General features: G+C 44.5%; 4 protein-coding genes across 20 annotated transcripts in view; 2 read left to right on the top strand and 2 right to left on the bottom strand.

The window, feature by feature from the left end:
* PAK5 (p21 (RAC1) activated kinase 5) overlaps positions 1–335 on the bottom strand; it is a 177,501-nt gene extending 177,166 nt beyond the window's left edge. Inside the window, exon 1 of the mRNA XM_017834536.1 lies at positions 141–335. The gene's annotated coding sequence lies outside the window, so the exon portion shown is untranslated. The remainder of the gene's footprint in view (positions 1–140) is intronic.
* Positions 336–421: 86 nt separating this feature from the next.
* Positions 422–4,756, top strand: LOC108506992 (tubulin monoglycylase TTLL3-like). Of its 2 annotated transcripts, none has more exons than XM_017834533.1 (10): positions 422–924; positions 1,049–1,378; positions 1,525–1,653; positions 1,734–1,848; positions 1,929–2,036; positions 2,340–2,472; positions 2,549–2,697; positions 2,773–3,019; positions 3,098–3,533; positions 3,609–4,756. In XM_017834533.1, exons 1-10 carry the CDS (start codon positions 712–714, stop codon positions 4,638–4,640), a joined length of 2,892 nt encoding a protein of 963 aa, XP_017690022.1. In that variant the 5' UTR covers positions 422–711; the 3' UTR covers positions 4,641–4,756. The 2 variants fall into 2 exon arrangements, with proteins under 2 accessions (XP_017690022.1, XP_017690021.1); XM_017834532.1 differs by having other exon boundaries at positions 2,298–2,472.
* A 43,764-nt stretch (positions 4,757–48,520) lies between these two features.
* Positions 48,521–109,287, top strand: SNAP25 (synaptosome associated protein 25). Of its 2 annotated transcripts, none has more exons than XM_017834550.1 (8): positions 48,521–48,665; positions 80,645–80,779; positions 81,437–81,478; positions 89,728–89,776; positions 97,596–97,713; positions 101,735–101,860; positions 103,929–104,073; positions 107,955–109,287. In XM_017834550.1, the coding sequence occupies exons 2-8, from the start codon at positions 80,708–80,710 to the stop codon at positions 108,021–108,023; spliced, it is 621 nt and encodes a 206-aa protein (XP_017690039.1). In that variant the 5' UTR covers positions 48,521–48,665; positions 80,645–80,707; the 3' UTR covers positions 108,024–109,287. The 2 variants fall into 2 exon arrangements, with proteins under 2 accessions (XP_017690039.1, XP_017690038.1); XM_017834549.1 differs by lacking the exon at positions 97,596–97,713 and adding an exon at positions 97,851–97,968 and having other exon boundaries at positions 48,525–48,665.
* A 28,491-nt stretch (positions 109,288–137,778) lies between these two features.
* The window catches only part of MKKS (McKusick-Kaufman syndrome), an 8,742-nt gene continuing 2,698 nt past the window's right edge, over positions 137,779–143,822 (bottom strand). For 14 of the 15 annotated variants that reach the window (XM_017834524.1, XM_017834519.1, XM_017834522.1 and 11 more), the window contains 4 exons: positions 141,674–143,106; positions 141,018–141,193; positions 140,257–140,367; positions 137,779–139,780 (listed from right to left, as the gene is read on the bottom strand). In XM_017834524.1, the coding sequence (XP_017690013.1) occupies positions 139,340–139,780; positions 140,257–140,367; positions 141,018–141,193; positions 141,674–142,664 (1,719 nt within the window). In that variant the 5' untranslated portion in view covers positions 142,665–143,106 and the 3' untranslated portion in view covers positions 137,779–139,339. The remainder of the gene's footprint in view (positions 139,781–140,256; positions 140,368–141,017; positions 141,194–141,673; positions 143,107–143,822) is intronic. The other variant, XM_017834526.1, reaches the window with a different exon arrangement.

Below are 143,822 nucleotides of genomic sequence, written 5' to 3'. Positions count from 1 at the left end.
TCATCCTGTAGGGTAGAACTCTATTTCTGGCAGAGTTCTGTCATGGGGATTAGCCAGGACAGTTCAAAGCCTTCACATCTCTTCCTGGTTATTAGTATGAGGTCAAGCAGCACACCATTCCTTGTGGGATCATCCACTACCTGTGACAGGAAACGGTCATCAAAGCTTTCAGGGAACCTCCTGGACTGTCTGTGCTTTGCTGCGTTGTTTCTCCAGCAGCTCTCGGCGTAGTTAAAAACCCCCCGCAAGAACCAGGGCTTTTGGCTTTGAGGCTGCTTCAAGCTGCCTGTAGAGTCACAGAATTGTTAGGGTTGAAAGGAACCTCTGGAGATCATCCACTCCAACCCCCAAGGAGAGCTCACCTACTTCCTTCTCCTGGAGGCTGGGACTGTGACATCACAGTGGTGCTGGGGTTGGGGAGGCCATGTCCTGCCTGGACACCAGTGGGACCAGGGAATAGGACGACCTGCTTGGCCTGGAAGACGCAAAGCCACCCACAGCTCCCCTCACCATCAGGGTGCCATGGGACAGTGTCACAGAGAGAGCAGTACTGCAGGCCCACAGCCCCAGAGCCAGGGGCAACACTTGAGCAAGTGACACCCCAGCCACCTCCGGGGACAGCAGGCTGGGGACAGGGGCACAGCAGGGCATCCTGGGGCTGGGCAGTGCAGCTGGGACACGGGGGTGAAGCTCGGCAGGTCAGGGAATGCCATGTCAGGGGCCCCAAGGTCAGCGAGGGAGAGGCAGACAGGTCAGGATCTTCTCCCCCTCCCTGCCTGCCCCGTGGGGCCTGTGGGCTCCAACGGGGCTCTCCTCACGGGGCAGGTGGCAGCTGCCACCACCGGCCACCACGATGGGCACCAGCGCTCGGTTGATGCTGCGCTGCTCAGGAAAGCCAAGCGGCATGTGGAGAAGGCCATTAAAGTGAGGAGCCTAATTTCACCCCCCTCAAAACGCCATGCACTTGCATTTGGGCATTTCTGGCTCAGGAGAGCTGACCTGGAGGGACCAGGGTTGGGGCAGGCTGAGCTCTCTGGTCTCTGTGCAGGAGAAGAAGATCTTCGCGGTGCGGGGCCCCTACCCCGTTATCCGCTCCCTGCTCCGGGCTCGGGGCTGGGTGGAGAGGAAGCTCCCCCGCGAGGGCAGACGGCTGAAGCAGCAGCTTGGCGGCCAAAAGAAACAGCAGCCGGAGACAGAGCCAAGTGATGATGGTGATGAGCAGGGGGAGGCAGTGCTGAACCCACGTGGTGGGGCACAGCCTTCCCTAGGGTCCACAGAGCCCCTGCACTACCCATGGCCACGCAATGAGGAGGTGGAGGAGGAAAAGGAAGAGGAAGATGAAGATTATGAGGACTCTGATGAAATCCATGACCTCATGGTTAGCTGATAGGGCTGGGGCTGAGCTCTGCCTCAGCCCCCCACACCCTTCCCCTGGGAGCCTCAGGCGCAGGGCACAGCCTGGGGCAAGGGATGAGAATGGGATGAGGGCTCCCTGTCTCATCCTGGCCCACTTCCCTCCCACAGTCCTACTTGGTGCGGGACCAGGTGCCAAACTTCCTGTGGACCATCCGCCTGAGCTCCATTGACCAGGAGCTGCTGCAGAGGATCGAGGTGGTGAACCGCTATCACTGGGTGCACGCCCTCAGCACCAAGGTGGGAGCCTGGAAGCCTTGGAGAGGGGCAACACAAGGAACAGGGGTGTCCAGCAAGGATTAACAACCTTCTCTAAACAGGAGGGGCTGTGCCTCAGCCTGCAAAACCTGCCCTGGTTCGAGCAAGCCGACCCCAACACCTTTTTCCCCCGGTGCTACCGGCTGGGGACCAGGGAGGAGCGGGAAGCTTTCATTGGTGAGCTTGAGGCTGTTGCCGTCCTGCTCCCCTCGTGCTCCCAGTGCCATGCAGTTGGGGATGATGTCTCCCTCTTGCAGAGGATTTCCGCCTGACGGCAGCTCGCAGCCTGCTCAAACTGGCTCTGAAGAAGGCTGGGGACAGGCTGGTGGGGATGGAGCAGCCCCCAAAATCCAACAAGGGGCCAGGTTAGTGCATGGAGCTGGGTCAGGGGGATAACAAGGAGTTCTGGGCTAGGGATGTGTCTGGGGGCTGAGCTGCTCCTGGCTGTGGCTTGGGATCCCCCACACCCTCCTTACGGTTACAGCCCACCTTATAGCCCACCTTATGGGTGTTTGCCCTCTGCCCCATCCCCGTGTACCCAAGGCCACCCATCCCACAGGGAGTCTCTGTGCTTTGACCCCAAGGCTGGCACAGGAGCCACATCTCTCACCCCGTGCCACCCACAGAAGGGCCAGGGTCCTCCCTCTCCTCTCCTTCCCGGCTGGCAGAGGAGGCCCTGGAGGTCTGCGAGCAGCACTTGGGTGTCCTGGAGCACCAGGACATCGACAGGAAGACCCCGTCGCCCTGCAGGACGTGCATCGACTGGAACTGCTTCCTGCAGGATTACTACCGCGCGGCACAGTGAGTGCTGAGCAGGATGGGGGTCGTGGGGGGCACCGTGGTGGGGCTGGTGCTGAGCCCCCCGTGTCCCCCCCAGTGAGGGGGCCGGGCTGGCGCTGAGCGGGGCACAGCGGGAGCGGTGCCAGGACCTGCTGCGGCGTCTGGCGGAGCAGCTGCCGCAGTTCGGCGTAGAGGGCGACCTCAACATCTGGATCCTCAAGCCCAGCGCCAAATCCCGAGGCAGGGGTAAGGCTGGGGGAAGCACGGGGCATACACAGGCTCCCCACTGAGGAGGGGCCTCACCACCGCTATGTTCCCCAGGGATCGTCTGCGCGACGCGCCTGGAGGAGGTGCTGCAGCAGGCGCGGAGCTGCACGACCCCCTCGGCGCGGGTGTGCGAGTGGGTGGTGCAGAAGTACGTGGAGCGGCCGCTCACCATCTTCGGCACCAAATTCGACATCCGGCAGTGGTTCCTGGTGACTGATGGGAATCCCCTGACCGTCTGGTTCTACCGAGACTGCTACCTCCGCTTCTGCTCCCAGCCCTTCTCCCTGCGCCACCTGGAGCAGTGAGTGTCCCCCAGCCCGGCTCCCCACACGCCGGCACCCCGGCACCCACTGACCCAGCCCCGCTCTCCCCGCCCTAGTTCCAGGCACCTCTGCAACGTCTCCGTCCAGAAGCAGTACAAGACGTCACCTCACCAGGACCCCCGCGTGCCCCCCAGCAGGGTCTGGTCCAGCCGGCAATTCCAGGCATACCTGGCACGGCTGGGGCGGGCGGATGCTTGGCATCAGGTGATGGTGCCCGGCATGAAGGCGGCGATACTGAACTCCCTGCGCTGCGCCCAGAACCACATGAGCTTCCGCAAGGGCAGCTTTGAGCTCTTTGGGGCCGACTTTCTCGTGGGGGAGGACTGCCAGCCCTGGCTGCTGGAGATCAACTCCTGCCCCACCATGAGCCCCTCCTCGGCCGTGACCCGACGGCTCTGCGCCAACGTCCAGCGGGACACGCTGCGCCTCGTGCTCGACCGCAAGGACGACCCCAGCTGTCCCACTGGCGCCTTTGAGCTCATCTACAAGGAGGTAGGCTGGGGGACTAGGGGGGCAGGCACCTCCCAGGCACCACAAGCCCCCGCTCCCTGCTCTGTCTCCTTGCAGGCAGCTGCGCCCCCGCGTCCGGCTGTGGGGATAAATCTGATGGTCGAAGGCTGTTCCCTGAAGAAGCTCCGGCCAGCAAAGCGTCGATTACAGGAAAAGCCTCCCACCAGTACAGCCAGTGTCCCCCAGCTCCCCGTGTCCTCAGAGGGCAGAGCCACACAGGCGCCCCAGCCGAGAGCGCCACAGCGGAAGCTGCCTCCTCTGAGGCAACAGAGCAGCTGCTGCACCCCCAGCTCTGCCCCTGCAGCACCGCCACAGCCCCCGGACTGCGCTGCTGGGAGCCAGGAGCTGCCATGGCTCCTTCACCTGGTTGTGCAGCCTCAGGAAGCTGAGCCCCAGGAAGCTGCTCAGCCCCAGGAAGCTCAGCCCCAGGCAGTTCTGCCCCCAGTCAGTTGCCATGCCCTGGATCGGGTGCCTGTGCCACCGCCCCAGGGAGCCCCCAGCAGCCCCCGGCAACCCCCGGAGTGTTCTGCCGGGAGCCAGGGGCTGCCAGGGCTCAATCACCCGCTTGGGCAGCCCCAGGCAGCTCTGCCCCCAGTCAGTAGCCATCCCCTGGATGGGGTGCTTCTACCACCTCTCCGGGGAGCCCCGGGCTGCTCTGCCGGGAGCCAGGATCTGCCGTGGCTCCTTCACCTGGTCGGGCAGCCCGAGGACGCTCAGCCCCAGGAAGCTCCGCCCCAGGCTGCTTGGCCCCAGGCAGCTCTGCCGCCGATTAGGGGCTGTCCCCTGGCTAAGGTGCCTGTGCCACCGCGCCGGGGAGCACCCAGGAGCCCCTGGCGACCCCCGGGCTCTGCTCCCTCCTTCCGTCCTGCCAGACCACTGCATCCACCTCTGCTGGAACAGAGCGCGTCAGCTCGCAACAGGACACAGAAGAACTGGGACACAGAGACATCCCCACGAGGGGACAGCCTCCTCCCCGCCCTTGCTGGGGAAACACTGCAGCACCCGGCTCCCTCCCACCCCAACGAGACCCCATTGCTGCGTCACGGGACCCGCCTCAACCCGCACACGGGCCTTAATACACTGCTGTGACAAGGAGCCTGGCGTGACCTTCTGTGTGCGGGAGGTGTGGGCACAGCTGGGACTGCCCGTGGGATGGGGCTGTGGGCAAGAACTGGGGCTGCCCGAACAGACAGGCAGGACCCTGTGGCTCCCCAGTGCTTGTGCCCACCAGGCCTGTGCCTGCTCCTGCTCCCTGAGGCCTCTCTGGGCTGGGCAGTCGTGATTGTGGCATGATTTGTGTGTGATGGACACATGTCAGTTGTGTGATCAGCGTGTGCCAAGTGCACGATACATCAGCTGCAGAAAAGCTCTTGTGTTTCTGGCAGAGTTCTGGTGTGGGGATTAGCTGGGAGAGCTCTCTGCTCTTAGAGCCAGTTCCTCAGCTCTCCTCACTACAAGTACCATGGAGTTCTCCGCACTTGGGAACTCCTGCCATGTTAAGGTACAGACCATTTTCTGCTGGCTATGTTCACCAGGGCAGCTGTGAGCAGGTGGAAGAGAACTGGAATGCACAGGGAACAGGCTAACCTGGGCAGCAGCAGGGGCTGTCTCCTGCTTGGAAAACATTTTTGCATGACTAGTCAACTCATTCAGGTGCTCATTCAGTAGCCCAGAGGCAGAATTGGAGCAAACAGAGGGGCTTGTCTGGAGTCAAGAAGCATCTTTCAAGGCTGTCCTCAAGGGTGGCAGTGAGGATGTGTTTAGAGACTCTCCCTTGTGCATCAGAAGTGGAGTAGGAGTCTGTTGCATGAAGCAACAATAGCAGCAAAGAAAGATTTTAGGGATGTGAAAGCAGACATCACAAGGAGAGTCGAGGGATAAAGCTGCAGAACTTAAAACAGATGCCAGCAGAAAGAAGGATGTTGAACAAAAGCTGGAAGCAAGCTGTGAGAGAAGGAAAGAGACTGTGCTAATGGACTGGTTATGGAAAAGCTGAGTGATCATGTGGTGGATGGTTTTAAAGGGTACCAAGGGATAGTCAGAGAGAGAGAGACCTTGGTAATAGAGAGCAAAGCTCCACTCTCCCGAGTGAGAGATCCTTCTGGGAAGCTGAATCAGTTGTGTGTCAGAAAATGTACCGAGAACAAGGAAATTTGCAGGTAGGAGTTCAAACAGATTATGACTCTGACTCAATCTCTTGAGATGGGAAGCACAAGTGAAAAATAAATCAAAGGAAGAAACCAAAGCAGAAAGGTTAAGCAGACAAACAGCAGCAATGCTGAAAGGGAAAGGAAAGATGAACTTGGCACATGTACACAACCTAAGGCCGGAGGAGTTGTATGCTACTTTTGGTTCACCAGCAGGCTGTAATCTAACCTTAGTCACCCTTTGTGATTTGCCTTTGAAGTTCAAGACATTTGTGAAGCCTTCAAGTATTGTTTCAAACTAACACAAGTACCTCAGGCTGGCTGCTCTTACCACTCCAGAGCGCTTCAGGTACCTCTCCACTGCAGAGCCCAGGCAATTCCACTGCTCATCCCCCATTCCCTGCATGTGCTGTTCTAAGTTCCCTTGCAAAACACGTGAAATTAGTCAGGGCTGGGAATTGCCATTGTAGATACTATTGGCACACATTTATCAGCTCAAAACTGAGTTCTTTAGCTCTGGAGTGTGGTTCAAAGGCCCCTTGTTATGTGGGAATTCCCAGTGCTGATTAGGAGACTCTTAAAGTCATTAGATACCACAGGGCAGGGTTGTAACTGGGCACCAAGAGATATTTGATGGACAAGATGTAAATGAATGATCAACTGCTTCAGGCCTGTCTTGTACTGGTTTTGTTTGTTTGTTTAAAGATCCTCCCACACTGTGCTCCTGTCGGAGCTCCTGCTGGATTCATACACATGTAATTCCCCACTTCATTCACGTCTCTCACCCCAGCAGCCCTCACATATCTACCCAAAGTGGAAACATGCCCAATGAGTCCCTTTGTGCAGTTCCCCTGTTCCCAAGAGTTCTCTAAGCCACTCTGGAGTTTCCCCAGCTTGCCTCTGCTGTCACTGTTCAAGGAGGAAGAAGACATGATCAGAGTTAAGTCGTGCTAAGCAAACAGTACATCAAATCATCACTTTGATATGACAACAGCTTAGATAAAGGGCACAAAATAACACATATGACAAAAATTCCTCTCACCTCTGTACTCAAATTATCTTACAGGCTTCCTACATCCAGTGCATGTATTTTTTCCCCATTTACCATATATTTCATTAAATACATATTTATGACTGAAATGTACGAATGTGCTTTTTCTTCCCTGTTTTAAACACATTTACCATTCAATTGTTTTTTTCTGGAAGGCAAATTGCAACACAAATATTGTTCTGGTGTCAGCAATCTGTACTCATATGCTAATGCAAAACAGACAAAAATTCCACAAAGTGGCATTCTTGGGCTGCTGTAAGTGCAGTGGAGGTAATTAATACAGTTATAGCTGTATTAATGTAACCTTTGAATGGCTCCTGAATAGCCCAGCTTATCAATTGTTTGAGGCTGAACCCCAGGAAATTTAATTTAGCTTTACTACTGCCACAAATCCCTTGCCATGGCTCCAAGGAAGGTCTCATTTTTAATAACAAATCAGGGAAGATTTTTAGATGGAGGAATTATATTGGCTTTAAAGGGCTGAAGGATCTCCTCATGCCCAAGTAAGGGCTTCACTTCCTACCCCCCCAAATAAACTTGACTGGGACAAGGCTAAATCATTGGTATGTTGGTGTTATAAACCTTGGAGACCTCATGGAAGAAACAAAAAAAAACAACAAACAAACAAAAAAAGTGAAATAAAATAACAGAGTGTTTGCTGAGTATGATCTCACAGAAGGCATAAGGTGAGTAAATCTTCTCCTACTACCAGCAGTGCCTGTACAGCCCGACAGCTCTTCTCCTGTAGCACAGGGCTCGCAATTCAGCTCCTACCTGGCGACTAAGGACAACAAAAAAAGCCTGGCACGTCACAGGGAACTGCTGTTGAGCTCTACAACCATTACAGAGGGACCAACAGGAACATGAGCCAGAAGTAGCTTCAAATTGCCTATTAATTCTGGATGCCTGTCAGCAGTTATTGTCTGATGGGCCAGAGTGACCTGGCATCCACTACGGAGGAAGAGAAGAAATCAAATATAACCATTACTTAAAAGAAATAGCTCAAGAATCATTTCATCATGACTTTCATCCCCTTGTGCCTTTTAGCCCCCCCTTCACAGTCCTGGTTCCTCCTGGCAGCACTCTCCTCTCACCTTGCTAGAGCTGCTTGTCCCTGTTCTTCCCACACCATTTTCTCCTGTCCCAGTTGAGGGGGTCACACTGGTGAAGGTGCAGGACCCCCCCCTTCCCAGTTGAACTGGCTGGGAATTGCCAAGAGTTGGGGGCATCCCTTCCCAGCCTGCTCATTCAGTGGTTTCTTGTCATCACCATGTGACTGTTAAAGCTTTCCTGGGTGAAGAGACTTTAATTTATCAGTAAACAAGGAATATCCACCTTCTGACAGTCAAGCCTCTGTGTACTGACAGGCACCATCCGTGTTTGAAATGCTGATTTGCATCTTTTTATAAGTGAATTTGCTGAGGCCAGGCTCCTCACCTCATGCAGTGTGCTTGCAGTGTGGGAGGGAGCTTTTCCTGAATATAAAAAATATTCAGTGAAAATGAATTTCAGAGATGCATGTTGCTTTGCTTACAGAAACCAATTCTAAAGCGAGCCTTGAGCAGCCACAGCAAGATCTGCTGGGGGAACAGTAAAAAAAAAAGTTGAAATATGGTCCTTTTAAATAAAATTTTGATGGGTTTTGTGATCAAAACTTTAAAACTGACCATTTTCCTTCAAGCTCCCGATAAGATTGTAAATAATAATATATATATAAAAAGAAAACAAGAAACTCCATCCTTAATATCTCTGTTCTAACAGACTTTTAAGAATTATCATTTCACTAAAATTAAAACAGCAAATCTGTGGGCTTTTGGCAGTTCTGTTTACTTGACTCTATTTGCATGCTCAGGCAGTCAGGGAAGACAAACAATTGCTCACAACATGTCTGACCCATCACTATGCAGCACCTCGGTGTCAGGGCTGAATATTAACTACTGCCTGTTTACAGGGAGTGTTTGCAGCGGTCTCAGGGGCTTGGGAGTGGTTGGATCACTCCAAGGGATGACCAAGCCCTCAGCTGAAGGGTGGGTTTGTGTGTGATGCCACAGTGATGAGCTCTTTTTGGTTTGGTCGTGGTGCTCACTGGGGAGCCTTGGTGTGCCATTACACGTGTGCTGGAAGAGGGGCAAAGCAAGATATCTCCTGGACTCTTAGATTTAAAAACCTGCCCGAATCTTCAAAAGAGTTTTCTGAGGTGTCAGTAAGCACATTCAACCCCATGTGCCTCCCAATCTATCAGAGCAGGTCATTTAGCTCACACTCTGTACCTTGAGGCCTGGCTTGGTACCATGTACCAAATGTGCCTCAGAGACTCTCCACAGCCCTGTCTTCAGTTTATCTTCAACCACTGACATTTTCAGTCTGAAACTCAGCTACAGCAAGAAACTGTGGTAAAGATGGTGCTGAGCTCACTCTTTGTAAGGAGGTTCAGATCTAAGGTCCCCTTATGAATTTTGTGTTGAACAGGCACTAGAAAAAAAAAAATTTGGACCATTCCAACAAGCTTTAGCACCACATCTGATCACCTGCCTTTCCTTCATGCTTCCACAGGCTGCCTGGTCCCTCCCCACACATTCTTGTCTCATCAGGAGCACTGCAAAGGCCTCCTAAAAGCTTGGGGAAAGGAGGAGGAAGGATGGCACCCTGATAAACACCATCATGGCAAAGAGAGGCAAAACCACCCTTCTCCTTCTTTTTGTACTAAAAAAAGCCATATAATTCAAAAAGGCCTTTGCTACAGCAGCTGAGACATCAGTACTGTTTCACTGGGTTTTCTGCCCAGGGTCCTGACAACAGTCAGAAATTTGCCTGGAAGCAATAAACTAAGCAAAAACAAACAAACAAAAAAAATAGTACAAGTGAAAGGCACTATTGAAAGTCACATCCGAACAGGCAAGACACGGTGCCAAAGCAGTCAGCAGCCTGGGGGATATTTTAGGCTGTTTAATCCTTCAAATATATGCCAAATATCTACCTGCAGGTCCTCAGCAGGCAGCTTTGTTTCAGTGAGAGATTCACTTCAAAGGAAAGCAAATGTTGGTGCCTTCCTTCTGCTGGAGCTTCTAATAATAACAAGTCAGAATTATTTCACTTAATAGTAATAATTACAATACAAATGATTGGGTCCCTAATAATCCTGTTTTGGGGAACCATGGAACAGGAAGTATCTTTCCCCATCCATGAAGCTGAATTACTTGAGGAAAGCCCCCGTGTTTGTGGCAGCAGGCAGCCAGTGGAGTGGGACTGGACGAATCTCTACTCAGCCCCTTCACTTTGCTGTCTGGTAAAATTGGGCTGGAACCTGGAGTGTGAGTGGGCTCACACCATCGCTTCACTGGTTTATGACCCACAGCCTTTAATTGTGGAGGGGAAAGCATGAAGAGAACAAGGGGGGCAGAGGAAAAGCTGCCGGTGATGTCGGAGGCGGGAAGACACTTCTGCTGGCGAAGGGAGGCAAAGGTCTGCTCCTGGGGGCTGAGGGCACGGTGGTGGTGACGGCAGGAGGAGGGAAAGGGGCGGTTTGCCGACGCGCCGTGAATAAAAGTCGCTGTCAGGGGAAAGATCCCTCCATGAGGCTTTTGCCTGGGCTGAGCAAGAGGGACCAAGCATTTTGCATGCTCTATTTTCCTCGCAGCCCAGAGCAGGACTTGGGGCACAGATGTCAATCTGAACTGCTTTTCGCTTTCCTTGCGAATGTTTATCCGCTACGTTTTCCTTCTGCCAGCCAGCTGACAGGTCCTGGTGCAAGGCACAGGCCAGAAGGACAGAAATCTCTTTGCATTCCTCCCAGAGCAGCAGCGGTGCAGAGCCGAGCTCTTGGCACTTCTCAGCCAGTGAGGGACCAGGGGGACGCACACCCACCTCTGCCCCCACCTACCACCCGCAGGTCGCTCACTCCAACATACAGGAGGAATATTTTCCTCCCCACTTCTGGCTACTGCTGCAGGATTTTCACAGCAATGTTTTCTTCCAATCTCTGCTGCCCTCTGGTGATGCAAAAGCCTTGCGATGAGCCAAAGCCTTATTTTTTTTGCTGCAAAATCTCGCCCTCATCCTCATTAAAACACCAACGTAGTCACAGCCTGTGGTTTCCTCCTTTGCCTCCAGCACAAACTCCGAAGCCATAAGGCCACTCTGGGAAAGATTTCTTGTCCGGCACCACAATGATTTAGGAGTTAATGCATCCTTATTACCTCACATCAGGTAAATACTTGTTTAATCAATCTACAGACTTTAATATTAATTTAAAACAAACAAACAAAAAACCCCCAAACTGGTAAGATGAGGGTTAAAGGCTCTGGCTTGAAACTGGGTTCCTCCACTTAGGATTTTCCACTTGAATTTCTCTCTGCACCAAGAGTCTTTCTGGGAAACTTAGCCCTGACCCATCCACTGATGATCACAACCCCAGATTTAGATCAGGCATCTATTGTCCATCAAATTCCCATCTACTTCCTATCTATTCCCCAGTAACCCAGGGAAGAGGCTGCCTCTTGCAGGGTCTGGCCCAGACCCTGTGTGGGGCTCTGGGGGAAGAGCAGAGGGGAGGATATTTTCTAACCCCTACCTGATGTGCTTTCCAAATAAATTAAGACAAAAGCTGCCTTTTTTATTGAGATAAGTGCTGTGACAAGCAAGCAGGGATGGAGTCAGACTGCTGCATGTTATAACAAGCAGTGTTTTCTCCCAAGCTCTGCTGTTCCCATCACCTGCTGCAAAACAAATCTCTATAACAGTCTCTGCTTCTCCTGCATGTGCAGAGACCCGTTGAGAGGAGAGGAAAAACCTATTAGGCAGGCTTCTGGCTGAAGAGGCAGACCTGCATCGAGCCTGCTCCTTCACTGCCTCTCAGCATCCTCCTGGCCAATCTCCACGGCCCAGCGCTGCTCAGCAGGGCCCTGAGGGAAATGCTTCCCTAAAGCACCCACCAGAGAGCTGAAAATTGTCAGCAGGCTATTCCCACGCTGATTCTCCAGGTCACGGGAGGGAGGCAATGCAGCCCTGCAGATAACACACCGACCCAGAAATCCAGACCCTTTTTTTCTCTGCTGCATCTCTAGGAACGATCGCTTCATTCCTCGACGCTTGAATTTCCGCCTCCGCAAAGCGAGGGCATCGTCTCCACTGTAAAGCAGCGTGAGAGCTGTTGGTAACAAGATTTATGATTATTGAGGAGTTATTTAGTACAGCTTTTAGATCTTGCTCCATTGATTTTGCATCGCAGACTCCGTGGCTCCTGCCGCTATTACCGGCTAACTAACACCAGCCCTCCGGTAGCTGCTGGACCTCGTGTTTCTGGAGGAGGATCCTGGCACTCAGAGCTGCACAGAGAGAGGAGCATCAGCCATGATCACTGGAGGATTTACAGTCTAAATTAGATCTTGAATATAACCTCCTTTCTTTCTTTCTGTACTATCTCCTTGGACCAGTGCTCGCAACAAGCAAAAACACAACTCCCAGTGCCATATTTAACTCATATGATACCTAAGAGGATGAAATACCTTTCTCCAACCAGCTTTGTGAAAAGCAACAGGTGATGGGAGCCCCTAGAGCAGGTCATTCCTCATCAGTCCTGCTGCTTCTGTGACTTGTGGCCAGTTCAACACCCCTCAAAAGCTCTGCTGCCCTGTGCTGCTCTGCAGCCCCTAGGGAAGGGCTGATGGTTGTGCATGGGAGGGTTTCTCTGAGCTCGTGCATGTTTTGATCCTTAACGAGTCATTTTAATCATCTGTGCTGCAGGACGAAGAAAGGTGTTTTGTCCAGGTTTATGGCATTTAAGTTCAGGTGAGGAGGTGGGTCAATAGCAGGTGGATACACCTTCTGCCTCTGAGATTTTGTTAGGTTGCATTATTTGGATAGCAATAAGCAATTTTCCCCCTTCAGTAAAATCTATACCATTTGTCTCAGCGGGATTAATAAAAAATAATTTAAAAAAAGCAAGCCAATGTGCCAGCAGCAGACTGCTTGAACATGCTTTGTGTGTGCACATTTCTGAGCACATGAAGGACAAGAACCTGAGTCACTGAAGAGGAAGGTCCTGGGAAGCCCAGATCAACATCACACCGCTCAGCAGCATTTCTGCTTTGTTTATGCCATTGTCATTTGGCCAAAGTCACAAAACCAAGTATCCTTTCAAGTAGCTGAACTGCCAGTTTGTGGTCCAGTATGAAACAGCACAAATTCAGGGTCAGCACTGCCTGTGCTTCGCCTCCCTGGTCCCCTCTATCTGAACTAAGATGGTTAGGCTGGGAGGCAATGCTGCAGAATTTCCTAATCCCAGCAGAGCCACCAAGCCGCCCCCAAACACATCCTCCTACCCTCCAGTTGCTTTGAAATCCAAATCCAATTGCAAACAGGAGCTCAGCGCTCCACTTCCAGACCCAAGGGCTGGGTTTCCATTCAAACCCATTTATTTTACTCCAAATCCCATTCACAAAGTGACACTGGACAGACAGTGTCTGCAGACAGGAGACATGAAAGCGCCCTCACTGTGGGGGGAGTTGTGCACACTGGAGCATCTTGGCAGCAGCACTGGGCCCTTTGCCCTTCAGGATGCAAATATTCATCACTGAACCACACTGACAGATTTGGAATTTCATGTACTGAGAAAAAACGGTCAGTTCTTAATGGGTAATCAAAGTTCCTCTTTAATAAAGCAGCATAAAACATTTTATGTCTCCCAGCTGGTGCCCCGTGTAACAGAAGTTCAGATGAACTCATTGACAAAGAAACATCCATCTTATCTAATGTTTATTGACCAGGTTTTAAAAGCAGTGGGCTGCTGCAGGAATTCTCCCGAGAGCTCCCTGCTGCTGCGCTGCTGGGGGACGGCTCCAAATTTTGGCTCGCTCTGCTCCGCCGGCACGCGGAGAGCGCCTTCACAGCCTCCCATCTCTCCACGGGGAGATCAGAGCTCTCCAGCTTCCCACCATCCACTTCCATCCCCTTACAGTGACGGCGGCTGAAAGCTCAGTGTGAGCCAGCCTGCCTTGAAACAAACAGAAGGGCTCGGCTTATCGCCGCTGAAACACAATTCTCTGCCTTCCTCGTTAGGGCGCTGCGCTAATTAATATATCAGAAGGGTCTGTCGGGAGCACATGCTGATTAACCACGAGCCCACTGGAGAGGGGCTGGGTGGAACTGTGATGCTGGACTGGTTTCTTTATTTAACTCCAGATTTCTTTGCCTCCCTACAGCAGCAGCTTTCTGCCTGCACTTCTCTAAGGCTCTCTGTCACAGCCCCAAGCATCACAACAACTTTGATTTCTTAAAGACAGACGCAAACTATATTTGTGCTGAATTATTTTTACCCACAAATACCACAGATGTGAAGACAGTACAAGAAGTGAGAGTGTCTTAACAAAACCAACCCGCCACCCTCAGCCCCAGCATTTCAAGATGCTTTTGAATAATCTGGCAATTTCAGGTCAATCAAAAGGCTTCCTTTCAGAAGGATCCCTTTCTGAATTTCTTAGTGTAGCTGGATGACAAAAGAACAGTGGCCTCTCTCCTGCTGTAATTTTTACTGGAGAAGAGTCTCAGTTTCTGCTACCTGCTTTTATCCTTTTTTTGGCATTGCTTTATCCCTCCTGCCCACTAAGCCTGCCTTGTTTCACCTCTTTTCTCTATCCCTCTCCCAGGCTGCACCTCTGGCTTTTCCTTCCAAGCACAGGCAACCTTTCTGGTTTTCCTCTCTGCTCTAAGCAGTGTTTCCGCTACATCACTTCCAGAGCCTTATGCTTCTCCCTCTTCCATCTACCTCTTCCTCCCCATGGTTGTCTTCTTTTTTGGCCCTGCTTTCACTAAAACAGGCAGCCAGTTGGTATTCCCACACTGGAGGAAGCGCTCAGCACAGCCCTTGGGTACAGTTTTGAATTCCCATTGCTCGCAGTCAGCCTCCTTCAGTTACCCAAAAGGGAGCTCAGCAGATAAGTTTTCAGCTGCAGCTCACAGGAGTCCTCAGGGGTGTTCTCTATTTCTGTCAATAGCTCCTCTTTTGCTACCACCACATACCTGAGATCATGCATCCTAATATTTTTCCATGGGAAAAGACAAGTCAGCCAGAACCTGGTGACTTTCAAAAAGAGTTCACTGATTATCTCACAGTTGCAACCAGGAATACCTTGAGGAAACTTGTACCTCTGAGTGCACCAGGGCACACGCAAAGATCTGTCTCGTTGGCAGGATTACAATCTGCACTCGTGCTGCCAAAATGCAAATGCCACTGCGGGCCAGCTGAAAGCACACCAGTAACTCCAACCCTTTAAATAATCCACGTGTGTGACTGACTGGTGCTGCCCACTTTGTACGTTGTAACAGGAGTCTGTTAGGTTCACACCTCCAGATGAGACCAGCAGGATGTACCTGGAGTTGTGTCAACACCAACCTACACGTTTTGCAGGGACTGTTGGTGCACTGAAGGAAGCAGGTTTAGCAGTCACCACCATGCTGTATTCTTGAAAAGTCAAACACTGCATACTGCATTTCCTTTGGTGAGTTTAACAGCTCTGACCTTTATGGCTCCACAGAGCGTTGGGAGGCAGGGAAGGGAAAGCATGGAGAGCAACAGTGTGCCAGTGCTACACCCATTTTGCCCTGAGCAGCTCCTCTCTCCTGCTCTGGGTTTGACCATGCTCTGCGGACGTGAGGAATCACAATGCTGCAAAGGCCAAATCCCAGGGCTGTACTGCCAAGGGTAGTGGAGAAATCAGTACAGAGTGAAATGACCAGGCTTCCTGCTTCCAAGGAAACTCAGTACTTCCTCCTTGGCAGGGGTGGTGGCTCCCCAAAGTCTGTGGTCCCCTAGGACTGGACCAGCTCCGTCGTGGAGCTCAAAGCTGATCAGATTTGGCCCCTCCTGCTCTCACTTGTTGGCATTGCCAAGATCTGTCTCCACTCTGTCCCCACCATGAGAGGACACACAGGTCTGGGAGCTCAAGTGCCCCCACGGCCAGCACAGTGCAGCTGAGCAGCTGGAGTGCACGTATCCCAGAGTAGGGAAAATGGCACACAAGGACTTGGCAAGCCACGAAAGCACAGTAACTGTAGCTGGAAATGGCAACACTCCCTTCCAAGGGAAAGATATATGCCATGTGCATTTATCAGAACCCTGCATCTCTATTCTTCTGCACTAACACCCTTTCCAGCATGTGCTATAAAGTAAACATTACCATAGAGCAAGATGCATCTTTGCAATCACCACCCATATGCCCGAGCTTCACCTCCCTTTAGGGAAGGTGTGATCCAAAGGATGACAAAGATAACAGACATCTCAAAACTGCCTGGGTTAGATCAGGCTCTGTTTGCCCAACTACATATCATAAAAGGGTATAAAGAAAATCCCTTCTCAAGATTGGCTGCAAACTGCCATATACATAATCTACATTTACATATACATATGTAAGCTTAATATATATGTAAACTATATTTACATACAAACATATGTTAAAGCCTTTGGTAAGGTTGTATGATCCCTAAAGGCTGAGCTACTTGAATTTCTCAAGATAAGACTTAGGCACTTAATTCTATTCGCTGCACTAGGGATGAAAAAGCTCGTATTTTTCAATAGTTGAAATTCCTAAGGCCTTAATCAAGTTAGAGGGATTTAGAAGGTAGATCGAGATCTGCATCACATGGGAAATAGAATTGATTTTTTTCTAACTGCCTACAGTAATGATTTTAAAAGGAAAGCAAAATCCTACCATTTCAGCAGACTTCTCCAAGTCCACACAGGCACACTCTGGCAGCCAGGTGCCACCCTTCTGGTTTCTAAGCATTCTGTGGCATTCTAAGGTATCACTGCAGAAAGCAGATGTATTTTTATGGTAATCATTTTAACACCTTTGACATTGTTTTGCAACTACCTTGGATCCCATTACACTTCACAAAGCTGCAGAGAGAGCTGAGAGCTGACAAGTCTAAATTTAAGGAGTAGAGGAGACCTGGCTCACTGCTGGCACTGCCACTGGCTCCCTGCAGGAGTGGGTAAATCACCTGGTGTGTCTGTGCAGCATCTCAGCCTTGCCCAGGAGCACTTCTCCCTGAAGCCATGTGTTCCAGGAGAAGTACTGAGGGAGCAGGTCAGAATAAGAACACTGGTGGCACCCATGCACGTCTCCAACACACACAGTTTGGCACTGAATCTGCACTTGCCTTCCCTGACCACGAAAGGGGCTATGGGTGGTCAGAGCTGATAGAAGATCAGCATGACAATATGTTGTGTGGGCAGGCAAAGCCTAAACCTTGTGCTTTGCTTTAGGCAACTGCTTCTAAATAATAGCAAAAACTAACCTGTCAAAATAAACAAGTGGCCTTTTCAACCAAAATTAAAAAAACTGGGGGTATTTTTAGTTTCTGCTCCAAGTATTCTACATTTATTTCTAATGGCAAACGAGGAAGAAGGGGAGATGATAGAGGTACCTGAGTTTTGACAAATTATATTTAATTTTCAGAGATCCATATGTATTTGGTGGGCTCTGAAAACATGTTGCTATTGAAAGTGGAAACATTTTTGAGGACCATTTTTAAAAGACCATGATAAATCTAGAGATGCCCTTCCTCTGGCCCTGCACTCAGCTGGGACAATCCCTGGCTGTCTGTGACCACCTCCAGCTTTATGCTGGCCCACGAGAGGTGTGGACCATCAATCTGCAAGCAGCCACAAGAGCCTCCGGATCAATGGATGCCTCAAGGGTCACATTTGTATTTGACAAATCCTCTGCTTATGAAATCCATGTATTACGGTGTTTCTTTCCTATGCTACAAGCATTAATCAGAGAGGCCTTTCTGGAGGGAGGAAAGTGATGGTGATTTGAGGGTAACATCTGCAATGTGATGTTGCTGCTAATATTTCTGCACTGTGACTTCTGCCACATCCAATGTCAGAAGTGCTCCTTGGAGACTGACTCCTGCAAAGCCTCTGCTTGTGCAGGTGATACCTCATGCACCTTGGAGAAAACAAGCAGAAATCCACCACAGCTCCCCTTCCCCACTGTCTGACAGTCCAGAGCCAATAAAGGCTAAGCCAAGATAAGGAATTAAATATGCTGGAAGACCAAAGCCCTCACTCCCCTGAAACAGAAGGTAAATATCTCCAGTATTTACAGTACCAAAGTTATATTGAAGAACACTTCTACAGAGACACTGACTCAAAGGGAAGTATCGCCAGGGTTTTGGCTAACACACGGATTCAAGTCCTAGCTGCAAAGCCATGTCCTGAGGACAGGGGGGCCTGGGACAGCCAGGTCACACAGCCCCCCGGCAGCCTGGCTGAGAACCAGCAGAGCATTACTAAAAGCCAGGGGGAGATAAAAGAGAGGGATAAAAATCAAAATACTCAAACTCTATTTTGTCATTAGTAGAAAAAAATTAAAGGACCGCCATTTTGTCCTTAATATGACTAAGGACAAGGTTATAATCTGGGGGTACACCCCTGCTCTGTAGACCCCACCTCTGCCAAATCCCTCATACTGCAATAGCCCCGAGGAACGAGGCCTTGCCACCTCAGCACAGGGATTTCCTTGGGAACATCAGCAGCTCTGCTCCAGATATAGGGTGAGGTCTGGTTCACATTCACGCTTCCCTTGCTGCTGGGAGGCCAGGCCTTTCCCACATCTTGGTTGAACATTGGACCTGGCAGCAGGAAAAATCTGAGACTGAACTGATGCTACTGGTAACTGAGGGGAAAGCAAGTATTTTCTTCTCACTAGTTATATCCTCAGTCCTCTGCTACCATGTTTTGCTGTTGCCTCAGGCCCTCTGATGGCTTAAACCCCCATGGGCTACCATGGAGCTGCAGGCACTCTCCGCAACATCAGCTCAGTGTTTCCCAGAGTGCTCTTGACTCAGTCTCAGGGTGCAGCACAAGGCAGACAGAAGCTGACAAGCCCAGCTTTGCAAGCTGCTTTCCCTGGGAAGCTTTTCCTAAACTGTGCAATTCCTCAATCTCTTCAAATAATCAAATTTCAGGAGGAAAGCGAGAAAGAAATTCCATAAGGGATTCACTTTGTTTCTGGGGAAATCAAAGACAGTAAGGCACCAACAAGACAAATATCCTTGATGTTAGCACAGAACGCTGCTTTGCACGCAACACCCTTTCCATAACACACTGATTCCATCCCCAGTGATTCACAAGGAGCAACTGAGGATGTGCAGCCCTGTCCTGAGGCTAACATGTTTTCAGTTGGTTGTTTCACTGCAGTCCTCCAAAAATCCTCCATCTGCAGATCTCAACAGGTCCATCATCCTCTATGTAGGAAATGCCCACTTGTGCCAGCACCAGTTCTGCACTTTCTGGATCTTGGCCTTGGAAGACGCACAGGACAGTGCATTTCCACAGGACAGTCTGACCAGTGACCCAGGGGAGTTTCCCCACTAAAACCTGAGAGCAGCAACAAGCCCCAAACTCTGGTTGTAGTCCCAGTTCCCCATACTGGAGCAGAGAGCAATCCCTTCTTCATCCTCTTTTGCCCTGGATGGTGCTGGTTGCAGGAGCAGGGCTGCAGAGTGGTGGTGAAGTAGCACGGCAAGGGGAGGTCCTCAGAGCAATCACCAGAGTGGCATTCCTGTCATTGTGACGGAGAATTAAAGGAAAAGTATCCAGTTTTATTCTGATGTAAAACCAGAATAGGTTTAGAGCTTCTTGACCCATTTCACTCCCCAGATTCATTCCAGCACTTTCAGCCTGTCTTTGAGAGCTGAAATCCAGCTCAACCCATCTCCAATATCCTTCATTTTTTATGGCTTCTAATCATCTCCCAGCTACCAGATCATCCCATATTGGATGGAAACCAATGGATTCCTTAACATATACAGGCACTCCCACATAGGCTCTGTCTTCCCCTTCTGCTACTCAGCACATCTGGTCAGTAACGGAGCCCTTTGAGTTTCCCTACTTGGTGTGAAAGCATTTGATTTGTGCCTCATTTTGCTGCAGAACTGAGCGTAGGTGCTTTCTCATTGCCAACCACCCCCTCAGCCTTCCCAAGGGGATACTCGTGTCCCCGGAGCTTGCTCTGATCAGTGAATCCTCAGATGCCAGCAGCAATCTGAGCATTTATCACTAATAACATGATTTCCTAGGGCTTGGAGAGGGAAGGTAACCCAGACCATCATATGAATAAACACAGATCTGAAATGATGAATCAGAAAAGCATGCGCTCATTAAATATGTCAGATCTCACTGTAACAACCTCCTTTAAATCAAAAAATCAACTCTTGGAGTCTCTGCCTGGCCTTCCTCACCATCTATGGAGAGCCAAAGAGCCTACAATTACAGACCAGGTCTGGATTCAGAGAAACTGAAGAATTTGTCCTAAAAGGAGCAGCTTTTATGATCTCCAGTTATATTTTAGCCTGAAGTAATTGGCCCAGAGCTGGCTGCCCACCAAGATTGCTGCTGTGTCTGAACCTTTCCCAGGCTGCACATGTACATCATGCAGATGGAAATGCTGAGGGGATTGAGGCTGCAGCAAAAGTAGAAATGTTGCACTACTTGAAACTCATTAAACTTACAATAACTTCCCAAAAGCAACCAAACTGCAGCTAAAACCGTTCATGTCCCTTGCTCTCCTGTAAGTATAACAATTAATAGCTGTATTTGATTTTTTTTTAATTGCTCCCAATCCAAAACTCCACTTTCCAAATTCCAGCCCAGACAGAACTTCCACTGCAGAGTAATGAACCCTGAAATTGGACAGTGAGACATGCGACTGCACTAGAAACAATGGCACTGCCTTGACTCAAAGGGGACAGGATCACAGCTTATAAATATCTTCAAGGTGACAGTACATGAGAAGGCTGCAATTATTCATAATTTTAACGGATAGTTGGAGAAGAGAACTCACTTACAGGTAGTAAGGGAGAAAAATATCTACACCTGGGGGAAGTTCTTAGCAGGAAAGCTGTAAAGCTGGGAAGAGCTCAGCAATGAGAGAAACTAATTGCAGAGAGAAACTCTGCCCAGCTCAGGCATGGTACCTCACTCTTGGGCCTGTTTTCCCCCACTCAGCTGATATAAAGGATGCTCATGGACAATCAGGTTGGATCCCTCATGGCTGCACCACAGCTCAGACTTATAACCCAGCAGGGCTAAAGTACAAAAGAAGAGAAGGTCACAAACCGCCCAAGTGTTGTCACAAATACCATTAACTTTGTTCACCTTCTGACTAAAGGTACCCTAGACGAACAAAAAACAGCGGCCATTCCCTTGCTCCATGGTTTCCCCAGACACAAAATGGCGGCCATTCCCCCTCTCCATGGTTTCCCCAGACACAAAATGGCGGCCATTCCCCCACTCCATGGTTTCCCCAGACACAAAATGGCAGCCGTTCTCCCACTCCACACCCCATTGTTTCCGCAGACACAAAATGGTGGCCATTCCCCCACCCCACGTCCCATGATTTCCCCAGACAAACAAATGTGACCAATAAAAGTTTGTTGTTTCTCCTCCATGCAGAACAGTGAAACGCATCTCCAGCACGCGGAGAAACTGAAGGTGCTGGAGACTGAGGGTGCATGGCTGCTGCTAATTTCTTAAATCAGTCAAGTAAACAGCAATCCAATCTGCCATTACATTTGCAGGCTGAAGGAAGAATATGAAAATAAGGGGACTGACTTTGGGATGAGGGTTATCAGACACTTCCTTGGTAAGCTCTGCGATGCCTCACTGCTGCTGTTGGACATTCTGACCTATGCAAATCTTCTTCAGCACATTTGTCTTAAGATCTGTGCTCGCGCACAAACACGTGACCCGTGCTTACGTGTGTTGCATGAGTTGTGAAGTGCTGGCACCTCCCAGCCTCTGGGAAAACATTAGAAAAGATCACATTTCCTTTTCGTGACTTAACAGGTTCCTTGTATTTGTTTGCAGCTTCTTCGCTTTGCAGCTGCAACACAACAGCCTTCGGCAGCAGCACGAGAGCCTCCGGGCCCAGTTCAAATCCATGATTTCCTTCAAAATTTTCCACGGCAATGCTTCCCGCTGTCAGTTTGTGTCTGTGTCCCCGTCACGATGCAATGGGCAGTAGAGAATGGCTGGGGCAATATTTCCAGCCGCCCTCGGCTTTCTAAGCAGTTTTGAGACTGCTTATTTCAGTACTGCTTCAACGTTTCTCTCCTGTTTGAGAGTCGCAGCACACGATGCTCTACTTTGGCTAATTAATTTTTAAAGAAGCTGGGTATATTAACGCAAATTCTATTAGTGATGCCTCTTGGCAGCCCGTGTATTAAATACAATGCCAGTAGCGTGACAACTCTTGACAGTCTCCACAGTGGTAAATTACATATATTATTATTTTATGCCCCTTTTAATGATTTTAAGACACATCCTTAAAATAAACCAGAATTGTTAGTATGCTTGTACTAAAGCACAAAAATATTCCTTCTTATTTTAGCAAAGCGTATGTTCCTATTAGAGCTGGAGATGCCAGATAAAGACTGGCACACACCATGTGTGGTGTGAAGTGGTGGAGCTGTGTTGCCTTCAGAGGGATTGCAGAGGCTGATATCAAGGGAGGCTCTGACTTGCTATTCCTTTGGAGCCATAACTTGATATTCCACATTGGGTGATTATCAAGGGACAATCACAATATTTGATAGCAAGCCCAACTACACCCTGCAAATTGTTTTGATGATAAAAGTTCCTAAATCTCTGCTGGTGTGATGGCCACTAGAGAGGGACAAAAGAAGAGGCTTTGCAAGTGCAAATCCCTGCTTGGGAGAGTTTATAATGCAAAGTTCAGTGGCAGCACTGTCTGTGTTGGATTCAGCCCTTTCCACAATGAAGGAGAAGAATCTGCTGACAGGTTATATTCCTTGGCAAATAAGTTGTGCTGACTGCTCATGATCCAGCAGGAGCTGGACACAGGGAGAGTACTGTGCAGGATCCAAGCAAAGTTGGATCTTGCCCAGCATGAGTTATTACAGAGAGAAAAGAAACTAAGCAGGGCCAGCACATAAGTGAAGGGAACCTTTCCAGAGCATCTTGGTGGGACCAGCAGGACTGAAAGCCTGGGATGGGGCAATCAGCAAGAAAAGAAAAGAAAGGAAGAGGGGTAAACAAGCAGTCCTGGAACAGACAGGAACACAGCTCATCTCAAAGGGATCAGATATGAAAGACCCTTTAACCTGCAGGATCACATTAGATCCTGCAGTGTAAACAGGCTGGCAAAAACGGCCCTGTAGCCACAAAACTCACTATTAAAACTCTCTGCTCTCGTGTGCCTGGCCCAGGTATTCAACAGTTCACTGTTCTGCTAGTCCAGAAAGCAAGTAAAGCTAATCAGAAGGTCTCAGCCCCTGCCACCGTGGGTGTCAAATACAATGCCACACAACGGGACAGATGGATTTCTAGTTCCTTCCTACCTTTATTTATTTTTATTTTAAAGCAGCACGTTGAAGACATGGAAACCTAACAGTTAAGCAAGGCTGCACAGGTAACCTGAACTCAGCGCTCTCAACATAACAAAACCTTGAGCTGGCCAGTTGCACTCCTGTCTCTGTTAGGGCTCCCTGCTTTACTTCACTGTGCAGGAGGGGCAGCGTGGCAGGAGCCGATGTTCTGCTCCAGCAAACACTGTTTGCCATCTCCTACCTTCGACTCTGTAACCTTGGCATCCTTCAAATGAAAGGGGCAGATCCACTGATAAGGTCAGGCTGCTCTCTGCCCCCAGGTATTTATTGCTGCTCAGACGAGTTCACCTGGGTAGGCTCCACAGCAGAAGGGAAAAGGTGCTGGCTGACGAAACCCGGTCAGAAGACATTGAGTGCCCTTGTGGAAATAATTTGTGACTGGATAGTATTTTGCCCGTGTTGGGAGCCAGCAAGGTAAAATAGGTCAGTTCAGTTTTGTGGCCGAGTCCTACTACAGACGGAACCTTGTGAAGATGTTGCTGCCTGCAGACATCTTGGGTTTTGTACACAGTATTTTCACCTTCCTCTGCAGTGTGTCAGCTGTGACAAGTTACATCTGAAAACACCATGATGCACCCTTTAAGAAGGGTCTTTTCAGACCCTTGTTTCGATCAACTAAAGGCTTAAAGCAGCTTGGGGGTAGTGGCAGCTAAGGAAAGGGTGGGGAAAGTGCACGAGTGCCATCCATCACTTAGGGCTTGTGAGTGGCTCTCACAATTTCTTTTAGCCTCACTCCCAAATTTGGTAAATGCAGATACTTTTTTCCAAGGTCAAAAGTCTTGTTCAGCCCCAAACAGCTTTTCTCACGTCCTTCCTCACCCGTGCCTTCATTCCTCCAGAAAACAGACGGAAAGGAGCAGATAAAAAAAAGCATTGGCACAGCTCTGCCTTGGACTACCATATGCTCCTCTGAATCTCCTCTTGTCCTCTGAATAACCAATTTCTGCTCTCTGCTCTCTCACATGCAGTGATCAAGATACTGGAAGAAAATATTCATACTTTTCTCAGCCACATAATTTGACATTTCAAACATCAGCACCCTGGCCCTTCCTTCACCCTGCCGGCACTCAAACAGACCGTGTTTCTTTCCCTCACTCACTGAGATTTGGTTGGTGGCGAAGAGAGACTTTGGCAAAACATCCTATTCCGAAGCACATGGCACATATGAGAGATCAGTGGCAATCATCCCATCCATAATGTCAGAATCTAAAGAGAGATTTAATCTCATGATATTTGAAGACTTCACAAGAACAAGTTTCCTTTTTTTATTTCGACTTTGGGATTTCCTGTAACGGAAATAACAATCCTCAAATTATCCTTTCCTGTTGGAAGGAAAGTTTTGCTGTACAAAACACACAGCAATGCCTCAAAGCAGTTCTTACCTCCTAGGAACAAAAGGTCACCACAAGAAAAAGTGCAAGAAGCAGAACTTGCACATCACAAGGATCAAATGTAGGTCAACGCTGGCATGCTTTGAATATTTTTTCCTCTGCACTGAACAAAGAGGTTAATTCCACCCCAGGCCAGACCATTCTGGGAGGGAGAGTGGCTCTCCTCCACCTCTCTGCTCCTCCCTAGGCTGCAGTTCAAACCAGTCCCAAGAACCTGCAGTCAGCAGTGTAACAAAATCGTCGAAAAGATCGCAGCCTAAAACCACTCTCACACATTAACTGGAGCTTAACTGGGACACCAGAGCTGATTACAACTCACACACTACCCAGCAAGATGCTGCAGGTATCAATTCCCCACAGGTCCCAGCAAAGCCAGCTCTAACATCAGTCCAGCGAACTAGCCTTCTGCAGACTTTGCCCCGTTCCTGTGATGAACCAAAGCTTTTGGCCCTGCAGCAAGAGACCTCAGGGACTCACCAAAGCCATCTTCTTTATCTCCATACAGAGAGATTAAGACTTTAGCAACTGCAATCAGGAATGCTTGCCAACAGCCCATCCACAAAGCCCAAGAAGTAGGGGAAAAGCATCCATCAGCACTGAAGTAAGCCAGTGTCAACTCTGATTTGCTAAAGAGCAGGTGAGCCTTGAAGCCTTGGAAGTGGTGTATAGGGAGAGTCATCAAGGAGTCTGATCCAATCCTCCAGTCTCTGAAAGCATCTCATACAAAGAGCACAGCAAACTGCAGCTCCAACGGTGCAAGGGAAAGCAATTTGTTCTTGAGCAAAAGGCAGGGAAGAAAAAAAAAAGACTCCTGTAAAATACTGGAGGGGGAGGGAAAGAACATAAGACTTGAACAAACCCAGCTTTAAATCCCAAGAGAGTTACAGGAAACTGCTTGGAAATGAAAGAAAAGGCAAAAGGAGCTTTCCTGGATGCCAGATGTGACTTCAGGGCAGGAAGAGCTGTGATTTTCCAAGAAAGAGAGGATTTTGCCTTGGAGGGACAGATCTAAGGACAAACCAATCCAGCTTGATGTGAAATCTCGCCCTGCCATCGGTTCCATCTTGCAGGTGTCCCAAATCCTCCCTGCAGTTAACTTTGGTGCCAGTCACTCCAGGGGGTACGAGTCTGTTGCTGCCAGACCTCAGCAGGTGTGAAAATCTCCACACACCTCATAGTCATCACTAGAGATGATACAAGGGGCAGAGAGAAGCAGCAGCTTACTCTTCAGATCAAAACTTGAGTGTGTGAGGGCAGAGTTTTCTCCTAACTTATGAAATGATCAAGTTTAGAACAGGACTCAGGTAAAACCAAGTGAACTTTGGGCAGTATGCATCACGCATCAGCAGGCTGTTTCACAAGGTGCCTAGCCCTAGCATTTCATGCACTTCAGAGGTTGTGTTGGCATGTGTCTGCCACAGCCACCAGCCATCCTGCAAGGCCACTGCCTTTCCCTGCTCCTCCTGGATTCCCTTGATGGCTCTCACACCACATATGAGCTGTGGACAATGGTAACTCAATTCAGCAGCAGAACCACTCACTCCCAAAGTGCCGATGGCCAGAGAGGGAAAACTTGGTGGTATTACACCCCTCCTCCAGCTGCTTTGGAATTACTGCATCAAGGAAGACAAGATTCCTCATTCTACCAGTGCTCTCTTTGCTCAATCCTCACTGAGCCTTCCCCAGTGTCTGTCAGCAGACAAGGAAATGTTTTTTGAGGTGCAGCTTACAGATTGCTGCACAAAAATAGTTTATTTGCTTACAGTGCCAGGGATGCAGCATTAGGGATGCTCTCAAGTCACTTGAAGCATAGTATGACTACAATACAAGCCACTGGAGCAGAAAGCCTGGAAGGGGGAAGGGAGACCAAGGGGAAAAAAAAATATTCAGGCTGTCTTGAATGCTACGAGCTTTGCTTTTTTTCCTCCTTTCCTAATGTGACACAGTAAGCTGCACAGGAGCACAGAGTAACAAATGGTTCCTGCAGGGAACACTTTATTAATGAAGTATTGATAAAGGCAAAATTTGAAATGCCTAAATAATAAATGCTGCTTTGCATTTATAGCACAACCTTAAGCTCAAAGATCTTTCGTGTCTGTCTTAGTCACTCGCAAAATGGCTTTTCAGGAAGGTTCTAGATATTCTGTGAAAGCCCAGATCATCACGAATTAGGGCTGCCTACATCACAAAATTATGCTCATCAACTGAGTCAGCACTGGAACAAGATTAGCACTAACAACACTTGATAGACAATAACAAGACAAATTTAAGGTACTCCAAAAAGTTTAGTACAGTGTAGATGCACTATGCAATGGTTGTCACTGGAAAAATTACTACAGTGTGGAGCTAATAGCTAATTTTCCGAAATGTTTTGCAGCAACTTTGAACACTCAAATGAAAAGTGGGTGTTGTGAAAGTGAAAGCATTCTGAGCCAAATTTTGCTCTTAGATGTGCTATTATTGCAGCTCCTAATGAGATTTGGTCTTATAGGCAAGAATCAGAGCAGTAGCATGCAATTATTTGGGTTTTTTAAACTGAAATAATATTGATTTAGAGCTTGGTGGAGGAGTCTAGTTATATACAGTTCTACAAATTTTAATTTATTTTTTTTTTTACACCTGTATCTTTGCAGCTGCCAGGCTTTCATAAAATAAAACCCAGGTTAAATTGAGCAGTAATTCCTTCCCTAAGTGACTCACTGCATCTCTCTCTCCTGCACTTGCCATTCAGCCTCCTTTCTCCAAAGCTGTGCTTTGGTAGTGTTTTACTCCAATTTTAGCCATATCCTACATGACCACCGAGAATCAGTTCCCCAGACTTCCCCTGGCAGAGCTAAATATGTTTGTGCTATAGGAAAAAACACCACCATATGGCAGTTGGTTGATCTCTAAGCAGAAGCTGGTTTTTTGAAAACTGATGAGCTCCACCTGTCTAGAAAGTTGCCTTTCCCTCCCAGACACTGCCAAACTTATTTGCACACTGCACATGTCCCCAGCATCCAGGATAAGGAAACTGTGGAGATCTCTTCTGGACTGTCACCAGTTCCTGATTACACAAACTCTGCAGTGTCACTGCTGTCTTCAAAGGTGACCAGAGATTGGATTTTCCCTATTCAGGTACATCGACAGTCTTTGATACTCTGACATGGGTAGCTGATGGGATTTTCCCATCCATTTCCCAGGATATTACCCCAACTGCAAACCTACCTTTGCACATAACCTGAGGTACATGTATACACAGTGTGGCTCAACATCCAGTTACATAAGCCTGACACACCACATTATCAGCCTGCTTTTAGGAGCCTCTGACATTATCTTGGACAAATTCTGCAGGCCAGCAATTCTTGCTCAGTGTCGTTTATATCTACCTGAAAACCACTTAAGGACATAAGAAGGGTTCAGCCTTTCACGGGACACAAAGTGTCCACTCTGACCTGCCACGTGGTCCCAACAAGAGACCAACAGATACCAGTTGGGTACCCTGGTCTTTGTGCCACGATGTGGCCTGGGTGCATCCATACCAAAAACAACAACAACAAAACAACTAGAAAGGAGGCATGAGGAAAGGGAGAGTAAGCATGATTTCCCTGAGCAAGATGCTGGCTCTGCTTTCTTTCTTCATGCTGTGCAACTATTTGTTAAAGGAAATAATTTCACTAAAGATGCTCCGCTTCCTTTGCGAAATTACTCTTTAAATGCTGATTCTCCATCTGTTGCACAGCTCCAGATTTTGAAAGATATTTAGGGACCCAGTAGCTCCCAATTCAAATAGATGTCTGACATGTTTTAAAAATTAAATTTCTGCTTTTACATGTAACAACACACAAATTTAACCCTTGATTTTTAGGCTGGGGAAAAAGAATTGTAAGAGCAATTGGAATTATTAAGAAAAACAGACTTGGCCTTGAAACAAGATACAAACCTTGATGCAAAAGGTTATGGTCCACATCTATGTCTCAGACACACCATGTGCTACACCAAAGGGTTTATTGGTTTGTAATAAGCTCTCAAGTGTGAAAGCAAATGAAAGTTAAACTTCCTTCACACCACACGAGCTCAGTAAAGCTTACTTAAACTCACTTACCACTTACATCTGGCTCCCAGGAAGCTTGGCAGAGCACCCTACAAGAGGTGCCTACTTCCACACTATCTAACCAACACCTTCTTCATTAAGTGGAAACGAAAAGCAGCCTCAGTAGGGAATTTTTGTCCTATAGGAAAACACGTGTCAAAGCTCCAGAGTCACAGCTATCACATCGTGGGGTTAAGGCATAGAACCACAAGGGCAGAGCAGAAAGGGCTTTGCAGACTAACACAGGCAGCACTCTGTGATCCTCAGCACGGCTCCTAGACCTCCACCAGCCATCACCACCTTCACTTCAGTCCCCTGACAAGCCTGCAAGTCACAGATTATAGAGATGCCTTTAAAATAAATGGTTCCCTTGATGAAGCTGAGCTGCTGGCTGCACATTTTCTCCTCGGCAGTCACCTGAAAACTTTGCACCTTTGCTATATGAATTCAGAACTTAATTTTCCCGTATTGTTAATTTTTAAATTGGCTTTTTTAAATCCATACATTTTCACACTCACGTCATGCTTATCTACACATTCACATTTTTATAGAATTATTTGGATTCATTCACAGGAAGTTATTTTAAAGACACTCTGAAAGGAAACACTTCTTGAGTCATCTCTCCATAAAGTGCTTTCACTATTGTGAGTCCATCCACTGAGGACTCCAAGGGACAGCAAACCTAAAATGTATAGCTATCCTAAAACCCTTTTGAGGTGCAAGCTAGAAAGAAATGCTGTATAACTTATTTGAAATGTGAGCCAGTCTCCAAATAGATGAAGCTCCCAAACAGTTTTTTGGTTTTCAGATAAAGACTAAACTAGGACACCATGGCAAAGATCATGTGTTCAATACAAGACATATAACAAGTTAAAGTCAGTCATATATTCTACTTTTCTGTCACCAAGGGATCTTCCACAAAACTGTAATCTCGCTGCAAAACCTTGCTTAGTCTTTCATTTCTCATTGCACCACACCAACTCAAAGCAACGGTAAGTCAAGCCCATCTTTCACATTGTTTAAAAATTAAGGTTCAGCACACTGCCAAGTTTCCTTCTTGGACACACAAAGGTCTAAAAAGTTTGCTTCAAGAAACAATTAGCTCTTCCATTCATCCTGTGATCTGTTCATTCAGAAACCAAATGACTGCCCTCTTTCATACTAGCCAAGATTGATGCTCTCATATCTCAGGGTAGCAGTCTGGAGCAGACTGAAGAACCACTTAAAAATGATGTATTCATTATTCATTTCCAGAGTTCATTAAATAATCTTTCATATTTGCTTTCTTTGTATTTTTGCCACGACTGAGTGCAAATAAGCTAACTACTGGGTCTCAGAGGAGAAGATCAAGGATGCTGATTACCTCAGCATACAGCCTGTGTTCTGCTGGAGGTTGCAGAAGAGTGTTTCTCCTCCTGAAAACCCCAAAACATACCCAGTGTAAACAGTAGTCACTGCCTGCAGTCCACATCAGCTGATGGTTTTGGAAGGACTCCGACAGCCCTCAGCAGGGCTTTGACAAGAGTGGAGCATAAAACAGCTTTTTCCCTCGGAAACAGGCATTCAGGGAGGAAAACAAGCAGCAGGAAAAGGCTATCCTTAGGGAAGCAGGGAAGCCAATACTCCACCCCAGGGAAACCATCTCCAGGGAGCAGAGTACAACTTCCATCCCAAGCAGTAGGCAGAGGATGTCTTCCTGAAAACAGCAGAGAACTGATTGATGGAGAAATCCTGGTGAGGAAGAACCACTGCCCTGGGGAACAGTCAGAATAAGAAGTTAAAACTATATTCCTATTTTAGGATTTTCACATAACCCTGTTTTGGTTGGTTTCCAGTCAGGAAGAAATCCCTGCTCTTCTCCTCATGTCCAGTTCCTTCACTAGATGGATGAATTTTGCAAACCAGGAAAGGCCAGGAGAAAACACACCTCCCCTACACTGGCATTTGATGTAGGACCAGAGAATTTCCAACCAAACTGAAGCCTGTTGACCACTGCATGAGCTGCCTTTATACTGCTGTCCTCAGAATCCTTTATGTAGTCACTGCATCTGCTCCCTTGGACTCTGGGGGAGGAATGAGCAGCATCAGTGGCCTGAGGGACTACCACAGTTGTTTTGCAGAAGCTCAGACTGTTATTTAACTGCTACATCCTCAGATGATAGACTTGGGTTATGTCAAGCAGTAGAGATTCACCGTTGCCAGAAGGGCAGCGCTCTGGAAAAGCAGCCTTGAATTTGACAGGGTGGAAGAGGAGGGCTGAGGCTGTGGTGAACTGTGCTGCACTGCTGGCCTCAGAACACACTCACATGTCAGGGCCTTGGTGGCCATGGATGTCTCACAGGATTAGCTCCTTCCTGAGAAAGCTCTGCACTTGGGAGAGAATCAGAAAACCCCTAAGGACAGGTAGCAATCCTATGGGGCATATCCCTGTATCTGGTGTCTCAGGCAAGCTCTTCCTCCCTCTCCAGCTGCACATACTTTCCTCAGCACTAGGAAAAAGGGATTAATCAAGTGCCCACTGCTGAACACAGCTCTGGAGCAAAGGAAAGAGTGTGCAAAGGAGCACTGGCACGTGTGCCAAGCCAGGGCTGCAACAGATGGTGCCACAGGGCAGGGATGTGTTGATCCCAGTGCTGTGTGAGTTTCCCAGTCAGAGCAGCACCATCTCTGCTGATATTTATCTTGGTTTTCCATGGGGCTCTGGTTAGTGCAGCTTTAAGTATTTTTCTTCCCTCTTAACACGGTTGCTCAGAATGAGGCAGCTGAAGTGAAATGCAGAGGTCCTGAAATCAGACAGGTTTTGTTAGCAGGGTACATTGCTCCTCTCATCAGCTGCCTCCCACCTCCTTTCCTTCCTCCACATGACATCCCCTGTTGTTTAAGCACTAATGAAGACAGCAAAATGGTTATAGGACTCAGGGGATCATTTATCAGGAATTCCGTGCCTATTTTAAAGGTCTGTTCCAACAAAAAAAAAAAAATGCAAGGACTTCTCTACTAAGGATACTCCTCAGGAACTAGTTCATTTGGGAGAAGGGATGCAATGCAGGTAAAAGGTAAAGAAATGTCTCTTTGCTGAATTACTACAAAGAGATAATCAATATTTACCTGCATACTTTCTCATCACCCTACAGGACAGCTGCTCCAACACGTGGGAGGAGATGAGTAAGGGTGCAAGGGAAGGAAAAAAATTGCTATATCCACTCCCATCCCCTTTTACAGGGCAAATACCTCTATTGAGAAGGTAAAAGAGAGCTTGAGATTTTCACCTGCCACACTCATCATTTACCTGTGCCCAGGTGAGCAGCAAAGGGCACTGCTGAGCTTCATCCTTAAACCTTCCCTTGGAGCAGGATGAGGTGGTTTTTTGTAAGGCATTTTGCAGCTAATATATGGAATTTATTGTCAGAGTAGCCTCTGGCACTCTGCTTCCTATAGGAGAGCCAGACTCTCAGACAACTTCAGGAGACAGCAGTTATCTTCACATAACCAACACTTTGAGATCCTCTACCAAACTAGACCCAAGAACAGGTTCAGCCAACCTGAAGGGTTAAACCTCCATGGCCCACCATGCCCAGGGACATTGGTTGCCTCAGGTCCAGATAAAGCTGCAGCTTAATCAGTCTTGTCCTCTGAGACAGATGTCAAACACTGGTACTATCACTCTGCTGGTTGTCAGCATTGGTTTTGGGTCTGCCTGATGATCCAGCCTAAAGGCTGAGATCTGGTTCAGCCAAAGGAGACTGGGCCAGTTCAGCTAAACTGAGTGTAAGCAAATATAGAGCCCTGGTACCCTGCACAACACAGGGGCTTTCAACATCTCTGCTGACACCGATGAGGAATCAATTCACCAAGTCCCTTTTCCCAGAGGGCACAATATAGCCCACCTCCAATGCCAGCTGATGCCATCTGTGCAGCACAGAAACTATCCCAGCGCCTTCATTCTTCTTTTCAGTAGGACACTAATATTCTATGTAGTCACAGTATGGGGGTGTTCTGTAAAGGAAACAGTTGTTGAAGGAAGTTGGTAACAGGAGTGGGATCTTTCACCCATGACAACACTTCAAACTGTCCAAGGTCATTGGTGTCCATTCAGCAACTGATGAAATTATCAGGAGATAATTAAGAGGGAAGGCATTCACACCACAGACATTCCTTGGCAGCCTTGGCGGGCTATGGGAGAGGCCAAATACTGAAGTGAACTGTCCTTACTTTATGGATTGAGAAGAATCAGGGTAAGACATGTTGGCAGAGAAGAATGACAAAGGAACCAACATCACATCCCTCTCTCAAGAGGGAGGTTATTCCCTTTCCTGTGCATCTTTTTCGCAGTCTGTTTCTATAGCATCCCTCATCAACACTCTGCTTTGGAACATCTTCTGAAGGATTAAAGGGCTTTTCTTAACCCTAGGAGGGAACAAAGCTGAGACTTCTTCAAACCGTGCTGCTTCCAAGAACTCTGCAAGTGAAGTAACCCATGTGATCTGCTCCACTGAACCACAAGGAACACACAGACACCTCCAGACTGAGAGCACTTCAGAGACAAACATAAGCAAAAAGAAAACTACCAAAAATAGAGGTCATGAAAACAGGTGCTGTCATGATGGATTTTCCCCAGAAAGTACACTAAACAGGAATCCTGCTCCAACACCAGTTAGTAACTGCCGGTGAGTTTTCCTGGAAGCTCATTTCAACTCTATTCCCAGCAGATCTTTACACAACCCTGTTGTGGGTACACAGAGAGCATGAAGCACTTTTCCCTTTCTTTCCCCCTTCGTATCACCCTCCTACAGCTGGCATGGGATTACAGCTAAGAGCTTCAGAGCCCTTAAAGCAGGGACAGAAGACAAATACATGTCTGCAGCATCCCACGTAGTTCACTCCAGCCAGCCCAAGCAGTGCAGTTGGGTCTGCACACAGCAAGAGGCCACCTGCCCCTCATTAAAAGCCTTGCTGTCACCCACTCTTCCCGGGAAAGCTTCCTGTCACCATCGCAGAGAACTGACATCACAAGCTGCTGCCACTACTGGTGCTTTTCCCCTTCCTGGGAAAATAAATAACAACAGCAGTCCCCTCCATACTGGGTTGAAACCTGCAATTAAGAATTCATTCAGGGGCAGATCTCTAATTGGTTTCTCCCAGGAGAAGGGGAGACTCAGCAACATGTTGTGTATGCTGAGAACTAAAAAGGACTCCAGAAAAATGATGTTGGAGGAAGAAGAGTCACTTGGGTTTTTTCCTGTTGGGGCAGGAAGCGCAAGGGAACAGAAAGAGGACAAACACACGCTCCACCACCAGAAGAGGTTTTACACCTAATATTGATGGGTTTAGCTTTTTGAAATTGTTGTCTTTCTCTCTGAATACTTGCAAGACTTAATAAAAACAGGCTTTCTGAAGGAGCCAGCTGCTGCCTGCCATCTCCCCCACACCTATAGAAAAGCAATACAGAGTGGGCTAAGTTTCTGCAGCATCTTCCCTTGCTTTGTTTTATTTTTAACTCTGTGTCTGCCTCCAGTTCTCAGAACAACTCCTGCACATCCCTGTCATTTCAGACTCATTTCCCACAGTGGATTTCAGATTCCTGCAGTATTCCAAGTATCCCTAGATGAAGTGCCAGGGCAGATTATTTTTCTTGATCCCAGTACCCCTTTTTATTATTTATTTTCACCAGGCTTCTGAAAAGTACTTTTTTTCCCCTGAACAAAACAACAAGGACAGCAGGGCCTCATTGTACACACAGTCCTATTTCTTCTGACCCAAGATCTGATGCTGGTTAGGCCAGGCTGCCACAGCACAAGTTACACTGAGGTCAATCCCTTCCCTCAACACAAGTCAACAGGCCAGTATTGGACCATGCTCAAAAATGGCAAACATAACACAGTGGGACTTTTCCATCAGATAAATTGTGCCTTGGAAGTGAAGAGAGGATAACTGGGAAAGATACGATTTTTAGTTGCTTCCACTTAGCATCTTTATCTTATTATCTACTGTTTATAAAATTTCCCATTAGACCACCCTTGTGTCTCATGAAGAAGTCAGCATGCTCCCTGAAGATATTTTCAATATAATATTCCTAGTTAGGTTTGAATCATGGCAGAGTAAACTATACCACCTGAAAACAGGAAGCCTGCCACCCCTGCTCTTGTAACCATCACTGCCGTGTCTCACACTTTTCCCTGAAGCACTGTAGGAAATATTCTCTAGTCCCTATCAAACATCACACATCAAAGCCTGGATCAAAATGACATGGAAAGACAACAGCAGTACCCACAAGTACCAGGCTATGCAATATTTTGCCTTTTAACCATACTGTGTCTCACAGCAGAGGAGCAGCTGCAGCAACTCACCACAGACACATCCTTGTGATTCCCTCCAGCCTCCTGGTGAGGTGAGACCATTATCATACAAATTCTCTTTTGCATGGAGTACACTGCAAGCTCTGCCCAAGCAGGACAGTCCTCATTACTCTGACAGGGCAACTCAGACAACTCCTCTCTCACTGGCTTCTCTTCGTCTCAAAAGTTCATTAAGCTGGTGGAGGATGAAGGCTCAAGTTAATCTTGGGTTGCCTGCATTCAAAATAAGTAGCTAGTCCAGCAAAAAAATCCCCTCATGGGTTACTGCCTTCCTCTAGAAGCCCAAACAGTGATTTTTACCTACTTTTTAATACTTTAACTTTTGATACTTTACCACTATCAACAAGCCAAGCTAACAGCCATTTGTCCTAACTGATCTCTGCCTTTGAGGGATACTATCCAAGTACTCCCCCATTCCCCAAACTCTTTCCTTCCATGCACACACCACTGCTGGTTTTTTTTTCTTTAGATCTGATGATTCCACAATATCCTGATGAATTTTTTTTGCTTGACTTGTAATGAAGGCTAAGCAGAAAAAAATTGAGTGTGCTCCTCCTTCACCTGCTCTCCTCCAGACCCCAGGATTTTTCTGTACAAAAATAACTAGAGGTGAATATCCAGATTCATACTCAGAAAAACTGGAGCATACTGTCACAAACATGACTAGCTCTGCCCACCCAAAATTTCACTTCACATTTCACCTTCCATGACAAACTTTTTTCCTCCATCTTGCTTTACACAGCGTCAAGATATTGGGATACTGTCGAGAGCTCTCACCTTTCACTGCACAAAATGAAAATTGAACAAGCAGAGATTCCAGCTCAAACTTTTTAAAAATTAAAGACAAAGTAATTGCTGTGTCCACTGAATCATAGCCAGTAGTCCTTGGAGAACAACACTGGGAACTTTGCAACACACAGGTGGATTCCTCAAACCAGAGCTCTGAATTTCCCATGCTCACAGTGATCAGGTATTTCATCTTCCAGTCAAGATGTGCAGCATGATGAAAGCAAAGGCTTTAGATCTCAAGAGAGAAATTTAATCTCCATTTCTCAGGTGACAAATGGTAATTCACGGGTAGAGAGATTTACCTGCAAGTCTTATTGCAGCAGAACAGGAATATCATTACCTCATTCCTCCCATTTCCTTGCAGTTTCCACAGAGAATGAAGGCAGTTTTGAACCCAGTTTTGACCTGTTTTACTGTCCCAGGAAGGGAAACATGAGAAAGAATTGGTACTTTGTTGGTCTCAATAAGCACTGAGAATTCAGGGGTTCACTGACATTGTTTAAATCCTGGCACCTGAACAACCTCATGCGAAAACTGCCAGGCCTAACAATGAAAAATGTTCCAAGATGAGGAAAAAATGTTACATTAGTGAATCACAGTTTGTCCTGCCAAACCAGGTTCCTGCAATTAGTTTTGAGAACTATGAATGAAGCTCATGCCTTTGTTAGCATGGGCTTTTCCTACATAAAATCTTACCTAGTTTGGATGTTGTCTTCCCTTCCTCTCCCTCATCTATATTAAGCTATTGATACTTCACTTGCAAGTATTTATTTACTCATTGGGGCATGAGTATCTTAATCATTATGTTTGTATAAAGCACAAGAGAAGACGTGATTAGTCTTGCTTTAGGCACTACTGTCATATTAGTTTATAATGGCAGTGGTATATTCAAATTATGGTGCATCCACCCCTCCCTAAAACCCCAGTGCTACCTCTCTTGGATCAGGCTGCATGCCAAGAAAGAAAAATATTGAGTTTCTATAATTTAAAAAAAAAAAAATTAACTTATAAAACTCTAAGATTCAGATTATGGCCTGTTGACCACCCCTGCATTGAAAGAGGGGGACAACTGTTTCCTGTTACAAAAAAAAAAAAAAAAAAAGGAAACGAGAAACAAGAGACTTCCAGCACAAGTTCTTCCCTGCATTCTGATTTTCAGTGCAGGCAGGTGGAGCTGAGGGCTCCAGCCAGCACGCAGAGCTCTGCTGGCTGGGGATGCAGCAGTCTGCACAGTGATTGCTCAGGGTGCAGAGAGGGGTGCTGGCAGATTGGTCCTGAAGGGTCTTTAGTACAACCAAAAGGATAAAATTCATTTAGCCAGAAGAGATAGAAAAGGCCTTTTGCAATAATATCAATAAAATCTCATTCAATCTCTATCCCCCCCCAAATCCCCATTGCAAATTTAAGACTGATTTATTATTAGCTGGCTGAGATGAGCAATTAAAATAGAACATTAGAAGACACTTAGGTGAATTCAGCACCTTGTGTGGATATGTGGCAATAAATCTGTTCCCTGGCAGTGTGTGGGAGAATTCCTCCCTACTGTAGATTCATACCCAGTATCAGGCAGGCCCTCACTTGCTTATTGCCAAATAAGCAGTGGGACTGGTGCATAGGATGGCAGCAATCCCAGTCTCTATATGCAGGAACAAAACAGTGCCAGGGATAATTCTTCATACAGGTAAACTGGAGGCATCTCCTTTTCCACGAGGAAATGCCATGCCAGATATTAATATACACAGGCTGCTTCTCCCTTCAACCTGTGTTGTGTTATTATCTGTTTAGGAGGGAAGAGAAAAACAACAAATTGTGCAGAGCTTTGACCCTCCCCCCAACAAACCAGTCAATGTCACCAAGCAGATCAATTCAAAGAGCCAAATTCCAATACCTTTATCACACCCAGAAGCTTCTCCAGCTTCTAATGTGAAGAAGGCTGCACAATAAATGATGATCTAAGCAATAAAGTAGTAACAGCTGGATTTTTAGACAGCCCCTGTGCCAGCATAAGAGGGCACAGCAATGCTGCCCTATCCACAAAGGGCCACATCCTGGCTCCTGTTGGAAGCACACGTGTGGGGAGCAGGGAGAAAACCAGAAAATTCCTGGGAGGAGCCTACAAAGCTTCTGAGGCAGCACAGGATCCAGCTCCCCTGACATCAGCAGGGCAGCTCCTGCTCTGGCAAGCTCTGTACTGTCACAATCCTTGGTCCATTTTCCATCCACTGTGGCTGGAGGTGTAAGTGCTGGAAGCACAGCTTTTAAACAGCCGAAAGCTAGAAAGCAAATACGTGCTCCAAAGGGATTATTTTAAATTTCTTTGAGTATTTGGGGCTGGGCTCCCAATGAATTCAAACAGCTGAGATTACTTACAAACCCGGCGCTGCTGAAAATCCCCCAAACAAATGACTCCTGCCTTGAAAGGACCTTGGCTCCAGCACAAAGCTATTTCTGCCTTAGCATGATCGATCCTGCCAACCTGCCGGGCTTTTTGTGCAGGAGATCTCGGATCAGCTGAAGGGGACGTTCTGCAGAGAGGCTCCAGTGCTGAGACAGAGCAACGCACCCAGCAAGGCATTGGGCCACGTGCCAGGTGACTCACAGGAGCAAGGGGACACTCAGAAACCAGATAAAATCACGGAATATTCTGAGCTGGGAGGGACCCACAAGGATCATTAAAGTCCAGCTCTTGGCCTTGCACAGGAGAGCCTCAAGAATCCCACCATGTCCCTGAGAGCGTTGTCCAAACACTCTTTGAGCTCAGGCAGGTTTGGTGCTGTGACCAGAGCCCTGGGGAACCCATGCCAGTGCTCAACTGCCCTCTGGGTGAAGAGCTTGATTACTCTATCTGGGCCTTCCCTGCAGATCTGTGCTACTCACTGCCTTCCAAGGGTCCTGCCCACTGGGAACACGAGGAGATCTGATCCCTGATGCAGCACAAGCAGCCACAGTTCTGCCAACCAAAGGCTCTGCACCACCCTGAGGGATGGCTGGGGAGGCAGGAGGAGCATCCTGACTCTAGAGGAATGAAGGTAGCTTGGGATGCAGCTGCATAAGAGGAGCAAAAGCTGCAACAAGGCTATTTTCACACCTAGACTCTTCTTGAACATGACTTTGGACACTGCTCCTGCTTCAGGGACAAGCAGAAGCTTCTCTTATTCACCTTGAACTATTTATTACAATCAAGAGTCAGATATAAAGCTTAATATTAAACATTTTAATCTTGTTTGCATGTGTGCTGTGGGATTGAAAACCCCCACAGAAATAACTGACTCCCACAAACAGCTTTAGTGTCAACTTCAGATCCCCTGACAGGTAAGTGCTCACAAAGTTGGGGGTAAGGACAAGGCAAAAGCCAACACTGAAGCTCATCAGGTGAGGCAGCCTCACCACCCCAGGGTTAAGTCCCTGAGCAGGTAACACACACAACTCCCTGCCCAACCACTGTGCCATGCCAAAACCAAACCAATTTGCCTCTGATTAGCTGTCCTTTTATAATCACACAGACCTCACATCTTCAACTCTGTGTTCAAGGCTCTGCTCCATCCTCAGTTCTTCACCTCTTCCTGCCTTTTCTCAAACGCTCCCCTGCACACCAAACGTCGCCCTCTGCCCACTACACTGAGCAGACAAGTCCTAGCAGTCCATCACCCTGCAGCCAAGAGTCAGCCTAGACATTAAACCCTTCACTTTTGGCCTTTCTTTAGGAGTGGAAAAAATAACTGGTCCACAGACATATTGCAAAGGCTTAACCTCCATCCTCCAGATGCAGGAAAAGTCAAATAGCAAACCATAAATCTAGAGTATGGTCAGGTCAGGTGTGGGAAAGAAGCTCCTCTGCAGCTCTCTGTGCCTTGGAGGTGCTCCAAGGGCCACCCCACCCCTCTCACCATCCCAAATCACTTCCAAAGGTGATTTGCAACTAAGGGCCATGGTCTCTTTGCTAAGCAGGCAACCACAGAAGGGACATCAGCTCCCTTGCCCTTGTGCCTTTACTTCCACCCAGGCTCACGTTGCCTGCAGAGGGGCATAAGAGGAGCCCCCATCTCCTCTACTCAGCTTCAGAGTCAAACTAACAGCCAAGCTCCCAGCAGAGCAGTCCCCAACATCCCTTGGAGCCCATAACAGCAAGAAAAATGTCAGAGGCAAGGGCCTATTTTAATCTCCCTATTATCTGGATCATCCTGGTCACAGAGAACATTACTTAGGAACCATGGTTTCAGCTGTAGTAGCAACACTAAAGTAATGATCTATTTTAATTGTTTATTTGTCTTATTATTATTTCTCTAGTCACCTTTAAACTCTATCCCTTCACCTTGGAAAGGTGCTGGGAGATCATGAGGAAGCCCAAGTCTCTGGTAATATTTTAAAAGCACTTTTGACATAAATCAGAGACAAATATGCCACAGAGCTGCTCTAAGGCCAACAGCAAGAAAGGAAGCACTGCTGTAGGCACTGATGGGATCTGGGAAGGCAGCTGAGCCTCATAATGGGCTTAACAGGGGTCCCAGGGTAGCCTTCATCCTCACCTGGGGGTGTTCGTTTGTGGTCTCTGCAGGCTCCAAGAGACTCCTCTTAATAAAAGGTCTCTTTTTTTGGCAAGTGAGAGAGCTGCAGTCTGACTTGTGGGTGGTTGCTCAGACAGTCAAAGTAACGAGGATTTTTCCCACATAAGAAAGCATCTCTAAGGGAGTATTTATAAGTGATCCAACAGAAATCAATACCATCCCTCAGTCCAAAGCTGTCTGCAGACCTGCATTGAAGTCCACAGGAAATTTTGGATCAGGCCTCCACTTTCTTCAGTCCTTTCTCGTTTTCTTACACTGCAAGAGCACACCTGGATCAGGCAACATAAAAGCTTCCCCTCAGCATGCCAGCACACCCATGCCTGACCTGTAACATCCCCTGCCGTGCCAGGACTGGCCTTACCAGCAGTGCAGGTTGCCAAGTGTTATCACACTCCAGTGTTTGGAACTTGCATGAAAAAACGTAGATTTGACAGTAAGTGACACCTCAGATTCAGCTCCATATTATGCACACAGCTCATATGAGAACAAGGCTCACTAATTACTTGAGAGGAGTCTGTAACTGTGCATGTTTTAGAAACAGGCAGGTCAAAGAATGCTCCTTAAAACACCTTCACAGCAGGGGCAAGAACTAGGTTGAGAGAAGCAGAGTTTTCCTCAGATGATCTCTGGTTACTTAAAATATTTTGGACATCTATTAGTTTTTTCAGGAGAGGAAAGGAAAAAATATTCTACATTCAGAAGTTGGGGAGTTCTTGACAGATTAGCTTCCCTCACTTGCAATTTTCAGCAAGTTTCTCCATTAAAAAAAAAAAAAAAAATCAATTATTTGCAGAGCTCTAGGAGGTGAAATTGAAATAACTCTCAGGAAGTTCCAGGGCAGTTTTCATTCCCATTTAAGAGATATATTAAGACATTGACCCATGAATCCATAGAGATAGTCTTTCTGTTAGACCGAGGATGCATAAGGCTCCTCTTTTTTTGCCTCAAACAAGGCTGAGGAATACTGCCAGGAATAATTTTAAACCTGCTGCAGCGTATATGGAAGCTGAAGAACACAAGGGTTAACAGCTTAAGCTACATATTTGTCTGGTCTATCTTGAAACTCAGTCTTTCTGCTGTATAGAATAAACTTGGCCTCCTTTTGAGTCACTTGAATTATTCCAGATGCACATCCAGGTGATGGGAAGTTGACATCATGGCCCAGAGGAGCATTTGCCATTTCCCCTTGAGTGGGTTCCCTGTTTGATGTAGCCCCTTTCTGGGCAGAGATAAACCAGACATATCAGACTTTGCCAAGAGCCCTCAGTGACAGAAACAAGGCTCCAAAAGGATTGGTAAGCTTGATGTCTTCCCTTTGCCTAACAAACCTCCTCTCCAGGCAGTTGCCCTGTTGGCTTTCCAGGCTCTCCTTGGAGAGGTGAATTACAGAGGCAGCACCAAGTCCCCCTGGGCAGAGGTATAGTAAACAATAGGTGAGGATGAAAACATAACCTTAATAGGGGAGGAAAAAGCAACAGGAAGAGAGACTGAGACAGATTTAGCCCCAGTTTCAATAGGGGAGGAGAGACAGCTACACCAGTGCAGCACGTTCTGTGAAACACCAGCAAGGACTGCTCCAGGCAGTTCTCTCAGGGAGGTTTATGCTTTTCTGTCTCAGCCCAAAGCACTAGTTTTCAAGGTAGAAGTGACTTTTTCCAGAATGCTACAGCTGTTCAATATCCAGGCTATGAGCAAAACCCAAGTCCCTGCTCTTTTTCTAGAGCTTGGTCTCTTCCACCACTCTGCACAGCACATAGCAAGAGAATTTGCTGAAGAGAGAGAACCTTTTCTTGCCCAACACAGTGAAAGTTGAAGCGAAAGGTGTTACCCAAAAGCCCAAACTGAATATGTACAATAACCTTGTTCAGATGGGCAGCAGCACTCATGGGCTCTGTAAGGAAGAGTAAACAGCTGCCTGGCCTATATAACACAGATAACTAGTATGGAGTAACAACTATTGGTGAGCAGTACAGTCCTGGGATCTGTAAACCCTGGATCTCAAAAAAAAAAAAAAAAAAGGCAAAATATTATGCCCACCTGTCAAACCCCTCACCCTCAGCTTCTGAGCCTCCTAACCCTAGAATTCCTCTAACACTGCACCTAGAAACAGAATCCAGCTCACTCCTCAAAGAGAGGCTCAGCTTAACATTGAGTTTCTCATTGAAAGCAGCAGATAATGGCTAAGGTAGTGCTGACAAAACAAGGCCTTGAGGGAAAAAGAATCCCTAGGACTGTGCCTACATTAAAAAAAAAATTAAAACTGTATGCTTGACTGGACTGCGTATGTCTCTTGTTTGTCTGACTGAGGGTGATCTAAAGTCCTGTTGCGTGGCAAGCAGCTCACAAATAAAGACTGCTAATATGTGAGGAAGCCTTTCCTTCTTTTTCTGAATCATTTTTATGGATGCCTGAGGTTATTGCAAACTATTGCATCAACACTGAATCACTCCTTCCTTTGCATATTTAAGTACAAACCATCCTCTTCATACAACTTTGTTATTCCGCTGAATCAAAGCAATAAAAAAGGGAGAGGAAAAAGGCCACAACATCCTTACTTTCAGCTTCCCAAGTCACTTAGTCTCAACTTGAATTTTAGCTACACATCCAGACAGCAGCACTAGTTGTTACATCAGGGGTTTAGAAGCAAGTGGAAAGGAGGAGGTGAAACAAACCCAGGAGACAGCCAAAAGGAAAACATCTTTAAAGCTCCCCTGAATTGGTGACACTTACCTGTTTGTTCCATTTTATGCCTCTGGGTCTCTCTGAAATAGAGAAGAGCAATTATAAAGTGACCCACTTTCCTCCTGTTTAGTGTAAGGAGGAAACAGGGGGAAGGGGAAGAAGGGGAGGAGAGGGAGAGTTGCAAAAGGATAATATCAAAGGGGAGAGAGAAGGGAAAAAAAAAGGCAAATCCTCACAGAAGGTAGGAGGGTAAATTGTGATGACCCAGTTTAAAGGAAGAGCAGGAACTAGACCTACTAACAGTCAACACCTTCCCACACACTCTAAGGAGATGAAACCCAGGGCTTACAGAACTTCTTTGTGGTGCAAACCCATCCCTCGAGGACAAAGTTTATGCAGCTAAAGTCTAACATTGAAAGAAGGTGCTTCTCCCATCATCCCTTTTACCTGGGTAAGGGAGGGGTGGAGCAACATCCTGGTTGGGATGGAGCAAATCAGGGCCAGGTGCTAAAAATTAGGGTCCAAAGAACTCAGGCAGTTTGCAGTAGCTGTGGCTCCAGTTTGCAGTAGCTGTGGCTCCCTCCCAGGTGAGGCTGGGAGACACATCAAGATGCCAGGGGAATGGACAATCTTTCTCCTTGCAAAGACCCAAGAAGTGGCATCACATGTGCTCAAGTCAGAGGAAATCACTGGATCTGGTGGCATGATCTGACATGGCAGCTGTAGCCTTCATTCTGGTTTGGGGTAGCATCTTCAGGACGTCTTTGCTGTGGCTGTCACCATTTGCTGTGACAACTGATGAACCTATAAGTCTGCAGGGGACCCTAAGAGCTGTCTGTTTTCTAGACAGATACTGGTGTTTGGGAGGAGAAGGGGTGTTCTGGTTTGCTTTACACTTTTGTCTTTTGCCTAAAGATTAGTGATGTTTCTATTTCCCTCCTTCAGTCCCATTTACTTCACTCAGTATAATCAGGCACAAGTGGAATGAAGTTGGTACTCGTGCACCACTTCACACCATTCAAAAATGATTAAATAAATACTGTAACAAATACATGTACTGTGTGGTTGACAATTCTAACCATAAAAGAAGGAGTAGCCATACCCTCATCTCCAGGTGGATTATTAAAAATCACAAGCCAGCTTGTTGAACTCATCACAGCTCCACCGATTTCAAAGCCTACAAAGAAAGAGAATTGCAGTTCTCAGTTCCAAAAGTCTAGACACAGTTTTAAATTGCCTGTGTTCCTGTAATCAAGAAATATCCCCCCAAAGCATGACCTTGTTTATTTTAATAAAGCAGTATAGTTTTAAATGAAAAAATGGAGTTTAACCTTTACCTTCTGTCTCTCTCACAGGCACAGATACCTGTGTTTATATCCCCTTTCCTCTGTAAAATATAGACCAAATGATCCTACTCCTCCTTCCTCTGTGTCCAACATCTTTGTGACTCTGTGCCTAGTGAGACTTGGGCAGAGCCTTCTTCTCATGACAGTTGAGCTTGGCCTAAAACTCCAATTGGCAAGGTTTTTGGAGACCTCAGACCAGTCCTACCTCCAGGCCAGAATATAATTCCTATTATATTTATAATTATAATAATTATTCCATGATTATGTCGTGACAACTTCACCTTTACACATCAGATAATAGATGTTAGAGTCTGGCCTTGCTGGAAATGACACAGTCAAACTGGACTGTGTAGCTGTGGGAAGGACCCAGCCAGGGCAGAAGGAGCTGAGGTCAGCAGTGGAGACACAGACTCACCAAATATTTAAGTCCTGGTTGCTCTTTAAGCAGCTAGTTGGGAATTGAGTACCAAAATACCTTTGGGGATCTGGCTCTGCACATCTAAGAGAGTAATCAGGAAATCAGTGGGGACTCATCTCTGAAGGTTGATGTTAAAATCATATTTTAAATCTCTCTATTTTTGAACATAAGCCTCAGAGGAATCTTGGCTTGGCTTGAAGTGGAGCACCTGATCATAGACAGGTCCTTAAAAAAGCCCACAGCTTAACTGTATATCTAGAGATCCCAAAATTGCAGGGGAGAATCAGGCCCAGCCATTCCCTCAAATTTAATCAGAAGCAGCCTGGGGCACACAGATGCAAGTACCACTGATGGTCAAAATTCAGTAGTTACATAAACAGCAGTGAATGACAGAAAATAACTGGGAGTTCTGCATAAAGGGCTCAATCCTCAAACTGTTCTTATCGCACGGCCCATAACAGACTAGGACATGCCTTGGCATCTAAGACTGGAAAATGCAGAAAGTGGAGAGGCTGTGAAATGTTCAGGGCCAAAGCAGGTACATTTTTCCTCTCTTTTTTGCTTTATGCTTAGTTCAGTTCATTTCCCAGCCACATACTTGAGGCATAGATGGGCAGTGCTGGGATAAACAAGATATTTCCCTCTCTGCTGAGAAAAAAATAAAGAATGGAAATGTCTGAGGAAGCTGGAGGAAATTGAGGCAGACTTTGTGTCACAGCCGGCTCCAGGAGAGCCCAGGAATTAACGTCCAGGACCTGGTGGCACTGTCAGAACTGTGGTGTTTTGCTCACTTAGCTGCCTCACAGCCCAGCTTGGCAGCACCCAGGAGTGTGTGTTGGAGGCTGAGGGTGATGCTGTGACAGCCAGGAAGCTCCCACTGCCCACAGATCTCAAATCATGGCCAAAACAAGGGCTTTCTTTCCACCTGTGAACCTGCTGCAGGCTCTGCCTGCTCTGCCCTTTGCTGGCTCCTGGCTGGTAACGTGGGAACCCACATCATGTCCCTCTCATACAGGAAAGTGTGTTCCCTGTCTCATTATTCATGGGCTGTGCCCACAGGTACCAGTTGTTCAGCCTGCTGAATATTTGCCTGAATAATTAGGAATGAGCTGAATCATTCTTAGACCAAATTCTGGTTTTCTGTCTCCTCCTTCCTCATTTATAGGCTTTGCTTCTCACAGTTCTCCTGAACACAGTGTGAAATGAGTGTTCAAGTACTATGGGATAGAGGAAAAAAAAAAAATCCCCACGTACTTTTTCTTTTTTTCTTTTTTTAAACCATCCTCAAAAGATGCTAAAGAATCAGGTAAAATTGCTTAGTAGCACTTATTGCGACAGAAATCCTAGTGCTTTGGTGCAAAAGGCTGCCCCCCTCTGCATCTTCCAGGATAGAGGCATCTGTGTTCCTGAATGACACAGGATATATCCCTTCCCTCACTCAGAATAACTGTAGGAAAGGTAGTTGTTCCTACTAAGCTTATTGGGCGACGTTCGTGATCTCTTTAATGATTCTGTCCTATGTTGTTTTATTAAAATACATGATTTCTGCTGCAGCAGAGCTTGAAAATGAATCTTAAATTGAACACAGTTTTCTCACTGGAAACCTACCTTTTATCCTGCTCCCACTCCCTCCCTGCTTTCTCTTCCTTTTTCCATCCCTTATCCCTCTTCCCCAAAGTTATGCTGCATTTTATTTTGCCTTCACTGCATTTTCCTCCCTGGCTTTTGATAAAAGGAGCCAAATTCATCCCTGCTGGTATCCAATGGACTGAAATTCTTCTCAAAGGCGTTACTGGGCTGAATCCAAACCCAGCCAGCATTTTGCAGTGCTGGTGGCTTAGTCAAAACAGCAGTTTATAATTTCTCTTTTCCTTCCCTTATCTACCGTTAAGATGAATTATTAATAAGTACTAGTATTGCTCTCTGAAAAATCATACTTTATTCCAAAACCACCTATCAGACAAGCTGTCTGACTGAAAATTCCTTTTTAACTTTCCTTGTGTGCTTGGAACTCTCACAGTGCTGCACACAGACAGCCTGGATTTCAGATCAGGGCTCACTCTGGGATTCCTCCTGCCATCTGCAGTGCTCACCTAACCCGAGCGCTGGGCACGGTTAACCCGTGCGTGAGCCGGCCAGGAAAGGTTTGTTTTTCCAAATTGTCGTTTATGACGTTAAATCTGCTTCCCAATCAGGCTGCTGTTCCAGATCCCTCACCTGGAGGGGGGGGTGTCTGCACAGCGTTAATCTGATGCTGTTAGTCTGTGTTTACAGCCCTCAAACCTGACAGGTTCCCTCCTTCCCTGCGGTTTCCGTGTGCACAACTCATTAGATACTCTAATGCAGCAGGAAGCCCCTCTTGCCTGAGAATTCCTTTGTCGTATATTTAGCAAACTTTTGACTGCTTCCCTTCAAATGAGACTGAAGGACATATTTTCGTAGGAGAGGGTGCGACTCACAAAGCACGATCTACAGTCACGTTTTTCTGTGGGGAACTACAGAGCAGGGGAGGAGGAATCACCCGCAGTTCTCTCTCCTTCTCCCCCGCGCTTTCCCTTCCCTCCCCTCCCCGTCCCTCCCCCACGCCCATACAACCATAACACGAGATGAACGCGCTCCAAAATACAGCTGCATCGTCTTCCCTCTCTTCCGGTTTTCCTTGCCTTGGCAAAAGTGGTGTGGGGGGGGAAGAGACACGATCAGGATGGAATTATCGCTAATGCGGGACTGATGTTTTGACTCTGTGTGATCCACAGACTGTTTAGAAAAGCCTGTACCAGAGTGTCGGAGTTAAACAGAGCCAGTGCTCGGTTATCGCTCACAGGAGAGGCTCAGACAGGGGAGAGAGAGGCATCTGTAGGACTGGATGGCTCCATAAATGAACGCACTAAGGCTTGTGGAATGACAGGGAAAGGATGACTGAGGTTACGAAAGGGAGCATCGCACTTCGGCTGCAATCCCCATCCTTCATTAAATTCCCCATTAAGAGATGAATTTTACAAACATAGACGGTTTTGTACGAAATGAAAGGATTTCCTTCCGATTAGAAATCACACTGGAGACAGCTCCATTTGCTCCAAATTAGGTACGCTCTGAATGAATATTTTAATTAATCCATGATAAATCAGTCAGGCTCTTTCCTGGAACAGAGCTACCGTTTCCTACCTCGGCAGCAGTGGGATGTGTTCACTCTGCTCTGTGAGTGTAGGTGCCCAGGCTTTTGTTTGTTTTTAATTTCTCTCTTTTTTTTAACCTGTCCCTCAAATGATCAGTTACAGCACATGCCCTCAGCCATGGATTTCCTTGCGTTTGGCTGCTGCTACTTAGGCGGGAGGAGGGAGGCGAGGGGGGGAATAACCAGATTAACACACTCAGACCCCTGGCAGGACGTTCTGAGACATAAAAAGAGGGGAGAAGAAGCAAGAATTCACACATAAAAATAGAAGCCCACGTAGATTGGCCATATATGGAGTACCGGGGACTTCAGAGGGATACCCTCTTCGGACCACCCCTTGGCGGAGGGAATCGCTGCTGCGGGAGGGCCCCTCTCCCCCCTCCCCGGCTCAGCGGCCGCTCTCAGCCCCCTGCCCCGACGCCGGCGGCGGGGAGGCGGCGGCGGGAGGCGGCGGGGCCGGCGGAGCGCGGAGCGGTGCGGCGGCGATGACTCAAGCGCGCCCGGCCCGCTCTGCCCCCTCCCGCTCCCCCCGCCGGGGCCGGCTATTAAAAGCTGCTGACGTAGAGCGGACGGCCATCTTTGATGAGGGCACGGCTCCCGCTCCATTGAAGAAGGAGCCCCGCGGAGGTCAGCAGCGCCTGTCCTTCCCTCCCGTCCAGCTGCCGCACCGACCCGCCGACTCCGCCGCGCCGCGCTCCCATCGGCACAGGTAAAGGTGGGACACCGCCGCGGGCACCGCCGGTGTGAACGGGGGTGGTATCAACGAAAATGAAACGGAAAAAAAAAAAAAGGATATGTTTAAAGAGGGACCCGTTCGGCTGTTTTTGTCTCCAGCCTCCGGGCTGCTGCGGGCACGGAGGAAGGCAGGGAGAGGGAGGTAATTTCGCCACCAGCCTCATCGCCGGCTGCAGGCAGCCGGGCTGTGCCTCTCGGCCGTGCGGGCGGCAGGAGGCCGGCGGGGAAGGGAAGGTCGGAGGAGAAGGGGAACCAGCGCCATTCCCAGCTCGGAGCGGGAAGAAGGGTGTGCGGGCGCTCTGCGCTGCAGGGCCGGACCGGGCTGTGCCGCCCGGGGCACTGCAGCGCCCGCACCGCGCCGGGGCTGCGGCGGCGCTTCAGCACCGCGGACAGCGCCGGGGCCGCGCCGGGACCGGGGGAGGGAAATATCCCTGTGTTTGTGTGTGTGCGCGTGTGTCTGTATACATATATATGTGTGTGTGTGTGTGTGTGTTTCTCCCTGTGTGTGTGCGCCTGTGTGTGTGTCTATGTATGTGTATATATCGCTCTCTCTCTATATCTCTGTGTGCGTTCAGCACCGCGGAGAGCGGCGCGGGAGCCGTGGCGGAGCCCCCCCGGCGGCAGCGGGGGCGGCCGTGCTGCAGCGCCCTGCGGCTCCGCGCCCCCCGCCCCGGGGCTGCCCCCCCGGACAGACCCCGCCGCGCCGCACGGGACTGGGAAGCGCTTCCCGACTCGCTCATTCCAGGACGGGACCGCGGGCAGGAGCAGTTGTGGTTGTGCAGCGAAGAGGGCGAAATAAAATTAAAATAATAATAATAATAAAGGCAAATAGCTTTAGTTCCTGAAATTAATGGGCGCTTGGCACTTCGGCCCCTCTCCCCGGCGAGGTGTTTGTGTAAGGGAAGCCGGGGGGTTACGTAACGCGAAGCCCGCGGGGTCCCTCCGGGGCCGGGCAGTGCCCACGGGGACCACCGGCCGCCCCCTGGGGCTTCCCCGCGCCCGCGGCGGCTCCGCGCTCCGGCCCCTCGGCCCCCTCCCGTCGGCGCCGCTGCTCCTCGGGCGCCTCGGGCGCTCGGTGCCGCGGGCTCCGGTGCCCCTGTGCGGTGGGGCAGGGGGGGCTGAGCTCCGTCCCGGCCCCCCCTCCCCGCTCTCCGCGCTGCGGAGCGGTGCGGAGCCGCCGCCTTATGTAACGCGGGCTGCCCCGTCACGGCTCCTGGCCCCGCTCCCCCGGCGATGTCCCCTCCGCCCGTCCTCCCCGCTCCCCGGCACCGCAGCCTCCCCGAGCCCCTCGGTGCGGCCAAGTTGGTAACTTCGCTGCTTTTTCTGCGGGGCGAATAAACAAGAGGAGAAAAGGGGGATTGGGCTGCGTGTCCAGACACTGCGCTGCGTAGCTGCGTCAAAGCGGGGCCGCGGGATCTGCCAGATTTACGTGCTTGGCTTGAATAATTGCTGCCGGTTTCGTTCCCAGCTGAAAAGCGGGGGGAGAGGGGGGGATGGTCTGTGGTGCAGCCCGGGGGTGGCGGAGCAGCCCCACAACCCGTACCCGTCTGCTGCCAGCCCCGGCCGCAGCATCCGCAAGGACATGCCCGTCCCACACCCCCCATGTCGTCCTAGCTCTGGGCACGGAGCTGCTCCCGCACCGACCACAGCAGCATGAGGATGGTGTGGGGCAGCCACCCCTGCGGGTGGCAAGGGAAGGGATGGAGCCATACGGGAATTGAGTGCTCCGACGGGTGTAGCTATGGGAAGTGATTCTCTCCTAGGCCCCCATCTCCCTGCATGTCCCTGCACCATGGGCACGGACACCAGTCCAGGGAAAAGCAGCAGTGGTTTTCCATTGCTGCTGTGTAACGCAGAAGGGGTCAGCCAGGAGGTGACCACTGAAGAGTTTGATCCCTCGGATGGGTGCCAAAAAGATAACAGAAGTGACCAAACCAAAGGTGCAGGCAGGCCTGATTTGCAAAAGCAAAAGCTGGAGGCTCCCTCCGAAGTCAGGAGGAGTTGCAGAAAGTCAGCATGTTACGAAACAAAATGCAGCTAAATAGCAACCTCCAAAGAAATGCAGCTTAACTTTCTTTCTACAGCTAACTAGAAAATTAGAGTGGCATTTCCAAGAGCACTCCGGACCAGGTTCTGTGTCCACTGAACTCATGAGGGCAGTGAAAGAAAGAACAGCAGAATCCAGCCAGTACTGAACCCACCTAATGAGGTGCAGCTCCAGTTTGCAGATTTATTACACTGGAGGTGGGAGCTGCTTTTCAGGTCAAGGGAAAGCTTTACCTTTGTCTCCCTATGCTTTAGGTAGGGCTACAAATAGCAAGACTGAAGTGCTAAGGCAAATAAAGCATGGTCTGTACCTAATGCTTGCACTGCTTTAACTGAGCGAGGTAACAAAACAAAATACTTTCCTGCCAGTGTGAACAACTTCAGCGATTTTTATGTCTCTGTGTCACAAGGCTACAGCTGCTGCATTTGTAGCAACCCTTGGGGAAAAATGGAAAGTATATGGCACGGTGTAGGGCTCAGTTTTTTTAATTATTTCTTCTCTTAGGAATGAAGGGAAGAAACTCTTTTACCTTTGCTTTGGCTTGTTGTCACACAACTACTCTTTTCCTTGTAATTTTTTCTCAAATCTCTGTCATAACTATAATATAAGGACGGTACTTTCACCTGCACATATTTATACACACACACACACGCTCATTTCAGAGATTTCTGGGGTTCTAAGCTGGGTACAACTACAACAAATGCAGACTGACTTTGCAGCTTTCCCCGAGCAGAGCGCATTTTTCTGTCTGTGGACTTTCATGCCCTGCTACCAATGCAGTCACCTCTGGGCTGGGCCAGTGCCAGGCAAGCTGTAACAAGAGACTTGTTCAACCGTTTTAGAGCGTCCAACAGAGACAAGAATAATGCTTTGCTTGAGAGCTGCAGCAGGATGCAGATCTCGGGCAGATCAGGATTACCTTGAGGAAGCTGGACTTTGGAGCGGGCACCAGGGCTCATATATTTGCTCCTGGGAGTGCTGGATACAGTTTGTTGAGGCCATAAGTTGTCAAAGAACAGTTTATTATTTTTTAGCTCATTATTTTTGAGCCTTCAGTGATATCTTTAACTCTGGCTTTCTTGCCTACTGACCTTGCAGATTTAGCTTGCTGCATCATATTGCAACCAGCAGTTCTCCAAAACACACAAGTGATATTCCTAGTTCTTGTCTGTCACCCCCTTGTTACTCCCCCAACAAATGCTTAGATACACACACTCCCACCAGCAAAATCTGCCTCTCATCAGATCACAGTTTTCAATATGCTGTCCCACATCCCACTAAGTTTTCTAGGACTTTCCTTTCCACCGAGCACAAAGACAAGTCAACTTTATAGGCTCCAAATATTTCTTCCTGCTTTGTGATGGCCCCATGGCTGACATTGTGAGACTCAGAAGTGGAATTGAATGGCCTAGGGGAAGTGTTTGAACTACTTGCCCTGTTATTTTAGAAGGAAATTTAGCTTTGCCTTTAAATCTTTCATTTTGCTCACTTGCTATTTCCTCATCTCCATGCTGAGCTACAATCCTCTTTTGATTCCTGCTGAAGACCACCAGGATGAAAGGCACACAAACTCAGGCATTAGGACCCTGATGATTGTTGACTTCTGATTTTGATTATTCCAAGGAGTCTAATCCAAAGTCAGTTAAAATCAAGGAAAACACTTCCCTGCACATCGTTCTGTGGGATTTGCAATGGAACATTGAGCAGTTTAGGTTTTTCAAAGGGAAACAAGTGCTGTGTACATGTTCCCTCTGAAATTTACTGGCACTCAGTAGTTCTAAAGAGAATCCAATCATTGCATTATAACCTTTTTATTTTCTTTCTTTCTTTTTCTTTTAATAATGAGAGATATGGTATCTTATCTTCCTCACTGGAAAAAGCTGAATTCTACTACAAGCACAGGGAGGAGAAGAAGGAAATGCCAAGTAATTAATCATGGCTGTTCCTGGCCTTTGAAAGCTGAAAGTTATTGCTGACCAATCTGTGCTCTGCTTGGCTATTGAATAGATTTTTAATTTTTTAATTTTTTTTTTTCAGAGCTAACAATGCTCTATTTCACTTTTTTTTGAATGGGATTTTTTTTTTTTTTTTTTTCAGAGCTAACAATGCTCTATTTCACTTTTTTTTGAATGGGATTTAACTTATTATTGGGCCCTATTGTTAATTAGTGTGATTAGCATAACTGAGTGCTGTGCTACACCACAGGCAGATAAGCTCCCGAGCTGGGGCTCCCCATTCATGTTTTAAACCCGAAATGGGTGTATTTGCTGAAGGAGCAGCTCTTCTAAAAATAGAAGTCACTTGAAATGCCACCCCCCCCCCGCGTTTTTCACCAGGTTGGTTCCATTGTCAGAGCTCCTCACAGCTGAGGCTCACACAGTCACTCTGCCTCAGAAATGGTGACACTGAGCAGTGATGAGGCAACAGAGGAGGAATCCTGCACGTTGTGCCTCTATTTCAGGTTGGGTTCTGCTGCACTCTGCTGGTACATAACACCAGCAGAACTTTCTGTGTGGTGTAAAACCCAGCACACAGCTGAGTTCTACCTCAGTGCAGAAAAAGTCAGAAATTCCTAGCAGTAGACATTTGTTTTTCTTTCAAGCTGGGAAGTCGTGTGAGGTTTTCCTGCATTCCAATAAATACACAGGAAAATGATGCTTCTTCCGTCAAGTTTTTTAAGGCAATATTCTTAGTGTTTGAGGCATAGTATTGGTGGAGTAGAAGTATAAAAGAAAGCAAAGCTGAGTCTCACTGTACATGTTTTTAAAAAAGAAAGAGGGGAACTGCTCTTATATGTTTTCATTATAATTGTAGTGTTCTTTGTGTTTTCGATGTAACAAAGTTATTGTGCCAGAGTTTACTGGTAGAATCCATGAGCGAAATTATAGTTATCATAGCCTGTGTCAGTGCTAACAACTCAAATTTATATCCCAGATATTACAAAAGGATGCCCCATGTAGGTGACTTCTGCAATTAATGCAAGCTTTGCTATATTTTACTCAAAACCTACCAGTTCTCAGCGAGATGCACATACAAGGCACTGCAGAGTGCTTGGTAGGGCACGTTTATAATTTTACATCGATCACTTCCATCTCCCACCTTTTCTCAGTAGCATTCCCTCTCTGAAAACCCCAGGCAGCAAATCTCCAAAGGCTTTCACAGTCACTAGCCTGTCAAACAGACTAGAAGACTGAAGTGAAGAGGATCTAAAGGCTCTGTTCACTTCACAGCTCTGGTGTTTGTCATGATGTATTTATTTGTTATATTTACTCTCCACCCAAAGGAGAGGAATTCTGATTCTGAATTGCAATACATTCGTAGCAGAAGTAGTAATTTTGGTTTTCCTTTTGTATAAACCAGTTATTTGGAAGATGTGCCAGCTTTTCCTTTGGTTCTTTTTACCTCTCCTGGAAATTATAGTTCCCAGTGGAACTGTGCAGATGCCAGTTCCTTGATCTGCCTTACAGAGGTAAATATATTTCCTCCAGCTACTCTAAAAAATTTCACGAAACAAAAGTATTTCAATAGAGCTGATCTGTCAAAATAGTGTTACCATTCATTGATTCTTTTTTTAAACAGGAACAGAAGCCTTCCATGCATATTTAAGCATCTTTTAAAATAAAAGATCCTAAAATTAGCTTCACCGTGCTTTAGATGCAAATGAAAGTTTTCTTTCTCCTCCCTGCTGTAGTATTTTTTGGTTCAGTCTGGTCCTCATTCACATCCTTAGGCGCCTCAGCGTTCACCCCAAAGGGATTTAGCCAAGCTTGCATTCCTGCAGGCACCAGGGAATTGCTGTTTCATTCAGCCCAGCGCTGCTCCTGCCTGGAGCCTCTGCGCCATCCGTGCCCACGTGGACACAAACCTCCCCCAGCTCAGGGCTGACCCCGACAGCCACTGACATTGTTAGCAGAGAAATTTCTGTTCCCTGTTTGTTAGGCACAGACATCTCTTAGGAATAATTTGTTCTTGCAGAGAACGGTGAAAGGCTCTTGCAATTTGTTGAGCTGGAGAAGTTCAGTAACATCTGAACCTCAGATGTTGTGGGTTGGTGATTAAAACATTGAGGCTGCACCCAGAATATCTGCATTCGTGTGCAAGTATCACACATTACATAAATTTAATAATTTGTCAAGTGCCTCAATTACCTCCATCCACAGAAGAAAAAACTGAGATTAAAACAACTTCTAGTTTGCATTCCTCAGCTTCAGATGTAGGATAAGTATCTCCTACCTTTGGAAAGATATTTTTATGTATATTAGGGCATAGCATTTTCCACTGCCTGGGGTTGGTGATGTAAAAATTAATACCCCTAAAATGCAACATCCTCCCAACAAAGGCAGTTATCATTTACTTATCATTTGAGAGGGTGCTACACATGATTATCCCCTTCAGGTTAGCAAAAGGCTTGGCTGGAAGGTGCCATATAAACCCAGATTTTTAATATTACATTCATGATAATAATGGAAGAAAGAGACCTCAGACCAGAAGGTAGATGCAACATTCACACTTTTGATCATGCATAACACAAGACCAGGAGTTTGCCAAAGCTGTGTTTTTTACCAGAGCTGCATTAGGGCTGCAGAGGAGAGTGGGATTGAGTTCTCTCCCTTAGACAGCACCGGTTCTGAACTGGTAACACAGCAGCTGAATATACAGCCAGGGTACATTTTGTGAGCATTTCAGCCAAACATTTGCTTTTCTGGAGAGTGTTCACGTGAGCGACACTCAGGTGCGTGAAAAGCCCTCAAGAAACAAAGTAAGGTGTGGGAACCCAATTAAATTGGAATTCAGTGCCTGACTTCAAAGAGCCGTTCTCCCCGGAGAAGCGTTCGTGTTATTTGCTCAGCCGGACAGAGACAGGTACTGCTTGCCTGGCCTTCTGAAGGATTTCCTACAGGGTTTTTTGCCATTGAAAACACGTTTTTGGGATATGGGGTTTGCAATTCCTGAAAAAGGGATGTCTTCTGTTGTACCAACGGCAGGAGCAAGAGGCAGGAAGGCCAAGAGCAGCCCAGGGTTTTAAGATGGCGCTTGGTGAATGCGCGGAGGGGATTATGTGACATAGCTGTTGGTGGTCACGGGAGACTAGACTTGATGAGTCTCTTCGAGTCTGATTTTCCCAAGAGGTTTTCTTATTTAACAAAAGAAAAAAGAGAAGAGGGGAAAAAAAAAATAAAGGCCTGGATGGTTCTTTGCTGTGGCGGAGCCCTGTCGGTTTAGTTCATTTTAGAGATGAGCACGGCAAGAGACAGTGGAAAAAACCCTCGAGGCGCCAGGAATGCACTAAGTGGAATTGAAAATGCTCTAGACTGCCTTTGTAACGCAACAGTAGGGCCATCTGCAGGCTTTAGATTTTCAATATTAGCAAAGGGGTTTTATTATTTTAAACCATTGTGTCATCTAGTTCCCTTTTTCTTAATTGACTGCTCTAAATAGTACAAAATAGCTGCTCCTGAAGCAACTTGCAGGCTCTGAAGATCGTTTTGTAAGCCCAGTAAACAAGAACAGGTGTGTATTTCTAACAGGCTGACAAATAAGAACACCAGAGAGCTGCAGACGTCACAAAAAAAGGTGTTATCTACTGTAGTACCCCAATTTCCAGATTAGTGCCCAGGGCATTTAAGGTTACAGTATTAAGCAGGCTGATAGATGGTAGCATGTGACAGAAGAGCAAAGCAACATCCCTCATCCTCTGGAGGCCTCAGTAACTATGCTGCCTTTTTGGTTCTTGGAGTTTGGGGTCTCCTCCCAGTCCTACCTCAGCTTACCCAGCCTCAGCTCTCTACTCTCATCATATTCTCCAGATGCTCTGAGGGAAACCACCTTCTCCAGGGAGGGAGATGTGAAGAAAGATTCCTTTCAGCTCCATTCAGGACAGGGGCTTGGTGTGCTGGTACGGACAGACAAGGCATTACAGGGAATGGGCCACCCAGAACACAAAGGGACAGAAGGGAAAGAGTAGGAAGACAGGAACACAGGACAGGTGGAGGTGAAGAGCTAACTCCAGTTCCTGGCTCCATAAGCACCCTCAGCTACAAGGACTGCAGGGCTTCCCTCTCTTTGGACTCGTTCACTGAGTGGAGGCCAGAAGAGGTTACCCACCAGTGAACTGAACACTCCATAAAACAGAACATCCCACAGGCTACAGGGCTTCTCCATATTAACTGCTTCTCCAGCAGTACCGTTATCCAGTTTTGATTTCAAAAATTGCCCACAGTAAAGAATGTGACAATATATGGTTTTTAATTGAACGGTGAAATCCAATAAATTCTTTATTGTGGATGCAACCATTTACCTACACAGTTATTAAACTGCTACTGAGATTGATGAGCAGCTCTCCTGCTGCCATACTGTGATTTTCCCGTGGTTACTCCTATTCCTTTATGGAGTAACATTTGTTTTCCTCTTTAGACTTCGTATTCTTGAGTGCCCCATTCTTTCCCAATCAGGATCCCATTATATTTCTTTCTTTCCTTGCCCCGAGAAAGCCTTTACTTGCACACAGAAGATTACTCACAAAACTTTTAAAAGATTCCCCAGCCTGGCAGGTGAAGAGATAAGACCCTGATCCAATGGCCAGGACACACTCCGTGGTGCTGGAGATCAGATGTTCAAGCACACAATGTGAGACTCCAGAGCTGTTTACAGATTTGTTTCTTTACCTTCTGTTTGGGGTCTAGTCTGTTTTTGTGGTGACATTTCCAAGAAATGTATTGTACACTCAGCTGTTCTCCAGACAACCTCTCTTGCATTCATGCCCGCAGCCAGAATCTATTTCTCAAAACAATGAACTTCCTGTAGTAGAGAAGTCAGAGACCTTTCAAAATGTAACCAGGCTTTCCAGTATTGTAAAACACAGTAGGCCAAATCCTGGGCTTAGAAGGGCTACTTTTATCTTAACCAAAAAAATGATCCACTGAACCAGTAAAGCTGAAGGAGGGGAGAAGAGGATAAAAGTGAGAATAAAATAACTAGGGAAATGAAAAAAACCCCCTCAAACCCAAACACACAAAAAAAGACAAAACCCAACAGACTAAAATAAGAGAAAGGAGAGGATGGACTTTTTGATTAATTCTCTTTCTTGCTGTTCTTTCTGTATCAGCACACCAATGACTTACATCAAGAGACTTACATCAATACTCAAGTTTTTGATAGAGACATTTTAAAGGTGCCTTGAAGTGTTAGGTTATAAAACAATCTCACTCCTGATGTCCAGTCTGCCCCCCTTTAGCAGCCACAGCCTTCTGTTCAATCTTTGCGTGTCACAAGGCAGAGGGGGTGCAGAGGTGCCCCCTAACTCCCAATCTCAGTCTTACAGACACACACAGACACCAGGGTGGCAGCATCTGTGAGAACTGTCCCCCTGTAGTGTCTCAGAGGCAAATAGCTGAGCAAAAGGATAACAACTGCTATCCACTCACTGCGGTATTTGAGACGTGCACTTGCTCTGCAGCACTTCCACTGAAAATAAAAGCAAACCAGTGTTTGTGATATCGCAGGGCAAAGCCCAGACCTCTTCCTTTTTTTTTTTTTTTTTTTGCTAGAAAACCTAAAAAAGGCACTCTTTTCAAGTGTGTTAGAAATAGAAGGCTGTTTTAGAAGAGACATGAAGTTATCAGTGCAAATTAATAGCGCCAGATGGGGGGTTAAATTACTGCCTCACAGCTGAAGACATGAGAGTGAATGAAAGCGGTAGACTATAAAAAGGGCATCATCAGAAGTGATGAGATCCCACTGCGAGGTGGGATTTGTGAATGCCATGCTTGTAAGCAGTTGCTCAGATGAATGGTTTTATGGGCTGGAGTGAGAGAGGGAAAGGAACAAAGTCATTTTGAAGATCATGTCTCCCAGTTTACTGCTTTGTTTGGGACAAGCTGTCCAGCAGGACAAGCTGCAATTAAATATTGTAGAACTTGATGTCCTGAGCTGGCACACAGGGCAGGGGAGCTCGGCTGAGCAGCCAGAGAAATGTGGCTGTGGACTGGGTTTGCATGGCAAGGTTTTGGGGGAATATAGGGGTGGCTTCTGTGAGAAGCTGCCAGAAGCTTTTCTGGGTTCAACGGAGTCAGCGCCAGCTGGCTCCAAAATACAGCCATGAGTGGCAGTGGCGGAGCCTCTGAGATAACAGGTTTAAGAAGAGGAAAAACCCCTGTGCAACAGCAATTGCAACTGGAGAGAGGAGTGAGAACATGGGAGAAGAACAACTCTGCAGACACCAAGGCTGGGGAAGAACAAGAGGGTGCTTCAGGTGCTGGATATTCCCCCATAGCCTGTGGTGCAGACCATGGTGAAGCAGGATGTTCCCCTTCAGCCCATGGAGGTCCATGGGAGAGGAGAGATCCACCTGCAGGCCGTGGAGGACCCCACGCTGGAGCAGGTGGATGCCCAAAGGAGGCTGTGACTCTGTGGGAAGCCTGTGCTGGAGCAGGCTCCTGGCAGGAGCTGCGCACCCATGGAGAGAGGAGCCCACGCTGGAGCAGGCTTGCTGGCAGGACTTGTGATCCCGTGGGGACCTGCACTGGAGCAGCCTGTTGCTGAAGGACTGACCCTGTGGAAAGGGACCCACTCTGGAGCAGCCTGTTCCTAAAGGACTGACCCCATGCTGGAGCAGTTCCTGAACAACTGCAGCCTGTAGGAAGGAGCCAGTTGGAGAATTTAATGGAGGACTGTCTCCCATGAGAGGGACCCCACGCTGGAGCAAGGGAGGAGTGTGAGGATTCTCCTGCTGAGGGGGAAGGAGCCACAGTCAATATGTGATAAACTGACCACAGCCCTCACTCCCCGTCCCTCTGCACCGCTGGGGGGAGGAGGTAGATACTTGGGAGTACAGCTGGGCCCAGGAAGGAGGGAGGGGTAGGAAAAAGGTGGTTTAAGATTTGGTTTTATTTATCATTATCCTACTCTGATTTGATTGGTAATAAATTAAATAACTTTCCCCATGCTGGGTCTGTTTTGCCTGTGACAGTAATTCCTGTCTGATCTCCCTGTTCTTATCTCAACCCCCAAGCCTTTTGTTATATTTTCTCTCCCCTGTCCAGCTGAGGAGGGGAGTGACAGAGTGGCTTTGGTGAGCACCTGGTGCCCAGCCAGGGTCAACCCCTCACAGGGACAGCACTATCTGAGTCAGCTTCCAGAGCAACAGGGAGCTTTGCCAGGAAAACTCCAGGGTTAAGGGTGTTGTTACTGAAAAAGTGACAGTTCTTACACTAAGAAAGCAATTCTTTAATATAGGTCTTTCTCAAAACTTTTCAGTGGAAGAGGAAGGTTTGTTTGGTCATAATTGAGCACTTTTTCTCTCTCTGGACATGGTAACCAAGGATCCTATTCAAGAAAAAAACATCTTGAGTACAAACAGTTTTATAATGGAGAGCTGCTGTGTTACAAGGAGGACATGCTATGGAGCTGCTCCTCCTTTCCGAGGGAAGTGCAGTGCGCAAGTGGAGCAAACAGTGCAGAAGAGAGGCTCAGGAAGCATTGAATGCCATTCTTCTCATGTCCTAAGAAAACAGGGCTGCAACTGTGGTCTTTGCATGACACGACCAAGAGCACAACCCCTCCCTGAATCTCAGGGTTAACTGTGATTTAGTTCTCACTGAGAAACTCAGCAGAAAGTCACATCTATACAAACATGCTGTGGATTCTACAGGGCAGGAATGTAGTGTATTCTATAAAACCCTGAACAGGGCTCCTGTAATAGGGATTTTGCTATGAATCACCGGGTGTCTAAAGGAGAACTTGGTCAGGTCCTGTCTCCAGCACGGCAGAGCAGAACTGACTCACCTCCACTGAATCAGTTCTTTAAGTCCAAAACAGAGGCAAGGCTGAGAAAAGTGGCTCATCAGCACCTCAGCAGTCATGTGGCTGAGATCCTCTCAAGGTATGATGCAGTTCAAGAAGCAAGAGAACAATTTGCAGCAAACCAATTATATAGTGAAATCCCTGTCATTTCTCCGTGTTCTGGGAATGCTCACCGCAAATTTCGATTATTCTTGACTTCATGGCTGAAATGATTTGATGAATCTTTTCTCAGAAAATAATTTCTAGATCTTCAGGCTGCTCATTGCACATATTCAAGGCTTGACCTGTCCTGCATTACTTCCATTTTGTACCCAGGGCTTCCTGCTCCCTTACTGAGTGTGCAAAGGATGCGGACGAATATTCTTAACTGAATATTTCAAAAAGTGATGTTTTGGCAAGCATTTGTTCCAAGTAATTTTGCCCACAAGATTTTTAACAGGAACCTTAACAGAGGCACATGAAATAATACTGCTTTGAGGCTATTAAAAATGCAGAATTGCAGCTGGATATATGTTGTTCCTGTTTCCTCAGCTGAGTTGTCATATTCACCTCTGCAGAAATAGCAACTGTCACAGCAACAGTCACAAGAGATGCAGCCTGCAGAGAATCACATTGAGGAAAAAAAGAATATCTGGGACAGTGATTTAGCTTGTCTGGATTATAATGTTCCTCATAGATGCTTTAGCATTGTTAAAAGTCATGCTAAAGGAAGATGACAGGCTGTTCAGGCCTGCCAGGAGTAACACAGGGGAACAAATAGCTACTTCAGGAAGGCTAATATGGTATTATACAGGAAAAATCCTAAGCAAGTTCCTGGGAATGCTGGAACAAGAACATTCGACCTGGATTTTAGAAAATCCCTTTCTGTGCTGCCATACGTTGGAATATGGGGAAGGGCCACGAAACTGGCTTTGAACCAGTGAGGTGTAAAAAGTTTTTGGTGGCTGGGCGACAGGCTCATTTTCACAAACTCGTGGTCACTCTGAGAAGGGACATAGCAAACAAGATGCAGGGGATCAAAGAAAATAAAAAGTCCATCTCGAGCCAGGAGTGGATTGTTTTGAGCTGAGTTAGAGGTGTGACTATTTAAAAAATTTTAACGGGACTGCCAGGACCTGTCTCTCTTCAAAGGAGAAGAAGACAAATGCATGTGGACTTGTGGGGGTCAGCAGCAATCTGGCATTATTTGAGCAAATGAAACACACTGCAGGACTGCCAAATCCAGATGGACCAAAGGGGAATGTCCAGATGTAACTGCAGATGTCAGAGGAAATTAAGCCGCTCACTTGTGCTTGTGATTCAAGAAGTTCCATTTCTAGGTCAGATGACAGCTTAGTTGGCCATTAAAGCAAACATCTCTGACTTCCCTTGAAGTTTTCTGCCTAGAACCCATAAAAAAGCAAAGGACAAGTGCCATTTTTATGGGAAGCACATTGTAAAGCCATGTGAAGGATTACACTTAGGGAGGTAAACAATGAACTAAGGAAGCAGGTTCTTAAAGGATGAGGTTCTTTAGTACTCAATAAAAAAAGATAAATTGAAAGAAGAGTTTCAAATATTTCCTGTCACTGTGAAAGCCAATGTTGCCAGTTTTGCATGTGTGAAAATGTAAATACAATTATTGTTGTTTGTGGTTAATTAGATTTTTGAGTAAACTGCCAGTAAAGTTTATTCATCTATGCTGTTGTTGTGTCCTGTTGAATGATATCCTGGTATAGTTGCGAAATATGGGTCAATGAGGGATGAATTGTTTGTTTAATAAATCAGACCAGCAAGGAATATAGAAATGTTTTTAATCAATGCTGTTGAAATCAATTTGTTTCAAAATTCAATCACCTCATTCTGTATAAATATCTCCATTACTGCTTAAACTACTTAGTATTTCTCACAGGAGGAGATGTCAATTATATGGTAAAATCTGAAAGCTCAGAATGGAAAATATTGGGCAGAAATTCAGTATTTTAGATGAGAAATGTTATCCATTTTTTACCTATTCCAATGCCTGAGAGAACAGTATTTCCCTCCAGAAGTAACATAACCTGTAGCATCTGATTTGGTAGCTGGCTAACTACAGATTGTACAGAATGTGTGACAAGGTAGTCAGATCCCCAGGCAGTGAAAACAGGCCTTGGATTTGCTAGAGGAAAGGAAAGGAATCATTTTTGTCAAAGCTTTGAAAAGGATAAGAGTAATTTTTAGAAATAAATATTTGCACCTTTTTTCTCTGTCATATTCTGCAAAGCTTCCATTTACGTAAGAAACGAAGAGTTTTAATCTCCTTAGTAAGCTTTTTGATCATTATTTGGTTAGTTTATAAAATCAGTATATTGCACATTCCGAATGAAATGGGAAACTTTTTATTGTTTCTTTGCTCACGTGTGTCAGTCTCTGTGCCTGGCACGAGTTTAGTTCAGCTCCTGCCAAAGAGTCTGTACTGATGAATGACATTTGTTCTATTGTTTAGTCCAAACCCCCCTAACGCATTTAGACTGATTATAGACTTCAGAGCCAGGAAACACTGACACACAATCAGAACTGGAGGGAGAAGGGGGCAAAGTTTTTTTGTTTGTGCTCTGGAGAGGTTAAAAAAGCCTTTCTAGCCTCAGACAGAAATGTAGTGGAAGTGGAAAATGTTTGCATCTCATTTTTGGATGAGATGAAGAAGATGAAGACTAATTTGGGTTTCTCATGGCTCAGCCATTTCTGGAGATGATGCATCAGATGTCTGGGATAATATGGAAGCTGTGGTTGTCAGCCCCTAATGCAGGTTCCTGTCTCTTCTGGAAGTGACATTAAACAAAATATATGGCCTTGAAATTTATATTGTTTGGAATAGCAGGTGCTGTCCAGGGTTCAGAAAGAAGGATATCTTTTAAAACAATAAATGGCTGGAGAAATCATATTTTAATACTGTTGTCCTTACTTATATCACAGCATACACATGCAATGGATCCTTTATGATACCTTCGGGACACCTTCTCATGTCTTAGGCTCCTCAAAATTGCCCAGAACAGCTGGAAAAGCTTTACATGGTTCTCCTTTCCCTGGCTTTCCCCACACTCCGTGCCTCTTCTGGTTGTGGGCCTTGGACTGTCTTCAAAGAAAACAAGCTGATGGGCACTGCTATTCCTGAGTTCCCTGGTCTGAGCCACCTATCAGCCTGGGAAGGCTGCCAAGGCATCTGCTGGGAGGTGATTTTGGGGACACCTGAAGGGCTCATATTCTGTGACTGTCTTTGAACTGATCATGTTTAGAGATGGCCCTTACCCTCGAGTGGGTAACACTGAGGGGCAGGGGACAGGTATCCCCCCTCATTCCTGGGTCTCTGCCAGCAGTGGTTCATGCCATGATCCTCTGGGGCTTTGCCCATAGACCTTCAGTGTGTGACTGACACTATTCCTTGGTGGTTACAGTCTTCATGTCCAAAAAAGCTGAGGCAGTAAATCCCAGGGGTCGAACCTCTCCTCCAAAGGCAGGAGGAAGGGGAGAGTGTACTTCACAGCTCCTCACGTTTCCATTTAAATGGGGATTAGTGGCACAACACTGGATTGGGATTTTTGAGATTGGTGACTTCTTGGGTGGGGACCCATAAAGGCTGTCTGTTCCCAATTTTAGGAGGCTGTTCTGACAGGCCACCTTCACATTCTGCCACCTCTGCTAACCAAGGGAAAGTGTTAATCAGCAGTGGAAGGAAGGAGCCTTCTCAGCAGCCCAAAGGTGGCGCTTGCCTTACCTAGTCAAGCTTCGCTGCCTCAATGACATTAATTTGCTCCTGACCTAACACTCCCAGCACTGCAGTTCAACGTGTTTATTAATTCCAGGAACGAGCTTTCATGTGAATTTTATTGTTGCACTGAGACACAACGAGGTGAAGATATGTGGGTTCTATTCCATTTTCCATATCTGTGCCATAACACGTAGCATTTGTGGTGCCTGTATCATTTGTGAGCTTGTATTAGTGCTTAGCTTAAGGTCTATTGAAATGTCCTGGAAATACAACAGCCTCATTAAGCTTTGGGGTAGAGTTTTTAATTCTTGTTCTTGTTTTAAGTCAGAGGAGGTTTGAAGCAGCAAGGCTTGCCAAAGTACTAGGATTCCTATGTCATGAAAAGCCTGGCTCAGACACATAAAAACAAAGGGAGAAATTTCCCAGTGGATGATCACTCTTGACATTTATCAGCTTCTAACTGAGGACTCATGGTCTATTGTTTTCCATCTCAGGGAGTTTTATACATTCCTCAGAAGAAGATGGCACAGGTTATTATGGAGACAGGTGTCTGCACTGAGTGGAATCATACTGGGATGCAGCACAGAAAGTGCCACATTTCAGGAGCAGAGAAATTTCTTTTACCAAAGGGGGATATTACTTGATATTGATAAGCAGGGGAAAGCTCTACTTTCGAAGAGTGATTGTTAAGCATGAATAAATATTGATTTTTCATTATGAATAAATATCTGTAGTTAGACAAGGTAGTCAATACGAGCTGCTACAAAATTAGCCTTATGAGCTAAAGTTTGCTACCACTGGGTTTATAAGGAAGTTTTCATTGCTTCAGCAGAAGAGAGATTAACATCTCTGAGAAAAATTGTGCAGGAGTTTTTTTTCCTCACCTTAGCCTGACGGGGAGAAGGATTTTTACAGTGTTTCATTAAAGAGAGTGACCTCTTCCAGGCTCTTAGGCCAAGTCCTCAGAAGACACAGATTTTAAATCCTTCCCTCAATGAACCCAGCCCTAGTTTAGCTGACCCAGTCTAAGGCATTTCCCTGCTTTGCAGAAGTGAAGAAAGAGAGCCATACAGAGCCCTTCCTCACAAGCTGGTGTTTTGTTCTTAAGTACAGAATTAATCTAAAATTAATTTTCCCCATTTGCCAGTTTCAGCTTCAGCTACAGTTAGTTCCATATGCCAGGGCAAAGTTTTAAATCATAGTCTGTATTTTGGGGTTCCTGCAATTCAGATTGGAGCTAAATTTGCTTCACAGACTGCTGCCAGCTGTCTGCTGGGCACTGATGATGGTTCATGTTCATCCAGGGCCTGTCTGAAGTTTCAGACAGTGATTACCCTCAATGTCTAATGAAACCTGAGGAATCAATTAATCTTTTTTGTGACTCTGCTATCCTGCATTACTTAACCTGGATTCAAGGCAGCCTCATGGGGAGGAATGGGGAATGTAGGGGAAAAGGAAGGCACGAAAAGCTTGCTTACAACTGCACTTCTCCCTCCACCCGAGGCTGCCAAACGTGACCCTGCTCCGTATCCACCGCCCTGGTACCTGAGGTCGGGTCTGGATCCGCAGGGCTCCAGCTCTGGATCCTGCAGCAGACTGCAAATGCAGCGGCAGCTGACAGCAAATCCCTGAGGCAAAGGGCTTCAGTGCATCAAATATTAAAATGGATACTGCAGCACACCCTCCCTGCTTCGCTCCTGCCTGAATTTAACACCCAGGAAACCTCCTTCTCAGCATCTTCACTGCCCCCTTGGGAGCAGCGATGGCAGCAGAGTCACTCACTGCAGAGACTGCAGTGCCCTCTGGTTTGCAGGAACCACGAGGTGTTGCAATGAGGCCAGACCCTGGGAAAGGGGGATTTATGGGTCCAGCTGTGAGCAGTGAGAGAGGGGGAAAGGCATCCCACTGCTGTTGGGCTGCTGTGGAGCAGAAGAGTCCAGGGAGGTGCTGCAGAAAACATGAGGGCTCCTGGCAGGTTTGCAATGATCCCTCTGTAGAGGGGAGCGCTCCTTTTTCTCTGGCAGCCACCCAGGCCCAAAGTGTAATAAACGCACAAAATGGATTATTTTTCTTTAAAAATAGACCGTGCCCCTCCCATGGACTCCTTAAATAAATCTCTTGCCCCTGTTCTCTTCAGCTCAAGGTCACCTGGAAGTGCAGCTCTTTCACCAGCACATCGGTATTTCACCCATGAGAGAGAAGAGCAGAGAGCCCGAGGGCTGAGGCCACAGATGTGCATCCTGTCCTTGCCCATTGCTCGTTGTATCTGGGCTAAGCCCCAGGAATTTTGGACAACGGCTTGGCTGTCAGTCACAGGGCACCAAGCTTACAGGGGCTGAAGTACAGTTACAGAGCTCTCTTAAGCCATTAACTGATTTAAGTGACATAAATATTCCCCTTTTTCCTCAACAATGGGTGTTTTTTTTTTTCATTTGCTTGAACAAGGGGCTTTTAGTCTGCCAGATGGGTCCAGGCTCTCTGTCCTGGAGATGTGCTCTTTAGATGTGTTTTCAAAGCTTAAGAGGGTAACTTCATTTAAATCTGTGCTTTTCAATTTACCCTTGGGTGAAGTGTGAGGGCAGCAGCTGCACTACAAGATCTCTCACACCACATGGATCTTCTGCTCTATGTGCCATTGGGGTTTTGTGAAGGAAGGAATCATCTCCCCTTTTTTAGTCGCTTATTGAAAAATAAGTGTCAGCACAGTGAAAGCAGCTCAGTCTGAAATATCTGAACTGGGCAACGTCGCTTACAGAAAACAAATTCTATATCAGACACAGAATTGTTCCCACATTATTCTTAGGTCAAGAATGAAGACTCACTGGTTCTTCAGGAATTTAAATTACATAAAATATACAAGCAAACAACGACTGCTTTAGATTTAAATTGGATTACATTAAAATGAAGTTCATGCCCCATCTGCTGTCTTTACTTATAGGAGTCGTATTTATAAATATATAGTAAAGCACGTCAATATTCTTGATTGGAACTAATTTTACTAACAAATGACTTCATTAGCAATTATTGTTCTTGTCTTCAAAACGTTCCCATTTCTAAAAATCCTCAAACATACATTTGCAGGAGGGATAGAAGTGAAGGGAGAAGCTCTCCAAACTAAAACCAGCTGATAAAATAAAGGGATCTTGGCTGATACTGAAAGGCAAGAGGATTTCTATCCAAACGTAAAAAGATGGCTCTCTGCTGGTGGGTCTTAGAGGAGAGACACAATTACTGTTCCCTGAACAGCTCCAGCAAAACCCTTGGGTGCACCACGTGCTTGGGACACTGAGCCTTGAACCCTTACTGCTTGGCCACTTAGAAGTGTAAAAGCACCTTGTGGGGTAGGGTATTTTATAATGCCTGATCCCACACGCTTCATAGCACTCCAAATCCCAACTGCCTGTTGGGGACACCTCCAGAAGCCACCTATCAGTGCTGAACACATCTTTTGGGAGGATATCTGGTGCCCTCCCTCTTACTCAGACAATTCCTCCGCGTCAGAGGCTGTGCAGGGCCAGGATTGCTCAGCCCTGAGCTGTACAGCCCCAGCTCGGTCTCACCCTGGGCTCTGCCCTGTGGTCCTTGTCATGCTGAGCTTTGTAAGCACTGGTGCCTCTTGCTCCCAGTCTGGGTGAGTCATCCCTGCAATGCTCCAGAGGCAGCGCTGCCGAGGGTCGCTTGTCCTTGAGACAAGTTGTGCTTCCACGCAAAAGACTGGGAAAGCAGACAGCCTCAGCTGAAACCCAGAGATCCTATGGATTTATGCTCAGGTGAATGAATACAGAGTGTGTCTTAAGAAGGTAGAGAGGTTGGAAGGCAAATCCTGTTTTTCTGATATAAACCAAGTACCGTTTCAATGTTTGGAAGAATCACATTGGCTGTCACTATTCATCCACGCGAGGAATAATTTATTCCTTCATTTTGGCATGGCTTTTTATAAAGCCTCTGGTCTTAAAGACCCAAAGTCACCCCATGTAGGTCCCAGCAATGGCAGAAAAAGGTTTAAGGGTTTAAGTGAAAAAAGGGATTGGAGCTTTCACTGCCAGGCAGTGAGGCAAAATCCCTCTGTCCTCAGCTGTGTAGCACATCCTCAGCTCTCCAGCTTCAAATCTGGAGCTGTAGGATATTGATAGCGAGACTGTGGGAATATCTAGGCATGGTTCTAGGAAAATCCTCTGCTGAATTCTGCAACCTGTCCATGACCAGGCTGTGATTGCACTCAAATGTCAGCAATTCAATTATTTTACTGAGTTTATTTTTGCTGTTTCTGTTGGTGGTATGTGAATTGCCCTCATCCCAGCTCACTGCTGTGGTTCATTGTCCAGCAGCCGAGCAGGTGGGTTGGTTTTGTTTCAACACATGCCAGAGCCAAAGAAACCTCTTGGCCAACCTTCACATGTGATCCTCAATCTCTGTAGCTCCAGGTATGCTTTTGTGCCTCGGATGGGTACAAGACTGTGTGGTTTTCTGCTCCGTTTTGGGTTTTTTTTGAGTCCTGTTTTCTCCAGTAAAACTGCTCCTGTGCTACAACACTTTGCCATCACCAGCAGTTGTACCTGCACACCTCAGGGATCTGGGCATTAAATATAAAGGATTTCAGCAGGAACCCCCATGTACCTCTGTGTTGCAGTTTGCACACCAACTTCCCAAGAGCCAGACTGCTGTGGCCAAGAAACAGTTAACTGTTGTTTATTTTATTCATGTGATCAAATTTAATCTCTTGTTTTATTGTTCAGCAGAGCTCTGTAAATCACCCGTGTCCCCTCAGGACTCACCCAGGTCCTGTCTTTCCCAAACCTTTCCCCTGCAGATTGTATCATCCTGGTTCAATACATCTATCTCCCTTAATAAGAAAAAGAACCACAGCAGGGAAAAGGGGAAGCTTTTGCAAAATGTTTTAAGTTCTGTCCTTTCAGGGCCATAATCTGTTAGGAGATTGAACCAATGATGCAACTGTAAGACCCAGGGAAGAGGCAACATTCCCACCAGGAACTGGAAAACTTCCTACTCCCAAATACAAATTGAAAGGAAAAGGTTAGAAAGCAAACCAGACCATCTTGCGTGTCCTTGCAGGCCTTAATTCCTTCACAAACATGTGCAAACTGAATAAAAAGAACTAGCTAAATAAAAATCCCCACGCAGAGAGAAAGATTTTGATCCTCTGTTAAAACAGTTTGAGCGGAAAGGATTTTGCAGCCTCTCTGTTAATCTGCCGATCACGTGGTTGAAAGCGATGCCCTTGAGGCGCTATCCAGCCTGGTGTTGAATTGATTGGTCAACAAAAAAAGAAAGGAGGAAAAAAAAAAGAATAGAAGTTGTGCTCTTGTATTAGGACGGCTAAATCCTCGCCCGCAAGTCTGGGTAATCTGCACTGGAGGAGCGTGCTGGGGCTTTTTTCATCAGCCTGTGAAGGCTGAAATGGACTTCAGAAGAAAGAGAGGTTTCAAAAGCAGCCTCATGAGCCTGTAATAAATAATGAGAAGTTTTCATACCCTGCACCAGCAGAAGCCGGTGTGCATGTGTACCCTTGGCCTCTTGAATCTCTGTTACTGATTCCTGGAAAATGAGTAGCAGCCAGGAATTAGTTGTAGGTGTGAATCAGAAAGCAGCAGTGGCCTTTGAAAACGAGTGAATAAGTTTTGCATATCCATGGGGTGCTATTATGCATTCCTATGGCTAAAACAATTTGTTGCTTAGCCTAGAACCGTCAGGTCAGATGCTTTCAATATTTGACTTGTACAACTGTATGTGCGTTGTAACTATACATCTCAAACAGTCCTTCCCAATTTATTGGTTTTGATCTAAGTGACAAACAGTGGGTATGACACTAGCATCTTCCCATTTCATGTCCCACTTGTGCCCAGTAAAGAGAGCAGCCAGATCCTCTCCCTTGTCTGAGCAGCATTTGCAGCACTGCAGGGTTTCAGGAATGTGTCTGGACTGGTCATGGGTCCAGCTTCACTTCAGGGAGATGAGCCATTTAACAGCAGCAGGACTTTTTGTTATTGTGACTCTATAAAAGAGCCCTGAAATAATAAAATTGAGATCTGTAAAAGGTTTAGTGGTTTAAAACTGGGTTCCCTGCCCTTTTTGTTATATAAACTGCATTTAAAAAAAGATACTCTGCTGTGTCCTTATATTATCCTGCATTTTATGTACTCACACGTCTATCTGTGTATCACCTCTGTATAAACAGAGAATCAGGGTAGTTACAAACTAAGTAGGCTCCTTTCTTTTTATAACATGGCCATAGCTATTTCTTTTTTTTTTTTTCTTGAAAGGAAGTAAGCTTTTCAAAGTTCATGAACCTTGTTCAGCTTTTAATCCTGCTTCCACAGTTCAAGTTCCCAGTGGAGACTGGAGCACAAAGCAGAGGAGAGCGGAGCCAGGGGTTGGGCTGGGCTGCCCTGGGTGTGGCAGAAAGCGAGGCCTGAGCCAAGAGCGTGGCTGGTGGTTGGCAAAACACGAAGCCATCCCCGGGGGTAACTCTGAGCTCCCTCAGAAAGGTCAACCTTGTTCTTTTTGGTTTTGCTTGTCCATTTTTTAAGCTCCTTTGCCCTAGAGAAAACCCACTGGCAGTAATGGGGAGGTGCAGACAGAATCCTGAGCTCCTTTCAGACACATTTTGGATAGCAGTTCCTCTCAAAGAGTGTGAGATAATTTCTTAAATATCTTTTTTTGCTGTCCCTCATAGATGAAAAAAACTGCCATTCAGTTAAAAATCCAGTTTTACAAATAACACCATCAGCCCAGTTTCATAATGCTTATATTTTGTCAGCTGCTGATTTGACTCTGACGACTTAGTTAAAGAAGATTTCTGCTAAAAATATACCAGCCCCATTGCTTGAAACGTGGCCACGCTTTTACCATCAGGCAGAAAGGAAAGGATGAGTATTATAAACATAAAGAATTGCTTTGTTTACCACATACAGTGTCAAGAGGGGAAAAGTTGTCTATTTACATTCCTAATGCCCTCGTGATCTCAGTGTAGAGAGTTTTCCTCCCCTATTAAGATGTTCATATGTAGTAATAGCTGCATTAATTTTCTTTCTTTCATTTCTGTTGAATTTAGGGTCCTTACTGGTGTAATACAGCCCAGGGGCAGGGGTAGGTGGCAGAGAAATCTTGCAAACACGAACCACGCAGAAAGCAATGAAATGTCAGCTGAGTGTGCTGACAGCCCGTAACAAACACCATCAGGGGAACACTTTATTCCCGTCTATTGCTTTGAAATCAAAGCCATGACAACACTGATGCTGATGGGGTTAACTATGTCACTGCCAATCTTTTACACTAAAATACTGAATTATGGTTCTTCCGCCACAAAATTCTTTTCCACATTTTCCTGTCTATCAAAATCATCAGCTGTTCCATGCTAAGCTTGTCAAAGTGCTAGTTAGACTCATGGCTTGTCTCATCTAATCCTAAAAGCATCAGGACTAGCAAAGACAGGATAGCACCAAGTTTTACCATACAAATGAAGGATTTCACGTCTGTTTTAATGGCGGAGTTACTCGTTGCTCCCTCCAGTTAATTTGAAAAGATCGCTTTCAAATTAAATAAAGTTACCACAAAATTTCCCCCTGACTTCCAGACTTCCACAAAATGCAGCAGAAATTAGCTCTACTTTGTGACAGGCCAATGCAAATGGGCTCCCTTTTCTTACTGTAATACTCGTGGGTTTCCTTTCTATCATCCATTTAGCCTAAAAATACCTTTCTCCAGTTTGTGGGTTTCCTTTTCATCATCCATTTGGGCTAAAAAAAAGAATATCTTTCTCTAATTTGTGAGTTTCCTTTTTATCATCCATTTAGCCTTAAAAAAAATAAAAATCTTTCTCCAATTTGTGGGTTTCCTTTTCATCATCCATTTAGCCTACAAATGTCTTTCTTCAGCTGTCAGTCTGCTTTCTTGGATCATTATAGGAAATTTGAGGATGAGCTGTACTGGTTTGCATTTTCTGCCAGTGATTCGATCTGTGTGTGATACAGAGATGTGCAAGAGGGTTGGATGTGTGATGGAGGCAGGGGCTGCACCAGGAGCTCTGGGCACTCTTTATAAGACTGTGCAGAGGGAAGGGTTTCTTTTTCAAACCCAGGAACAGCAAATGGAACAAGTCCTCATGCAGCCTGTTGGGAACACCCTTTACACTCCCCACAAAAATTTGCCATGCAGTTTCCTCATTCCCTGCTTTCTTCTGAATCCCTCAATAAATGTCTTGCAGTAATTTCATTTTATATTTCCCTACCATTTATCTATGCATCTAGTAATCTAAGAGAAACAGAGGGGAGCAAGGTAAAGCCCCAGGAAAATTTGGCAGAAAAGCATTTCAGACACCAAGCGCTCCTGTTAGACGGTTACACACTCACACTCACACACCCCCTTTTCACACACTGCCAGCATTTCCCAGCACGTGTCTGCCTGGGAGCTCCACCTGCAAGTCTGACCCCACTAAAGGCAGTGGGGAAACTTCCTCCAAGTGGAAATGGGGCGTGACTTTCACCACTGGCTTCTAAAATTGGCCGTTAATCAGATTTAGTGGCTTAGGAGCAGTGTAAAGAAACCCAGGCTGAATATAATGAAGGAAAGGCTGACTGCTCGTCATTGCTGCCGTGATGGTGAGTGAATATTCTAAGACTTGAACATATTCAGGGAGTGAGTTTTACTGAAAATCATGACACAGTCAGAAATCTCATCCTCCAGCTAAGCAGATGCCTTTAGTTTTTCTCCAGGATTCTGGCCACAGAATGCAAATAGCTTTGTCACAAGTCAAGACATTTTGTTTAATCCTCTCTGCTAATACCTGGATTTCTTGTCCTGAGCCACCAAGACCCAGCTATGCCAATGGCAAGTGAGGTTGTAGGATATTTTGGAGCAGGTATCTCCTGGAAGGACGGGGAAGCACCAAGCCCTTTGAGCAAAGCCCATATCCTTATTTAAAATTCCTCGTGAAATGCCAGCCACCCTTTTCCAGAGAAGACTAATTCAAATGAAACCAGCACAACCAACAGCTGGTGGGATGATCAGGGTGGCAAACAGCCCATCTACCAGGAAAGGACTGATGGAGTCTGATCTTTCACGTCATAAGAAATGCTGAAACCTCAGAGAAAGAGAGAGCAGGGAAGGAGAGAAACTATTTAAGCCACAAGACAACAGCAGCACAGGAACAAGCTGCTGTTTTCTGGCTGTGAATTAATTTGTGCTAGAAGTGAAATATTTTCTGGGTACTGGACTCAGAACTAGTTGGGAACACAATAAAATTAGGGAATCATAGGATATAGCTTGCTAAATTATAAATGAAGCTGTAGGAGGCAGGTAGCTGTAATAACAGGGAATTAGACTTACAGCAGCCGGTTCAGTCCAGGTCTCTGATCACTCCTGGTAAGAAGGTTTCTCTCTTCACCCTCCACCACTCTTGGCTGGTTGCTCTCCCAGACAAACAGAACAAACATTTTGCCTTCAATGTTTTTCTGTTGCTGTTGGAAAGTAAAAAAACACAAAACGTGTGGGTACATAGGTGTAAAAACGACTGCAAAGGGGTAACACAGGGAGGGGTTTATTTTCTTTCAGCAGCAAAAGGGACAGAAAGTCAAGTTGTTATTACTCTGAGGTGAAATTGTTACTAAATGGCTGCTCTGTGCTTTATTGTTTTTCCGTGCAGGAGCCTGGTAAAGCCACAGGCACGTCTTGGAGCCTGGTGGAGCAGCCGTGTGTCTGACAGCTGACAGGACAACAATGATTTGTGTTGGATTGGGATTGGGGTGGGGTGGCTCCAGGCGTTTCATTTATGGTGGATTGTTCTTCTCCGAGATCTCAGCAGCAACCTTTCCCACCAGCCATTGCCCCCGGCTGCAGTGCCCGGGGGGAACTGTGGGATGTGTTGCTCATAACCTGCCTATTTGCAGATGGTGGAGGCACAGAGCAGTTGTGCCCACACACCCCTTGTGCTGCAGATACACACAATCCCCTCCTTCACCCACTCGAGATCAGGGGACAGCAGGGGCAGAGGTGCCTGTGTCTGCAAGAAGTAATTCCTCTGTTGGCACTTCTATGCTGCCTAATTGCATTCACATTCAGAAATCATTTGGTTGAGCTTTTCTGCCATTATAACAACACAAGCCCCTAGGAAGACTGTTTTCCAACTGTTTTTTCTAACACATTCAGCACATAGTCAGGAGTCATAATTTTGTCTATTTATACTTCAAAATCTTCATTTTGGCCTCTGACTAGAAAGTTCTTGATCCTAAGTACGGGTTCTGACACAGAGAATGTGAGATCATGCTCATTAGCATTTATCTGAAAGTCCCAGTTGTCCTGGACCCCAAACCAAGTGCCAGTCCATGCCCTGAAACACCTGAAATTTAAGTAGGACAAAAAAAAGGGCAAGATAGGAAGGAAAAGAAGGATTTCATCTGTGTTGTGTGGATGGGAGACAGATTCAGCTGTTAAACACGGACAAGCATTCCCATCAGAGGGTACCCAAGACATCTGCACGATGCTGACAGATAGAGCCAGCAGCAGGAAATCAAATATCTCCAGCATTTCCTGCAGCTCCAGAGACCTGTCTGCAGGCAAAGCAAGTGAGCCCTGGGAGTAAAATAAAGTGCCTGAGGCAATGCAGGAAGACGGTAACAAACTAGGAATTACCTGCTTCTCCTGAATTCAGATTGGCAAGATCTCAGTGCCTGTCTTTTCCAAAGTCACTCCCTTACAGGCCCTCACCAGTAGGAATTATTCTTTACTGACTATGCAGTAAAAATTCAAAGTGAAGTTGGTTATCACTGTGCTCTGTCAGCCTGGGCCGTGGAGCTGGGCCTAAAGGTTTGAAGCAACATGCTGTGGGACAACAGCAGGGGAGAGATGAGGTGTCTGTGCCATGGATTAGAAATAACATATCCTATGGAAACACAGAGGCAGCTTCTTGGCTTAATCAGTAACACAAACATTACAAAGGAGTTTCTTTGGAAATGAGAACTTTGCTGAAAATCTTGTGAATAAACTACATCCAGGCAATAGGATGTGCTGCAGAAGTGATATAAAAAGCAGACTTCCCTCAAGATTTTATTTCAAAGCTATTTAGAATTTAAATCTAAATAACAGTTCGTAGTAATTTTTCATTGTTACATTTTATGCCATATCATAAAATCTTTAAATAGGGTTTTTCATTACAGAATTACCTGATTTCTTCTCCGAGTGCTTTCAGATCAATTAAAATGCAATAAGAGCAAAGGCAGGGCATGTTTAGTTATAGACAGTATTAATTGTGGTAAGCCCTGGGTGAAAGAAGATGGAGATGACAGAAGTCAGAAAAGTTAGAGCTTGTGAGGGCCACTGCTCCGAGCCCATGATCCATAAAATTATACTTCCAAGGGTCTTAAATCATTTCTCACCAGCTGTTGCCTGTCCCACCAACTGTGGACAGCACACACATCCCTTTCCTGGTTTTCTGTTGGGATCTGCCTTCGAACACTCCATCCTCAACATAATTTCAGGGAGAACCTGCTGGTGTCAGCAGCACACACAGGTCTTGGTTTCCAAGCACCCTTTTGCAGCAGGGTCTCACCTGCAGTGTAATTTCATTTCCTGCTGGTGTTAGCAGGCAGTTCCTGGGCCACACTGAGCTTTGGGGTTAATGCCAGCACATTTCCTATAATCCAGCCACCAAGAGCCCCTCTAGGGAAGGGTGGTGAAGGTGGTGAAAGACATGGCCAGTGTGCTGGTATTGACTGACCCTGACTTTTTTAGTAAAATATGCCAATGCAGTCATCCTCTGGCTACAAATATCCACAGGAAGAATAGATGTGTCCTTTAATAACAGGGTGAGTGCTTTAAAAAAGAACATTTTATTGCTGTGTTGCTTTCACCACAGTAAACTGCAGCATTTTCATTTTCCTGTATTTATTGCACTGGAGTGTTTATACCACTGGGAAGCAAATATTTGCTTTCAAAGGTCACTCATTGTATCTCTCTTCCTCTGGGGATGGATGTAGGTCTCTCCTAGCCTTCAGTAGAACTCCATACAGATTATATAATGTTCTTGCTATAAGATTCTTCATTGCATCTTAGCACGGCTAAAATAGCAGATGCAGAATGCAAAGTACAATAGGCAATGCCTTTCCATTAGCTGGTCTCTCTTTCTATTTTTCTTTACCATTTAGTCAGCTGTGCAAGCACGGGTGTAACACATGAGACCACCTCACAGAGGATTTGATGTAAGTCACCCAAGTGCCTGGAGTTAATTGCATTGTGTAGAAGACATTTGTGAAGGCAATTATTGCAACTAGAAACACAAATTGAATGGAGAGATGCAACTTCTGTAGCAACTCTTATATTTTTTTAATCAAAGTTTTAGATCTATATTGCTTAACATATTAGATCCCTACTTTGGTTTTTCTGATCTGTCATGTCTGCAGGGACCGCAGACAAAATAAAATGTAGTTGAAGTTAAAAGTACAGAGTACGTTTCAGAGAGTTTATTCCAGTTATGTTAAAATTCCTAAGGCAATGATAGGGTTTTGATACTTAGTTTAGATAAACTTAAATGAGAACAGAATGAAAAATATCGTCTGGGATCAAAAATATAAATTCCACATGGAATTTATCACTAAAAGTCCTGGATAGTATTTTAGGCCTGTTCCTGTTCTACTACAACAAGAGTAGGTTATAGTGGGCCCAAGCCAGACTGATGCCTTATGCTTTTGAAAGTCTGTCCAGTATCAGTGAGGGCAAATCCATTATGGTTTACCTTTTCTTGGCCATTCCTGAGACCACTCAGTTTTAATATTTTATATATATGTAGGTGTTCCTAAGAAACACCACAGAGGGCAAACTGTTAATTTGTACTTTACAGAAATAATTCCCTTCAAAGCATAAATCTTCTCTCTACAGGTTTTTTATTGATAACAGGGTTTGTGGTTGGAAATACATGGCACTGGAAAGGAGTTTCAGCCTAAATAGGACTTTTCAGGGAAAATCCTATCTCTAATAAGTCCTACTCCACATTATAAATTGCAAAATCTGCAAAAAAAATTAAACCTATTCCCTGCCATCTACAAAATATATGTAGTTCATCATACTGTGTGCAAATCAGTAACCTTTATTGATTCTTGTGCACGGTTTTCTATTAAATAAAGTTGAATCAGCACAGCTGCAGGGCACTTGTGTTTATGACTAAAACTTGATGTAAAATGACTTGTCTGGAAGAATTCTTTTTGCTATTTCTCAACCCATTCCAAGTGCTTTACAAATACCAAACAATCTCAATAAACCTGTCAAGTCTGATCACTCGCTGCACAACATCTCTCTGGTTACAAGCCCTGACATTTTTTTTAGCTTGATGCAAAATAAGAGGCTTCTGTCACTAAGATGCCAACTGATGGTTCTAACTAACCAAGAAGGGGAACTCTAAAAAAAAACCCCACAAGAGCATGGAGTGACAGGACAAGGGACAATGGCTTCAAACTGAGAGAGAGAAGGTATAGATTAATGTTAGGATGAAATTCTTTACCAGGAGGGGGGTCAAGACCTGGAACAGGTTGCCCAGAGAAGCTGTGGCCACTCCATCCCTGGAAGTGTTGGATTGGGGCTTTGAGCAACCTGGTGTAGTGAAAGGTGTCCCTGCCCATGGCAGGGGGGTTGGAAACAGATGGTCTTTAAGGTCCTGTCCAACCTAAACCATTCTATGATTATATGACAGTGTTTTTCCACTTTGTTTCTTTTCTGCACCACCGATCACCACCACTGGCTCGTGATCAAAAAAAAAAATAGGGAAATGATCAAAAGTCAGGCTGTAATCTACATGAGAACGGAATTTTCTGTGCAATTTTTATTATCTGCAGTGACTGACCAAGAGCCTGTTATTATTCATTACTGTCAGTAGAAACACTCATCTCACTTCCACGTCTGTAATCATTCAGCTCACACTGGATATGCTTAGAGACTGAACCAAATACCCTGTTGTCATCCCACCCTCTCACTGATGCATCACCTCCCACTTTACAGCTCATGAGATGCTACCAGGCAGACATAGCACAGAACCAGTTTCCTGCCCCTCATAGCTATTTGTATTTACCAATTAGATCAGTCCCAAAGTCCTGTCCAAATTGTCCTGGTTTTTCCTAAAGCTCGGTGCTGCTATTCTGCCAGCACAGGTTCGGCAAGGATCCAGGCAGAGGAGAATATTTTAACTAGATGCTCAAAAATTAGGTCCACAGACTTAATCTCGATATTCTGTCACAGAGGCCGCGCCAGAAATATTTCAATGCTGGGGCTTTGCCTCAATCTGGGAAAAACCCCACAATTTGTGAAGCGGTGACCAGTGCTGGTGCCAGCCTGTGCCAAGTGGGACAGGAGTTTGGAGCACGGTTCTTTACAGAAATAACTTCTTTTTATCGCAGCTGAGCATGCTGCATTTGTGACCAGGAGCAGCGTCTTCCTGGAGCTGCCTGACGTGCCACAAAGGGCACCACGAGTGCAGCGGCAGGGTGGGAAGGTTGGGGTGGCCTCGAAAGTATCCCCACACTTTCACATGCCCGTCAGGCACAGACCAGCTCCTGGTTCCTCTTTTCCTCCTAAACATCTGAGGGCACCATTTTCTGTAAAGCTCATTTTGTGAACATCCTTGAAGTGTCCGACACCAGCCTTAATATAAGCCATGAAATTAAGCTCTGGCTTTGCATCAGCCGGCGCTGCAGATGAGTTGCTTTAAGCTTGGTCCTTCTCACCGCTGTGACCATGCAGCTGGCAGAGCCAGGTGGCCTTCTCCAGCAGACATTTGGGCTCCTACACATTGTGTGACCCATCACAAAATGCCAGGCTCCCTCTGACAAGAACGTGGCGATGTGCTCAGTGATGAAAGTAGGATGCTGTGCCAGTAGCTGCAGGGCTGACTCTTGGAGATGGATTTCTTCCTGCTGTAGCTTCAAAGAGGAAAAGCAACCATGAGTGAGGGCACAGCTAATGTGAAAGCATGAAGGTCACATATTCCCTCTTAGATAAGAAAAGCAGCAGATCTGCTGCTGAAGCTTCAGAGGAGATGCAAGGAGCTGTCTGCTTTCCTTACACAATTCTAAGCAAACAGAGTGTGGTCGAGAAAATACTGCTGCCACCCAGCTGTACCTGTTCAGCCCATACTCCTGAGGTCCTGATGGAGAGCACAGTCAAAGTGAGGAATGGATTCATCTCCAATATACAGTAACTTCCATTTAAACACAGTTGTTACCGTTAGGATTTTAGAGCTAAAACCTGCCCTGACTTATGTTGTTTCATAAAGGGTGCACATATCACAAAGACAGGACAGAAAACAGTCCCTGGGGTTTTGCCTTCTTAGAGCAGCTTTGCTGAAAGGGGCTGCTTTTGTCCTCTTTCTGTAACTGAGCCTGATGGCACCTGCTTTATGGCTGGTTATTTGCCATCCCCCACAACTTCCACAGCTCCTCTGCACCTGGGATTAGGTTTTCCTGCAGTAAACATTCAGTGAGCAGCAACATGCCATGCTTGAATCGAGCAAAGAAATAAGCCAGTGTTGTTATAAAGATCTGACAGATGGTAGGAGGACCCGCCTTTCTTAATCAAGTCATGCTCAGTAATCAGAGCTAGCTCGAGTTTGTAACAAGAAAGAAACCCTACCCAAAGGAGAACTAATGGGCTGCATCCTGACCTCTGGTTAGGATAGGCTTGGTGGTGTTGTTCTGTGTCAAGAGGGATAAGAGATCAGAATCTCACCCACTTTGCAGAGAAGTTGAAAACACAAGTTAGGTCCTATGGTCACTTTGCTTCCCCTGAAATGAAGGATCCTCCCAGGAAGACAACTTTTCCTAGTCTAGCTGTAAATATCATTTCATAGCCTGACCTACAGCGTGGTGGACAAGTCATTAGCCCGTAAAAATCTGCAAAGTTTCATTGTCTTTAATTTCTCTGCAAATGTATTAGCTGAGTATCCAGCCCTCTGAGCAATGCAGCTGAAACACAGGACATCGGGGGCATAGACTCAGCCTTGACCTCCTTCACATTAAGCCTTTTAATTCTAGAGAAGAATGATTGGGTTTCAGGACTGTTTCTGGGAGCAAATAACATCTCCTGAGCCTCCAGCTTTGATATGAATAACATCTGAAAGGTTAAGTAAAAAGGAAGCTTTCTCCTCAAAGAACATGACGAGGGTGCATCCTCGTTCTTCAAGAGTGATTAATAACACAGGAATAAAGCAGCACCTTGAGCAACCCCGTGTGCTCTCCACTATGCAGGAATTACCATCCAGAACGAGAGAGTTTGGGTGAGGGCACTCCTGTAATTAAAGCACTTTTGTGGGACTGACATTTCAGCAGGACTCAGCGAGCCAGGGAGCCTAACCACACAGCTTCTTCTCCTTTGTGTCTTCCAGGCTCACAAGCAGCTGAGCACAAATCCCTGATCTGCGGCGTCCACAAACACACCCACAGCTAAGATGGCGGAGGACGCGGATATGCGCAATGAGTTGGAAGAAATGCAGCGGCGCGCGGACCAGCTCGCCGATGAGGTGAGACCAGCAGCTAAACTGGGAGCTTGGGGCTGGGGCTGGTGTGAAAGACACATCCAGGAATAGGAGCGCAGCCGGCAAAAGGATTTCTAGGGCTGATTCTGCTTTTCCGTCAGCTTCACACTGAAAGCAGAATTGGAAATGAGATGAGCTGGGGTGAAATTTAATGTTGTGTTTAGTCAAGATTAAGGCATTTATTGATCGTGAGTTTGGTTTAGGAATTAGATTGTGCATCAATTTGACTGGCCTCAGAGCAAAAAGCAGCAATTTAATATTTTCTGAGGATTCCTTCGATTTGTCAAACCTATTAAATGTTAAAAGTCACCAATTAAGTCCCTGAAAAGTCATAGCTGAAAACCACAGACTATTTTTAAAGTGGAACACCAGCTGTTCCAAGCAGCACCGCCGCAGTGTGTGAGCAAGGGGACCACAAGCCCTGGAGACTGCAGCTGCCTCAGGATGCAGTGGGAATTGCTGCATTAGCGAGTCCTAATGGAGAGCTGGAGATGGAGAAATCACCAGTGCCCTGCTGCTGGCCTGATTTGGGGGGGAAGGCAAAGAGTGTAGGAAAAACATGGTGTCAGCATGAGCCTGCACATCAGTGTTGGAAAGCATAACTTGCCAAATCTAAGCACATTTTCCTCTGTTTCATTCCAGTCCCTGGAGAGCACCCGTCGAATGCTGCAGCTTGTCGAAGAGGTAAGGACTTGCATTTTATTTGCACTTCTGTTGTGATGGAGAGTCTGATGCTGGAAGTGCTTTTTTAATAACTCACATTGCTAAGGCACGTCCATGGCTTTATGTGCCACTCTGTCCCTCCTTATCCCTACCCCTTACTAGGGCCATTCAAGATGCTGTGCCCTGGCTGCCAAGTGTCCACGGCAGGCCAGCAGCTGAGGCACTGGTTTGGTTTGCCTATACCTGAGTATCCATTGAGACGGGATACTGGAGATAAAGCAAAGGCACAGCCTCTGAAGGTGACCTGGAGTCAGGGACAAGTGGCTGAGGTGCTGCAGAGCTCCAGGAGCCTCGTGCTGGCACCTCTCTCTTGTCCTTGCCCTAGCACTGCAAACAGGGAAGGTGAGAAAGGCCCTCAGGGCCCTTGCCCTGTTGTCTCTAAATACTTCCCTCTCCATAAACACCCTGAGCTATTTTTATAGAACACCAGTCACAGTATTTAAATGCCACTTCTTTATGTATCTCTGAAATATTTATCAGGATTTCAAGGCTCGTGAGATGTCCTAGATTGACTGCTTTGGAACAGGGAGTTCTCTGATTTTCTGTAGTGCTAAGGAAGGGGATCCCGGCTCAGTCCTCACAGCTACTACAGCTTCCACCTGCCTGGAGGGGTCAGTCCCAGAAGAGAAAAAACAATTCAGTCAGGCTGTATTTCACCCTCTTCACAACAAAGGGGTTTAAAAGTTGGAAAATCTCAAACTCAGTTTAGCTTCAAGTGTTCAGCCATCAGGTGGTGGAAAACTTTGCTGCCGCCTGACAGGACATATTATTTTTAGATGCCATGTGAGCCCTGGCGCTGGAGCTGGTGACATTTTTAATCAGGGTCATCAGCACTGACAGTCCCAGTACTCCTGACAAGCAGAGGAGTCTCCAGAGGAGACAAGGGGAAGAAAATTACATCAGGTCCCACATTCAGGAACAAGCACAATCCCAGCCGTAGGCTGAGTGGCCTTGGAATCAATCATGACTGTGAAGATCAGTGGAGTCCAGTGGAGACAAAATTAAATTTCCATGTACAGACAGACAGATGGGTCACTGAGCATAGTCAGCATCACTTCTCCTCCACAAACACTTCAGATCCGGGCCCCTTGCAGCCGAAACATGCTTTTGTCTCATGAGCAATCTGTCCCTTTTATCTGCACAATTCCCTGGACACACCATTTCTGACCATCACTTTGTGTCAACTGTGTGCTGGATGCAGCTCCTGTTGAAACCAATTTGATGACATGGAAAACAGTCTTGTATGGGTACCCCCCCAACACCATGCAGGAGAGCCTGCTGCCCCAAAATGCCTGTGATCTAAATAGACAAGGCAGATGATGAGTGGGAAGAAGGAGAGGCACAGGAAAGGGAAGTGACTTGCTCAGGGCCAAGCCATCAGTAAATATCAGCCCTGTCTCTCCTGAGCCGTGTTTGTGTGACCTGTGCACTGCTTGAGTCTTCCTAACATATTGAACCAGCATATTGCGAATGCCACTGGGATTTCAGCATTAAATCATGGCAAATGGCAAAGTGGGAGGAGAACTGGGACTGTTGAATTTACCATTGAATTTATGGAGGGCTGTAGAGCTTCTTGGAAGAGCTCAGCATCTCTCTGGACCTGGCGTTTATTCAGATGCTACAATATCTCCCTGTCCAAATAGAGAAGTTGCTAAAACCAGCACTGAGCAGTCAAGGGAGTTCTTCTAAAATGAGTTGCATATTATTTTCACTAATGTGACTATCAAAGACCTTTAATATCCTTCTGTGGTCTAAACAGCTGGTTGGTTATTCTGATCCCATCTCCCAGGTACTTTTAAAAGAATGAAGCATTTAGGGAGTGAGAGATTTTATACTGAAAAGACAAATGATGAGAGTCTTTGAAATCGAACTCGCACGGCTATGATTTAATAGACCCCAGAAATCCAATTATACTCCCTTACTTAGCAGAACCTGTCTAGTGGGTAGAGATAGAAAATATTCTTTCTCAGTGACAGAGTGCTTTTTACTTTATCCTTCTGATACAGCAAATATGTTATTCCTTTCTCAGGAAAAGGACGCCCCCATGTCTATGCATTATTGCTATATACATATGTATGGAGTCCTCTCGTGGTTGGCTCCACTCTGTTAGATACCAGGAAAATACAGAATAAACAGACTGACTTGACTCCTTCCTGAGTCAGAACAGTGTTGTCCACCCAGGGAAGCCCTGTAGCAGCAGAAGGTGTGCTTCATGATGAATTGTAGGTCACTGTCTGGGGGGCATGTCCCAAAGGATCATGCCTTCCTTGCCCAGGACGACCAGTCTGAGTTTGGAGACTAAGCCCTGATGTTCCCAGGGAACATCAGCAAGGAAAACCATATATGGAACTGCTGCTTGGTTTTATAACCCAGCTTTGCAAGAAGCTGATTTTTCCAGTCCTGGCACAACAGAGGAAGCAAGAAGCGGTGAGTGGCTGTTACAAAAGCAGCCACAGCTTTGCCCTAAGGCAGCTCCGTGCTGGAATGGCAGATTCCAAACCCCAGTTTGCTCTGTGGTGCCCAGTGTACCCAGGCAGCATGGCTAATTTACACTGACCAGTGCTCATTTGAGCCACTCAGTGCTATAAATACCTGTATTTTATGAAGATGCTGTGCAATGTTTGGGCCAAAACAAAAAATAAAAATGAACTGAGGAAGAACAAGCGAGAGTAAATACGTAGTTTGTAGCTGACCTCCTTATTTTCTTGTTCAAGCCTTTTACCTCTGAGGCCACGTTATGCAATGCAGAATATCACATGCCAGGGGAAAAGCCATGAGTTTAATATCAACAAGATCAGCACTGCTGAAAGCCCAAAAGAAAGCATTTAGGAACATGTCCAGGCAAAAGGGCTGTTTTGTACATTTAAATTCAGAGAGGACTATCTTCTCCACTCATATGCTCCGAGGTTAGAGGGAAGCTTACCAAAGTATCCAAGCTGAAATGTTAAGCTATAAAAGTTTGATAAGCTCATGATGCTGCCCTACACAGGACACTGAACACACAGGATGCCATTTTACTAGCTGTGGGTTTCCCCTGACATTATTATCACAGTCAAATGTTCCCTAGTCTGAAAAATAAAAGTATCACATTAATTTAGAGTTTGGCCCAAATCTTGCCACAGCTGATTTGAAAAATCCATTTGCCATCATAAGAACCATTGGAACTATTGCATTATTGGAACAGTTCTACTCAGAAAAGTGTTTTAACCAGTGTAATTCCACAGAATGACATGTCTGGCACAAGGGAATGTGATCCAGAGTTCTGGTCTCAGTTCTTCCAGCGCAGGGTTAGACCCCTCTGTCTGTGTAAAGCAGTGGCAGCACTGGACTCAGGGTGGTTGCATTAGACAAAAACCAGGCACATGGGATTCAAGGTGGGGTCACAGATTCACTGGGGCTGAGGATCTGAATTAACAGGCAGAGCAGTCACGTGGCTCTTTAATCAGGCACGGAGAGACATCGGAGCATTAACAGGGCGACAGGGAACTCGGAGCAGGAGCCGAGCAAATGCATCACTACAGATGACTAAAAAATGTTTCTTTGGCCACATTTTTTGCCTTTTGGGTGTTGACAGTTCTCTTTAGTGCCTGTGGGAACTGCTAGCAATGTCAGCCTGTCCTGGAACATAATTGTCTCTATTAATTTATTCAAAACAAACTCTATAATCCATATTGATTAAAGCAAAATTCTTCATCGAAGTGGAAGTTCATGTGTTCTTCACAGAACTGAGAGTGCATATCTGGTTTTCAGGGTATCTCCTGAAATGCAGAGAAAGAGATTTCTAGAATGTGGATTCTCTATCCAATACATCATTTCCTTACACTGTTAGGAAAATCACCCCTCAGGCTAACCCAAAGTTTGAGTAGCTGCCTTTTGTAGCAGGTATGGATAGGACAGAACACACTGTGTTCCTGGAGGGGCTGATGAGCCCTTTGAGAAGTCATTCCAATTCTCTCCCTACTTTTATTCCCACCTTGGGAAATTAAGTTATGTAACAGCAATAATAAGAAATGAAATAGCAATGCATTTCCCCTCCAAAGTGCTGGGCAAATTTCAGTGAATGTTTTGTTGCTGACTCGCTCTGAGTGAAACACTCACAAAAAAACCCCCAAAAAGTTTGAAGAAGCTATTACAGAAGATCGAGGGTAACGTACATTAAAGCCTCCAGAAGGGTTCCCAGTTATGCTGTTAAACTGGCTTCACTGAAGCACTGATAGACTTAAGTATCTAAGAATTGAATTAAGCCCAGAGGTTTAAAATCATATATTCTGGCTTTCTGATCATAAGCTTAGCCAGTGGCCCAGTGGAAAACCTGGGCATGTGCTTCATATAAAGGATACCCAAACCAGCACTGCTGGTTGGTTTGCTTTTATCTAAACACTAGAGCTTAGTGCTGGTGAAAGGTTCAAGGACACCAACTTTCATAAACTTTATAGGCTCTGTTTCCCCTAATATTCCCCTAAGTTGAAAGTGATGGTCTCCTGCTCTGAGGGGTCATCTGATGTGCAAAATTATTATATATATTATATATTTGCCTGTGTGCAGTAAACCTGCGCTATGGATAAACAGAGGAACTCCAGAGCTGCCAGTTTAATGCCTCAACATAAGAGATGCCGTGCCATTTTCTTCTGAAGGAAAAGAGTGTGAGATGTTTGCTGTGCCATGGCAAAATCCAACAGTCCAAATTCTCCTCTCAAGTGCAATGAGAAGACAAGGAGAGTCAGAAGTAATCCTGGAGAGAGAAGGTTGTTACAGATTTGAGAGCTGGATGAAAATGGAATGTGCTCCATGAACTCTGTAGGGTCCTATGAAAGATGCATTTTTCTTCTCCCTGGTGAAGAATCCAGACCCAGTTGAAGAATCCCATTTTTTGAGAATCCCTATTTTGCTGCAAACTAAACAGAGGATTGCCTGGGCAAGGACTGGAGGGTCTTAGGAAATTCCTGAATTTTTACAGGAAGAAAGAAAGGCTCTAATCCCTAGGAATGTGTCCCATTAGCACACGTTTTCATAAAAAGATGGACCTCATTAGTTCTACCCATTCATGGCTCCCCACACAGGATATTAATGATGTTGGTGAGCACTGGATGTGGGTGGGAATCCTTCCTGAGCCCTTGGGATCAGACAAATCAAACCATGGTCACCGGGCCCTTGGTGATGGGAGCCTGCTGTCGAGGTTTTAGGATCAGTGGTTGTCAAACAGGTTCTTCTGGGCTGGCACTTTGCAGACACAGCTTTTGTCACCTCCTGTTACATTCTCCAAGCACCCAGTTCTAGTGCATCTGCTGACACCTGGTCCCACTGAGACCAAGAGGATTTTCTGTGATACTTCGAGTGCAGAAACCTTTAACTGAAGAGGTTTTTTAGTTCCCAGAGATGCCTCAGTCTGTTGTCACTGAAGGTCAGGTACTGAGTGATTTTCTCCTGCTCAGACATATGGATGATGAACACATTTTTAGAGCAGTTTTGTCTTACAGACAGGTTTAGTTTTGAGCTATCTAAAGGATCAGTTACAATAAAAATACTGAATTTTTCTAAAAGGCCGGATCTGTTTTAAATGCACAAATGTGATTATATTTTAAAATTTGCTTTACACATTTAATTTTTTGTGGAATAGCTGAAAATTAATGCTTAATACAAACTTGGAACAGCAGGAGATCATCACTTGATGTCTGAATCATCTCCCATCTTTGCCAGTCACCATCTCTTTATTAGCTTCAATATGCTCTTGATTAGAACACAGATGCAGACAAGTATATTCACTGCACACCCTTTAATATTTTCACATTAGTATTGATGTTGTGGCACTGATGATCAGGTAAATAAAAGAAAATTTCACCTCTTTCACTCCCTGCAAGGATTTGATTTGAAATACAAACCGTAAGGTCTAATTGCTGAGTTCATCTCTCAGCACACGTCTTATTCAGGTCACTGGACATCTTAGCTGCATAAAGGGAGTTTACTCAGATGTTAAATGCAGCAGGAAACTAAGGTAAGAGGGTTAAGGAGCAGCAAATATTTCTCAGCCTGCCTGTGTTTGATTCTCTGAAAGCCAACAACTGTCACAACACCAGCTGCAGGTTTCTGAGTCCAGTATTTAGAAGAGTCCCGGACTCAGTAAAATATGTTTACTGAAACACAAGATGACTCAGGACCCAAGCAGCCTTCTGATATTTGCATGATGTATGTTTGTTAAAATACAATAAGAAATAAATAGATCAATATTAACTCTTTTAAGGTAAGACCTCCCTGGGCACTCAGAGCATAGAAGAAAGAGTCCAATAAAAAGCCATTGCACATCCAGTGCTTAGCAGACCTGTCCCACAGCAAATGTAAGATAATTAAAAGTGGTTTCTCTATTCTAAATAGGCAAGTCTAAGATAACCCTCGGACTCTAAGTTTCTACAGGCTTCGAAAATAAAAGCTGGCTGGGATTCAAGTAAATGCAGCATGAGCTTGGAGGGAGAGAGAGCAGCAGTGGGTACTTGGGAGGCGGCTGACCTGAGGGCAGCAGGGTGCAGCAGACTATGGGGAGAGGCAGGAGGCCTTTTCTCTCCATCTGGCACCTCACACAGGGATTTTTTCAAAAGAGGGAGCAAGCCAGTCTGCACACATCTGAGGTTTTTGCCAGTTTCTACAGTGACATAGACATTAAAGACAAGAATGGGAGTGCAGAGAGAGGCAGACAAGAGGCATCTCTCGTCCCTCTTGAGCCGAGCAGGATCCTCTTGAAGCCCAGCAGAGAAGCACCAGCTGCACCAGGCAAACAGCCCTCGAGCGTGCCAGAGTCAGGCTTGTGGCTGAGCCAGCGTGGGCTGTGTCCTGCCTGGGAGCACCCCGGGAGCACAGAATGGGCAGCTGAGGGCCAGAGACACTTCCCTTCTCCCAGGAAAAGAGATGGGCGATGACAGGGAGCAGGGCAGCTGGGAGGAAGGATAATATGAAGCCCTTCATTTGTCTCAAGGACTGGGTGGCTTGAAAAGCACAGGGACCGTCAGGACTTTAGGTTTCTATTCCTTGTGTTCCCCTGCAACTGTGAGCATCTCCCCTGCCCCCTGTAAAATGGACAGCACCACCTTTATCTGTTCCACAGGAGCATAGATAGCTTTATGTTCACGGAAGCAGGCAAATTACTGCTGCTCATGTCCAGGTAGCTCCTCTTCACAGAGGACTTACTTCATCTGCTCTTGACATGCAACAGGCAGATGATCGTTCAGGCCATCAATTATTCACAGATGTTATCACTGCTCCAAGCAGAATGGAGCTGGTTTCCCCCCGGTAATCAAAAAGGAGCTAATCTGATCTGTGATCCAGCTCGGTATCACAGCACCCAGAAACCCGAGACACCCGATCACAGCCCAGAGTGAGGATAACAAATGCAAACATTGTACTTGTGAAAGGTGCCCTGCTGCTGGTTTAGGCAAGTGGGAGCTCTGAGTGGCTCAGCTTTGCTCAAACCCTGTATCCAGCAACAGCAGTGATAAGATTCCCACTAAGCTGTGGGAGCAGAGGCAGTTTCAGTGTGTAGGTGTTTTAAAAATCCTACCTTCGAGCTCAATTCAAAGTCCATTAATGCTAAAGGTGTCTGTTGACTGAATTAAAACTTGGCTCAAACCCATATCTATTAGATCACTGAGCCAAAAAATATGGCTTAATCCTATTAAATATTAGCCTACTTTAAAATGGATTTCCTAAGTAGGTAAGCTTTCTGACTTCTGACAGCAGCAAGGGCTGTGTACAAACCACTGTGCCTCCTTCCCAAACATGCTTGTGTCATATCTGTTTTCCCTGGGAATTTCTTTCGTGGGATTAACACACACCTGCAATACCAACAGCCTCATCCTCCCTTCTTCTGCTTCAGTGAACTTGGAGATGAACCCTCTCTTTTTAGAAATTACTGTTGCATAAAGTGATTATTTTAATTGCAAGGCCCCTGATTCTGTGCTTTCTGCAGAAGTTCAGTATCCCGGTGAATCCAGAAGGATTGATGGTACAATTGAGACTACCTGGTTCCTTATACAGTGTCCAGGCACATAAAGTCTTTGGACTGTGCCACCAGCCCCTGATGACCTTGTCATTCCTTTCCCTGTTTTTCTTTTGTCTTCCTGTGTCCCGTACCAAGGGCTGAGTGTTCCCTCACTGATCTCTCTTTCTCTCTCTCTTTCTTCTCCCCTCTCTCTCCTTCCCTTGCTACCACTATTGGGATGTAGAGTAAAGATGCTGGTATCAGGACTTTGGTTATGTTGGATGAGCAAGGAGGTAAGTTCAGATTGCTTCAGTAAGGAAGTATAACCCTTCTCAAAGTTCTGTACTAACTGTGTGCAACCCTGGAAGTGAAAGACACAAAATACGTGTGGTTGTGCATGAGAACCCAAAAAACCTCTTTGCCTTTAGCATCGTTGTCTGACAGAGAACCAACAACTGCCTAAGAGTCTGTACTTCTTTTGATCTGTCTCCCATTAATGTCAAAGACAGCTGCAGGCTGAACTCATCCAAATCACCACTTCATTTCAGCAAGCTTTGGGTCAAGATCCAGCTACATGATGAGAAGATTTGCCTCCATGAATGTAAAATCCAGCATTATTTACGCAGGTGCTATGGAATTGTCCCCCTAGTTTAAGTCACAAGTGAAAGGCATGCAATAAATGCATGCCAAGAAGAGGTAATACAGGTTTACTTTGTGTAAAATTCAGTGGCTTTTTGTATAGACATGGTAGTGAGGATGGCAGTTTTAACATTAAATGCTGTGGCACGATCAGCTCATTACAATTGACCATATAGGAGGAGTCGGGCTTAGATAACTCCCTGTCTGTGGATGACAATGACAAAGCCAGAGCCTGATATATTCAATACATTCCAGGAAATTACATTTTGGCCCTTCAGAATATGACAAAGAAGTAGGTACCTTCCCCCCTCCCCTCAGTAAAACTAATAACTTTTCATTTGGTGCAGACCCACAGCAAAAGGGTGTCTCCAATAAATCAACAGAGTATAAATTCCTGCTACCCTCTATCAAACCACCCCCCCAAAGGCCATTCTTATTATTTACTATATGTCATGACACCACACTGTATTAGGAAATGTTTCTTCCCCCACACACACTCTCCCCTTAGAGAAAAGAATTTAACCCAGCCAAATTTTGTCACATCAATTTATCTTGACAAGAAAAATATTAGAGGGAATATTTTGTTGTCTTCGAAAAATAATGGCAGTAAAAGAACTATCGCTGAATACAGAAAACCAGAAATTACCTACATTGAAACAGATATGGCACCTGTCTAAATAATGTGTTTTGTTTCAGAAGTGAATTATACAGCTGTAATAAATCACAAATATTGTCAAAGGAAGTGTAAATATCCAGATGTGTCGTGCAATATAATTTCACAGGCAGAGCAGCAGAAACTTTAGTGGTTCCTGAGAAAACTTGTTCCTGTTCTTTAACTGCTATTTTTCCACAGATTGCTAGGGAGGATTATTTTGATTTTAACCTCGAATTTTTGTTTTGTTATTTTGGAATTCTACTATTGCTAAACCCCTGTGTGCAAAACTTGTCTGATGATTTATTCCATAGTCATGATAGGAAGGACAATCTGGATGAGCCAAAGAGCTGAGAGTGAACCCACTCATCTCTTTGGGAGTCCAGGGAACTCAGTGTTAAACTCTTATTGACAGTGAAACCTGAAATGTATATTGTACAGTCAGAGATGCACTGAGTCAATACCTACAGGAAAGAATCAGGCAGTTTCAAAGCCTCTTTAAATTGGTTATGGTCATGCCTTAAGTGGTTCAGTAAATTTAGCTTATGACTATATACAGTGTGGGTTTCTAAAGGAAAACAGCCAAATAATGCTACAAACCCTGAGAATATTGTAACCACTCTCCTATGCTAAATGTCTAATTAAGTTTTCTCCATTTTAGCAATATGTAGGTGTAATAATTCCTGATTATTTTTTTTTTATTTTAGCAATAAAGGACTTATACTGCTGGGCAAAACACGCTAATGATGACTTTGAACCCTCTGTAATTAGTGCAATGTGTGCAGCTCACGGATGTCTCAGCAGATTATCAGATTAAGGAAATAATTTGCTAACACTGCCATGTGATCTCTTTGCAGCTGACTGCACAAGTCACTTAAGATTATTAGGTGTTAAATATACAGAAAACATGACACTGATCTTTGCAGTGGGCGGCAAGCAGAATATCTAATCTCTGCAGTTGCTTGAAGCTCTGTTTTTAGGTTTCCTGACAAAATTGCTTGTTTGGAAGTTAAACAGACTTTACAAGGAAAACTTCTCTGAGTCAATTCAATGCAAATAACGCAAAGCAGAACTGATTTTCTGGTATCAGTAGGCAGAAGTCTCTGGGATCATAAAAGGCAATAAGTCCAGGTAATTTCCCAATGCCAGTGTTTGTACAACCAAGCCAGCCTGGCGAGCTCCTGTTGCCCCAAGGTTTAGCACAGCTGGCTGTGCAGCACATGACAGAGTGAGTGTGCCACGACCCTCAGACATGGAGAGCTTCACAAGGGCTTGTGTTACCCCTGTTTCACAGAGGATGGGGCTACCATAAAAACTGGAGACCTCCTCCAGTGCCCTTTGAGGTCACTGGGATTTGGAGTGGGCTGTCCCTCTGAAATACCAAATTATCATTTTTTGAGCCACGCCTTGTCATCCAAACCAGCTCAACACAGTGCTTCCCCTGGGGAGCCCACAGGAAGGAGCTAGGAGGTCAGATTCTCCTTGCTGAGATTTTTTCCATAGGTGAAAAAGTCTTTCCCTGCCCCCATGTGCATCCATAATGCTACATTTTTTTAAACCTTTAGTTAATCTCCCTTAATTAATGATTTAAATATAAATACATATATAACTCTTTAAAGTGTTTTCATTTCACACTAAAGCCTTCATGCTGCAAAGGATTATTGAGCCGTGGCAATTGCTCTGCTTCATTAAATATGTCTTTAAAACATGCTAATTTAGAAAAATGTTAATATTTAGATGCATATAGGTTAAAAGCAGACTGTAGAAATGAAACTGAGAGTACAAAGTGGGAATGTGAAAACAAACCTGAATTGTTAACATAGAAGGGGTCCCATGGTAGCTCTCCTCATCCAAAGGAAACTCCTCTCACCTGGGAGTATCAGCAGGGACAGAGATTTGGAGGATTTCAAGGACATTTTTGTGTGTGTGATGATGTCCTCATGCAGTTTATTACAAAAGGATTTTGGGTTTGTATTCCAAAGGAGGTGGAGGGGAGAGAATTTTCCAATAACAACAGTAGCAGCACAGCCATTTCTCATCCAAGACAAGATAGAGGAATAGCCACAACTTTGATAAGCGACAAAGAAAACGTCATTTCATTGAAAATCGAAATTTTCTCCCTGCACCAGCAACAGCAAATGCACAACCAGTGAACACGGGGAGCAGATGAATGTACCCAGCAGATCTTACTCCAGATCAAGTTGATAAGGGAGATAAAACTTTGAAATAACTGGGCAACCCCCCCGAGCAAAAGCACTGGCACCATGTGATGGTACCCACACTAGCTGACCTCTTTAGCAGGAGTTGTGAGTTTGGCAGTTCTGTGTGAGTTAAGGATAATTAGGGAAATAAAAAGTAACTAATGACTATTCCAGATTCTACAGGGAAAATGGTATCAATTATGTTGAAATTGTAGTGCAGAACAAAAGGCAAATGAACCCCCACAAAGCAGGTTGTGCCTTGTCTCCTGTTATTTTTAGCAGAGCTACACGTGGGCTCCCTGCACTCCCTGCCAGCTCTCTGCCATTCCTACCTGTGCTCTGCAGTGCCTTTCAGAGCACAGATAGGTCAAGACTCAGGATTTCTGAAAAGGCTGTCCTAGAAATGTACTACACTCCAATAGGATTCTCCTTTATGGAAAATGGGATCACAGAGTAGCATTGGAAGCAGTTAATCTGCCGACTCTCTTTCCAGTTCAGCCCTCTTGTATGCAATTATGATTACAATGTGTTCTTAAGGCGTCCTTTTTCTTTTTTTGTTTTTTGTTTGTTTTTTTTTTTCCTCTAATTAAAATTGTCCTTGTGGAAATTGCTTCACTGCACAATACTCCAAGCAAAGGAGCAAGTTCCCATCTCCACATTTAACCGGCCCCAGATCCTGGATGTCAGTCAAGGAATATTTGTTGCAAATTACAGCTGGGGATGCAAAGGTGGAGCAGCACCACACTTGCCCTGTTCTGGTCCTGCATCCAACGCTGTGTGAGATGCTTTTGCAGCTGTGTTTGCTCAGGAGGCCACAGGAGCAGCTGAGGGATGCCCTAGCTACAGCTTCCCTCTCCCAGCCCCTTCCCCAGAGCAGTCACAGAGTGGGGAGTTTCCAGGATGTTATGGAAGATCCTGGCAAAGACCCACTGGCAAAAGGGCACGATGTTATGGTAGAACTAACAGGACTGGCTTGTGGTCCCCCAGTTGCCTTACACAACTAATTCACAAGTATAATGATACAGGTGAAAAAATATTCCTCTTTGTGTCCTAAGATATGCCATCGGTTTGCTGTAGGATCTGGAAGAAGATTTATGGTCACTACCTTGGAATGAAAGTTCTCAGGCATCCAAGGGTATCAATATGCAAAAAGGGCTAATAATTAGCAGAGTTTACTGAAGAAAAATAAAATGGAAGGAAATCACAATGAAACCTACCTCTGTATTCTGCTGCCAGGCAGCACCAATTTTCTCACATATGATACATAAACATAAGGATAGATGTAGTATATTCAAAGAATATTGCAACAAACTGGCAAAAAAAATGTCAAACTCTGACCTTGAAGTGCTTCTGTGAACGGGAGACAAAGGACATGAATTTGTGTAGGTTCATGGCAATTTATGCCGGCAGACTCTCTTCCCTAAAACCTTTAATACAATAAAGAACATTGGAATAGGGAAGATCTATGAAAACAGATATTAAATTAACCTTTTGATAGCCATCTGATTTCCTACCAGCAGTGATTCATTCTGGGCCAGATTTTAATAGCAGTTATACCAAAACAAATCCAGCTTGACCCTGTTAAGTTAATTCCACTATAATATTTATGCCTCAATAACTGTGGCTAGGCTCATGAATCTATTTCCTTGCCTGTGGGACCAGGACTTTGACAGGTATAAATTGGTGTTGCTCCACAAAGCCAGCATAACCATGCTGATTTTAACCAGTTAACAATCCAGCCAATGACATTAACAACTGGTTTTAGGACCAGCAGCCAGCTGTCTAGACTTCTGGGCTACAAATATGACATGGGTTTTTTTTACACTGATGAGGTTTCCTTTAATGGAAGATAAATTAGTGTGGGTCCCGTTTCTATTCAGAAATAGCATAAGCACCACACACAAATCCTGAAGCAGGATGAATTAAGTCAGGTTTCTAGAGAGAGCTGTAATTAAAATGAAAGTGTTTGAGTCATGTCACATCTACTCTTCAATTAGGACTCATTTATTCAGGCAGAAAAAGGAACAGGGAAAGAAAGTTCAAAAGGCCCTACTACACACGTGGCTTCAGAGAATGAGCATCTGGGCGAGGAAACAAGCTTAGACTGGAAGCCACCAGCGGTAGCAGATCTGGGACTGATCCCTGCAGACTTACCTGGACTTTTCTGCTGGGCAGATAAGGTTAGAGAAGGACTAGCAGGAAAATCAGTGGAAGAAAGGTCAGTAGGTTGTGTCCTGCCCAGTGTCAAAATGCACGTGTGGGTACAGCTGCCTTTGAACTGAGTCCTGAGAACGGGCTCTGCAAGCACAGCTCTCGCAAGCAGGAGGTGGGAGTCTGCCACACAAATGTAGCAATTCCCACCTTGTTGCATGAACCAGGAGAAAAGCCAGCTCACACTCCCACAGCTGCTTCCCAGAGCAAGAGTTGCCCAACTATGCAAGAGCAGGCAGGACTCTGAGTTAGGCAGGAGCAGGAGCACTGGGAGGAGCATCCCCTTCTGCCACAGGCTCCCATTTCTGATGAGACTGACAATCTGCACCTACAGGCACGAACCAAAGCTTCTGCTAAAGCCCAAATTACAGGGTGCACTGAAACAATCCAACCTTGCATTTCTGGTTCTCAGCTCAGCAGTTTACCAGGCAGAACTCGTGCAGTCCATCTCGCAGGTTTCCTTCTTAGTTTCCCAATCCTTTGCTTACACGATATGTGCCCCTTTTAGAGGACAGTGCCAGGTAACTCTGATCCTCTAAATATATCCTTGGATTTGGGATCAATAACTCCTGTGGTGTCAGGAGACAGGCCCATCAAGATGAGGAGAATGAGAACTGACACCTGAAAAGCAGATGCATCTCTCCACCCTGACATGGCACCTCTCCTTCTCAAAGCCCTGTCTCATGCAAGAATTAAACAAGGAGCACAAGTTCAATATTCGAATTATTTCAGCTTGAATAATTTAGGCCAGGATTTTCTAGGCCCTCGAGGGGTGAGGTGCCTGTTTCCCATTAAAATTAATTAAATAAAATTAATTTTAATGGGAACTGGGTATCCAAATCCCCCAGAAAGCTTTGAAAATCTAAACCTTGGTTGTTATTAGAAACCTAAGTAAGAAATTAGGCCTATTCATGTTCCCAAAGAAGTCAAGAGGAGCTTTGTACTGACGTCAATATGCATATGATTTTCCTTCTGAAATGCCTTTTTTTTTCCTTCTGGATAGGACTCAATTAACATCAGGGATGACATTAAATTCCTTCTATAACCAGTGCTCTTAGTTCCTTCCTCTACAGTCTAATTCTGTGTTTTTCTATTCCATACGGTGAATAGGGATGTGTTTGTGTTTTACTGGGATTCCTTGACTTTGCCTCTTTAGCTACAGTTACAGCTTTTAATGGATTGAAATGTCACTCCCAAGTAACTCTCTGATCCTGGGTAGTATTTGAATTTATCCTTCATGAAATGGTGAGGCTTTCCACCCATGCAAAATGCTGTTGCTACCACAGACTCCACATAAGACCTCTGATCCCACTGGATTCATATCTGTTTACATCAGCAGAGAATCCCTTCCTAAACTTTTACATTGTGGCCTTCAGTTGCTCTAGGACACCTTCCCCAGGTTTAATAGTGAAGAAATAAACACATTACGTTATTCTGAGCCACCAAGTCCCTAAGAAAATCCAAAACCATCACCAGCCCTTGGTGGAAATACTCCAAATTCTGTTTGATGCCAGCAGAGAGAGAGTTGTCTGTATGGGACTGGTTACTGGGCTTGGTGCTGCTTTTCTTGCCCTGGAGCAAAGCAGAAGTGACCCCACTGAAAACACGAGTCTGCACCCCATGTCTGTGTTCATAAGGTCACTTGGGGACAGGGACAATGAATGTCACAGCCAGTGTTCTCTTCCAGTGAGCATCAGGCTCCCGGAGAGGTTTCAGTCGCTCTGTGTTCACTGGGGTTACTCCTGATTTGCAGCCTCTACACCAGGAAGAAAACCAGCCCTGAGGCCACGCTCAGATTAGAGGTTAATATCCAATGCCAGTCAAAGTGGCAGGTCTCAGTTTCCTCAGCCTCTGGAAAAAGGGGTACATGGATACAAGCCCTCAAACACTCACTCTGCTTTTGGTATTTCTATTACCAGCATTATCACTCACTAATCCAAGCAATTGTGCTGCCCAAACCCACCCAATTCCAAGGCATTTGTAAGCGTAAGTAACTGAAGTATTTTCCATGGAAGGACATCTTTTCTCTTATATTAACATACATAAATGCAAAATAATAACGCTATCTTTCTTTCTCCTGGATGTCACTGTGTCTTAGTAAGTGGATGTATTATGTTTCTGGACCTTGAGCTTTATAACCCTTCCTTTCTACATCATTACATCTTGTTGATATTAATATATTTCAAATAAATTCCTCCTTTGTTTTACTCTTCCCACACTAGTAAAAGAATTATCTTTGGCATCCAGTGCGGCCCACATCCCTTCAGCAATGCATCAGCTCAGATTAATGCATTGTAATGTCATTATTAACTCAGTTCTACATGGTCATTTTTCATGTTCTGTTGAAGACAAAAGCAAACAAGCAAAAATACAATTCATTCCACACTGTCATCCCTTTGTCCTGACCAGAACAACTCGATCGTGTTGAAGAAGGCATGAACCATATCAACCAAGACATGAAGGAGGCCGAGAAAAATTTAAAAGATTTAGGGAAATGCTGTGGCCTTTTCATATGTCCTTGTAACAAGTAGGTACTGGGTACCGGCTCTGCTATGTGGTGTCCAGTTTTTTGTCACAGTGAATGTCTGAAGTTTTTGTCTTTTTTTTCTTTGTCCTTTTCCATCTGCTTCATTCTGTGGGGATAAAATACTTGTGTTTAATCAGAACAACTGGAACGCATCGAAGAGGGAATGGACCAAATCAATAAGGACATGAAAGAAGCAGAAAAGAATTTGACGGACCTAGGAAAATTCTGTGGTCTTTGTGTCTGTCCATGTAACAAGTAGGTGCTGCCTGCCTCATCTCTTTGAGCACTTAAGGCTGATCCCAAAGGCCTTGTGAAGCTCATCCTTGCTAGGCACATGGACAGGATGAGCATGTGGCATGCAGAAAGAACGATTCTGGTTCAAATGCATCCATCTCATAGCATAGACAACCGACTGGGAGTTACTGTAGATGCATTAAAAGCAGGCATACTGCAGTGAAAGCTTCACTGTCGACACCTTTTAATGGTAAAAGTTTCAACATTTTACACAAAGTGTACTCAGTGGTTCCGTTTTCCAGCGAACAAAAACACTGGGGCTACCTTATTCCTGGACACCCTAAATTGTGAAGCATATTTTCACAAGTTTAATAACCAAAAGAGCTGAAAAACTGCAGAAGAGGTTGTACTAAACATTACTCAAAATTGTGGATGAAAATCACACCTTTTTTCATTGTTCAACACAAATAGCCCTTGATGCGCTCTCCAAAGAGACGTTTCATAATTGGAACCCAACTTGAACTGGTTTTCATCCTGCCACAGGCAAAAAAAAATTTGAGAAAACCTGAATACGCCAAATTTCTCTGGTTTGGGTAGCATGTACACTAAGCAGAAATGTTGAAATGCATCGAATTTGCTTGCATGCCATCACACCTGAACGAAACCGTCCTCCAAGTAATGCAAAGCTTGTTTTAAATGGCAAACGGAAATGCGATGTGCGGTTATGCGGGTGGAGGAAACCGGGGACAAAGTGGACCAACCCCAAGCCCTTGAGGAATGGCAAATCCAGCATGCAGTGAGTCGGCATGCAACCAGGTTACAGGGAAAGCTGTCAGAAATGGTTGGCCAGAGATTGTGCAGGAAAGAAAGCAGAGAGCAGTAGTTCTGCGTATTGAACTCCCTTTCTGCGTGATACTGTGTTCACAGCCAAAGTCTGATCCTACCACGATTATCAAGACCAAAGGAAAGAGCTGCCATAGAGTTTAGGGGTATTTTGCCAAAAATCAGAACAGCAAGACTGGGGTTTTGCCCTATCAATCACATTTATTTTGAAGTTAATTCCCTTGGGACACAACGCAGATACTTTAAAACCAAATCAGTTCTGCTCCTGTGTACCAAACCCTGAATACTTTTTTGGGGTAAACATTTTACCCAAAATATGTGTACTATTGCCTTGGTGTGCACAGTGGGAGAGAGGGCAGGAGAAATGGGAAGAGCTACACACACACACACAGAGCCTTAGTCAGCAGGACTGCCTGTATCAGGTTTTTATCTAAGACAGGCTTTAGCCAGAGGACCTGATGCAGAAGAGCTGCAGGTACAAATGCAGCAGAAACTTTACATCTCCCACACTGTACAAGCTGTAAAAGCTCAGAACTGACAGCCAGACATGTGACAGGGAAGGGATTAGCACCTGACACGTGGCCTTAAAACATTTGCCACTTCACTACGGCTGCAGTGCCAGGCTGCAAGAACAGGAAGACACTGTGTGCGTGCCATGTGGGGGACATTGGTTCGTAAGGGTGTCTCTCCCCTTCTCCAAGGCAGTGTTCTGACCTTGGCAGTCTGCAGCCAGATTTCATAAAGCAGCATTGCCAACCAGTGTTCAGAAACAGAGTGTGGATGAACAAGGCTTTTAGAGACTGTTCCTTGAGTCTCTATGCCAGGACTCAACTGGTACAAATGAGATGATGTTCTGAGGAGTGGAGTGTAGGAGGGAGAGAAATCCACACAGTTCTGGGCATCAGAATCACCATGATCCACCAGTGCTCTTCTGGCTGGTGGGAGACGAATGGCATGTATTTAAAAAAGATTAACCCTTTCCCACATAACTGTACCCTGATGCACAGTGAAAGTACAACTCCGTGAGCCTTACCAATACATAAGGCTTGATCCTACATCCTCAGGAGACTCAAAATGCCCATGGCATGAAACTTTGACCAAGCTGCATTCAAAAGGACAACTACTATTGACCATGAGCAGACCCAGACTCCATCTGTTGACTTCTATTGGAAGTCCATGAGAAAACAGAGATCAGATTCTGGGTGTATAAGATCACTTACCCCAAACACAAAGACTGTTTCACTCTCAAAGTTGCACAGGTCTAAATAACAGGCAAACCCCCGTAATGGTATCTGCAGCAAGAGAATGACTCATTTACTCATTTCTAGTAATGCCAAAGCTGATGTATAGTTTTAGACATCTAAGATTAAACAAGCGAACCATCATCTTTTTAAGTCCTCACAAACTTTGACAGGACATAAGCTACAAAACAGATGAAAGATCCTCTTTTAATCTACATCTTAATTCTATATCGTAGCATACAACAGATATTCAGGCCCATTTAAAACTGAGCTGCTTCAGGGGGCATGGAGAGAACATAACACCAAAGATGGTTTTGTCATGTCCTTTCCCAAATCCCCCAGAAGCACGTTCAGTTCCTTCCCCAAAATCCAAGCCACAGGGCTGTTTATATGATGGGTTGGAGCTGACCAAAGAACAGAGAAACCACAGAGATTTGCAGTTCCCTACAGTTTTTTGGAAACTGCTCCGTTTCTAGGAAAAAAAAATCAAGAACTTATACCTGTGGACACCAAACACTCACACTCTCCTGTTAAAGTGTTCAGTCTCATCTGATGATCCTAAATAAGCTGCACATGTCAATCTGCCACTCTAGGTGTGCCTGGATTTTAATTTTCTATCCACGGCAGTTCAGTCAAAAATGGCTCTCTGAAAGTTAATGTAACTGTCACGAAGAACAAATATAACAAGTTGCTAGGCTATATTTAAAGTCCTGTGGTTTAAAACTCCCGAAGGAAGTGATGATCCATTTTTGCCTGTGTCTTGCTTATTGTGAAGGCTGTTACTGCTGATGCATTAAGGGTATGATGAACTATTGGGGCAACTGTGCTTAGTGAGAATGCTTTACTTCTTATTCATGCCTGTAGCTGGTGCACGAAAAAAAATGTAGAAAAACTTCCCTTTCTGATGCTAGATTGCTCGTATCTTTTATTTTCTCCTGCACTCATTTCATTTCTGCCTATTTTACTTTTTGTCTCTGTGGACAAAGGTTTGTACATCAACTGTCGATGTATGATTACTATTCTCAAGTACCGATATATTATTTGAAAAACCTAATGAACCCTATGATAAAATCATCCCCAAATCACCTTGGGAAAGGTCAGTGGCTTTAAATGCCTACTATGCCACATACATATTGAAAACATATCAACAGAAGCTCAATATTCTGCATGGTAAATTGTTAAATTCTAGCCAAATCTGTTTTTCTCTAAGAGGGTGTGTTGCTGTGATGTGATGTACACACTATACTTGGCAGTTCTGTTTTTATGTCTGTCTGCCAGTACGTTCTCTGTGTTTGATGTCAAAACATATGTGTCACTGAAACGAAACAATGTTTTCTACTTATCTGTATTTCTTCTCTTCTTCTTTTTTATTTTTCCTTTTTTTTTTTTTTTTTTAAATTTTCCTTCTTTCTGGATACTAAGTCAACATCCAAAAAACTTGTGTGCAGTGTTGTAGACTTGACAATTGCAATTCACCCTATTGGAAACTAAACCTCTGACCATCACTGTTGTTGTGGCAGTAAAGTAAAAAAATGAACAAAAACCAACGCCCTCGTTTTGCTCAGGGTTATGATATATCGGTATACAACCAATGACCCCCTATCTGAAAACTCATTTGCTTGATTCAGCTTTGAGCTTGGAGAGGTAAAGAGTTTTGCATTTGTCCACTTGATGCTTTGTTACTCATGGTGTTTTTTGCATAGGCTCAAATCAAGTGATGCCTACAAAAAGGCCTGGGGCAATAACCAGGATGGTGTTGTAGCCAGCCAGCCCGCACGTGTCGTAGATGAGCGGGAGCAGATGGCCATCAGTGGTGGCTTTATCCGCAGGTGAGCCTTTGGATCCACTGTTCTCTCTCTATTCTCCTTGTCACTGATATATTTAGATTTCTTCCATATGGTCATGAGTTCTGTGGTGCTCATTAACTCCTTCAGTGGTGCTGGGTAATAAGATGGAGATGGTTTTCCACCAAGTGGTGGGTGCTGGGGTTTCAGGTCGTCGGTGAGTAACCCAGGTACCGAAGGCTTATTGTGTCCAGTGACTTCCCCTGGCCCTGTAGGTCCCCGGAGTTGGTGCAAAGGATGGTTACCTTGCTGGAAATCCTCGAACTAAGATTCTTGGCCCAGAGAACCAGAAGATGCTTGAAAACACAACCCTAAACCTTCCTCTTTGAGTGCCCAGATTTGGGCAATAATAAGATAGAAATAATATCTATTTATTTGTTTCACAGCAGCACTGTGAGGGTGCAGACAGTCATGGTCAGTCAGCACTGTCCTCTGCACTCCAGCTCCTTGCATGAACACTTTTCCTGGGGGCCTTATTATGGGTCTCATTAATGACAGTCATCAAACGCCTTAGAAATGAAGAGTCAGATAAATACTATTTTATTGCCATTATGTCCCAAGGCATGCAGTGCCCCTTATCCACCCTTGCCAGAAGAGGTACTAAAGCATCCAGTGCCCCTCCTTTCTTTTCAACAAGAGAAAAGCCCCAGGTTTCCTGCCAAAGCACCGAGCCAAGCACAGAATTTGAAGTACACTTTTAACCAGGGGTGTGCCCCTTCCCTGCTCATAAGCATCCAGGAAACCTCACTGAACGGGGAATGATGCCCCATTCCTCAGCTGCTGTAAAGTCCCAACACAGTGGGAATTCCTGAGCTCTCAAATGAAAGCTGGTTGGAAACACACAGCTCTACCAATGGCAACCACACTGCAAACTTCCCCCAGTGCACAGGGATCCAGCAATAAGCACCTACTGATTACAGTGCTTATGGAGCATCATTTAGATGACAATGTCATCAGCTGAATGGATAACGGCATTCCAGTAGGCAAAGCTTTGATCTCTGAAGATTAAGGACACTGGATTAATAAGTAATTATCTTTCCAAAAACTATTATCCACTTATTTTTTTGGCTGCTGTGATAAAGGGAAATCAGTGTGATAGAAACAATGCTGTCATGCAATCTGGAGCGTGGGATGGAGTTGCCATTTAAGTTTGCTGGGTCTGCCATTCACTTGTTTTTAATTTCTGGATGGCAGCCCCACCAAAATGAAGGCTGGGACATGATCACAATATAGCAGTGAAGGAAGTTATGCTACATAATATTAATTGTCCTGCAAATAACCTGGAGCACCCTTTGGGCACCTACATGAAGAGGCACAAAGTAGGGATTCTCTGAGTGGGACCCATGGACCTTGCTTTTCCCAGTGTCAGTCACCCCATGCCTCTTGAGTCACTGGAGAGTTGAGCTGGGCCTTGGCTTAAGTACAAGTGTTTTGTTCCAAAAAACAAGTAACTGCAAAAGACAGTGCTAAGAATGACAGACAGAAGATCTTTACTAAGGGAAGCTGCTTCTGTCATTTACCAGAACTACAGTGAAATAAATAGGATGTTAGGTGAGGATTTTTACAGTTGAAGCAATTCTTCCACAATGTGTCTGTGAGCCCCAAGCATAAGAGGACTGGACAGTTCCCATTAGCTATGTGCACTTCAAGGAGAGGACCTGGAATAGCTGTAATTCCACCACCCTCCAGCACTTCCCATGAACTCTAACCACACACAATCCAAACAGGCCATCCTTTCATTCTCTGTTCGAGAAGGATGGTCACTGCAGAGAGGTGCAGTTTGTGGCACAGGCAAGCTCAGACAGCAACACTTCTAGTAAGAGCAGTATAAATGGAGCAGTGATGAACCCAGACAATTGACCCCAACATCCAAAAAATAAGCATGTAATGTTTTTCAGGCAAGCTGCTTATTAATCCCTTTTCTTCAAAGCTGGGCACAGCAGCTGCTCCTCAGGTGACAAGTGATGGAGGATGCAGGGGAGGCTTCAGGTGAATCACAGTTTCAGGGGGAATCTCCCGCCTCTGCTTTAAAGAATTGGTGTTTTGCTCCCAGGGTAACAAACGATGCCCGGGAAAATGAAATGGATGAGAACCTCGAGCAGGTCAGCGGCATCATTGGCAATTTACGTCACATGGCCTTGGACATGGGCAACGAGATCGACACACAGAACCGCCAGATTGACAGGATCATGGAGAAGGTAAGAGCTGCCATTCCTAAGATGACCCCAAAAGGGGCTGTGTTTTTCCTTCTGCAGGTTTGTTTTTCAGCTTGGAGAAGGAAAAGGGACAGAAATAGCTGCTAGGGCTCCTCTCTTCTCCCTCCAAATCCTTGGGCCAAAGCAGAGCTCGCTGCTGTGGATCTTCAGGAGCCTCCAGCACAGGCTGGGTTGAACCCACGCTGTTTAGTTTGCCAGGCAACAACTGCAAGGGGACCCCTCAGGACACATCAAGGCTCTTTCTGCAACAGCTCCAGGAAACAAGGAGTGCCCTGAGCTATGCAGAACTGTGAGCTTTGGGTCTGAATGCCCTGGCCCTTCCTGGAAGGTTTTAAACCTTCCTGGACTTTACCTTCCTCAGAAACTCCATGAGCAGTTCAGGATTACATCACCTGCTTGGAGGATCAGTTCCCAAAAGAGGATGGGGATTTATTAAGCAAGGTTTTGCTGTATGGTAAAAGTGCAGCCAGTTTTGTCGTGCTGCCTGCTTATAACAACATTAGGACAGAGATCTACTTGCTCTCTTGGGGGGTGTGTGTGTTTGTGTATTTATACATAATTGGGCCCCACATGGCCCCACTGAAATACAAAAGCTCAGCACTACTGTTGCAAAACCACCACCTCCAAAGGCAGAGAGCACCATTCCAGTGCCAGACCTGCACTGCAGATTTCTGAAGCAGAGAGCAGCCCCCTCCAAACCTAGCTGCCATCCTCAGATCCCACGATCTGCAAGCCATCTGCATTCCTACTGGCAGAGCTCCAGGCACAGACACAGTCAGGCTGAAGTGACATAAGAGGCTCGATCTTCATCTGGTATAAAATCAACACAACATTTGACTTCTGCTGAGATTTACACAACCTGAGGATCTAACCCAAGGACTTACATGGGGTGCTTAGAGTTAATTCTGACCTTAAGTGGTCAGAGCTTGTACTCTTGAGCGTTCTTACATATGCAAGCATCCTCACACAAGCAGGGTGCCCATGCCTGGTTTTCATGTCAATTAACTACATCAGAGCTTAATGAAAAAAATTAAAAACACTACACTGAGTGATTCACTCTGAGAGCTCTCCTTACTGGAGTTTGATTCCAGAGAAAACTAGGTAAAGTATAAATTGTCTTAAAGGTTGGAAGTTCATCCCTGAGAGAGAGACAGTCACATGACACCACAAAGCACGTGGCTTTGCATCAGTCAAAAGTTTTATTTTATAAAGTTGCATCTGTTTGTTTGACTGTGTTGGAAAACACACAGTCTTACTGGGATGCCATTCTGCACCATTTCATATTTCTGGGAAAACTAGGAGAATGGGGGAAAGGATTTACTGCTGTTATTCATACCATCCTTGCTCATGTCGTAACATAGTGGCAGATGTGCCCTGTGGATGGAAGTCAGCAGTGTCCTACCCATGGCTGCAGGATACTATTCCAAAATACAGCAAGCCTAACAAGTCACTGTTCTCCTACCAGCTCAGGCTTGCAAACATCCGGATTTTAATAACATTGACCAAGCCCTTTGTGCACATAAAGCACCTGGGCCAAAGCTCCAGGCAGTACATGCTGAAAGCAGCCAGTTCACTGAGGGACCGGCCTTCCACGTCTGTGTGTTCTTCCTACAGTTTTCCATTTCATACAGCAATGGCACAATAACATTGGCAGCTGATGGGATTCATTAAATCCAGCCTCTCAGGAAGGCCTCGTCACCCAGGGCCCTTGGCTAAGGAACAGTGGCACGTTTGTGGAAGATGGATTTGTGTTGTACGCAGAGGAGTCGTCACGAGAGCGGCACAAAACCAAGACAGTCTTCAGTCTTAGTGCAAATCTGCCAAATTTCTCAGAGTAAGAAGACAGGAATGAGAGGCTAGAAAAAGAAACACAATATATTGGGGAAAAAACCTCTATAAAAGACAGAGCTGATGGTTAGCTGAAACCACAAATGCACACAAAGCCATTCTGCAATGAAATATGCCAAGAGACCATCATCCCTAGCTGGTGGTGGGCTTACAGCATTGCCAGGGTTGTTCTCTTTTCCTGACCTGCTGGAGCACTGTGTTTTGGATCAGTTATGACCATTAGAAAGACCCGTGGCTGGCACACTGTGGGGTGCATGACAAAGCTAACCCAAATGCTCCTGGAGGATTTATGTTAAACTGGATGCCTGCATCCAAACCAGAGCAATCACACAGACATCACCACCAGAAGAGCCTGGCCCTAAAAGAAGCCATACATAGGAGGCTGGAAGGAAAGTAGGAAGGGCCTAAAGCACTCTGTCTTGACCTAGGTGGGAAGGTCTGCACAAAGACTCCCACTGCCTTCCATGCAACTTCATCCACCAGATACTAAGGTCTAAATATCATTAGGAACACGATGCTTCATCAATATTCAATAAATACTCATGCATTTCATCACAAATGTAGCTGCTTCCAAAACCATTAACTTTTTAGGTAGCCTTTTGGCAAAAGCACACAAAATTGTCCTGTGGTAGACAAGGTCAAACTCATGGCTAAAATAAAGGAGTGTGGCTTGTAATGAGTAATTTTGCTGATTTACACTTGTTGAGGATCTGGCACATGCCACTGCACTCTAAATACACATCCATATAGCATTCTCCAAAACAATTATGGAGAAAACCCCCAGATATTTCAGTCTGATTTATTGCACATCGGTATAAACATTTTTAAAGGATTTTTAAATGCATCTGGGAGCGTTGCTTCACCATTCTGTTGTTTCAAATTGGAGATTTAAAATAAACCTGTGCAATCTGGATACACCCCAGAGATGTGGGAACAATCATCAAAACTAACAAAATGCAGCCATCGAACCACAGAAAAGAGTTTGCTATGTGAGCTCATGCTTTTAAAGCAGCAACACAACTCTCACCTTTCCCACAGGTCTGATTTTAAAAACTGAAACAGTTTTCTATCTAGTCCCTCTGCTAGAGTAAGTAGGCATGGCAACGTGGGCCTGGAATGGAGCTCTGCCAGTTTTTGTCAGCTAAAACAACGTCTTCAGTCTCCCAAACCAACTTCTGCAGAGCTACAAAGATGGCCAAAGTGTCTTCCCACTCACAGAGAACTCCCAAACCTCCCAAGTGGTGCCATTTTATTAACAGCGTTTTATATTGAAACCTGTAAAGAGACCTTTAAGAGCATCCAGTCCAACCATCAAAATTCCAGTTGATTGCTTCAACTAACAGTAGAATCCCTGCTTTTCCTTAATTCCTATTTATGCTGCTGCCCAATGAGAGAGGTTAATTTGTCTTGCAACTATACAGGTGAACTTTGTTGGAGTACTGGCATCACTCCTCCCTATTCCTTTCCTTTCATATGTAGAGCAAAGATGTCCAGGCTGATCTTTCCAAACAAATTTCTCTTTGCCAGCATTCCCTAATGAACTGATCTTCCTTCTCAGCTCCAGAGATTATCTACACTGACCCAAATTTTAGTTTTGACTGTATGCCTGGTGATCTAAATTAGGACAGAGGGTGCACTGAATCTTAGAGGGTACTGAAGCTTTTCACCAGCAAAGTCTACGTGCACACCACCAGTTCTCATGAATCCAGCACATCAGTGCCACCAGTGCTATCAACAGCACCAGCCACAGGCCTGGCACAGCATTCCCAACAGTTCAGTAAAGCTGAACACAAACACAAAAGCTCTGCTCAAAGGCTACATGAAGTGTCACAAACCCAACAAATCTGTGATTTCCTTTTGGGTCCATAATACCTCTACAAAAAGCAGCTTTCTGGTACTTCCAAGCTTTTTTTTTTGTTTTTGTTTTTTTTTCCCTGACCAAGCCAAAAACTACAGAAGTGTCTCTTCTCTTTCTTCCTTGTACTCATCTGTTTCTTTGCTTTGTGCTTCCCTAGGCTGATTCCAACAAAACCAGGATTGATGAAGCCAACCAGCGCGCAACAAAGATGCTGGGCAGCGGTTAAATGCAGTGAAGTGCATTTCCTTTTAATGCTGCCCAACAGGGCAGCACCTTCATGCTTTTATCATGGTATTTATCTACTAGGTTTGCACACATGCACATATCAGCCCCATTGTAAATGTTGTCCTGTGTAGTTTGTCAGCTTTTCCAAAAATGATACTTGTAATTATTTTTTTCTAGATATCTTTCTTTCCAAAGGTTGTACATAGTGCTGATTTGATGGCTATAGCTCACTATGATGTTTTTTGGGGTTTTTCCTTTCCTCGTTTCTGTTTTGGATTCCTTTTTTTTTTTCCTCCTCTCCTCATTATTTTTTTTTAATGATGTTTGCTGAATGACAACACTGTTGGAATGCTAAACGTGCTGTTAACCTTTAAATATACAGTATTGTTCTTGTAAAACTGTGACATTCCACAGAGCTACTGCCATGCTCCTGTCTTTGGGTATCATGATGTTTAAGCACTTAAACCTGCTGTCTTCAGTTCTTCATTGCCATTATCTGTTGTTATGATTTCATGATTAGACAATGTGGAATTATATTACTATAACAAGCATTGCACTAAAAAGTGATGTGATTTATGCATTTATGCATGAGGAATAAATAGACTTTTAGACTCCTACTTAAACAAGAATTTTCCCATGGCAGTAGCACACCAACAATGACAACAAAAGCATGCTCAGTATTCGGACTCTTTTGGGACTATGTTATACCAGCAAGTTTGCAGTTGTGCCACTTTTTTCTTGTTGATATATATATAGTTATTAATCATGATCATTTTTTTTAATTATGAAAAAAAAAAAAAGGAGGGATTTGGCACTCACCATTTAGCCATTGCCAGCAAAATAAAAGCTTGGCTGAAAATATGTCAAAGACAAAAAGAAATAAGTGTAATATATTGGGTTTGTCTGCTGCTTTTGAAGACTTATCTTTTGGAGGAAACAACAACCATATGAAATGGTGCAAAGAAATGTAATTTTTATAAGGCTCTCTCTTACTAGTCGCTATCCCCATGTGGTTTGTTATCAGTACAGTTCTCTGTTGCTTACCTAGAGCTATGCACACCAAATCGCTGAGATGTTTAGTAGCTGACAATTAAAAAAAAAATAATTAAAAAACCTAAATGAATGAACTCTAGATAAACTGTGAGATAAATATCATTTACAGCATGTAATATGAAAAATTCCTTATGTCTCCTGTCAGTTTGTGAAGTGATTGACATTTTGTAGCTAGTTTAAAAATTATTAAAAATTATAGATCTCAGAATCCATGCTTGCTTTATCCATTTGTTGCCCTGTGTCAGTGACAAGTAGTTATTTGCCACTTACCTGGGAAAAGGAGAAGAACAAAGTCTAAAGACCCTTTACAAACTGGTTCTGTTACACGTGGGAAAGTGAAGGTTTTGATTTGCAATACTGTAGGCAAGTAACCACTCTAAAACCAGCATTTTACATTCGGTACATTCCAAGTGAATATTATTTTAAATAACCTGCCTTGGATTGCCAAACACTGAATCAAAACATTTTCTCTTGTTCAAGGGAAAGAAGAAAATGAAATAAGTGTTATGGTACAGAAGGATACAGTTCCTTAGTTGTTAAGGTCTATTCCTGCAGTGGATGTAGCCACGTGCTAATACACCTTTTTTTTAGGGTCTATTTGAACCACAGAATTTCTACAGTCTGCTAAGAATAATTTTCTCAAGTGACTAACAACAACTAGGGTTTGCTGCCAATGAAAAGTGTTATCACATTTTCCCAGGGTTTTTTCCCCTATATGGACAAATTATAATTAATTCTGCCTGAGTGACAGTTCACTCATGTGTCTCACATGGCCGTAAGTCAAAATACACAAAGAACATAAATGCTTGCATAATTAAAATTGCATGATAATGCAGACAAGCTACATTTTCTTTAGCAGCTTTTTATTTTTAGTACCTATTAAAAATTCATTTATGCAAATATTTCCCCCCACTACTTCAAACCAAAGAATAAACTTCAAGCAAAACATTTTTAATCTGCTGGCCATTTCCAATCCTGTGCATTCGGGGATTCTAATATTTGTGACAGCACAATCCTTCTGCAATGTCAAACCCTGCTGAGGGAGGGCAATAATCACCCTGGAACGTGCATCAGAATGGGAACACAAAAACACAAGGATAATTGCAAAGGGCAAGAAATACATAAGACAGTAATGAAGATATTAAGGGAGGTATTATTTTCACGTTTGACAAGAATGCACTCTCTACCTGAAGATCATAACTCCATTAAAGCTGATCAAAAATATAGCTGTCACTGTGAAGGAACATGTTTTGACATCTGTTTTTGTCTTGAACAAAGATCAAACCCCCAACTATTGGAACTTTTTCCCAAATGGAAAGCTTAAAGGATAGAAATATTGAAATGTTTCATTGCATCTGTCTTTGTATCCTCCTCCACTGCATGCGGGGTCTCCTAGGGGTTGGCTGAAAATTACTTCAGTAAATAAGTTTAATATATTGCATTTCTCTGATGTTTTTGGAAATTGACTTTTCTAGGATTAATTATTCTTGAAATAATTCAAGGAAAGGCTCAGCCTTGTGCAGTTTGTCATCAGAACAATCCACTTCTGTTTGTTCAGTTTGTTGCCCCCCAAATCCCTGAAGGAGCAGCTGACTCAGTTTTAAACAGAACATTGCCTCAAATGTGGCTTTTCCCTTTTTATCCCCCTTTCTCCCTCTGGTTGGCTCCTGATTCCCTGATACACTGCAGACTTTCCCCGAGGCTGAACAAGGAGAGTGCAGAATTCCCCCTGGAGGGACAAGGCTCACGAAAAGGAAAGGGACAAAGCAAGGAGCTGGAATTACAGTTCCCATAAGATAGAATGGCCTCGCTGATCATGGAAACAAAAAAACAACCAGGTTTTTTGAAAGCAAAGCCTTCTATTCCTGGTAGGAAATTTCCTTTTGAGCACATTATGTTTTTTAATCAGTATTTTCTTTTGTCCCTGTGGAAATCCAGGTTTGAGAGGGGAGAAAAAAAAAAGAAGAGAGAGCTCAAAGACACAAAGTTTGATAAACACAATTTCTAGCCTTTGAATGCAATTTCACCCACAGTTTGCAACAGGGCAAGATCCTCAAGTTGGTGTTGGTTTGAGGTGGTCAATGGGAAAAGTTTTTTTGATGTTCTCAAATGTCAGAGCTGAATAAACCACCCAGCTGGATTACTTCAAATTTTGCTTAAAAACTGAAGTCAAACTAAAAGACAAACTTCTGTTGAGCTCTAAAAATCCACAATTAATTACTTCTTTTATATCAGGCATTGCCCTCCTTTCCTAGTCTAGGCTAGAAATGGAAATAGTGAAATAACCCCAAGGAAGGGTATTTGAATGTTATTCCTCAACAGAACAAATTCATATGTAATGTAATAACATGTGAAAAAAAGGGGGGAAAAATCATCTTCATTAAATACCTGGCCTGATTTCAGCAGTGAGAAACTAAGAGAGAAAACTGGAAAAGCTAAGTAAAAAAATCAAAGAAACCTTGAAATTTTTAGGATGTTAATGATTCCCAACCTTAGCACAAACACACCAGATGAAGCCAGAAGAGTGTGTTACAGCTTTCTGGACTGACACAAATGCAAGAAAAGAAGCTATGGATCATACACAGGACCTTGTGGTTTGATGGAGCACATCTTATGAAGAGCAGATGGATTTGATGCAAAGGTAAAATAAAAGATAATTGATTACTATTCTTGAAGATTTGGTGATATTACTTTATGTAACAAAAGCTTAGGACTAAAAAGCAATGATGCTTGGTTTTAATTTTTTAAGAGAAATGTAAATTTTCCTGGCTTATATGGATTAAATACAATGCCTCCTTCATTTCTGAAGAAAACTAAACATGCCAGAGTTTGCATGGCAAGCTGTAAAGCAACCCCTAACAGAGCTGCCTGTGCCATGTGACACTTCTTACAGATATGCTTTAAATCTAGAAATATAGATGATAATTATTCTCCAAAATATTCTGTGTATCACACTAACTGCTAACCTCCACAGGCTTTGGAGTTGGACCTGAACCTGGAGAAACTCCTCCAGATGTTTGTTTGAGGGATTTAGAGGCAGACAAGCCAATTCCCACACTCTTATTTTTTCCTCCCTCTTCCTTGTGCTGTGTGTACAGATGAACATATAAATCTTTTATTTTAAAGGCATGGAAAAGGGAAGAGAGGAGTGCTTGGAAATAAGGAAAATTATGTGTGTTAGAGACAGCTTAAGTACATGCAGGGCTGCTGTGTGTGCCCGTGGGCGTGGGTGTGTAGGCTGTGAGTGCTGTCTGCTGAGCCATTTTGTTGCCTTTCCAGAGAGAGGACAGTTTGTTTGGAAGTTAGTGGAACACAGAGTATTTTTAAACCTGCAAAGAGCTCCAAGAAATGCAGACACAGGAGAGAAACCCTGCTGAGAAGACAGGACCTTGGGCTGGTTGGATGGGGGTGAGGGGGGAAGGTTCTAGAGGATTTATATTGCAAAGCACCTGCCAAATAGTGTTGGATCCCCTCTGGAACAGTATTAAGAGAGATTATGTTTGTGTGGTAAAATACCAAGCAGTTTTGAATGTTATTTTGTAATTAAAAAACACACACTCCCCCAAATAAGAAAACATTAAAAAAACCCCAACCAAACCCCATAAGATGGTGGGGAGGGAAATCAAAATAAATCATTGTGTGGGATGAGGCTGATTCTCACACATTTGGCATCTATTCCGGGATCACTGATGCCTGTGCAAAATCTGCACGTAATGGGATAACCAATTTTCTGGATAGTCTATCCAAAGGGATCTAAAAAGTCTCCAAAGGCTGATGTTTGGATAGTTGAGAACAGACAGGCAAGAACTAGGCAGGTATCTCACAGGAGGGCAGGAACTGAGGGCCCCTTCAGCTGCTAAATTCCATGTCTCTGGTCCACAGCACTAACGGTGCTTCTCCATGAGCCAGTTGGAAAATCTCCCCTAACAGAGGGAAAACAACTCACTTACCCTTCTTCTACAAATTTCATTCATTAAACCACCAAGACTTTTGGTTATTTAATCCTAAATCCAGAACGGCTCAAGTTGGCATAGAAAAAAAAAAAGTTCAAATGAAATACTCTCTCAGAAATGGTTTAGTAAAATTCGCTGTAGGCAGTCCTAAGTTCATTTGCTAAATGTTAACTTAAATACAGGCAGCTGTAAGCTCCACTTACAGCACAGTGGGTTTTCCATCTAAATTCTGATCAAAGTTCATTAAAAGGAACAAAATGGTTCATGTCCACATTCATGGGGGGTTGATTAGACTTCCAAAGCATGAATATGCACAAATTCCCCTGTGCTAAGGGTATCTTTGGGTATCAAAACCAACAGCAGCAAAACGTTTTTAAGAAATCTTACCTATTTTGACTTTGCTGTACAGGATTCCCAGATTTACCCCATCAACAACAATAATTCCAGCTGATGACAGGATTTTATTCACTGCTCTTGATGCTCTGCAGGACCACAAAAGCCTGGGTGGCTCTAGAGTCAGTTTATAAACGCCATGAAAACACATGCTGAAAAGTTAATTTTGAAGAAACAGCAGCTGTAATTGGGACATTCAGCCTTAAGCCCTTACCTTAAACCAGATTTTCAGTGCCCACTGCACATTTCTGTTTCTTGGATTAAATTAGAATATGAGGAGAAATTAACCAGAAACATAAAATTTAATGAACTGCTGCTTCTTTCGGGCGATCCTTACAGCCTTACCCTCAGAAGTCAACCCATAGTCACTGACTCTTGCTGGGCCTTAAGGTGAAAAAGAGAGGGAAAAAAAAAAGAGAGAGATTAGTTTGCCTTCAAACTAATGTATAATTAGGTTTTAAACCCCGAAACATATACCAGAAGCACTGGCAAGACAGACAGCTGGAGAAGGGGAAAGGGCTGAGGCCAGAGGAGGGTGCAGAGGATGAGAAATCCAAGCTGAAAATGGACACAATAAGGCACATGCTGGGAAGTGGCGCTGCCGTGGTGGATGTGAGGACACAGTGGGAACTCAGGGCACAGCCGTGTGATGTCGTTCTGCTCCGCAGTGACCTCCTTTAAGGGCACAGAGAGAGAACAGACAGCGAGGACTGGACTGCAGAGAGCACTGTAAACACAGAATCATAGCATGGTTTGGGTTGGAAGGGACCTTAAAGATCACCCAGTTCCAAACCCCCTGTCATGGACAGGGACACCTTCCACTGGAAGGCCACGGACAGTTTCTTTGAGCAAAGACTTGAGTAAGATCAGGGGCTCAGTTGATGCTAAATTGGAAACCTACAGACTGCAGATTATTGTATTATGAAATCACACCGTAATTCTGATTATGCTCAATAGTAAAAGCTAAACCAGGAAAAGCAGCCTGGGAGGAGGGAGAAAACTCTCCCCAAGTATCTTGGTAACCTACTCAAAATATTTGCTTCTAATTCCCTTTAAAATATTCCTGTTTAAAGCTAATCAGGAGAGCTAAAAAGCTTTAGTTTCACTTCAGTCAGCAGCAGTTTGTCACAGGGAAGGGCCTGACTTGTTCAGGGTAGATGTTCTCCCTGCCCATCAAATCCTCTGCAGCAGCAGTGCCTGTGTCACAGCAGCACCTCAAGGCTGCTCCTGAGCTCAGCTTCCCTCTTCCAAAGGCACGGACAGCCTGTCACTGCCCCAACAAGCTTCAGCCTAAGCAGACAAGACAGGCAAAGCTGCAGTGAGAGCAAAGGAACTGTGCATAGGCAGACTGGCTCCAGTCGATATCCCCACGTCAGAGGGAGAAACTGTGCCTGAAGTGGCACAGGAATATCTGCTAATGATAAAGGTTCAGCTTAGTTGAGTCTGGATGGCAAATGTGTTGACAGTGCAGAAGTCTGAGTGAACTCAGTTCCTTTTTTCATGGCTATCTAGAGGCTCTGCAGTGCTACAAGTCATCCCACACTAATCAAAACCCACCTGCTATTTATGGCCCAACACAGAGAGAGTGTTTCTGCAGAGTTTTAGAAGTGAGAATGGCTGCTGAGAACTGAGCTCGTTACTAAAGGAGTGACATACATAAAAATACACCATTGCTGTGCACCAGCTTTGATTTTCATCCCTTATTTAACTGTCCAAAGCAACTAAGCATGTTATGAGTCATTTAGAGTTCCAGTCCAATAAAATACTAAGGAAAACCTGAGAAATGATGAGTGGAGGTTCAGCCACCATAAAATATTTGAGGTGTGCTTTATCTCTGTTCAGTAGGTCTTGCCTAAGGCAAGGCCCTGAAGCTGTGAATAACATGAGGTGTAGGAATCACTTGAATAGAATTTCAAAATTATTTCCACAAATCCTTTGAAATACAGAAATCTTTGGGATGTAGAGAAAGTGTAAGATGAGGGTGACAGGACTAGAGATTTCATGGTTTTTATGCAATTGTGACAAAGGACTAAGCAGAATATTTGTTTTCCTTTATTTCCCCAGTCTTCTGACAGAGATTGTTAGTCAAGCATTTAAACCTGACCCAGCACAGCAAATCAGCCAATTTCAAAACTAAGTCTTGAAACTGGATTACTCTTATTTTGCTTTAGGGGAATCTAACTGGGACAGGTAACTTTTAGTCAATGAAGTGTACAGATAACAGTAAAATTAATCTGAACAGCAAAGAAGGTGCAGGTCCATACCAGCATCTCCTCAAACAAAAATACTCTGCACAACTGTTACTGCTCTGATAAAATTCTCTAGGATTAGGAATCCACTTTCTGTGTTGTATAACACTGTGATACAATCAGCTTTTTCTGAAGTAGTGATTCACAGAGCACACAAAGCCAACGCATCAGGCAAGTTACAAGAATTAAATATGATGGCAAGGTACAAGGAAGTGGTTGTGGGAGACACAAGGACACCGACTTGCTGCCAGGGAGCTACACAAACATGGAAAATGGGAATGGCTGAGGCAAGGTAGAGGAAAAAAAAAAGGCAGAAGGCCAGGTGAGGAAGGGAGAGCTCTCTAAACAAGCCCTGTCCATCCTTTCACTGAGAGTGGCTCCAGAGCTTCAGCCTGAACACTGAAGTGACAACACAAAAACCCCAGATCTCTTGGGTCTGGCATAGTCTTTGGTTTTGGCCCATCTCTTACAGAATATCTTTGCAGATATCCAGCCTACTCTCTATAAAGTCTCTTTCCACTTACTTGAATCACCAGCCAAATTAAATCTATTTTAACACTGAAGAAATCAAGTACTTTGAGCCATTTTTCTTCTTATAAGAAGTGTTTCCCCACTAAGAATTTTCATTGTTTTATTGAAACAAACAAATAAAACCCCAAACCCAACAATTTATTTAGACAAGCTTGAAACAAAATCTAGTGATTTCAAGACTTAAAAGTACCACCCCTGGTTCTTGTTCTTTTCTTTGAGCTGAATTTCAGTGCTGACAGGGGATTTTTCACAGCACTGGTGCCTTCATAAGTAATAGGAAGTACTGCAGGATAAAACAAAACTTATCCTCAGGGAGCAGTGGGGGAAGAGAGTGTAGGAATGCACAAACCAGAAAACAAACCAAAACCAACCAAACGAAATTCTCCCAAAACTGAGATGCCAGCAAAGTCCCAAATCCAGAAAGTGCCCAAAAGGCCTGGACAGCAACTTCCATGGAACAAAATTGCATTTCTGGATCAAATACTGTTCTGTTTTTTATTTTTTTCCCCTGCAAATTTTATCTTGGTTGCTAGATGAACTACACTTCTTTTTCTTTTAAACTCAAATTTTGGGATTTTGGGCAAGAAAAGAATATTTTTTTGCAAAGTGTCCCTCTGTTTTTCAACCACCTTTCAAGGAACACCCAACACCTGCTAAGGCATTTACTGCAGCATCTGATTTTAACAGCAAAAAGGTTATTTTGCAGCTCAGAGTAAAGAAAATACGCTGTCAAGACAAACTACAGCTGTTTAAATCATTCCTCTGTGAAGCAATGGTTTCCTGCAGGGAGAAGTCCCAAAAGTGTATTTTTGCATCTGCAAATGCCTTCCTTGCTCCTGTGCCCAGCACAGCGTGGAGAAAACTGAGAAGATGAAGTCATGCTCCCACAGCTTGTGGTTGGGGTTGTTTGTTGTTGCTGTTCTTTGAACAAATACTTCAGAAGAGGAAAGAACATTTCTTCCAGTCTCAAGCAGCCCAAATAAAATCAGTGCATTTTAAGTGGTATTAAGTGTTTAAACACAGCACAGACTCTCGGGCTGTTAATGGGTTTCTGATGTTGATCCCCATATCACAACCACGTGGATGAAGGGATAACTAACAGCAACACTGAGAAAACTTGGGGATATTCCATCTAGTTTTGCCTGGACAGGGAACAGTTTCAGGAGATCCATATGGCTCTGGGCCAAATGCTATTCAAAAAAAGCACAAACTGACCTGGATTTGCTCCAGACAGCAGATCCTGTAGGGTAGGGATTGCTTCTGCACATCCATATCCATGGCATGGCTTTATGCCAGGCTGTGCTCTCTCGACTCTGGAGACATAAGATCACAGATGGCTTTGGGTTGGAAGGGGCCTTAAAGATCATCCAGTTCCAATGGCCCTTGATGTGGACAAGGGCACCTCCCACTAGACCAGGTTGCTCAATGTCCCATCCAACCTGGCCTTGAAAAACTCCAGGGATGGGGCAGCCATAGTTTCTCTGGGCAATCTGTACCAGTGCCTCACCCCCCTCACAGTGCCATCATCTCCATCACAGCAGTCTCAAGAAACAAAAGCAGACTCAAACATCTGTATTTGCCAAAAAAAAAAATAAATCCAGAAGTAATGAATTTTATTTTTCTTTTCAGGCAGGGTCAGGAAACAAGGACATATAAATGCATATGTAGAAATGAAAAATTCTGTCAGAAATAAGGACTTAAGGGTAAATTAAGAAAGAAAACAGCTTCAAGTCTGTCATTTTCAAGGAAGAGGTGTTAAGATGTGTAATAGTGAAAGAAAGGGCTCCGAAGCAACAGCCTGGAATTCAACAATTTCTGTGGGAGTAGAGCCTGAGCCCTCAGCTCTCGCTGGCTCTGCTTCAGGAGCAGATGTTCAGGTGTCCACTGCCATTTAGGAGAGCTCTCTTTTCCCAGATGCCAGGAGGCATCTCCTGACAACACAGGTGTAAAAAAAACCCCAAAGAGCAAATAAAAATCCCCTCAATCTTCACACAGACCCCAAATGATGTGCTTCTGATCTGCAGAAATCACTGTAATCAGGGAAACAAAGGGATCTCTGGATAGGCCTCGGATTTGGCTGTGCAGGGATGCAAGGACACGGCCTGCACTCCCCCAGAGCTGTGCTCGTCAGGATTTGCTTCAGAATCACTGCTGCAGACCAGGGGCTCTGGTGTGTCTTGGCACATCAGCCCTTGGCTGTCAGGGCTGGCTCTCCCAGGCACCTCCTCTACTTGTGCCGCTGCAGCCTGCCCAGATGTTGGATGAGGAGCACATCCAGCCACACAGCCCGGGGCTTCCCGCTGCAGCCCTGCCCTGGAGGGCTGTGGATATCGGGGAGGGAAGGAGGCCGGTGGCTCTGCACAGCCCGGCCCGATCACCTCTGAGCTCCAGGCTCTGTCCAGCAGACCACGAGCTGAAAACCCTGAAGGCAAGATCTGTTAGTGCAGCTCTTCAGGAAAGTGCTGGATTAGCCTGGATTAGCAGCTGACTTTGTGGTTGCACATAATGAATTACATAAAATGGTGCTGTTAGTGTAAAGCAGATGTACTACCACATGACTTCAGCTGCAGGCACAGCCAGGAATATAACTGAGTGGATTCAGTTAGGGGAGGATAAAAAAAAAAAAGGGGGGGATTTCATATACTTCCCAACATGCACTGTGTCATACTGCTTATTGCAATGGTATTTGAAAATAACGCAAAACAGTAATTTCAGCAGGGAAGCAAGACATAGTTCACCACTTACAATTAAGGGAAACAATTTTCCTTTGCTTCTCTGTTCACAGTTACATGACTCAGGGAATACCGGGAACGGCAAAATCAGCCACAGCCTCTCCTGAAGAGATACTGAAGATACAGTCTAATCATTTTCCATTTAAGTAAAAACGCTTTCACCTAATAGGATTAGCCTATGCATTTTGATAACATGCTTCCCTTCAGAGTTCAGTTTTCTATCAACTTAAATGAACCCATCTGCCAATTAAACAACAAGCACAGAGACATTCACCAGCCAGCAAGGATAAATATGGGAAAATTAACCACTGGGAAGAAGGAAAGACAAGACATCTAATGTTTTCAAAACAAATATAAGTGAGATTAATTTAGATTGAAATGTGGTCAACATCCCCTTTAGATATTGCACATGAAAATGCTAATTTTGGAGAATATGACCCAGAGCCCAGTGATATCAGACATTCCTTACCAGAGGCAAACTTCACACAAGCAAGTGCTAACTGATGTAAAAATACACAACGAATAATTTGTCTGCAGTGACTCAGTAAAACAGCCAAGGCAGACAGATGCTCTGTACAGACAGGTAAAACCACGTGATTTGAGCTCTCAGAGAAGAGCCCTCCCCTTCTACTGCCAGTTTTGGTAGAGAGACCAGTCCCAGGGACCTCCCCAGTTGCTGACCTCTACCAGGATTTCCATTCCTGAGCAGCCTCATCAATGATCCCGCCAAACCACAGCCACCAGTTCTTGTAAAGCTCATACTTCAGCTCTGCCACTGTCTGGGTTCAGGCTAAGACACAGAACTGAAAACACATTAACGTGCTGTCGGAGGAGAGAAGACAGACCCTTCTTCATCTTCTGTGGTGCTGCTGCACTGTCCAGCAGCAGGAAAAGTGAGGACTGGCTGTCTGTTTGCCAGACACAGGTGGCAGGGCTTTAGCCCTTCTGGAAAAACTCCTCTCTGTGACAAGGCTGTGCAGCCTCCACCAGGAGATTCACCTGCTGACCACACCAGAATCAAAGCTCTGCCTGCTCTTTCAGGGCTTACATAGATTTTAAGACTGAGGCTCCACTGCCAACCGTATTCAAGCATTCTATTCCTTGGGCTTACACAGTTTACTACTAATGATAGCCTTTTGGATAAGATCAGCTTGTGGATGGAAAACAGCCAAAAAAATCTGAGGCTGGTGAGAAGAATATAGAATCAAAACAAGTGCTTTCTTTGTACAGTTGCACTTCATGCTAACAGAGATAGCAGAAGCTCTAGAGATTTCATCCCAGCCCAGCTGATGATTAGGATTTGATCACATGTGCTTTGCACTAAGTTTACACCTATTACCTGGCACCTCCTATGATAGGGGTGTACCATGATAGTAATTAACTAGTGGCTAACTAGCATGGAAAACAATTCCAGCATCAACACAGCAGCTGTTTAACAGTCCTGGTTAACAGTCATAATCCAATAATCCCATATTGCTATCCCACATCTGTGACAGTTTGGCAGAGCACTCTAAAAAGAAAGAAAAGATCAAAAGGAACAGAAAATGCTCAACAGTCTGAGCAAGGCAAAGTCTTTGTAGCTGTCTGTATAAATAAATTGTGACAATAAACTATTTTTCTACTCCTTCTAAACCACAGGTTTTGGATTTGTTTTTTGCCTTTCAAATTGACTGTTTTCAGAAGAACGTATTTGATATTTTCAAAGAAACCATCGTCTTCTGCACGAGGATGAAAGAGGAAATAGAGGACATTATGAATGCTGCTTAGTTCAGAATCTAGATGGATATTTGTCTGCAAAAAAATAATAGCACTTTGATTGAGAAAAGATTTATGAACAAGCAAATCAAATGCCACGGAAGTTGCCTAGAAATGTACTCTGCAGCATTTTCTATTGCAGCATTCTGAGCTGCCTGTGAGCTCTGTACATTTGGGTGATTTTCATTGAAATTCAGTGCACTATGTTGCAGGCAGGGAAGTCTGCCAACGATTTTATTTTTAAGATGCAGCAGCTCCATGACCCATTTTTGCCTCCGACAATGAGCAACTTCTCCCTCAAAAGGAAAAAAAAAATATAATACAAACCCCAGTGCAGATTTGAGTACCTGTGTTTCACTTTCTCCCTTGCCCCACAGATGAAGTGGAAAAGCAGCAAGGATTAACAGTGGATAGTTAGAGATCTGGCTGTTTTCCTTCTTCGTTCTGTGTTTAATCTCCTCATGGCCAGAAGAAAAAGTCAAAGACTGTGTGTGAGGCCCTAACAAAAACAGAGATAACAGGATAACAATGGCATTTGGCATCCCCTCCAAAACAGCAGAGTCCTCTTCTACCCCTGTACAAAATCCTGCTTTGGCTGCACGTCAGAACTGGTCCTCTCACTGCAGAGATGGCAGAGGTCTCAGGAGCCCATTATTTATGTAACACTGGAGCGCAGGAGAACAGCCTGTTCCTCAGGCTTCCTATGGCTCACACTTCCAGGAACAATTGGACTCACTGCCCACACGGAGGAAGAAAGGTGGCTTGTCCAATTCCTCAAGCTGGGATGGACGTGGCAAAGTTGGAAGGTGTGAAGGGAGTGGAAAAAAATAAATAAATCAAAAGGCCCCGAGCAGTTACAGAGCTAACAGACATCACTGTGCCATGAGGAAACACTCGCTATGCACATCAGTGGGGAAAGAAGATGTGCTCCTTGTACTTTTCCAGGACAAAATTCATCATGACTCCCCACTGGAGTCCCTGAGCACACACATAAATCCAGCCCACACTTTTGAAACCAATATTAATCATGTCAAACCTTTAAGCCCCCTCCTTCACAACAAGGTAGACCAGAGGACTGTTTTTAGAGTTACAGTTTTTTGCCCGCTTGGGAACTGTCAGATCCATATTTTTAAGCTCCTCTGCACTGCAATCAGTACACAGGGATTTTTTCTTTTATTTTTAAACTGAAAACTCCAAGTGTTTGTAACTGCAGGAAGAAGCCAAGCTCACAGAAGATTTTGCAGGAAATGCAGGTATTTGCCTATTTCCACTGCTTCAAAACAGAAATCTTAAATTTTGTGCATCTGCCGAGTTAAATCATTATATCTGATTATTTAACACTGCAGTAGAGGAGTGGTTCAGACTTCCTAGACAAAAACAGTCGACACTGGCACCATGATTTATAAGGAATTAACAAGACATACAGTAAAACTCCTGCTATCACAGGGTGCAACTGTTTGTGGCTCTAAAACCCCAGAGGACACTCAAGATCAGTAAACAGGCACGAATACCAGAGTATTTGAGCAGAAATTAAGGTTACACATTATCCCAAAACGAGGAATTAGGGACAGGTTTCTTGCAGTGCAATGCCTGTATTTGCCCTCTGTTGCACATACAATATCCTCACTGTAATTCTATTAGCTGTACATGCACACAGGTAAAGGAAAAGCTAGGCCTTATTTATGATCCAAATATGTCAAAATATTCCAATTTTGAGCAGATTAACAAAGAAGTCCTTATTTGATTTTCCACTGTACTTCTGTAGAGACGATTTGCACTCAAGATTAACACCCTGAGATCGCCAGTTCTCTTGACTCCAAGCAAGAAAATATTTATATACATTTATATACACGCACATATATGAAGGCAAATTAAAACATAAAAATTAGGATGGCCATTGCAGAGGATGACTCCTCAGAAATGGATTTAGCTGATGTGAAAAACAGACAGGATAAGATGACAAACAAGGGTAAAGTAGCCCAACTGGAACAGAGGGAATCCTCCTGACTGAGAGGAAAGAATCCAAATTAATTCATTTGTTACTTCTTGGAGGATTTGGATCTTTACTATTAGTTCCCATCATTTAAGCAATCAGGCTTTTTTTAATTTTACCTCAGGGTACAGCAACTATGATTTTATGTTGTTGCTTGATTCCAAAATGGAACTTTCTTTAAGAATAGCAAAGTATCTCACCCAAACTCACAAATTTCCCAGTTTCCTGATACAGATCCCAGAGACTCCATGATCATCCTTTATTCCTAACTCTCAGGGCAATGTTCAGAGGCCTTCTGGTGATCCATAATCTACAGTCACAGTTATGGAAAGTAATTTACTGCCTCCAATGTTGCCGTGTATAAAATAAAAGCTGCACACTGTTGCCCTTTCTATCAGACCTCTCCAGGACCTTTCTGCTGTGTTTGCCACCACAATGGTTCAGAGGCCTTCCCAGGAACAACAATAAATGGGCACAACGGGCATCTGAGAATCCAGAGAGACTGAACATCACTTGGAGCAGCTCCCTAAAAAGATCAAGGGACGTAAAGATCAGTGCAACAGGGCTTGGACTAATAATAGTCAACCCACTACAGGGATGAAGTAAATCAGATCTTCAGAGAGCTCTAACAATGTTTTCAGGCTTTCTGTACTTCTGAATGTCTTTCACAAAGTCAGAATAATGTAAGGAGGAAAAAAAAGGAGGACACCGACTTTGGATTCAAGATGGAGACTACCAAAGTCCCAAAATGCAGACAAAACACCTTAGTTACTTAAGAGAAGAAACTGCAGAATTTAAAAAATATGTGTCTAAATTCACAAAGAGGAGTATTTTGGAAAGTTTTATTTGAAAAGGTTAGAATGATCTGGATGGAAAGCAGAAGCAATATAGGTAACCAGTTGTGAGAAATAAAGACTGAAGAATGCTCAGTTGCCATTTCTCCAACAAATCACTGGGCCAGAAATCCTGGTAATTTATTCTGTGACTGCCCAGGAGTTTTTGTATTCCTGAGGATGTGAGCCAAGGAATTTTGTGTCTGTGCATAACAATCTGAACAAGGAATTCTCCCTGTATTTGTAAGAGTGCTTGGTCTTCTTTATTGTTTTGAGATGGAAGGACACAAAGAAAGTCAATAGTACAGACTGTGGCACAGGTTATTCTGGTGAATTGTCTCCAGCAAACAAACCCATCCTTGCTTTGGCTGAATAAGCCAAGAAATCTCTTGATCAGCTACTCAACCAAGCACACTGAGGAGCTCTGTGAAAGGCAACACTAAAACAATTCTGTGTCCTGCAGTCTCTGACTATTCCCTCTATTCCCAGCTCTCTTCTGCACAAGCTTCTTGTTTGACTTTTAAACAGAATTATACCAAGACTTTCCATTACCTTCAAATACACCTATAGCACATACTTTAAAAAAAAATCCTTGTAATTGCTATATAGTGATTTTAGGCAGCCATTTAATGCTTACTCATGTTAAGCAACCCTTAATTTAATGAGCCCGCTCAAAGTGTCTAAACACTCAAATTACAGAGCACCTGATTTTTTCCTCAAAAAGCCTGCAATAATCCTATTTTCTTCATGTCCTTGGGTGATCAAGCAGTGTTTCATTGTATTTTAACACAGAACACACTCTGAAAAGGCAGATATCACAAAGCAATGATCTCAAATGGATTCAATCAAGTTCCTGCAGTGAACCTGGCTTAGTTAATGATTACTTTAATCTTATCTATATTTCCTTTCATGTTAAACATTCATTTGCTCTGTGCTACTAAAACAGCAGCAGCAAAAAGGATTTTGGTATTTTGTTTTACCTTTGCTTTCCCTCTTTGTGCAAAACTCCCATATTTCCATCACAAGAACACTTCAGTAACAAAAATATGTTTTATTCCCCAGAATGCTATCTTTTAGCAAGCAGACTATTAGCTAGAGCATTGAATTCTGAGAGCTGGTTGAATAGTTTCCTTCTATCAATTCTGCCCCTAAGATTCCCATATTCAATTAACCAAGACGGTGGAACAAGATATGCAAAGAAAATATAAAGACACTTCAATTTGTAATGAAACTCTGCTGACACTGATACAGAAGACACCAAAGACACCCAAGCACTGGATCAGCTACAGTGATAAGACCCCTGGCACCACTGGCAAGGGAGAAGTGCACACAGGGAAAATATGCAAGAAATTGGAGAATAAGAGTGCTTGTTTTTTCTAGAAGAAGCTGTTGTCTGGCCCTGGTAGCTATAAGAGAACTGAGAAAAAATTCAGCAGAGGACTGCCTAGATGTGAATTGATAAAACCACAGTGAGTGCTGCAGCTGCAGGGCAGGCACAGAATTGCTCCTGCTGTTGAGTCACAGCACCAGGAGCTGTGAGTAGGTGTGGAGTGCTTAGAAAACCACAAAGCTACCACAGGATGACGACTGTCAGACATGACTAGTGATTCTTGCTGTAAACCAGCTGGTGATTAGTGCAATATCTGAATGCTGCCATCTCTTAAAAAGGGAATGCTTGGCACCTTCTGGAGATCAGGTCCCTTTGGTAGGTGACTGTAAAGTCCCAGTCACTTTACCTGTGAAATACAGGAGGTCAAAATGACTCAGTGTGAGATGAGTCTTGATGGGACTTGTAATTCATGATCAGCTACTGCCTTTGTGAGATATATGCAAATTTAAGTGTTGAAGCACAGTAACAAATACCCATTGAAGTGACCCCAGACTTTTTTAGTATGGAAACATGCATTTTAACACAGAGAACAAACAATGGGTTACATGGAGGGGATTGTTGTCAAGGCTGGAGAATGTTACAGGCAGACCTTATAGCAGCCCTTCAGTACCTAAAGGGGACCTACCAGAGAGCTGGAAAAAGCCTTTTGACAAGGGCATGGAGTCATAAGGACAAGGGGGAATGGCTTCAAACTGACAGAGTGGGTTTGGATTAGATATTAGGAAGGAATTCTGTGGTGAGGCACTAGAACAGCTTGCCCAGAGAAGCTGTGAATGCCTCATCCCTGGAAGGATTCTCCCATCCCTGTTCAAGGCCAGGCTGGATGGGGCTCTGAGCAACCTGATCTAGTGGAAGATGACCCCGCCCTTGGCAGTGGGGTTGGAACAAGATCACCTTTAAGTCTTCCAATCCAAACCATTCCAAGATTCTATTCCACGATTTGCTTGAGCCAGGAGTAGTGAGTTGCTGCATGTTATATGGCACTGCTCCAAGGCTACATGATTATCCTTCACATGACAGTAGCATCGAACACTCATGGAATCACAGAATGATTTGGGTTGGAAGGAACTTTAAAACTCACCTCATTCCAACGCCCCTGCCATGGGCAGGAACACCTTCCACTAGACCAGGTTGCTCAGAGCTCCATCCAGCCTGGCCTTGAGCACTTCCAGGGATGGGACATGTAAGTGTCCTCTGAATGTCATGACACTCCTGCCTGTGCAATTCAAAAAAGTCTCACCAGGCAAGCATTAAAGAAAAAAGTTTCTCAGTTTCTCCAAGTACACAAACTATATCCCTGCTTTTGCTGCTGGAGATCACTCCTGCTGATTTCATGGAAAACAAAGTAATTCCCCTGACAAAGTCAGGACAGATCAGTAGGTGAATTGAGCGAATATACTAGAAAATAAAGTAATTGGATGAGAACATTTTCAGACATAGCCCAGGACACATCTGCTTGTATAAGCAAAGTTTAAAATTTTGTCTTAAAAATAGAAAACATGAGACATGGTCATGGCCAGTTACAGAGAGAAAACTGGTGCTTTTGCTGGAAGATACTTTATACACTGCATTTTAAAAAAAAAAAAGGTGGACTCATGAGATACTTGTTTTTTCATAAAATCTTAGAGTGAAAGAAATAGTGCCTGTCATCCCAAAGCAACAGACCAGCTTGGCCTTATGGAAAAAAAAAAAAAAAAGATGGAATTTGCACCACACTGTCATTGTAGAAAGACCAATTTGCCCTGATACTGGACAGACCAATATAGTGGATCTCTGGTTTCTCAGATTTTGAAATCACATTAAAAACATGGGGTTTAGGTAGATCTTGGAAGAACATCTGGATACACTGTGCATGACTTCATGTAATACTTTTAGCCTTTTCAGGCAAAATAAAAAAGAAAATATAAGACATTTCACAAAATGCTTTTCATCCATCTGGACTTGCTTGATACGGGATTTGTTGAAACATATGGCACAACAGCACCTCCTAAACAGAGGTATTTATTAAAGAAAACAGTTATAAATATAGCTCCAAATAAACAGCTTTCAGTGTGAAAAACACTGCAGCTTTACCTCCTTTGTTTATCCAGGCGAGCTCTTCCTTGGAGCACTGTGTACCACACACACAGCCAATGGCTGACTATTAATGCAGGTTATTACAGAGCATCATTATGGTTTGCTTAGAACTGACTTTATACTGCTCTACCTCCCCCTTTCCAAAAACAGTCCTTGGCCATCATGTCATGCTCCCAGTGTTAACTGCAGTGTGTTGGCTCCTCTTCTCTAACTTAATCCATTTCACTTGCTAAAAAAATAAACCACCCCCCCCCCAAAAAAAAAAAAACCAGCAAAGCAAAAAAACCACTCAGACTACAAACAATTGGTTACTCCAAAAGGCATAAGTAGAAAGAGGAAGAACAGACTGACTGCTGGCATGGACAATGGCTTAAAGAATCTGTTCAGTGGTTGACCCACACCTACTGTACAGTGGACAATGAAACATCTGAAAATTAGCTACTGAAATACTCAGTTTATAGCAGAGTATTGTTTTAGTGCATTGAAAGGTTGTGGGTTAAACTGCTGGAGCTCAGCAATGAGAGCACAGGGACAGCCCAGGCCACTGGGGGTTCTGACCTCTTTGGTGTCACTATTCCAACCCACCAGCCAGAAGTAAAATATTTGGAGAACCCAAGTTCAACAGCATGTGCTGTAAATTTAATAGCAGCAGTATAAGCAACCCTGAAGTGTTTCACTGGTGTATTGGGAGGAACACTGCTAAGGCCCGAGCTGCTCTGTCCGTTACCAAGAGAAATGTAAAATGTACATTTGCAACCCAACTTTACCATATTTCCAAGTTTTACAAGCGTTTTGTGCAAATTAAACCAGAGGGCTGGGGCTGAGGTGTTTGCCTTCCCACAGCAGCCTGCCTGCAGTGCCTGACAGCATTGCAGCAAACTCCAGAGTAATTGATGACTTAGCTTTATCATAGCAACTAAATCCTTTTTTTCTTTTTTTTTCAATTTTGCTAAAATGAGATAGGGTTTGGAAGGATTGAACACCTGCCACTTTCTCTGTCCTTCACTTATGGCCCATCTGCAGCTGACAAAAGTGTTAAAGCATACAAATAGCAGAGGGAAGAAAAGCAGAGCAGCAAATCTTTTCCTTGATTTGCATAGTTTCTCCAGGCATAAATTCAGCAAAAGGCACAGATTTCCTCACTTATGGTTTCCCTAGTCTAACAATTTGCAAAAGAGGCCAAGTCCAGAAGGATGGAATCTCTCATCCTTGATATCAAGGGCATCTCAAAGGTTTCAACCGTTCACGCAACGTCAACTCCAGTATTAACTTCACACACAGGTACAGGAGAACTGGGCTACAGAGCTGCCAAATCCCAAATGCCCAGATCAAACCAACACTTACTCGTTAATTTATAAGGATATGGATGTAAAGTAGAAAATTGCAGGCCTTCTGTAGGCAAGACATGAGTTTAGGACTCATGAGACAAAAGATCAAATACCACCTCTCCCCACCTGAGGGGGACCTACAGCATCCTAAATTAGGCCTCCCCTTCTAATCTATCAGGAAGCCACATCTCCCTACACTTGCTCTGTTGTAAGGATTATCTAAGTGAGCCTGACTGCCACTTTTTTTTTGTTTGTTTTATATGCAGAGAGTTCTGACTGAAGAATATTTTGGTTTGCTTTTCAAAATAAAAACAGGAAACACACATGTGGCTTTTCCTTTGGTAAGACTCAGCTTGGAAGTTAGGGCACTCCCACGGGCTGTGGGGTGCTGCCACACAGCACAAGGATTTTATGGCTTAAAGCAGTAGAATATCAACCACATTCAAGTGGGTCTCTCCTAACTTCCTTCAGCCCCATGAAAAAAAAGAGGGATTATTTTACTGTATTATCACATCAGGAAACACGTCCCAAGTTATGTCTCCAGTTTATGTTAAGAGATCTGTTAAATTCACCTTGTGGCACTTCCATTATGAATAATTCCAGGCTGCTCCTGCTGCAGAGGTCAGTACTCCATCACTGGTGGCTTGTCCAGCCCTGCTGCAGAGGTCAGTACTCCATCACTGGTGGCTTGTCCAGCCCATGCTGTGCTTCACAGAAGTACTTTTTTAATCTATGTTTGGCATGCTGGTACACAACTCAGTGCATTGGTTGACTCACAGCAATGTGACTGCTTAGACATCAGGAACCTAAAGCACCTTAAATATTCCCTATTACAGAATAACACCACCCTGGAGTAAATTCACTGGGAACTAAGTTCCCTCGGCATCTTCACCTGTAAATCTTTTTTTATTCTTAAATAGTTTGTGTCATGACATCATCTGATCCTGTGAGCTCTAGAAGAGGTGGAATTCAGCATGGGTGGGCAGAACAGGGACAGCAAGAGGACTCAAGAACAGGACATGCACATTTTTCATATTTCTTTCCCTGCTGTCACACAATAAATCTCTTTGGCTCTAAAGCTCAGCCCTCCTGCTCTGGCCCCAACATAGATAAAAGTGGCCTTGGTGATCTCATGATTCTTATGACCAAAACACAGCCTGAAAAATCTCTCACTAAAGCGAGATTTTTCACCCAGGGCCTCAGAGAGAGTCCATAGAAGCACTTCTGGATCTCATCCTGCCAATTCAGTATTTTCACCATGGCTTTTAGGCACTGCTGTTAGAACTAACCCAAGAAAGGTTCAGTCCTGGACATATTCCTTCATGAAATCTCAATTCAGTTCTTGTTTCCTTTGTCCCTTTCTTTCCTGTTGAGCCAGATTAATAGTTGTTCCAAAACCAGACAAACCTAAAGAAAGTCACATTTAGGCACAACTGGGAACTAGTCCTAAGTGTGTCCATTAAAACTGACAATCCAGACGCAGCCTGACCCAGAAGTCCTTAAATTGCTGATTGCCAGAAGTCAAAAGAGCAGTCCAGGAGACTTCTTGCTGTTCTTCCCTCAGCACTTAAAGGCCACTGCAGAAAATGAAGATAATTGTATCTCACCTGAGAGTGTGCTTACTATGTGTCATCATCCCTTTTGAGGGCAGGGAGAATCTCTGTATCTTATTTTGTGGTTTCTGTACTCAAACAGTGTCAAGGAACACATGAAATTTTCACCTTGGTTTTGGGAAAATTACATTTTCATCTCACAGGACCAATAGAAGACAAAAATGTCCTTGACATTCTTAGGATTAGGCCCAAATTCTGAATATTCCCATTTTTAAAAACTGGAATAAAATAAGATTCTCAGGTTTTCTTATGAGTCACTCTAATCCCCCCATTAAAAAAAAGGAGGCAAAAAAAGCTTAACGCAGACAATCAAAATCAAAATAAACACACTAGCCTTTGAAAAGGCCAGAATTTCATCAACTCCAGCTCCTGCAGGTATTCAGCACTATGACAACAACCTCCTGGCACATTGCTCAAGGCCAAAAGAAACCTGTTAAATGTTTGTGTGAGCTCTGGGAACAGAGCAGCTCCCACAGCTGGCTGAAGCTCTTTGGAAGACATTCCCTTCTCACCCAAAGTCTCCAGGTTCTCCACTCAAGGTCGACAGGCAGAGCACAGCCCGCCCTGCTCTGACAATAACCAGAACCACACAGAGCTTCTCCAAATTCATCGCACCGAGAACCCTCTGTTGAGATAATTTCCTCAACTCTATTCATTACCAACATGTCCCTGAGGATCTTGCCAGGAAGAGCCTGAAGCACAGTGTTTCTGCTTCTGGGTGCCTCCTTATGGCAAAAGGTTCTTATCTAAGTGACTTGCCCCTGACAGAGACACACACTGTGTTCAGCTGCACTTCTGCTCATAGAAAGATCCCTGAGTAGGATCAATTGTTTGTTCCTGTGACAGCTATGGGGAATCTCTGTAGGAATTCAGGTGAATTCTTGATTAAACGTTACTGAACACAAGTGACAAACATATGGGACAGAGTTTGCCCATCTTTACCCAACAAAGGTCAAGCTTAATTTTTTGTTCAGGTATTCTTTCCACTAAACACACAATTTACACCATAGTGTACTTGCCAAACTAGTCTATGTTTTTATTACTTGAAAACATTAATCTAACTCTCTCTATTCAGGGAGCCTTTCTACACAATTATGATAAAACTGAGTGTTTTCTTTTCCCCCTTCTAAAGAAATAATCCCTTGGCCTGTGGCTCCGAATCTACTCTCCTCTGGGTTTCATGGCTGCTTTTAAAACTGTATTTGTTACAGCTCTGGAACTGATCTTGTGTCTTACAATTTCCTCTGGCTTTGCCTGTCACTATGCCCAGTCATCACTCAGGTTGGCAAATATTCTCTATCTGAAGCTATAAATATAGATAAGTATTTTATTTTGAATTCTTTAATATCACCTGTCTGGCACCTTGCAACAACTGCCCAAAGCATCGTGGAAAAATATCCCTATTCCCCAGTATTGCAAGTCATCCTTCCAGGGCTGGTAGGCATATTCATGAGATGCTTAATATTAATCTGTTACCAAGATAACTGTCTGCAACATCTTTCAGTATCCAAAACTTCAAGCAAAATGTCTGTCAGCAAAATGTAAACTCACCTCTGCTATTTAAAATATCAAGACCGAGTAATAAAATTCAGAATGTGCACTTACTGGAGCAGAGGCTGTGTGTGCTTGCAAAGATTTTAAAACAGCAGAACTTTTAATATTACTAAGATCCCAGTCTCAGGAGAGAAATTAAGAATCGAGGGTTGAATTTACAGGTAAACAAAAGATTTACTCTTCTGTGCAGTGCCAAAAATATCTGTAATTCCTAAGCTTTTGTCTTCTGTAACAACACAGGCTTGTTAAGTCTAAATTAAAACAGAATGACATGGAGCTATACTGTTATTTTAATTAAAAAACAAAACACCACAGTTTTCTCCCCATCAAATGCATTTTGATATCATAAAACTTTTTTCTTTTCTTCCCCCAATATAAAACCAGCTTTATCTTCCTTTCCCTAAAGGCACTAAATTCAGACAGATGTAGTCCTTTATGCCAATAAGGAAGAGTTTTAAGCAAATAAAAGTAACCTACAATAAAGAAATATCTTTTTTTCTACTCTTCTCTTTTAAATCCCCTTCCAGTGTGCAAATCCAACCAAAACTACATTTTTGAGATAACACTGGGTATTCCCAGCACCTACTGTGGAGCTTTTGGATGCTTATGATTTTCTTTGAGATTCAGGAAATGCATTTTGCCACCTTGCCATGAGATTTTTGGCCTATATTTTGCAGCATGCACCGCATATAAAGTCATAGAAGATGTGCCTACTTAAATCAGCACCACTTCGAGAAATTTTAGACTTTCATTCTGGGCTCCTGTACACACAAACATAGTATAAATTCAGCAATTGTTGTGACCAAGCTGTGAACACTGAAACCAACCACTTATTTAATTTTCTGTTTGCTTAAAATGAACTTAACCATAATGCAGTCTTAAAGCAATGGAACAGTTTTAGAACAATTCAGCCATGGAACTGTATATGTTTCTCAGTTCATAGATAACCCCATTGCCTTAAACATAAGCCATGCATTAGGTATGTGCTGCTACTCATTGCCTCCATCTCTTCATAGATTGGTTCCACCCCCTGCCAACATGCACAGGTCCAAATGAAAACCAGAAACAGTGTTCCTCTAGTGCTTAAAACAGCAATCCACAGTTAACCTCAGGAATTCTGTGAGGTATTCCATCTACTCCTTAACACACTATACTAAACATAAGCAATAATGTCACACATGAGTTATTCTTGTACCGAAGCAAATTCTTCACTGGCCAACATAAAAACTGGAGTGACATCTGCTGTTTCACAGGCAGTTTGAGGAAGAAGATTTTTCATTCAGCAGCCATTTTGATTGAACAAATGCAACAGATCTTCTTAACACCTAAAAACAGGGCACGTGCACTCACTTTGCTCCTCTCAGAATGCTGCTCTTCTGTGGAACATTGATAATAAAGGACTCCTTGAAGGGATTTTACATTCACAAAGACATCAAGTGCACCCAGCTTCGGGGTTTTTTTTAATTATTCAATGCAAGGTTCAAGTATTCTACTTTCTTAGCATTTTGTATACCAATAAAAATTAAAAAAAAAAAGAAGAGAATACTGGATTATTCAATGCAGGGTTCAAGAATTCCGCTTTCTTAGCATTTTGTATCATATTCTCCTAATTACCAACACATATAAAACAGTTAATTTCAAAGGTAAGATACAGCAAGGACATCTCCAACTGTCTTAGCTACTGCCTGATTGACCACGTTTCAGCTGGGAACAACTTTCAATTAGAAATGTTCCCAGCTATGGAACACAGTCACACTTTTGAGTGGCCAGACCAAACACTTCAGTGCCTGAAAAAACATAACTTATGGACAGATTCATGTTTACAATTATCATGACAGGACAGTTCAAAATCTCGTTCAGCAAAGATATCTGGGCCAAACACAAAACATGGAATTCAGTGCAATGCTGATCACAGCCTCATGACACTTCAGCGATACAGGACAGACAATTTCAGGAGATGCTTTCTTGGATCATGATTTTAAATATTCCAAAAGAACTCAGGCACAAACTAAAGGACTAATTTTCCTTTCTTCACCTCTGTTGGCAATCCCAGAGAAGAAAAACAGCAAGTGAAGACTTTGTCCTACCTTTGTTAGTTACAGAAGAAATATTTTCTTGACTGCTTAAAAATGAAGCAATACAAAGCTAAAAACGAGAATAAAGCCTGGCAGACAGCCAGACATGCCACATACACACACACACAAACACACCTGTTTAGAAGGCAACATGCTGAGACAAAGTAAATATAGAAAAACTCACTTTTTGGAGTCACCTCATGGACTGCCACCTTCATGTGATGATGGAGGGGCCATGGGTCAATGCTCTGTCTGTATCACATACACACTTCTATCCTCAAACCACGCTTGAGGAGTCTTTCATGGGTGTGAGTAGGTGGTCTTCCCATCTGAACATGTTGGGCCATCTCAAATATACTGGGAAGCAATCTCAGCCTTCCCAGGAAGGGCCCACTTCAGGAAGCTCCCCAGTCCTTAAGCACATCTTTGAACCTTGTTGATCCACAGGTAGTGCATAACTACCCTGGATCTGCCTCTGGGGGAAGCAGGGCAGCCTGTCACAGCAACCACACCTTTACACCATCCACATCCAACAGAAGGTGGCTTTTTCTTTGCCTGTGCCTGTTTTCTGAGGTCAGCCCTCTGGCTGGCTGATCTCCAGGTGTAGCACATAACCCTCCTCAAGCGCTCACTGGACAAGGAAAAACCTCTTTTTTCCCAGTGCCTCCCTCAGGATTGGCTTTGCTGACGTCTCCAGTGCTCTTCCTTGGCTCCGAGTTTCTTTAAAATCAGTGATTTTTTCACATTGCTCAGCAGCTTTAGGAGGGCTCACAAAATGGCTGCCTGTGAGGTGCTTGAGGGGCCTCTGTGGGGAGCGGCAGGTTCCAGCAGCTGCACCACCGGGCCCAGCCCAGCCCTCAGGCCTACGCTTGGGACAACCCTGCTTGAACAGATTTAACAAAGGCCAAAATGCCCCTTGGCAGCGAGGAATATAAGGGGAAAATGTGGGAAACACGGCAGGAGGAGGTTTTACTCGAGCCAGGAGGTCTTTCACCCAGTTTTCTCCCTCTGTTGAGCTGAGGGGTGAGCGAGCAGCTGGGCAGGCACCTGGCAGCAGTAATACTAATTACAAGGAGTGATAAACAAGGGTGAAATAGTTTTGCTTCTGCCTCTCAAAGTCACAAAGTCTTCCAAGAACTGGAAGTACCACAGTACCTACAGTTCTCCGAAAAGAAAAATCACTCAGCCCTCACCCCTGAGAGCACCATCCATCAGCAGAGGAGCCTGCGCAGCCCACACACAGGCGGTGACTCGGAGTCTTTCCAAGTCATCACCACAGAGTAGGGAACTCATTTTTCCCCAAACCTCTCTTTTTTTCTTTTTTTTTACAAGGTATAACACATCAGACTACCAGTATCATAAAACCTTAAGGGAGAAGAGACTAGACTTAATGGTTTATAAAAAAAAAAGGTAGGTACCAATAAGGAATAGTTGTTGACATTTGTGTGGCAGCACCACAATGCTTAGCAGACAACATGTAATAGTGTTACCATAATAAGCAGCTAGTATTTCATGTGTATTTAATACATACCTGAATAGAGCTGATGTTGTCAGGACAGAAAATAACAAGGACACCAGTAATCAGCTTGCAGAAAGCAGACACACACAGCTGGGGCCTTCCAGGCACATGATGAAAGCTTGAATAAAAGCTTTTCATGTGCAAGCAGATTTGAAGGTTCGAGTTTACAGAGATGTTTGCAGTAAGGTATGAAAATAAAACCCTGGAGGAGGTATGCCTATAAGATCTGTATCTGTTTTTAATGGTTAGGTCAAGAATAATGGAAGTCAGCACAGTTAAAGACACAAAGTGCCCAGTCCAATCCTGAAACTTATTCTGCAATTAATTTTACTGGTGTCTGGACTAATGACATGGTGGCTCTACCTACTTTCTCCTTTCAGCACAAAGAATAAATCTGTACATGCTTTTGAGTTCATAATGTGCACGAGTGATTTATACCGTGCAATACATATAGACAAAAAGTAAAAGTACTTCTTAACTGAGAATTTAGGATCACAGTGTTACTGGTCAAGAAGTTATTTATTAGTACTGTGCAACTTGCCTCTGCTGGCAAACAGATAGAAATAACTAATATTTACAATAACGGATAAAAGCTACTAATATTCTAGAAATAAACATTGTAATGTGACTTCTCAAAAAGCCTGCTGTGAAGATTATAAGCCTGCTGGAGGTAGTCCCCTTGCAATAAAACCACGCTCTTTCTGCATCTTCAGAACAGCAGTAAATGCAGATTGAGTTAAAGTTCTTCCTATGACATTGACTGACTCACAGATATTGATTTTTCTGAGATTAAAGAGTGTAGTACGTACATGACTCAGTTCACATGGCACTGCTGAAAATGTGATAAATACCACATTTTGCTACTCAGTACAGCAAAATAAGGGCATAAGTATAATTCAGAATTTCAGGTTTTGGGTAAGGTGAATTGTTTTGTACATGCTCTACTGTGCTTGTGATATTCCAGGCACTATTCTTCTTATGAGCTTTGACAGTAATAAATACTCTTTACTTACCAAGACAGATCTAACGCTATAACAGTGTTAGCTGGTCAGCCTAGAAATGCCCAAACACTCAAATAAAAAAAATAAAAACCAACAAGGCCATGTTATGCTACCAATATAGTAAGGTTAGGTTTCCCAAACACACAAATCTGTTTTTACCCTGTCTTCAAGGATTAGCAGCATATGAACATCTGCTCCAAAATGCAGAGCACAGACTCTGAAGACATACATGATATATACAGTAAGGATTGCTGATGTGTCTGACAATGCTCATCTTGAATTTCAACCATTCCTGCACAGAGCTTTAAGGTCACATTTCTCTGTCTGTGTGTACTGAAGATGCAAAGCAATAAATCAGATTACTGTTAGAAACAGTGACATACTGTAGCTGAAACTTCAGAGAAGAAGAAAATGCATTCAATATACGAGGAGAGCAGGGGTGTTTTACCAAGCAGAATGGTTTAAGGAGTCTACATAAATCCTGGCCAAAGTTCCCTTCATGAAATTACTCTAATATTTTAGCAAGGATTTGAGTATTTTTCCTGAATATCTCTTTCTTTGCTCCTGTGCAGTAAGTAATTCTTCACTTCAAAGTGAAGATCTTCAAACTGGATCTTCAAACTCTTCACCCACAAACCTTTGTTCCCATTTTAGAAAATACACAGAAAAAGACCTCAGATAAGGCTCAGTGACTGTACAAATTCACAAACCAGTAGCAGAATCAGTGAAAAGCAGGTATTCTGCACTCTTAGCCAATGCCAAAATAGTAATATTTAATGGTACGTCTACTTAAATAGGACACAATAATAGAAACAAAGAACCCTAAATTAATCAACATTTTCAGGCCTTCACTTTCAAGTTTTAAATACCAAACAATGAACTGAGGAGGAACTATATTAAACTGGCATTTTACCTAAATATGCTGACCTGAGTGATCATAATATCAGCCCTTTTTTTTTTTCTCCTGCTAGGCCTTGAGCACTAACACAGCTGAGAAGGCTGGTGATGAATTTTCTTACTTCTTGTGCATTACCAGTAGAATTATTAAAGTTAAATTAACAGCCTCTGAGCAATCTGTGGAAATCAGACACGACTGGGGTCATGATCAGAAAACACTTGTCTCTTAATAATACTTGTATAATGCTAATTTTTCCCACAGAACAAAGTTTAAATGCTAAGGGCAACAGGAGTGAAACGATAGTGGCTTCTCAGAGGCCTTGCAACTAGAAATATTTCATCTTGTCAACTTCAAAACACAGGAGGAAACCCTTCCAAATATGGAAGTTCAAGAGTTGCTGTTGAGTTGAGAGCCAAAACTCTATGTACTTGCATTTTAAACAGTATCTGAAGTTGTATTACTCATGTTACCCGTTAAAGATGAGGCAACACTAACCACTAAAGGTTCAAGAGCCCTAACTGACAATGGAACCTGAACTGTCCACAAGCAGCAGAGTCAGCTGCTTATTTATCCTTTTCAGTCAGTGGGAGACAAAAAAAATCATTGTCATTAAAACTATCTACATATGAAACAATTTTTACTTCAGGTATAAATTAATTTTTAGCTAAAATGTGATTTACCAAAACTCAAATTGAATTTTTTCATAGTTTTCTAATCTGTGATTTTGTGGGAGAATAAAAACCGTTGTCAGCTCTGATTCAAGAGCTGTGAACCGACCTTCAGATACCAAGACAAAAGAACACTCACAAATACTTCTACTCAAATACTGCTTTAATTTTCATTTCACAGCAGTAGTCACTAAACTCAACATTTTTCCATGCATAACAAGTTGCTATTATAGAAAGTAAAATACTCTAATTCAGCACTCTGAGTTAGAGACTCATAATTAGATGAAGTATTACCAAGATTCTTCTGTGCCTGAAGATATACACCATCATTTGGCTTCCTTATTCCTGATGTTTTCATATGGTTCATGGTATATGGGAGGATCAAGATATGAAAGGAGCCTTTTTATTAATCAGCTTTGAAGGGCCTCCATTCTCAACCCTTGTAACATTCTTCCACAAGTTCCCAAAGGATGCCTTATAGCACTGAAACAATCATTTCATGTCATAAAAAGATAAAGAACTTTAAATAACTTTCCAATTTTTTTCCCAGTGAGAAAATTATTATTTACACTCTTAAAATTAAAAGGACTTTGTACCAAAGGTCTGGAAAGATCTGGGTTTAATTACATATTTCAAAACTGAGTTATACAAAGCAATTCCACTGCTTAGACTCAGTAAATATATTAAAAACTTAAGAGACCAGGAAACAAATAAGCAGACTAGACTACAACTGAATTGGATGTTTTCTGGAGAAGCACACCATGAACAATTTGCCCCTTGTGACTGAAAACAAAGGGGGAGAAGAAGAGTGGCACAGAAAATGAGTTTAAGCAAGAAACTGTAACACCCCTTTTGATCTCACATGCAAGCTGAGAACAAGAAAAAGTTCTGATCCTTCAGTCTACAGTCTTATTTAAAGATCAAAACAAGCCTGAGCAGCTTAAAGCCTTACTTCATTAAAAGAAGCCATGCACAGTCAAAGAGTTAACTGAATGGTAAGTGGGATATTCTTTCTTGCAGCTTTGCTTAAATGATAGAAACTTCACTACAGACTGTCCTGTGTTCCACAGAAGATAATCAAGGTCCAATTCAAAGAAGTTTTTTTCCCCCCAGTCTGCCATTTCTTTTCACATCTTCTATTACCTACCTTAGGAGCTCCAGGATGAGCTTTTATAACTTGCTAAATAAATTACAAACGTGAATTAAAATCTTCCAGCCATTTAGAAACAGAAACTGCACATAGTATACGGTGACAAGAACTTCACAACAAAATTTAAAAACAAGTGGCTCAAGATGCCTGCTCGGGAAAGCTTTTTTTACCTGCAAAATTAAAAACAGCAGTGATAAAGTTCTGCTGCAATACAAAAGTCTGTTTGAATGTGTAAAGCTTTTGCAGAGACTACATAAATTCTAATCCATAACATGCTTACTCAGCAAGGGTATCCACGTTTCCCATTCCTTTGAAGATGCCACAGAGCTAACACACATCCAAAACTTTCCTTTATGCAGAGGGAACACGTGAAACATTTGAAAATGCTTGAGAGCACAGCAGAATAACAACGAGAAGAGTATTAAGGGCCAACTGTTCAATTTAAAATTTCTGTTGTGCATTTCTAACCAAATGAAGTATCTTAACACATTAAATATCACCCTGCTTTCAATTTAGTATCTTGCTGTGCAACACAATTCTCATAAAATCAGAGCTAATTTTGATCTTCGATTACGTACGAGAGATCCAGGACCAGGTTGGCTGTCTCCACAGCTACTTGCAGGCCACTACATTTTGCAGCAAAACAGTCCAATGTCAGAAAGTCAGTAACTTTTACCGAGGGCTCTTTAGGGCAGCCCTGTATAACAGGAGAGCAAGACTGGCCTTCCAAAATCCTCCAGCTGAGGTCCTCCGTGTTACCATTAATCCCACAGCCACATTTTGAAACTACATCTGACCAGTCTGAGACAGGGGGAAGACCTGATGGAACAAACCAACAGTGTCCATAAACCATATCTGTTAGAATTTCTCCACCATCATGATTCAGAGAGCGAGCTACAGACTCCAGGGAACGGCAAAACCCATCAGCAACCAACTGGTATTGTGTCTGAGAACAACCTAGGTCTTGAAAAGTGCTGGTGGACAGACTAGAACTCTAAAAAAGAAACCAAAACCAAAAGTTAGAACACTGTTTCACAGAAGTGATTTTAAACATGGATCACACTGCTGCATTTTTTTTCCAAACCAGATGGCTCAGCTCTAACTAAAAAAATGTTTATATTCTGATTATTCCAGAATAGGGAAGATTTCTAGACAAGTCAAAGTGGAGTTCTGCATTATCATCTTTCAACAAAAAAAACTCTACGCATTTTTAACACTTAAAACCACACACTTACTATAATAGCTACCTAAAGAAAGACTAACAAGTAGAAATACAGTATTAACAAGTCTGAAAGATGTAATTAACACCTAGTGCTACAAATAGACCCCTTTGTTGTATAGCAGCAGTTAGACAGCAAAAATCCCACATTAACATAGAAGAGATAAGTGTTTTCGCTGTAGCAGTGATTCTGCATAAATTCTTGTTTCTTAAGTATATTAAGCAGCTTTAAAAAACTTTGTCTTACATACCTTGTATCTTATGTATGAAGCCAGGTGAGTTTCTGTACAGCCCCCTCCTAACAATGCCAAAGGTTCCTTCATTGTTAACTGTAACACATGTTCTGCAGTTTCACAGACACGCTGAAAACCACATAAAATTCTTGTTAGACATGTCATGATTAACAGGATTTGCCTCAGTAGAAAAAACTACAGGAATAAAGTTTTCAGTAGTTTCTAGTACAGATTCCAGAAACTTAAATTACATGTGGATATAAAGCTGCTGAGTGATTCCAAAACCATATTCACTTAATGAGAAATTGTCTTTATTTGTCCATACTACGGAAACGTAGAAATAAAAAAAGCTGAATTTTATTCCTTCTTTTTGCAAAACAGGGTTATATATAAAAAGTCAATCAGTATCAGTGACATTTCTAGAGCAACTGTTCAACGCAAAACTATGCTTGACTGCCATTGCAAGTGTTGCTGCTGGCCTTTTCCTGGCAGTTTTTACTTTTATGCTCTCACAGACCAAGTAATGAGAATGAAAATATTTATCCAGCACTGGCTTCAAGAATAGGTGAAAATTGTTTCTGTGTCTCAACTTCCTGTATTAAAACTGAGGCAATAAATGAATGTGAGCACTTCAAGGATTTCAAAATTCTGGAGACAAGTAAACTTCAATTTACGTACTGAAAAATCACTTTTTTAAACTCACTGTATTTCTATTTTTCATTAATTTTTCCATTAAAAGCATGACTTTTCAAGGAAAGATTTCAGGAAAATTTACCTACCTTCAACTCATCCCACGCTGTTTCACTTCTGTTACAGAGTATCAAGCTGCAGATAACTGTGTCCCCAGGAATTAGATGCACAAAACGTTTTGAAGCAACCCTCTCAATGCTGACATCTTTCAAACTGCCATAACAACCAGGAGACAAGGAGTGTATGGAAGCTATAGGCTTTGAACCTGCCAGTTATGAAAAGCAGAGAACAACATGTAGTACCATCATCAGAAGAGTTTTCTGTTGCATTTCATAAAACATGAACTTTTTTCTCCTTGGCTTTATAAGTTATATATATATATAGTTCAATACCTGACATTTTAACCTACGCAGGAAATCACGAACAGAAACCACCATGGTCAAACTGCAAGACTTGGTGATAGTTTGAAATAAAAAAAAAAAAGTAACTGTTTCTATAAGTGGATATCCCTCCTGCAGCAAGCAGTAATCACACGTCTGGTATGTCATTGCTAGAACCTGTGAAAGACCAATCTCACCTTAAGAAATGGCTTTCAGACTGGAAAAAAAACAACTCCTGCTCAGCTGCTAAGAGGATCCAGACAGAAATAAGAACCCTTACTCTGCAATGACACCACCCCAGATAATGTTGATCTCCTGATGAAAACTTGGGGACAATTGTTTAGTACGGGAAACTCGCCTGTTACCTGTCATCCGGCTCAGGGGCTCCATCAGAGACAGCCCAGCTCTGTCCACAGCCATGACGTGGTTCTCCTTCAGGTACTGTTTCAAGGATGGATGGATCACTTTCTGGCACACCACAAGGCCGACCCCATCACTAACCAGCTGCTTCCCTACATTCAGCAACTGATTCAGCTCCGACATTTCTAGAGAAATTCCGTGACGGACTGCTATAGTTCCTTCCTCAGGGCTGAAGCTGTCTCCCGACATGGACACACAGAAAAGTGCAATCTTGATCATGTTTGAACCAGTTCTTTTGACAGCAAGTGGTTTTCCCAGCTGAATTTCTGGTGTTTCTATCAGTAGTCCAGGAAGAACTGTAGAATCCATAACTCTTCTTCCTTTCACAGGTATTATTACACACTTCCCTAAAACAGCATTAGTCTCAACATGACATGGAACAGTAAATAAAAAAGCCTTTAAAACCAGCGTGGCGAGATGCTCAACTTCTGTTTGATTAAGCATGCAAGCAGGTTTGCTTGTTAAAACGCTACGTACCAAACAAACCAGGGTCTCAACGCTGCTAAAATCCACGGACACCCGGCAACCACAAGCCTCCGATTTCAGGTAGTCCATGCACAAACTCAGGAGGTGCCTGGTTATTTTAATGACAGTGCAAGGTGCAACATTCAGGCTTCTAAAGTTTTCAATCAAGCTACAGCAAAGGATGGCAGTAAATAAGCCACAGTCGCTGCAGCGCGAGACGTGGTTCTGCACGGAGGCTGTGAGAACGCGGAGCACAGGATTGCTGACAGAAAGGTGCCTCAGGAGAGCTGAGGACTGGGAAGTTGTACAAACACAGCCTCCCACACCGTTGTGGAGCTGTTTGAGCCTCCCAGCAGGACCATAGGAAGATTTAAATATCCTGCTAAGCAGAAGCAGCGACTGACACACCGCGTCTTTAGTTAAAGGTTCACTAATAAATAACGGAGGCTTTTTAGCTTCAAGACGAGACATTTTCAAAGTAAGATTTTAATTCTGGCCAACAAAACCATTCATTTGCACTCGGATCTATAATTCATAGCACTTTTAAAACCTAAAAGTAGTACATTTAAACTCTTTGCAGCTAAGGATTAATATTTTCAGTGTGAAACAGTACATACAGTACAATAACATTCCCGTGACTGCTCATCATGTCTTTCTTAAAATGAGGTTTAAATCACGTTGCAACACTGATGCATAATGACAGCAGGAAGCTATTTTCACTCATGACGATCTCTTTTAACTTCTGAATGTGACTGAGCAGATTTTTTTGCAACAAAGTTTACAAGCATGCTTCCTAAATGGACGCCTATAACTGACAGTCCTACTACAAGCAGCAGGTTCTTTCTGTTCCAGGTAGTTTTCTTCATCTTTTCTGGCAACAGTCACAGATGAAAAGCTTCAACGTTAGTTACACCTACAATTAAAACCAGAAAGGTATTAGGATAATCTTATGACAATATTGCATAGCTTGAACTGCTATTTTATTTTTCATTAAAAAAAAAAAAAAAAAGCCACACAAGGACAAACACCGCACCACAGAATCGTCTGGGTTGGAAAAGACCTTTAAGATCAAGTCCAACTGTTCCTCCAGCACTGCCAAGCCCAACACTGAACCACGTGCCCAAGTGCCACATCTACACATCTATTAAATACCTCCAGGGATGGTGACTCAGCCACTTCCCTGGGCAGCCTGTTCCTGTGCTTGACAAGCCTTTCTGTGAAGACAGCTTTCCTAATATCCAATCTAAAACTCCCCTGGCACAACTTGAGGCCATTTCCTCTTGTCCTGTCACTTGTTACTTAGGAGACTGACTCCCACCTCACTAAAAGCTCCTTGGTTTGGAGAGTGATGAGGTTGCCTCGAGCCTCCTTTTCTCCAGGATAACCATTCCCAGCTCCCTCAGTCACTCCTCATCAGACTTCTGCTCCAGAGCCTTCACCAGCTCCTTTGCCATTCTCTGGACATGCTCCAGCACCCCAATGTCCTTTCTGAAGTGGGGGCCCCAGAACTGAACCCATAATTTGATGTGTAGCCTCACCAGTGCCAAGTACAGAGGGACATTCACTTCCTTGGTCCCTCTGGCTACACTGTTCTTGATACAAGCCAGGTGCCATTGGCCTTCTTGCCCA

This window comes from Lepidothrix coronata, unplaced genomic scaffold (assembly GCF_001604755.1).
Source record: "Lepidothrix coronata isolate B3197 unplaced genomic scaffold, Lepidothrix_coronata-1.0 Scaffold234, whole genome shotgun sequence".
NCBI lineage: Eukaryota > Metazoa > Chordata > Aves > Passeriformes > Pipridae > Lepidothrix > Lepidothrix coronata.
The sequence above is the reverse complement of the archived record's forward strand: the minus strand, read 5'-3'. Positions and strand labels throughout refer to the sequence as shown.

Bases quoted from the DNA above. Each gene is read 5' to 3' on its own strand.
- LOC108506992 (XM_017834532.1), top strand. From the start codon at position 712: ATGTCAGGGGCCCCAAGGTCAGCGAGGGAGAGGCAGACAGGTCAGGAT. The intron at 1,654-1,733 runs GTGGGAGCCTGG...TTCTCTAAACAG, and splicing joins TGCACGCCCTCAGCACCAAG to GAGGGGCTGTGCCTCAGCCT. The intron at 3,534-3,608 runs GTAGGCTGGGGG...GTCTCCTTGCAG, and splicing joins TTGAGCTCATCTACAAGGAG to GCAGCTGCGCCCCCGCGTCC.
- SNAP25 (XM_017834550.1), top strand. From the start codon at position 80,708: ATGGCGGAGGACGCGGATATGCGCAATGAGTTGGAAGAAATGCAGCGG. The intron at 97,714-101,734 runs GTAGGTACTGGG...TTTTTTGCATAG, and splicing joins TTCATATGTCCTTGTAACAA to GCTCAAATCAAGTGATGCCT. The intron at 101,861-103,928 runs GTGAGCCTTTGG...TTTTGCTCCCAG, and splicing joins AGTGGTGGCTTTATCCGCAG to GGTAACAAACGATGCCCGGG.